Source organism: Sciurus vulgaris (genome assembly GCF_902686455.1).
Source record: "Sciurus vulgaris genome assembly, chromosome: 16".
NCBI classification, from domain to species: Eukaryota; Metazoa; Chordata; class Mammalia; order Rodentia; family Sciuridae; genus Sciurus; species Sciurus vulgaris.
The window spans coordinates 31882271-32001462 of record NC_136477.1 but is presented as its reverse complement, the minus strand read 5'-3'; the positions used below and the strand labels follow the sequence as shown (position 1 = coordinate 32001462).

The 119192-nt window shown below is 43.9% G+C and overlaps 3 protein-coding genes and 1 pseudogene across 6 annotated transcripts; 2 read left to right on the top strand and 2 right to left on the bottom strand.

Annotated features, from left to right (window-relative positions):
* Positions 1-6827: 6827 nt before the first annotated feature.
* Positions 6828-75428, top strand: TRIM71 (tripartite motif containing 71; the record flags this gene model as incomplete). Its single annotated transcript, XM_079113979.1, has 4 exons — positions 6828-7682; positions 54902-55069; positions 68641-68775; positions 73840-75428. 4 exons carry the CDS (start codon positions 6828-6830, stop codon positions 75289-75291), a joined length of 2610 nt encoding a protein of 869 aa, XP_078970105.1. The 3' UTR covers positions 75292-75428.
* LOC306646554 (large ribosomal subunit protein eL30-like) lies at positions 57446-57817 on the bottom strand (annotated as a pseudogene). Its single transcript has one exon. The product of its transcript is annotated as a large ribosomal subunit protein eL30-like (transcript).
* Positions 75429-95782: 20354 nt separating the features above from the next.
* LOC306646986 (ribonucleoside-diphosphate reductase subunit M2-like) lies at positions 95783-98247 on the bottom strand. Its single transcript, XM_079115922.1, has one exon. The coding sequence runs from the start codon at positions 98215-98217 to the stop codon at positions 97324-97326; it is 894 nt and encodes a 297-aa protein (XP_078972048.1). The 5' UTR covers positions 98218-98247; the 3' UTR covers positions 95783-97323.
* A 6287-nt stretch (positions 98248-104534) lies between these two features.
* Positions 104535-111249, top strand: CCR4 (C-C motif chemokine receptor 4). 3 transcript variants are annotated; one of them, XM_079114005.1, is made up of 2 exons: positions 104535-104885; positions 107518-111249. In XM_079114005.1, the coding sequence occupies exon 2, from the start codon at positions 107569-107571 to the stop codon at positions 108649-108651; it is 1083 nt and encodes a 360-aa protein (XP_078970131.1). In that variant the 5' UTR covers positions 104535-104885; positions 107518-107568; the 3' UTR covers positions 108652-111249. The 3 variants fall into 3 exon arrangements, with proteins under 3 accessions (XP_078970131.1, XP_078970130.1, XP_078970132.1); XM_079114004.1 differs by having other exon boundaries at positions 104848-104885; positions 107490-111249; XM_079114006.1 differs by lacking the exon at positions 104535-104885 and adding an exon at positions 105222-105597.
* Positions 111250-119192: the final 7943 nt, after the last annotated feature.

The following is a 119192-nucleotide window of genomic DNA, read 5'->3' as shown; positions in this document are numbered from 1 at the left end:
TGCAGAACTGAACCTGTCTTGATTTATTTATCATTTGATTTTTCCACCATATTAATCTTAAAAACAACTTTTAGTTTTTTCTCCCCTGATCATGAAAGACACAGGCTACATTTAAAAAAATAAAGACTGATATCTTAGCTTTAACCATAGGAGCAATAGGTATGGGGGCTTGAACTGGGAGTGACTGAGGCAAGACTGCAACTTTCTCTCATGGAGGACAGGAAGAATGTGATCCCTGGTGTGGTCCAGCAGAGTGTAGTGATTTGGCAAATTCAGACCTAAGGGGAGGTAGTCAGGCAGTTTGTAAATCCCTCTGCTGAATACCAATGATTCTTAAAAAAGTAAATATGTGGGGCTGGGGAGTGCAGCTCAGTGGTATAGGGCTTGCCTAGCATAAATGAGGCCCTGAGTTCAATCCTCAGCACCAGCCTCCCCTGCAACACTCCCCAAAGAAAGTGACTGTAAGCCCAGCAACTCTGGAGGCTGAGGCAGAGGATTGCAAGTTCAAAGCCAGTCTCAGCAACTTAGAGACCCTAAGTTGATGTAACGTAGAGAGACCTTGTCTCTAAATAAAATACAAAAAGGGGCTGGGGATGTGACTCAGTGGTTAAGTGCCCCACGTTCAATCTGTGGTACTAAAAAGAAAGAAAAGAAAAGAAATAGAAATCATGACAAAGTTTATTTAATGTACTTTAAAAAACATGCACTCTGGTGATTTATGCACTTAGAAATTATGGGAGTGCGTAGCACAAGAAATAAAAGCAAGAATCAACAAGTGGGATAGATTCAAACTAAATAGCTTTCTCTCAGCAAAGGAAACTATCAACAATGTGAAGAGTGGGAGAAAATCTTTGCCACTCATACTTCAGATAGAGCACTAATTTCCAGAATATATAAAGAACTCAAAAAACTCTACACGAAGAATACAAATAACCCAATCAACAAATGGGCTAAGGAAATGAACAGATATTTCACAGAAGAAGATCTACAAGCAATTAACAGAAAAAATGTTCAACATCTCTAGGAATAAGAGAAATGCAAATCAAAACTACCCTAAGATTCCTTCTCACCCCAATTAGAATGGTGATTATCAAGAATCCAAGCAACAATAGGTGTTGGCGAGGATGTGGGGAAAAAGGTACACTCATACATTGCTGGTGGGGCTGCAAATTAGTGCAGCCACTCTGGAAAGCAGTCAGTGTGGAGATTCCTCAGAAAGCTTGGAATGGAACCACCTTTTGACCCAGCTATCCCACTCCTTGGCCTATACCCAAAGGACTTAAAATCAGCATACTACAGAGATACAGCCACATCAATGTTCATAGCTGCTCAATTCACAATAGCCAGACTGTGGAACCAACCTAGATGTCCTTCAATTGATGAATGGATAAAGAAACTGTGATATATATATATATATATATATATATATATATATATATATATATAAAATGGAATGTTACTCAGCTATAAAGAATAATAAAATTATGGCATTTGCAGGCAAATGGATGAAATTGGAGAACATCATGCTAAGTGAGATAAGCCAATCTCAAAAATCCAAAAGGCAAATGATCTCACTGATAAGCGGATGATGACACATAATGAGGGGTGGGAGGGGGGCAAGAATGGAGGAAGGAGGGACTATATAGAGGGAAAAGAGGGGTGGGAGGGGTGGGGGGAAGGAAAAAAAAAGGAAATGCAGTGTGTATATATAACTGTATATAAAAACTGTATATAAAAACACTTTATTTCTGCTAATAAATGCTAATAAAAAGGAAAAAAAAAAGAAATTATGGAAGCGTACCCTGAGAAAGACAATGAAAGGTATGATTTTGATATTAAAACAAGCAGGTGAAGATGAGAATGTGGCTCAGCTCAGTGGTAGACTGCTTGCCTAAGATGTCCTGGGTTCCATAGCACTGCTGAAAAAAAAAAAGAAAAAGAAAAAGGGCAAATGCATCACATATTTAATTAAAGAATCAGATGATGAAAAAGCTGATTCAAGTCACTCTGATGGAAATATAACCTAACCCCCAACCCATGGTCTGAAAGGATGTCAGGGGCTGGTTCCGGTGTCATCTTGGAAAATAAAAAAGAAGACTACAGATGCATTCAGGAAAGAATGCAAATTTATTGCCTATGTAATTTCAGGACTGACTTCCTTTAAAAAGTGGTTATTTACTAAAATACAAGGTGATTTATTTTCAGGATTTGGGAAGGTATATAGACTCCCTTTCCAATGTAAACTAGTGAAGGAAAAACAGGAGGCTGCTTATTCCTCTCTTGCTTGTTTATGGCTAAGATGGTACTGAAATTTTTAATACAAGGTAGTTTACAGCAGGGGACTGTGTCTTTGGCCTTTCCCCTAGATGCACAGATCTGAAGATCTGCCTCTACTCAAGGATAAGCTAAACTTCATTAGGTTCTAATACTAATTTATTATTTATCTATTACAATACCACATTGAAAAAGATCATGATAATTGTATTTCTATATAATTGGAGTTAAATTTGACAATGTAAAGATTTTCCACTTTCCTACCTGTGATGAATCAAGTCTTAACTGAAAATAGGAATGTGTTAATTTAACAATTTACGCCACAGATTTGCTTTCTGGTAGTGTGCCGCTAATTCAAGAAAACAGACTGGAAGCTACTTCATGAAGAGAAATCAAACCTCCCCCAGCAGAGTCTCTCTCTATCTCTTTTCTTTTTGGTTTATTCTGAGCAATTGTCCCCAGGAAACTGGCCTACCAACAGCTGTCAAGTTTGATTCCTCTTTCTGAAGTTACAGCCTTCCTGCTCCTCCTTCACGGCTCTGCTGACTTTTCACCTCAGCTATCAAGACATTTTGAGTCTTAGTATCAGGAGGACTGTTAGTTCTTTTTTTCTCTTGTCATTTTTTCTTTCTTTCTTTTAAGATTTTTTCGGTGGTGGGTGGGGCCAAGCCAAGAGGGAGGCAGCAGGTCTGAGCCATCTCCTTTCTGACCCTCTGGGGCCATCTTCCTTCTGGCAATGCTCTCCCCCCATCTGTTTTCTTCTTGTTTAAAACAAAGAATTAAAAACAAGGAAAAAATGGAAAACAAGCAAACAAAAACTCTGGAGTAAAGCTAGTATGGTCGAAAATTATAGTTGTGCATAGATTTACTTGTGAGTGTGAACTTGTTCACACACAGGTCTCAAATTACTATGAAAGAGACTTGTATTGGAAAAGATGATGGAATGAGAATTTTTTTTTTTTGGTACCGGGGAGTGAAGTTGAGAGCACTTAGCTACTGAGTTACATCCCCAGTTCTTATTTTTTATTTTGAGACATGATCACACTAAGTTGCTAAGGATCTTTCCAGGTTGGTAAGGTTGTCCCTCCAGAGTTGTTGGAATTACAGGTACAGGCCACAGTGTTGGGCTTCTCTTATTTATTATTTTTTCTTTTTTTTTTTTTTTTCTTTTTTTGTGGGTACTGGGGATTGAACCCAGGGCCTTGTGCTTGGGAGGCAAGCACTCTACCAAGTAAGCTATCTCCCCAGCCCCTATTATTTATTATTTTTAAGGAACTCTCACTTGCATGAGCTCCATCACTGAGCTATACCTCCGACCTCTAATTTGTACTTATTAATTTCTTAGTACTAGCACTCTACCAATGACCTATATCCCCAGTCCTTTTTAAAATAAAGAAAAAGTTTTTTTTTTTTAAGTTGTAGATGGACAAGATACCTTTATTTATTTTTATGTGGTGTTGAGGATCGAACCCAGTGCCTCACCCATGCTAGCCCTACCACTGAACCACAACCCCAGCCCCCAATTTTTTAAATTTCTGAGGCATAGTCTTGCTAAGGTGCCCAGGCTGACCTGGAATTTGCCATCCTCCTGCCTCAGCCTCCCAAGTAGTTGGGATTACAGGTGTGTGCCATTGAGCTTAGCCCTCCAGTCCCTAATTTTTAAATTAAAAAAAAAAAGTTTTCCTCATTTGGGAGAGAAGGAGTTCTATTGTGGCTTTGCTATGTCAACAGTTTCACTGTTCACACATTACTGCAGATGGGCACTGATCTTCGCTTTGCTCTGGAGGTGAGGCGGGTGCTCCGGAGAGCAGCGGAGGACTTGCACCTTTATAGAGGGGCTGCCAGGTTCTTTGCAGGTAGAGGTTTTTTTATCCTCAGCACCTGGGCCCCTCCCAGGGCTGTGTCTTCAGCACACTTGTTTAGTTGGGTTGATTTAAGGGTTCTTTCCAGACTGATCTATACCTGGATTCTGATGACAAAATCAGAGAGGTCTATATATTGTATTTCTACTCCATCATTATGCTCCAGGCAGGGTGATTCAGGTTGGAAACCAAATTTTTATAAAAACTTGTTTTCATTGAGAACTAATTTACAGTGAAGTTTTGCACAGATCTTAAATGGCATTTATAAGTTTTGCCCAGTGTATACACCGATGTATTTTTACTTCATTAACCCAGAAGGTACCTTCATATCCTCTTCCAGTCAGGCGTCATTCTCAAGGGTACTTTTCCTTTCCCCATAGTTTAGTTTTGCTTGTTCTAGAATTTTTCCGTAAACGAAATCATAGGGTATGAACTCTTTTGTGTTTGGTTTTTCTCCCAACATGTTTTGAAATTCATTTAGATTGTTGCCTACGCCAGTTTAAATAGGACCAAGATATCACTAACAGCGAGACAGTGTGAAGACAGGACAGTTGTTCTGCTTGTTGGTCTCTGGGCCAGACACTACCTAAATCCTGGTTAAGTGGCCCTGTTGGCCCTTCCACGTCAGGCTCCTTCCAAGGCCACGCAAGTTCCTTTCCTAGAACCGCCCAGGCAGTCTTGGGCACCACCCAGATGGCTGTGGGGCCGTCCGGGTCGCCTCCCCTTAACAGATGCCCCCTCCCCCATTAAAACTCAAAATCAGGATTCAGATTCATTTAATTCCACGCATCCAAATGCACACGACTGTATGATGTAGATATAGAATCCTTAAGACAATGTAAAGCGAAAAAAAGAAAAGGTAAGGGCGAAACCCAGATCCCTGGGACAGTGGATATCAGCCTCCGTAGAGGCAGGGATTCAGAATGAAGTCTTTTCTTTTCTTTTTTAAATAAACGGAAGAGTCGCTCTCTGCTCCTCGCTCGGAAGGTTTCAAAGGTCGTCACACTGAAGCCCGGGGGCGTTCATCTCCCCAGCGGCCTGGAGAAGGGAGGAGGTTGGTGGGAGGAGGGAGGGAGCACACAAAAGCTGGCCGTGCCGAGAGGGCTAATGTTTCCTGTTTGCCTGGAACCCCCTCCCCTGTCTCCCCTCCCCCAGCCCCCTCCCAGCACTCGGGCGGAAGTGAGTTTGCTCCTTTGGAGATTAAAAGGATTCCGAATTCCGATCAGTCCCAATAACCGGCGTACAGAGAGGAGGTGGAGGAGGAGGAAGAGGCGGCAAAGCAGAGAAAGAGGGGGCGCGCGTGCGCGCGCTCGCAGCCCGAATTGGGGGAGTTGTGCAAAGCCCCAGGAGGCCAGGGCACGGCGAGAGCAAACCCCGGTAGGCACAGCGCAGCCGGGCCACCCGCGTCCCGCTCGGCGATTCGTTTCAGAAAGAAGATGACGCAGGCGGGAGCCGGCGGCGTTGGCCACGCGGCTCCTGAACTCGCGGCGCGGGGCCATTGCCGGTTCCACTGATTCCAACGCGCCCGGGAGGAGGCTCCGTCCCCGAGGCTCGGGATCGGAGGGGGGACCAAGGCGAGGGCGAAATGGCCCTATGACAAAGGAAATGTGATCCCCCTTCTCTGCCAAGGTTTCAGAGAGGACGGACGTGAAGAGGAGGAGGGGCGCGGGGCGCGCGCGGAGCTCGGATAGCATTGCACGACGGCCCGCGCAGAGCGGGCAGCGGGTACATCTAATATCTTCCTGCCGATGAATAATTCAATGCGGCCCGCGGGGACCTGCGGCCCCGCGCTGCAGCGGGGCTAAGCCGGAGAGGAAGGAGCGCGCGGAAGGCGCCCAGGCCCGGCCGGGCTAGGCGGGGGCACGAGGGCCCCGGGCCGCGTGGGGCGCGCGTGCGTGTTAGCGCGGGTAGCCGCGGCCGGGTTGGGCGGGCGCGCGGGAGACTCGAAGCGCGTGGAACGCGCGTGCGTACTGCACGCGTGCGGCCGTGGCCAGACCCGCACGAGGTGCAGCTGCGCCGGGGCCGACCGCCCTGCAGGAGAGGCTGCGCCTGGCCGTGCGCAAGCCCCGAGCGCAGTACGCCGGGCCACCCAGGAGCCCTTGGCCGCCGCGTCATGCGGTGGGGCGGTCGGCGTCGCGCGGGGGGACACCGGCTTGGCGACGCTTTGCTCCCGCCTTTACGAGTTTGGGACATATTCCCTTCCCAAGAAGAGACTAAATCTGTTTAAAGAAAAGCAACACACCAAATACTCGTCGAACCAAATTCTGCTCTCGCCGGGACTAGGATTACACAGCGGACTCTCAATTTGGGGACTTCTCTTGGTTAGCGCGAAGCGAAGCCCTAGCTGCTCCAGGGAGTACACTGACCTCCCAGCCCCTGCTTGCTCCTCGCGTGTCGGGGCTTGTTCCGGCGTTACAGCTTCGGAAGGCACGCGGCCCCCACGTCCTCCGGGAAGAATCTGTGTCACCTCTGGTTAGTGGCATTTAATGCCCGCAGTGTTGGAGCTGGCAGCGCGCGGGCCGAACGTGGCGAGGCCAAGGGGGCCGCGTCGCTCTCGTGTCTGCTCCCGGATTTCAGGCCTAATCGATGCATTTTTCTGAGTGAGTCGGTGGCTCCCCCACCCACCTCGTCCGCGCTCTCCTCCTCCTCCTCTTCCTCTCTGGTCTCCTCCCTCCTCTGGCCGGGTTGCAAATGGCTTCGTTCCCCGAGACCGACTTCCAGATCTGCCTGCTTTGCAAGGAGATGTGCGGCTCCCCAGCGCCGCTCTCCTCCAACTCGTCCGCGTCGTCTTCGTCCTCGCAGACGTCCACGTCGTCTGGGGGCGGCGGAGGGGGCCCCGGGGCGGCGGCACGCCGCCTGCACGTCCTACCCTGCCTACACGCCTTCTGCCGCCCCTGCCTCGAGGCGCATCGGATGCCGGCGGCGGGCGGCGGCGCTCCGGGAGAACCGCTCAAGCTGCGCTGCCCCGTGTGCGACCAGAAAGTAGTGTTAGCCGAGGCGGCGGGCATGGACGCGCTGCCTTCGTCAGCCTTCCTGCTCAGCAACCTGCTTGACGCCGTGGTGGCCACTGCCGAGGAGCCGCCGCCCAAGAACGGGCGCGCCGGCGCCCCAGCGGGCGCGGGCGGACACAGCAATCACCGGCACCACGCGCACCACGCGCACCCGCGCGCGTCCGCCTCGGCGCCGCCGCTCCCACAGGCGCCGCCGCCGCCCGCGCCTTCTCGCTCAGCGTCGGGTGGCCCCACTGCCTCCCCGTCGGCACTGCTGCTGCGCCGGCCGCATGGGTGCAGCTCGTGCGATGAAGGCAACGCGGCCTCTTCTCGCTGCCTCGACTGCCAGGAGCACCTGTGCGACAACTGCGTCCGCGCGCACCAGCGCGTGCGTCTCACCAAGGACCATTATATCGAGCGCGGCCCGCCTGGTCCCGCAGCCGCCGCCGCGGCGGCGCAGCAACTCGGGCTCGGCTCCCCTTTCCCCGGTGCGCCCTTCTCCATACTGTCGGTGTTCCCGGAGCGCCTCGGCTTCTGCCAGCACCACGACGACGAGGTGAGTCTCGGGGCGGCTTGAGAGAGGGCTGTGTCTGGGGGTGGTGTGTACTGGTGACCGCCTGTGAGAGCGTCCTCCCGACCCGTGTCAGGGTGAGAGGTGGTGGTCCTCAACCAGAAGTTTTTTGCGTTTTTCCTTGTGCTAAGTGGCAGTGGTTGATATCTAGGAGATCACGACCTAAAAAGTGTGTCGAAGATCTGGCTTCTGTGTGCGTGCCGCGACGGGCCCTTGGAGAGCCGGAAACTTCATATTTTCACTTTAGTGAGACGTGGCAACCGTTGTATTCACTTAGGCACGAGGTGGGAGATTTAGGTGTGTGTGTTAATGCAGCGGTGAATTCCTTGTGTGGGCCGACCGGAGGCCTCCCAAGGCGTTGAGAGGGTACTCCTTCATTTTCTTTATTTGTAAAACTTGTAGATTATGGCGTTTGGGTGGGGTATGAGCTGGGACGGGGTGGTTGTGTGGGTGTGTGCTTGCGTGTGGGTGTGTGGAGTGCATGTGCCTGTATAGACCAGTTTTCCACGTGCGTCCTGGAGGGGAGAGGACTGGAGGTTTTTTGTTATTTGTTTTGTTGTCTTTTGGACAGTGTGGCAATCGTTGGCTCCCCTGTTAAGTAGGGGATGTCTGTGGATCTTTGAGGGCCAAGGGGCCCCGGGTCTTGAACCCATGTCTACTCCGCAGTTGTTTCACGTAGTGTCAAAACCCTTGGTCTGCCCTCAGCTTTCACGTGGCATTAACGTTCAGCATTGTGGGTCAGCAACCGCACCCCGAGATACAGGCGGAATTGGGACGAACTCGTCCATTGCCTGCATCCGGCTGTGAGAGTCTTGTTACTGCGCTGCTCACGCAGAGCCCCAGCTTGCATCCCTGCGGGAACCGGTTTCCCTGGTCAGGAGGTATTCCCATCCCGGTCAGCCACAGGCTCAGCTTCTCTTGGAAAAAACCCGAGCAGCCTACCCGCGGCTTGAACCCGGGGGCTGGTGAGCAGAATCTGAGGGCTGTTTCGCATTTGGGCCGTGGAAAGAAAAAAAACAAAAAAAAAACCTTGCCTATTTTCACACCATGTGACACTTCCTTTTCACTTTGGTTTTGGATCAGAATCTTCCACTGTCCCGAACTTATGGGAGTAAGGGACCAAAAATTTTGAGGCGATAACTTAAGCTACCTGTAGACCTGTGAGATTTGGCGGGATGGCAGGGGACTGCAGGGGCTTTAAAAATCCTACGTGAGTTGGAGAGGGTTGGTTGGTACCGTGCACCGCCGAGGCAAGCACCGCGCTCAGCCTTTGCCACTGTTAACCTGTTATTGGGCAGGAGGGCGGAGCTATTGCCTGATGGCCTTAAGCCGACTTCGTCTATTGGAAAAAGTTGAAATTCTTATCTACTTATGGGCACCTCCTTTTTAAAAGGTTCCTTCTAGGTGTGGGGCTTGAAGGGGCGGGGGTTGCTTCGTCTTTAAGCATTGAATGGAGTTCCTTACAGTTTTCTCACATTCATGGGTGAATGTTTCTAGTATGTTCTTTCATTACTTTTAGAAAATCCCAGGAACAGAAAGATGGAGCCAATTCACTTGCAGATTAGGATCAAATGGAGGGTGGGGGGAGGGGAGCTAAAAAGGAGAGGGTGCCCTGAAGCCGCGAGATTTTCCCTCCTGGAAGGGATGTTGAGTTTAAATGTCAAGTTTTTATTTATATTCTTAAAACATCTACCTGTGTTTTCTTTGTGCGGTACCGCAGACGCTCAGTGTTGCCAGACTTTGTGAAAAGTTTATTCACTTTTTTAAATCATAAAATTATAAATTCAAACCGTGTGGGAGGGCATGAAAGAGAAGTGAAACTCTCCACCCCTTGAGGTACCTGGATGTCCTTAAAAATCGTTTTTTAACCCGTGCAGTGCTAGGTTGAAGTTTAGAAAGCATTTAGATAATTAGGTTATTGAACTAAATATGATTGTAGAAACAATTCTGAGCTATGTTCTACTTAATCTCTTTAGCTTTTCCTTGAGACAAGAAAGCTTTCCATTTGAAATTACAGTGCTAGAAAATTTGAATCTAAAGTTGATAATCTTAACTTTTGAATAGAAGATTAAAATGTTAGAGAAAGCACAACTAGGCAATGAAGTTCCTATAAGCTGTTGAGAGTCTTCCTTTTCCTTTGATGGAAATGATTGATTAGTATTCCCTTAAAAGAGTCTTCCTCTGGTTGGTGTAGGAGCTTGAAGGCAATTTGGAGGATAGACTGACCCCTGTCTGGATTGTGAGGACACACTGAGCGCCTAAGTGCACATATATATGGGTTTTACTCCATGATACCGTCTACCTCAGTTTTTAAAATGTGCTACTTTACTGAGTTGCTTCCTGTGATAACCAGCTCTGTTAAATAATCCTGGGCGACTCTTCCCTTCTGCGAATGCCTGGCTTGTCCCGTCGATCCGGGCAGAAGGCAGGCTAACCCGGGAGACAACTCCTCCAAACCTGCACGTGAGACGTGATCTTTGGTTTAAAACATCATGATGCCTAGAAAACCTCAAGGGAGGCTTTTGTGTTTTCCAGCGGAATAGGGAGTTTTGCTTGTTGCCACACTCTTATCTCGTTTTTGGCTCTTTTAAAACACATAGTTGGGGGGTTTTCGCTAGTTCTACACCTCGTGGGTGAGTCGGGCCCCAGGAACTGCTGGCCGCGCGCTGCCTGCGTGCTGGTGTCAGGCGAAGAGTCGCGCCGAGGCAGAGCCGCTGCGGGCTGTGTCGTCACCCGGTCACCGGGAGCCCGCCTCGGAGGCTGGGGAACAAGCCGGGCTCGCGCTGCTGCCCCTTTCCCGCGAGCACCCAGGGTCGGTGCTTAAGGCTGCTCAGGCCACGAGAAAAGGTTCTTTTTGCGTTTTAGGGGAAGACTTGAGGGGGTTAAGAGTGTGACTTTAACCGCTTCACTTCTGCTGCTCGTGAGTAGCCTCTAACCCGCCCCCACCCGTTGCAACATAGGATGTGAACCCTTTGCTTCTTGGGAGGCTGCACTGGGAACGAAATCAGTGTGTGCGCCCTTAAGAGTTGGGAGCTGGTCGTCAGGGTTCTCCAAATGGCAGGTAGCCTAGAAAAGTTGAAACATGCTAGGTCCTCAGGAAAGGCTCTGTCCTTAGCAGGGTAGGGGAAGGCAGGGACTCGGTGACTCTGTTGCCTTCTTGAGTTAAGGGAAACATTGTTTGTAGTCCACCTCACCAAACTGATGGCTCGGTTCCAGTCCTTAAGGTCAGGGGCTGGGTTTTGGCCCAGTCTGTCTCTTGTACTAAAATGGGGTGCAGGTGCTGATAAAATTTACATTAGTTCTCTGCAGTTGGGCTTTGAAATACTTCTGGAAAGACAGTTCTGTAATTCCAAACTGATATGGAGTCCTCCTGGGGACTGTCTACAACCAGGAAACCTAATCAGTTTGCTGCCTAAAATAATTGGTGGTTGTATGAAAACCTCCCGCGTATTAAATTGAGTAATTCAGTGTGAATCGGGATCATAACGTGTGTGCATCATCCGTGGGTAGCTTTCTTAGATGTTTGTATACTCAGTATATACATATTTGTTTAAAAATTATATGCATGTTCATTTAAAAATCGTATGCGTGTTCTTATGGACGTAATAAGATCTATACCAAAATGCTTTTTGGGAGAGTGTAGTTAGAATTGAACCCCGAACTTTGGGCATGCTATAAGAGCGCTCTACCACAGAGCCACACCTCCAGCCCTTGTACCAAAATGCTTTTATTTTTTTAAAGGAATAAAATGCAATTACAGGTAAAAAACTCACTTTCGTACCCTTCTCCATTCATTTCTAGAGGTGACCAAATACAGTTGATAATGAAATTTTATGGTAAAGTTTGAATTTCTATAAACTTTTTAATTGGAATCCCATTGATTCATAGGTTTATTCCTAAGGGTTTTTTGTTTGTGTGTGTGTTCTGGTAAGGGTAAGGGGAGAAAATGAGTAGAAATGGGTATTCTAATGTGCCCTTACAATTCATACCTGTCACCTATTAGTGGAAAACTAAACTTTATACCTCAGAAGTGACTGAGGTTGCTGCTCTTAAATCCAGTTCAGCAGACAGATATTTGTAAATTGAAGTCTGTTGGATTAAGAGTGCTTGATGAAAATATACTGGAGGGAAATGTCCATTATTGATGTATTAATCCCACCTTCCCTTTTTAATTTTTTAAAATTTTTTTGCAAGAGCTGGGGATTGACCCTAACACCTCAATTGCAAGCATACCATGTGCTCTACCACTGAACAAAACCCCCAGTTGGATATGTTAATTCCATTCTGAGTATAATCTGTGGGCTTTAAAAAGTTATGCTTGAGCTGACATCTTCCATTAAAGTGCATAGAAGTGGATTTTATCAGCTTGGACCCCCAGGAAGCAGGCCATGGATAGTTCAGCTTCTGCTGTGCAGATTGCCTCAAAAGGGGCAACCTGTCTTACTGCTAGTAATGTGGAGACTGTTATCAGTCTTGTCTGGGCACCTTTTGTGACCTTGTATTGGAAGGTCTCTTGAAAAAAGGTAAACAGTAGTTTTGAGATTGCATTAATTTTGTATTTATCTAGGGAATTTTAATTTCCAGGTCTAGGATTTTATTTTGGAAAATGGACATTTCAGAAAGAAAATGGGTAGTTTCTTTGACTTCTGGTGGCTGTCATGAGGTTTTCCAAGTTAAACAAAAGTCAGTTGTATTTGGAGTACAGAAATCTGAAAGTGTCTGAATATTGAGTATAATTGCCTTTTTTTCATCCCAGTTCTGCCTTCCATTTTATGTACATATACCATTTTAGAGAGTCCTTTTAGATTTCAGTCTAGTTTCATAAAGGTCTCCTTAAAACGGATGCAACTTTTGCCTGACACGTAAATTTTGCTTAGTTTTGTCTTTTCATTTTAAAGAACTCTTAATTGTGTGTATATAGTAAGGAAGGTCTTGTGAACTATATAAATTAAGAGGTGAAATGGCTGAAATGCTTTTGTTGTTGAAGTGATTTGCCAGGATACAAAGTGTTGTATAATTTTCACTTATTATTTGATTTGCCAGCTCTGCTAACCCCAGATAGTTCCTAACCTGAGTTCAGTTCCCATCAAGTTTTGTTGAATCTGTAGAATGATATCAGTTTAATTATCGATAGGCACAAAAAGCCAGTTGTAGTTTGTTCAGAAATAATTTTCCATGTAGATGCCTTATGGAAGTGGTAGTCTTAGGGATGTTTGTTTTAAGTAATTATATGTTAGCATATTGAAGTTATGATTATTGGGAGGGGGCTTTTTAAAAATATTTTCTTAGTTGTAGATGGACACAGTATCTTTTTTTTTTTTTTTTTTATGTGATGCTGAGGATGGAACCCAGTGCTTCACACCTGTGAGTCATTCAGTCTACCACTGAACTACAGCCCTAACCCAAGGGAGGGGACTTTTATGAAGAAAGTGTGTGTGTGAGTATTTTTTGTGTGTGTGTGTGGCACTGGGGTTGCACATGGATATGCTAAGCGAGTGCTCTACCACTGAGCTAACATCTCCCCCTTTTAATTTCTATTTTGAAACAGTGTCCCAGTTGGCCCAGGTTGGCCTCATACTTGGATCCTCCTGCGTCAGTGTCTAGAGTAGCAGGCGTTACAAGTGTGCACCACCATGACCAACTAGAAGGATAGACCAGTCCTGACATGATCCTTTATCTGTAAGGGCTTCTACAGAATAGCATATTCTGCAGAATAGTGTTTCTGGAGTTTGAGTGAAGCAAAGACGTGTATACTAGAAAATAGTCTGAGGACCTTGTGGCTTTGACCCTCCTGTGAATTCTGGGGGTTCCTGCTTGGATTTTAGAGCCTGAGTAGGTGAGGTACCCCTGGGAATGAAGGCTCTATGCTTAAACATGTCACCAGCTGCATCCTTTAGTTCTGGAAAGTTTGGCCAGCCATTTCCTTCTATTCTAGACTTAACCTTTTGTAAAGTTTAAAATGTTGTTTTTGAAATGTCAGTGGGTTTGGGGAACTTCTTTCATAATCTTTTGAGACTAATAGGGATAATTCTTAGAGTGCCCTACTCATTTTGCTCACTGTGAATCTGCTGACTGCTTAGAGCACAGGAGAACTTTGAGTGGAGGAGCATCAGCAGTCATTATTACAGTGCTGGACATTTAAAAGCCCGTAGTTTAAACTACATCTGCAGACTTTGGTTTGTGTCCTCTGAAGTCATTGCTAAAGTGGGCGAGGAGATGATATATTAGAGCCATCTATGGGCTTGTACTGAATAGCCCCAAATGTGTGGGTAAGCTTTAAGCAAGAAAAGTGGATATGGTGAAGAAACTTTTAGTAATAGTTGGAATAGGTGGTGGATGTGGGATTTTTTTTTTTTTATTCATGGTGTCTTTAATTAATTGGGTTTACTTGAGCACTGTGGCATCGTGATTCTAGATCCTGCTGTGCCTCATCTTTTTTTATCTGTAAGAAGAGATGAATGAGAGTTCCTTTGCAGTGCTGTAAGGATTATTAGAGCTGATATATACGAAGTATCATAGCACTTTGCCCCACAATTGAAGGCGATTGTGAACATCTGTGTTAGCTTTGTTACTTAACTATTAGTCTTAAAGTAGGACCCCCCCCCCAAAAAAAAAAAAGGGTGGGACCTTCAGGATTAGAAGGAAAAAAAGCTGATCTGTGCTTTTTTACCAATTTACCATTATCTAAATCGAAAGCTAGGTAGTGATCTTCAGGTGATGGTGCAAGATGAACTGGAGGAAAAGGCATACACCTTGTTTGATTTTAGAAAAACTGGAGCTTGGTTTAACTTTTTGTGGGTGTGGTTTGAACAGAGAGCCCCATGCATGGCTCCTCAAATTAGCTTTTGGTCATTTTTGTGGGTTCCCAAGCATCGGAGAAAATGAGGTGCAAGTATATTTAGAGACTTACTTTCAGCTATTTGAGAACCACTTGCTTTCCCCCAATACTGGGGGTTGAACCCAAGGACTCTCTACCTCTGAGCTACATATATCTCCAGCCCTTTTTGGTTTTTATTTTGAAAGAGGGTCTCACCAAGTTGTCCAGGCTGGGCTCAAGCCATCCTCCTACCTCAGTCAGCCTCCAGAGTCCCTGTGATGAATCCCTGGGATTAGAGATGTGCACCACTGTGCCTGGCATGCCACCTCCCCCCACATTGTGGCATTTCAGAATAGAGCAGTCTAACTTCAGGGATTGTAATTATTTTAAGACTTAATTTAATTTTAATTTTACAGCTTTGTTTGGTGTGTGTATATGTGTGTATGTATTAGAGGAGACATCTGAAGAATCTTAAATTATCAAGAGAAGAGCCTTAAATTATTATAGAAAAAGCTGCTATATTACAAATGGAGAGACTGAATGAAGCGTGGGGTTATAAAATGACTTGATCAGAAACTGTCTTGGGGCTGGGGAGATAGCTTAGTCGGTGGAGTGCTTGCCTCTCAAGCACAAGGCCCTGAGTTCGATCCCCAGCACCGCAAAAAAAACAAAACAAAACAAAACAAAAAAAACCTGTCTTGACTCCTAGTCTGGCACTCTTGTACTGCCACCTCAGGGATCTAACCACTGAGCTACACCCCTATCCCTTGTTGCCCAGGCTGGCCTTGAACTTGCTGTCTTCTTGCCTCATCTTCCAGGTTGCTGAGATTATGGATGTATGCCACTACAGTTAGCAAAATGTTTTTGAGGCTTTTTGTTTATTTTGGGGTGTACTGGGGATTGAACTCAGGGGCACTCAACCACTGAACCACATCCCCAGGCCTATTTTGTCTTTTATTTAGAGACAGGGTCTGAGTTGCATAGGGCCTCAATAAATTGCTGAGACTGGCTTTGAACTCATGATCCTCCTTGCCTCAGCCTCCCGACCCTAGCTGCTGGGATTACAGGCATGCGCCCCTGCCCCAGCTTATTTTTGAGTTGTTTTTTAAATATTTTTTTTTTAGTTGTTGATAGACCTTTATTTTATTCGTTTATTTATATGTGGTGCTGAGAATTGAACCCAGTGCACACACATGGTAGGCAAGTGCTCTGCCATTGAGCCATGACCCCAGCCCTCCTTTCATTCTTGATTATTTTGTGTAGTCTTTTAAATCAGCTTTCCCTCCTTTTAACAATAACCTGGGTCCTATTTTTTTTTTTTTATTAAAACTGGTTTATTTTTACAGACTGCATTTTGATTCATTGTACACAAATAGGGTTCATTTCTGTGGTTGTACACAATGTTGATTCACATCATTCATGTAATCATACATATACATATAACCTGGGCCCTATTTTTAACCTAGCCCTATTTTTGAGTTTTGATGGACCTTTTTCTAGCATTACGTACCCAGGGCAATTTGGGACATAAAGGGGATAAGGAGGGAGGGTCTGGAGTTGTGACTCAGTGGTAGAGCACTTACCTGGCATGTGCAAGGCCCTGGGTTAGATCCTCAGCACTGCAAATCAGTAAACAAACAATAAAATGATCCATTGACAACTAAATAAAAAAGGGCACGGGGAGGGATAAGTAGCCTGGAAAATGCTGGAAGCTTCTCGGTATAGACAGCATGAGTTTTGAAGTAAGAACTGGGTTTAAGTCCTGTGTCACCCTGCAGTAGTAGCTGTGTGATTTTGGAACAAATAATCCAACCAACTTGATTTTATTTTTTAATTTTATTTTATTTATTTATTTTTTTGCAGTACTGGGGATTGAACCCAGGGCCTTGCGCTTGCGAGGCAAGCACTCTACCTACTGAGCTATATCCTCAGCCCTTATTTTATTTTTTGACACAGTGTCATGCTGTGTTGCCTAGACTGGCCTCAGACTCCACTCCTGGGCTTAAGTGATTCTTCCACCTCAACCTCCAAAGGAGTTGAGACTACAGATGGGAGCCATGTCCAGCTTCTGGTTCAAGGGTGAAAGAGGGGTGACTTGGTCTTGGAGACCTACATGTGGGGAGCTTCCTATAGGAAGGTGCTTTGAAAGAACTAAAAGAAAAAAAAATTTTTTTTTTTTTTTTTTTTTTTTTTTTTTTCCTTTTTGGTACTGAGGATTTAATCCAGGGTGTTTTACCACTGGGCCTCAGCCCTTTTTATTTTTTGAGACAGGGCCTTCCTGAGTTGCTAAGGCTGACCCTTCAGTTTGTGATCCTTCTGCCTCTGCTTCAGAATCGCTGGCATTACAGGCGTGTGCTGTGGCCTAGAAGTGTATGTTTTCTTTTTAAAAAAAAATTTTAAATTCTTTTTATATATGACAGTAGAGTTTATTTTGACATATTTATGCAAACACAGAGTATATCTTATTCTGATTAGAATCCCCCAAAAATAAATGTTTAATATACAAGTACATAACTATAAATATCCTGGAAAAAATTTTGGCTTCATGTTTACCTGCATGTTGGAGCCAAACAGTTAACATTTCTTTTTATGAAATTAAATGTTACTTAAGAACACATAAATATTTCTTCTTAAGAAATATTTCCTGATCGATGGTCCAGCAATCTTTTGTACCATTGTTGACAGCACTTGATCTATTAAGATCTGTCATGGACCTGGTGTGCACACCTGTAATCCTAGTAACTTGGGAGGCAAAGGCAGGAGGGCTGCAGGTTCAAGGCTAGCCTTAGAACTTGGTGATACCCTTAGCAACTTGGTGAGACTTGTCTCATAATAAAAAATTAAAAGAACTGGGAATATAGCTCAGTGGCAAAGCACCCTTGGGCTCAATCCACAGTGCTAAAAAATATTTGTCATAACAGTATTTGAGTGTTTTCTGCTCCTTTCTAAAGATGTCTAAAGATGACAGCAGTCACTACTTGAACTTGTGACTTGTCAGTGATTATAAAAATGAAAAGGAGAAATGAATGGAGGAGAGAGATTCCCAATTTCTCAGTATGGCTGTTTTCTATGTGTTTTGTTTTGTTTTTTGTACCAGGAATTGAACCCAGGGTCCTTAACCACTGAGCCACCTCCCCATTCCTTTTCGTTCTGTTCTGTTCTTCCCTTCCCTCTCCCTCCTCTCTCTCTCCTATTCATTCATGTATAGAACTGGGGGTTGAACCCAGGGCTTTGCAAATGTGAGGCAGACTTACCTCTAAGCCACATCTTGGCCCTTTTTATTTTATTTATTTATTTATTTTTGTGTTACTGGGGATCGAACTCAGGGCCTTGTGCTTGCAAGGCAAGCACTCTACCAGCTGAGCTATCTCCCCAGCCCCCTTTTTGTTTTTTTGAGACAGGGTTTCACAAAGTTGCTTGGAGCCTTGCTAAATTGCTGAGGCTGGCTTTGAACTTGTGATCCTCCTCTCTCAGCCTCCAGAGCTACTGGAATTACAGGCAAGTGTCACTGGCACCTGGCTCTTGTGCCGCCTTCTTCTTCTTTCTTTCTTTTTTTTTTTAATATATTTTATTTTATTTTTAGTTGTATATGGACACAATGCCTTTATTTTTATGTGGTGCTGAGGATTGAGCCCAGTGCCTCAACATGCATTAGGCAAGCATCTACCACTAAGTTAGAACCCCAGCCCCTCCATGTGTTCTTAAGTTACTGGACAAAGTATTAAGCTAAAGTTGGCATCTGAACAAGTTTGGATGAGTTTGGGACTGAAAGTAAGAGTTTAAAAGGACTCTTGGAGTTTGGTGGGATTTAGAGAAAAGTTGACTGAGAAGTAGAGTGATTTCCACTGAATTAGTGGTGCATGGAATCAATGTTTTCCCATTTCTTTTTTTTTTTTTTGCGGTGCTGGGGATTGAACCCAGGGCCTTGCGCTTGCAAGGCAAGCACTCTACCAGCTGCGTTATATCCCCAGCCCGGGGGAGGGGAATGGATTATTGATACATGGAAGTAGTAATAACAGTCAGAAACTGGTCCCCAAGTAAAGAAACCTGTTGACTGTTGATATTTAAGTTGTTAATAGTGGCTGAATGGCTAGGAGAGAACACTAGGGTACTGTGGAAGTAGCAGCCTTGGGAAGCAGCTGTCGCCTGTGACAAGGGTTGGGAAAGGAAAGGAAAGTACTAATACGTCAGAGGATGCCTGTGGGCCTGGCAACTGAAGTGGAGGCTGTTCAGCCTGTGCCAAACTGGTATTGCTGCTGGAGTGAACCATGGTGGTGGGAAGTTTGTCGATGAGGCTACCCCCAGGAAGCAGTTAAGAAAGGCCAGATCCTTCCTCCCCTTCAGTGGGCCCTGTTGGCGGAGCCTAGCAGGGACCTAGCTGGCAAAGCGGAGATGTGTTCCGCTCAGTCCCAGCTGCCTCCAGCACAAAGGAAGAGGGAAAGGATGAGAGAGGAATGGGCTTGGGGCTGAGATGGTGACTTGTAAGTAGCATAAGTCTTTTTTTTTTGGCCATACTGGGGATCGAACTCAGGGCCTGGTACTTGCGAGCACTCTACCAGCTGAGCTATCTCCCTAGCCCAGCATAAGTCTTAAGATGACAGACCAGTTGGACCATTGCTCCTGGCACCGTCACCTGACTTGATGCCACTTGAAACTTCCCATGAAAGCATGGAAGGTACCTTTGACTCATGAGCGAGAAAGAACTTGCCCAAAGCTGACAGGTCCTAGCAGGGTGGTAGGTCTCCGTCACCCAGCCTACTTCTGTACCAGCAGCAGGCTGCTGCCGGCCTCCGCTCCCAGGCTGTACTGGCCACGTGGCGGTCTATTTCTGTTCCAGTTAAGTTGTGCCTACCAAGAGGGACTGCTGTTTTAGTGCCCAAACATGTTTATGTCATTATACCTGTTGCTTACAGTCACCCAATGGAATAAAGATGAAATATGAGTGCAGAAAATTACTATGAAAACTGATTTGGTCAAGTAGAAGGCTTTGGGGGAAATAACAGGGAGCAAAGTAATCCCAGAATCCTGCCTTTTTGTAGAGTTTGGGAGCCAGTTTGGGATGAGGTTGTACCTTGCTGTGATGTGGTTGTGATCCCTGAGTGGAAGCTGCTTTGGGTGCACAGAACTAGGGGGTGGGGAACTGTGGGTGACTGCCCTTAGAAGACTGGGTCTCTCTGTGAAATGGAATTTTCCATCACATTATGGATACTATCTTGTGAAATGGAGAGGGCTCAGTACATAGTAGGCTGTAGCAAGGAGTTCCTGTTTCTCTGTCCTCTCCTCTCAGTCCTTTGTCCTGCAGTCTGTGCTGCATAACTTAACCTTTCCAGGGAAAGGCTCACCTGTACTATTCTGATGAGTAATTTGTATTTTGACGGTTTTGTTTTTATTTGTGTGTGAGGGGGGTTACTGGGGGTCAAACCGAGGGGACACTCTACCACTGAGTTACATCCTTCTAACGAGACATCCTAAGCCCTTCTTAGTGAGACAGGGCCTCACTAAGTTGTTTTAGGGCCCAGGTTGCTGAGACTGGCTTTGAACTTGCAGTCCTCCTGCCCTAGCCTCCCTATTTGCTGGGATTACAGGTGTGCACCATTGTGCCTGACTTTATTTTTAAAATGTATTCCCACCTCACCATTTTATTTTTATTTCCTAGTTTGTTTTCAGTAGACAAGTAAGTCTACAGTTGTAGGTGGAGACTTGTTTGGGGTCTTCTGCGTAGCTCAGCAATCACCCTACCACTGAGCTCCATCCTCAGCCTTCACACACATTTGATCCTTTATCTTTTACCTCAGCCTCTGGAGTAGCTGGGATTACAGGCCTGTGCTGCCATGCCCCTTTCATTGAGGTGTAATTTGCATAGAGTAAGACTCATCTTTTTAGAGTGTAATGCTACACATTGCTTGTGTGTGGGGGGGAGCATGTGGGACGTTGAAGGTCAAACCTGAACTTCATGGGTGAGTACTAGGCCAGCGCTCTGCCTCTGAGCTGCATGCCCAGCATTTTTTAAGAAATTAAGTGAGCTACACCCCCAGCCCTTGTTTTTTATTTTGATGTCTCGTTAAGTTGCTGAGGGTCTTGCTAGGTTGCTGAGGCTGACTTGGAACTGACTCTTCATTCTCCTGCCTGGTACCTGCCTCATGCCACACATTTTGACAAAGCAAACAAGCGTGTAACTACTGCCTTAGTCAAAATACCGAGTGTTGTTCTGTTACTCCACGTTCCCTTTTTCCTTCCAGTAGTCAGCCGGCTTCCCAGTCTTGGTTACATAGATCTGTCCTCCATTCCTATGACTTTTGTCTTTTGTAGAATCTTATAAAATGGAACTATTTTGTGCACAGCCTTGTTTTTCTTTTCTTTTTTTAAAATTTGTTCTAATTGGTTCTGCGTGACAATAGAATGCAGTTTGACACATGGTACACAAATGGAGCCTAACTTCATTCCTCCGGCTGTACCTGGTGCTGAGTCATACCAGTAGTGTAATCATACATGTGTGTAGGGTAATGATGTCCGTCCAGCCCTTGGAAGCTGGTTTCATTCTGTTGGATAATGCATTTGAGCGCCATCTACATTGTGGCTGTGCGTATCAGCAGTTTCTTTATTGCCAAGTAGCTTCCCATTGAATATGTACCACAGTTTATCTGTCGATTCAGGGACATTTGTATTTACTCGTTTTTGAGGTGACTCAATATTTTTATTTTGCTACCTGAAATATTTTGATGCAGTGTTGTTCTGGGTGTGGGTCATTGTCTCCTGGAGTTTCCATTTGATTCCAGTGTCTTTGTCAGTGAACTTGTGTGACATTGAGACTCAGTCTCACCACCCCTCTATAGAGAATGGTAATATTTGCGTTAGGACTAAGTCTAGGAATGACTGAGTGTACCCATCAGTCACTGGAAATTGAACTCAGGGGCATTTCACCTCTGAGCTACATCCCCTGCCCTTTTTTAGAAAAGCTTGTATTTTCAGACGGGGTCTGTTGCCTAGGTTGCCTGGAACTTAAAATGATCCTTTTGCCTCAGTCTCCCTAGTGGCTGGGATTATAGACATGTGCCACTGCCCCCTGCAAGGACTGATGTTTTTGTTTTCGAATCCAGTGAAATAGTTTTTGAGGCAAATTGCCGCATGACCTTATATGAAAAAAAAATGCGGAAATTTTAAAGTCAATGAACTGATTTGGGGGAGAGTGTAGCAGTTGAGCCATTGGGTGCTCTGCTAACCTCCTCCCCTCTGTCTGTGCTCCCCTTTATTTTTAATGCTTATTTTCAGAAAAATTTTCTTTTTTTTCTTTTTTTTTTTTTTTGTTGCTGTTGTTAGCTTGATCAAAGCTTTCAGGGTTTTGGAGGAAAACATCCTAAGAGGAAAATTTATTTTTACCCTTTAGTTTGAGAAATATTATAGATATCTCACTTTATTTATTTATTTATTTATTTTTTGTTTAAACCACATGGGCATAAGCAAATACACAGCTTTGTTTCACTATTGATCAAGCCAAATATTTTGGAGCTTTGGTGGCATCTTGGGAAAGAATCTCTTTTTGAAGTATGAAATAAAAGTTTAATGGTCTCTTTTAAACTAATTTGAAGCTGGGTGAGGTTGCCCATGCCTGTAATCCCAGCAGTTTGGGAGGCTGAGGTAGGAGGATGGTGAGCACAAAGTTAGTTAGTCAGCAATTTAGCAAGACCCTGTCTCTTTTAAAAAAAAGGGGGGGGTGCTGGATATGGGGCTTAATGATGCTTTAGTGCCCCTGGATTTAATCTTGGTACCCCAAAATAATAATAAATGAATAAACTGGTTTGGTAGGTGAGAAGGGGTAATTCTGTTTGTGTGGTGATAAGGACTAGCAGGAGGTGCAGTGGTTAATTCTAGGTAATGTTTGGGGCTTGCAATAGTTGTAAATTTCATAATCTTATTATTCGTCCTTCCATCTGTTATGCACACAGTGTGGATTTACCTTGGTATCTTAGAACCGAAAGTGTTTACCAGTCTTCCTCTTCAACATCTTTGCTAACTAAATTGTATGCTAATTTTTAGGTGTGTAATAGACATAAATAACAGCGGTGAAAGGCATCTCGGATGGGGGCCTGTAGCGTCTAGTCCAGCTCCTTCTAATGTTGGAAGACAAACATTTTCTCATAAAAGAATGGATGGTGCTCACAGTTTGTGTTTTCAGCAGTCCATCCGAGAGGTCTGTCCCCACCTCCCTTCTGCTGCTTGCCTAAGGAAGGTTTCCTGCAAAATCTGAGCACAGAATTTGGGTTTCATTTGTCTCCCCAGCTCATCGCTGCCTTTTGGTCCTAGTCCCATAGAACTTATTTTCAAGATTGTTGGAAAATAGAACCATTCTTTCCCAAAAGCAAAACAAAACAAAACAAACAAAAAAAAAAAAAAAAAAAGAAGGAGGTAGAGAAGTCCCTGTCCTGTCAGCTTGACCCTTTCATGTCCGCCCAAGTGTACCTGTGTGAGGGTTTCCCCCTTCCTGAGGATAAACACACAGATTTGTTCATAGCAGAAAGAGGAAACCCAAATAAATGAATGCTTAATGAAAACGTATTTTTGTAGGATTGGGTCATTGTTACTCGGGTTACTCTTACCTAGCATGTGCAAATCCTGGGTTCAGCCCTTGGTAACACCCCCCCCCCATTATTTTAGTACGCACTTGAAAAGGATTAAGAGACACAGGGGATAACAACTTTTTTTTAAGTTTTTTAAAATGTTGATAGACCTTTATTTTATTCATTTTATTTATATGCCGAGCTGAGAATCAAACTGAGTGCCTCACACATGCTAGGAAAGTGCTCCACCACTGAGCCACAACTCCAGCTCCAACAACTTTCAGAATTTGTGTTCCTTTAATAATATCTAAGGATTTCCTTATTTTTTTGGTCCTGGGGATTGAACTCGGCTACATCCCCAGTCCTTTTTATTTTTTGAGAATGGGTCTCAGTAAATTAATAAGGCTGGCCTTGGATTTGTGATCTCTCTGCCTCAGCCTTCCAAGTTGTTGGGATTACAGGTGAGGGCCACCGCAGCTGGCTTAGATTAGTTAATTCTAATCCTGACGGTACAAAAATTCATAAATATATTCTTCAGATTATCTGTACATTAAAAAAAATTTTTTTTGGTGGTACTAGGGGTAGAACCCAGGGCCTCACACCTGCTGGGCTCTACCATTGAGATGCATCTCCAGCCCTTTTTTATTTTGAGGTGGGGGTCTCCCTGTGCAATCCTCCTACCTACCTCCTGAGTAGCTGGGGTCATAGGTGTGCACCACTAAGCCTGACTTGAAAATTTTAATTTCTGAGAAACTGTATCCCCAGTTTCTTCTAAATCATAACAACTGTTTACACACACAGGCATATGGAGTTACTTTTTTTTTTTTTTTTTTTGTGGTGCTGGGGATTGAACCCAGGGCCTTGTGCTTTCAAAGCAAGCACTCTACCAACTAAGCTATCTCCCCAGCCCTGGAGTTACTCTTAAAAACATACATGGATGCTGTCTTTACCGACTTCCTGGTTCTTACTGCTCCAGACTTGGAGGTGTGAAATCCATTCTGCCCTTTACCTTGTTTGGGCTGTTGGTACATTTGGGCCCTCGCCTGCAGCACACCTCCTGGTTCCCCTGTTGAGCCCTTTCCTGGAGGAGAGAGCCTCTCTTCCGCCGCCCTCTTCCTGCAGCGAGGGAATTCCTAGGACCTGGGAACAACACAGTTGAAATGGCAATGGATCCCAGCACAGCCCCCCCCCCCCCCAGCCCAGCTACTTCCCTCCCTCCCAGCTCATCCTTGTGGCCATCAATCTGATGGGAGAAATGTGGCTGATCCTGTTGTCCTACCTTGCACTTCCTGGATTGCTGGGAGGTGAAGCCACCTTTTCATATGTTTATTGGCCATTTCAGTTGCTTCTCCCAACTCTCTGCTTAGCTTCCTTGGCTAGTTTCTGAAAACACAACAACAAATCAGTGTGTAGGTATTTTGGGTAAATACTTAGTAACTGTGTGTGGCAAAGGAGTCCCCTGAGGCCCTAGCTGCCTCCACTTAAAGTTGGTGTGTATACTTTTAATTTCACTGTGATCAACCACCACTGCCCCTGTACGTTGTCTTATTTCTTTCGTCCCATCATAGAATATGTTCTGGTGTACGATTTTTTTTTTTTTTTTTAAATATAGAACAAAAGATGAGCCTGATGTTCTGTTAGTGAATAGCCCTTGCCTCAGATTTCAGAGGAATCACTGACCATAGCTGTTGGCTGGGGTTGGAGAGCAGGTATAGTAAGACCCTGAATCCTGAGTGTTACCTGACTCACGGGTTAATGTATATCATTTGAGCGTTTGTGCTTCATGGCTGTATATACCTGTGATCTCTTACAGACTTCTTCAGTGTTTTTTATCTGTCAAAGGAAGTAGTTTCTGCAGATACTCATTTATACGTGGCGGGCAAGTGACAGTGCTTATGTTGGTCTAGACCTGTATGGAAACTTGATTTCCTCAACGTGGAGAAGCAATGGTGTTGTAGCTGTTACTGGCAAGGCTTTGGCTCTGCAGAGCTGCAGTCCTTTTTTTTTTTTTTGGCGGTACTGGGGATTGAACTCAGGGCCTTGTGCTTGCAAGGCAAGTGCTCTACCAGCTGAGCTATCTCCCCAGCCCCAGAGCTGCAGTCCTACTGGTACCTTCTTCAGTGTTTTCCTTGAAATTTTAAATTGCAGAAGAAATAAGTAGTGGTAGTAACACAGGCAGGTTCTAAGTAGCTAAAAAGTACAACTTGCCAAGTCTGCTTTTCAGGAGCAACTACTGTGAACAGTTGGGAGTGTATCATTGATCTTAATTCCTGTGCATATGCAGCTTTATCTTTATGTCTGATTTAATCTTGTTCAGGGTGATAGAAAGATTTTGAAATATATATTACATTGTATACTGTAGTTCTTCAGTTTGCATTTTAAAGCTAATGGATCTGGCACATCCTTATGTGACAAATAGTGCAGAGTTCCATTCTCTCTCTCTCTCTCTCTCTCTCTCTCTCTCTCTCTCTCTCTCTCTCTCTCTCTTTCTCTCTTTTTTTTTTTTTTTTTTGTGGTGCTTGGGATTGAACCCAGGGCCTGGCGCATGGGAGGCAAGCACTCTGCCAACTGAACTACCTCTCCAGATCAATTTTCTCATTCTTTATCAGCTTGGTTTGGATACAATAAGCCCCACTCATTTTCTTATGACAGATGTATGTAAAATACATTGTGATGAACTTTGACAGATTTTCACATCTCTGTTAAAACCGCTGCAGTCAAGATAGAATATTTCTGCCACCCCAGAGAAATCCTTCACGGAATTACCTTTTAGTATGGGTCTGAGGAGAATTTGGGTCCCAGAAGGATTTATAGAAAGTCAAGCCCATGGTGGATGTGGTGAAAGGGATCTTGGCTGATGTCCTGGCTGATGGCTGCGTGGAGGATAGCCGTAAAACTCCCTAAAATCTTACCTGTAAAGCATTTAACTTCCAGGGACCCCAGAGTCTGTCTCTCTCCTTTTTTTTTTTTTTTTTTTTTTTTTAAACATTTGCTGTTTCAGGGCCACAATGCAAATGACCAGGACACATTGTTTTCCAGTGAGCAGATGCCTGCTGGGAGGCAAATTCCTCAAGGATTGCTTGGAAAATGTGGAAGTGAATTCCATTCAATCAACACACTTTTCACTGAGCATCTGCCATGTGCCTGGCTCTTTCTCTGGGTGTTTTGAGGACATAAAGAAATAGAAGAGAGCTTGCCTTCTGGGGCCCTTGCATCCCTACAAAGGGAAATAGAATTACTGGGGACTTGGGGTACTTTGGCTAATAATGTACATGTAAAAATAACTACATTATTTTTTATTTGGTATTATATGCTTATATTGTTGGGGGGGGTATCAAGCACTCAAAATAGGGCATGCAGTGGAGATGTGACATCCTAAAAGCAGAGTGCCAGTTTCTGTGCATTCTTCCATAGGTGACCGGAATAGTTAGCTATGGCTCTTTTATCCTTGGAGGAGGCTTCTTATTCTCTGTAGAGGCTAGTGAGCACTTCAGAGGAAATTTGTAGCTTTTGAGGCCTAAATTGAAAGTGACTGGTTGGTGGTTTCTGTTCCTGAAGAGCTTTCTTTTCAGAAGCATTTTTGGTTTTGAACTTCTTAATAGGAATTTTAAATTAGCGGAGGATATTTCATTTGGCGGGTTGGGAGTTTGCTGCCATGGATGAGCTCCTGTAACTGCCATACAGAGCTGCACCTCACTGGGTGCTGAGGTCCTGCTAGGAAGTGACATGGTCTAACTAGAGAGGAGCAACTTACAGTAGGCTTTCAGCTGTTTCATTGTGCAGACCTCCTTGTTAGATGATTGAGCTCGGTTGTGGAGGAGAAATGTGCTGCCTGACATTTCTAGGATTCACAGTGTTTTCTTCACTTTCTTTTACCTCCACTGCTTTTCCTAATGCATGATCTCTGAACTCCGGAGTTCTCCATTGAGAGCGGAGTACTGGGAAGTAGATTTCTGGCCTGGAGCTGGTTAAGAGGTTGGGCAGGGGCTGGGGAGATAGTTCAGTTGGTAGAGTGAACTGGTAGGGCCTCGCAAGCACAAGGCCCTGGGTTCGATCCCCAGCACTGCAAAAAAAAAAAAAAAGGAGCCAACAGTGGGGATCCCAAAAGAGAAACCCGAGAGCCTTTGAGGAGTTGGACCTTTGAAAAACTGGGAGGCACTAAGTAGAATATCCTATTGGCAATTAAAGCTGTGTCTGCAAAGCAAATGTTTAGTGTTTTTATAGTTAATTCAGATTGACTCCTTTCTGCTGGGGATCTGATTGGAATCTCCCTGAAGTCATGTCCTGTGGTGATGCAGGAGCTGCTGTTTAAAAAAATAAAAAAATAAAAAATAAACCAACAAATCCCACATTCCATGCTCTGAAGGATAGCGAAGTGTTTGCATTGGTTACTGTAAAAGCCAGTATGTACAGCGTGAATACAAAGAAGACCCTCAAGATAAAGTTAATGATTAAATGCAGGGATTTGGGCTTGTTTCTATGGAGATTGTTCTCTCTTGAACTTTGCTCCCTCACGTTTTGAGACTCCAAATTGCATTCCGTGTTGATAAGGTCCGGTTTTTAATATCATCTGCGCAGAGGTCTTTTCTTGGGTCTTCTCCTTTCTTTGTCAGGACCTAGAGGGAAGTGGGCTTCCTAAGTCCTCTTTTGGGGGTGCTTTTGCCCGGTTTTGTTTGGATACCACTCATGCTTGGGGCAGCAGGAATTCCTCCCTGGCTCTTTGTTTCCCCTGAAGGGCGGGAATGGCTGCCTCCTGGAATGTTGATCACTTGGCCTGAGTGGCCAGCACCATTGAAGCCTGGTCTCTGTGCTCCCGGGAGCTCCGCAGGGCTATGTGCCTGGCTGTGACTGGTGACCTCCCTTTTCAGTCACCCCTAGGCTGAACTTAAGTCAGCTAACTTTTATCTGAACTACAAACTAAAGACCCTTTCCCTTCTTTCCCCTCTTCTGCCTTTCCCCCCATACCCGCTTCCTTCTTCCCCTCTTCCTCTCTCCCCTCCTCCCATCTCCCTCTTCTTCTCTCCCTCTCTCCATCTTTTACTAGAGATGGAAGAACCTAGGGCTTTGTGCATGGTAGGCAAGTTCTCTACCTCTGCACTACACTCCCAGATGTGTACCCACCCACTCCCACCACTCTTTAAAGTTTAAAACAGGCTTTCTGCTAAATTTTCTAGGCTGGCCTTGAACTTGGAATCTTCCTATCTCAACCTCCTGAGTTGCTGGGATTATAGTCATGCACCACTGTGCCTAGCACAAGAGTTTAGGTTCTCCTTTTCAAGAGGTTTATGGAGCTTCACCAAACTTGAACCCCTAGAACCCACTAGGTTCTGGTCACCTCTCTCTGCTTTTCTCCACATAAAGACAAAAAAAAAAAAAAAGAAAGATTGCCCTTGTGATTTCAGCAGGGATTTCCAGAACTCTGAAGAAAGGGGAGAAAGGAAGTCCCCAGGTGCAGTCAGGCATATCTTCCTGCTTCAGGCTGTGCATTTGAGGCTGTCCAGGAGGGGAATTTACTGTGTGTATGTATTTGCTCCAGGGAAAGACGTTGGTCCTCTCGAAACTGATGCCTTGATAATGACATAATTGTTTAGTGTTTCTCATTTTGCTGCGACTACCAGGAAGCTCAGAGCTCATGGTCTGAATCAGGAAGTCCCATTGGCATGATTTTTTTTCTTGACTTGAGCTTACTTCTGCTTCTAATTGTTTTGCTTTACAAGCTTCTTTCAAAAAGATTTAGGTAAGAATTGCTGAAGTACTTTTCAACTAAAATAGTGAAGTGTGATAGGTTTCACGCTATCCAGAATGGGGACAGTTTGATGTAGCAGATCTGACTGATGAGCATGTAAAAGAATTATCGAGCCATCATAGCACTTGGTAGACATACACATAATCCTCATGCATCCTTTGCTCCCTTCCTGGACAGAGTCCAGACCCATGCCAAGGAGCGGGTAAAGAGACTTGTTAGAATGTGCCTCACAGAGATGCTGGGGAAGTGAGGACTAGAGAGCCCTCATCTGTAAAAATCAAAGCAGTTTGAGAAACCCCAGGGTTAGTCCCGTCCCCTTGTAGGGCCTTGGCCAGGTGTAAGCTCTTCTGATCCATGTTTCCCCACCCCCTTCCAGGAACCCTCAATTCTGCAATTTGGTACAACTTGAAACCCCTTCTTGAGAGGTGGGAGGAAGTGGTTAATCCCCACTTCCTTCCCTGGGAGTTTTATGGGCCTCTGGGAGCCTGCCTTACTCTGGTCTTAATGGTCATAAATGACCCTCTCCCAGGGAAGGACCAGGCCCCAATGAATCTTTGCCTGGACTTGAGGCAGTTAGGTGCTTAATAAGTGCTTTTTGGTGATGTTACCCTTGGTCTTCTGTAATTGGGGGGCGGGGTGGGAGGCTTTGTAGGATTACCGGGGTGGTGTAGTGGCTAGAGCCCTTGTAACTGGGAACTTTTGAGACCAGGCCAGGGCCTGGGTACTAGAGCTGGGTTTGACCTTTTTTTTTTTTTTTTTTTTAAATCAGGTCCTGCCTTTGTTGGGAAATACAAAATACAGCTCATCCTCCAAGGCCAAGGGAGCCCTCTGTTTCCACCTGCTTCCAATCTATCCTATCTGGCTTATGCAGTAGTACGGGGTTAAAGAAATGTTAAGGTAACCATAATTGAGGGTTGAATAGGTTTTATACTAACTCCGAGGACCCCCCTCCCATTTACTTTGTTCCGATCCCCAGGGTTTTAAGACAGCAATAAACTACCCAGTAAACTTAGTTTTTTTGAATCGAACCCAGGGCCTTGCACATGCTAGGCAAGCACTTGAGCGATACCCCAGCCCCAGTAAGCTTAGTTGTTGATTGAAAAAAAAGTGTTTGGGGCAGGTTCACAGAATGGCCTTCAAATGAGGATACTGGGATCTGTCAAAATGAAGTGGATGGCTGGGCTGTAATCTTTGTTAGTGGCCAAGGAGCTTTGGAAAGAAATCTTCAGATCAGGAATCCCCTGTTCTGCAAGCAGGTCCCCTCTTTCCCCCTATCAACTAATCCCCCTGCCTCCCCTTCTGCAGGGTTTTATTTAACTGTGTTTAATCTTTCTAGGGAAGCCAAGCTTAATGCCCTCACCGGGTGCTCTTCCTGGAGCCTGCTGGGTTTTCTGTTGTGGTCTAGCCAAGGCCAAGTACCATTCTGGAGGAGCCAAAGCTTCAAGGGGCATTAGTTGAGGGAACCTCCCTGAGTATTCTTTCCTGTTTTGCTGTCTTTTGGGAAGATGCAGTCAAACCTAGACAGCAGCTATGGTATAAATCTGGTCCTTCCTGCCCACTGCCTCTTTGTGCAGGAGTTCCATAAATCCTGCTGGATTTAATATTATGCAGATAACTCCAGGTTCTGTACTTTTTCTAGGTAAGGTTCGAGATGCCTAAATGTGAAATTTTTTTAAAAAGTCATAAAAACTATTAGAGAAGAAGTAATTATTTTGTTTTTATGTGGTACTGTGGATTCACCCAGAGTGCTCTACCACTGAGCTATATCCTCAGCCCTATTTTAAATTTTGGGACCAGGTCTCCCTGAATTATCCAGGCTAGTTTCGAGCTTCTGATCCTGCCTGCTGAGTTACTGGATATACAAGCTTATATCCATGCTTGCTGGACTCCTTTCATTCTTTTTATTTTTTAATTTTTTTCTTTTTCTTTTTTTTTTTGTTACAGATGGACACAGTACCTTTTTTATTTCTATGTGGTACTGAGGATCAAACCCAGTGCCTCACAAGTGCTAGGCAAGTGCTCTTACCATTGAGCTACAAACCCAGCCCGCCATTCATTCTTGATTATTTTGTAGTCTTTTAAATCAGCTTTCCCTCCTTTTAACAATGACCTGGGGGTTGGTTAACCCTGGGGCTTCCTGTTCCACAGAGATTCTCATTCTCTACAACTGGAGCAGGGCTCCATTTACATCTATCTGATGATGGAGCAGGGCTCCATTTACGTCTGATGATGGTCCCAAGGAGAAACATGCAGATGTTGCCCTGTGAGGGGGTTCAGGTCACAGCAGAATCTGAGCACCTTTTGTGCCCCCCCCCCCCCCAAACTGTGCTTCATCACTGAGCCACATCCCCATCTTCAAGACGTTTTTATTCTGAGAGAGTCTTGCTGTGTTACCAGGCTGACTTCAAACTTGTCATCCTCCTGCCTCAGCCTACCTCAGCCTCCTGAGTAGCTGGGATTACAGGTGTGCACTATGGTGCCGGACAAGTTCCTAAACCTTAATGACATGGTGATTAAAATTCATTTAAGACTGGTTAATGAATACAGGGAGTTTTTGGTTTGAATTTGAGTGAGACTTCCCAAAGCCCTTTCATGCAGGGCTCTGCTTTTCACCGTAGACAGAGGTGGCTAGGAACTGGGTTAGCTGCTCTGGGATTCACTGCTCAGCTACCCCAGGGTCAGGCTGTGCACCAGGGCCTTGGTCTGGTCTCTGCTTCTAGTTTCACCTCATCTTGGCATCTTTCTTCTCAATCTAAATAGAGCTGAATGAGAGCTACCTGGAATCCTTCCAGGTACCCGTCTAGAGGGCATGGAGCCCTGGGGACTTGCTCAGGCAGTTGTGGGGTGCTGGAAGGTTGTGAGAGGTCTCAGGATAGCCAAGCAGCCTCTGGGAGAGAGGAAGGGTGACGTTCCCTTGCTGAGTCAGAGTAAATGATTGCAGTGCTCCCAAAGAAACCTAGTTCTCCCCAGGTAGTCCTTTTGTTTGAAGATTATATTGAAACAGCTGGCACTGTTCTGTGGAGGCCCCTAGAGTAATTTTTAAGACATAGCTGAAATGTAGCCCTAGCATTCAAAGACCGAACCTGGGCTGCCATTTACTCCCAGGTCACTTGAGAGACATTGCTGGGAACTGTTGACCCAGAAACTGCTTCTGATGTAGTACTGGGCCCACAAACACCTCGCAAAGATATGAGCTGGGTCAAAACGAATGGAAGAGAAAGCAGTGGCTTATTGCTCCTGAAACTTCTGAATGTGCCTGATCCATCTGAGCACCTCCTGCCATTATACCAGGGACAGTCTTGTGGCAACTCCTGTGGGCATCCTACCCTCCCTCCCTTGTTCCCTTCCACCACTATCATCAGATTTGTGGGGAGTTTTGACTTTGGGGCTACTCACAGGCACAGGCTTTGTTAATGCAGCAGACACTAGCTACATCGAGCATCGTAGGAGGTTGTAAGCTAGTTGTGTATGTATTGTGGACTTAAAATATCAATGTGTCCAGTCCTGGGTGAGAGAAGGCTTAGGAATCCCTCACAACGTTTCTGGGTCAAATTGCATGCCAGCCTGTCCCTGGGTGAAAGTTCAGTTTCCACAATTTTAAAATGGAGGTGAAGGCTATGGCCCATTAATTAAGTTGTGCATTTCTGTATTTATTTACTTTGTAGTAGTAAACCAAACCGGTAAACCATTTAAAGTTTTTAGTAATTATTTACATTTGTGGGATACTTTTTTTTTCGGTGCTGGGGATTGAACCCAGAGCCCTGTGCTTGCAAGGCAAGCACTTTACCAACTGAGCTATCTCCCCAACCCACTTTTATATTTTGATATGTGAATATGTTGTGGAGTGATTACGTCAAGCTTGTTAACATACTCATCACCTCACATACTGACAACTTTTTGTACAGAGAACACTTAATCTTTATTTTTTGGTTAACCCCTGCCCGCCGCCATGATGCTGGAGATTGAATCCCAGGCCTCACACATGCTAGGCGAGCACTGTGCCAGTGAGCTATAACCTCCAGTCTTGGTATTTTGAGACAGGCTTTTACTAAATTCCTGAGTCTGGCCTGGAACTTGCCATGTTTCTGCCTCAATCTTCCAAGCAACTGGGTTTTTCTGTGCACCGCTGTGCCCAGCTCTTAGCAATTTTAAAGTAAACACACATGAGGATTAACTATGGTCAGCATGCTGTGCAGATTTCAGACACCTACTTCTCCTAACTGAAACTTTGGACCCATTAACCCACATCTCCCTCTCACTCCTCCACTTTCTCCAGGTCCTGGAAATCACCATTCTGTTCTGCTCCTATGAGGTTAACTCTTAGCATGCGTGAGGTCACTTATCTTTCTGTACCTGAGTTGTTTCTCTTAGCATAGTATTCTCCCAGGATCACTGAAGTTGTCACACGTGATAGAATTTCCTTTTTTCACAAAGGCTGAATAGACCCCATGTGACAGTTCACATCTGTAATCCCAGCGATTTGGGAGGCTGAGTCAGGAGGATCACCAGTTCAAGGTCAGCCTCAGAGTCTCAGTGAGACACCATCTTTTTTGCTGATACCAGAGATTGAACCCCGAGTGCCTAACCACTGAGACATATCCCGAGCTCTTTTTATTTTTATTAAGTAGCTTAGGGCCTTGCTAAGTCCTGAGACTGACTTTGAACTTAGTTTTCCTGCCTTGCCCTCACCAGCTGCTGGAATTACAGGCATGCACGACGGTGCCTGGTGAGATCCTGTCTTGAAAAATAAAAGGGACTGGGAATATGGTTTGGTGGTTAAGCTCTCCTGGGTCCTGGGTTCAATTCCTGGTTACCCTCCCAAACAAACAAACAGACAGACAGACAGCTATATTCTATTGTGTGTATACGTAGCATCACATTTTTTTATTTATCCATCTATATTGATGAACAATTAACACTGATTCTGTATCTTATTGTGAATAATGCTGTAGTGAACTTGGAATACATATGTCTTTGACATACTAATTCAAGCTTTTTTGGGGGGAGGGGTTGGTACTGGAGATTGAACCAGGAACACTCTGCCACTGAATTACCTCCCCATTCCTTTTTATTTTTTATTTGGAGGTAGGGGTCTCACTGTGTTGCTGAGGCTGACGTGGAACTAGGCGTTCCTGCCTGTCTTCAGTTGCTTGGATTATAGGCATATGCAATTGTGCCCAGCCTGATTTAAGTCCTTTTATATGTGTACCCAGGAGTGGAATTGTAGGGTCATCCAGGAGTTCTATTTTCAGTCTTTAGTGGGACTTCCCTACTGTTCTCCATCATGGCTGTCCTTACTGAATGGGTCTGCTTTCCTAAGGTTGCAGTACTGTAGGGAAAGCACTCTGCCCAGTGCCCAACTTGCCTTTAGACCTTTGGCAAGTGCACATCCAGCATCTATTGTGAGCTCAGCTCTCTGCTGAGTTAATTGCTATGCCTACCTCATGGGTCAGATGAATGTGCTGACCCCTGAAGAGATTCACCTTGTGGTTTGCCCCTTCCCACATTGGCCCCTGAGTCTTGGCTCAGCTGACTCTCAACTTGGAACCCTGTTCCCTTCCCTTCCTTCCCTGTTGCAATAGGACACATTTTAGAAATAACATGTTTGGAAACAGTTTCCACAAGAGTGGCAAAGAGCCGCTGACTGCTGACCCGGTGTGAGTTCACCTCTCTTTGCCTTGGAATCTGTATTTGTTAGAGATAACAGGCCCTTATCTATATGGTATACTACACATCATGAAATGAAACCAGGGTGTGTTTCAGCAGTTGTACACTGCGGGGTAGGGTGCATTTCTCTCTGCCTTCTCCTCGGTTCTGCAGGTCAGAGGAATCCTGCCAAGGGAGTTCTGCAAGGTCTGGTCCACGAACTTCTTGGCTGCAGAAGTCAGCTGGTCTCACTTCTCTCCCAGGGCATGAGGCTGTGGAAAGGGTCCCACTAAAGAAATCAAGGGGGCAGGGTTTTTTTGTTAGTTCTTCCATCCTTTTGCTTAGCATTTTATGTAACTAAATAATGCTTCTTTTCCAGAAAGGAGGCTCAAAAATGTACCTAGATTTGTTCATAAGCAGAGAGTCTGAGGTTACTTTCATTTCCCCAGGCATTTTCTAAATGCCAGATGCCTCCCAGTCTTAGCCACCTGGCTAAGACACCTGGGGCAGTGAGCAGGATCCAGTGGTCCTTGCGGGTAGTGGGATTCCCTGGTTAGCTGGGAGCAACTGGGACTTGATGCCCAGAAAGCATCTTATGGAAGCATGGCAGAATAGTGGAGCCTCTTGGAGCTCAGCACCCCCCACCCCGCCCCGTATAGCCCCACACTCCCAATCCTGCCTCCCCATCCCTGACTGAGTCCCCTGCAGTACAAGGCCTAGGGAGGAGTTCAGAGACTTAAATTTTCAAGGACCTCCCGCCTCCCACTCTCAACTAGGTACTGGGGGTTGAACCCAGGGGCACTTTACCATTGAGTTACATCCCAGCCCCTTTCAGAAATGTTATTTTAAGATGCCTAGGCTGACAGGGATCCTTTCTCTCTCAGCCTCCGTAGTAGCTGAGATTACAGGCACCACCACACCACATGCAGTCTTCTGTTTTAATTCAAGAAATAGACCCTGGGCTATGGGAAGGGGAGAGGGTGTTAAGTTGGAGGGACAGGAGATTTAAGGACATTGTAACTCCAATTTAAATTCGAAAACTATGCCGACCTCGCAGACCTCATTTTGGATGGATAAGAACTGGGAACTGCTGGGCTGCTCAGCTATGACTGAACCACATTCCTGGCTCTTTTTTATTCTGAAACCGGGTCTCACTAAGTTGCTTAGGGCCTTGCTAAGTTTCTGAGACGGGCCTCAAACTTGCCATCTGCCTGCCTCAGCCTCTGTGGTTGCTGGGACCGTCTTCCAGAGTCTGGCATCTGGGCATTTTCTTTTCAGAAAGAAGAACACATTCATAATTGTGCGCACACACAAATGGAGGGATTGCCAGGCAGTCAAATTGTGCACACAGACTGAAGGCAGCTCCCATCTCGCTCATCCAACTCTTTAACCCAAAGTGTTGTTGGCGTGGTATCAAGCAAGATTGGTTTTGTATTCAGAAGTGGAGCCAGCTAGGTAGTGGTGGCCTGTAACCCTAGCAATTCGGGAGACTGAGACAGGAGAATCACTAAGCAGCTTAGCAAACGCTGTCTCAGAAAGGGATGTTGCTTGGTGACAAGGCCCCTGGGTTCAATCTCCAGGCTCCCCACACTCCTGCCCCTCTTTCCCCCAAAAAAAGAAGTAGAAAAGTAGAACCAAACCCCCTCTTGACCTGAGTGGTTTCAGAACTTAGCCCTTGTGGTCCTCAGGCCCATGGTGACAAGCCTTCCAGCCTCAGTGTCCCCATGCCTCTTTTGGAGATGAGGTAGAAAAGATGTTGAAGCAGTTCAGAGTTCGCATAGGTGAATGTGATCAGAGGGGCAAGTTGGCATCAACATTAGGAGTACAGATTTTTGTGTGCGATTCTCTGACTGACAGCTAGCTAGCATGAGGGAGTGTGAAAAGCTAAGAGGAAAATCTTTTCCCCAAGGACTTTGGCAAGCCATTTCCCTTCCCCCTCCTTTGGGTTTGATCTATTTATATACATTCAGAGTGCTGATGTCATAGCATTTCAAAAGGATATTGTACGTCTTGACTAGCAACTTCTTTTAAATAGCCCTCAAATGTTCTCTGCATTAGCGACCAGCCTGGTTCCTGCCAGAAATGGAAATTGTCGTAGACTATCTTAGTCATCCCGATGACTAGAGTCATTCTCCTTCCCGCTTAGTTCTGGACTCCCTTTTGCAACAACTGGAATGTAATTGTCAAACCAAAATAACCTCTTAAGAAAAACTAGCCTGTGTAGACTAGTTCTTTGGATTTTAAAAAATGTGTTTTAAGATGAATTGCAGAGTTCTGGTTGGGAAGAAAGGCCTGCGAAGCAGAGTGTGTTTTGACCTACTTATTAGGGAGGGTTTTGTAGGGGAACCATTCTCTGCCCCATCCGCTTGTTTCTCTTGTGGGATTAATCATTTCCTTTTGACCTTGTGCTCTGCCCCTAACATGCTGCATTGATCAGATCCCAAAGTCTCAAGTCATTTCTCCACCACCCCATTCTAATTAGAAATCCTGAGGTGTGGGCTGGGAGAAGGGTTTAAATAGAAAAGTCGTTCTTTATCAAATGTACAAAATGGGAAACAAATTACCATTATTTTGAAAAGAAACCTCTTCACCTTCCTGGTTGCTGTTTGTTTTGACTCTGAACAAGGCCTTTTTAAGAAGAAACTTCTTAACTTTAAGTAGATGATGAAATGTGAATTTCAGGCTACAATTAGGAAAAGAATACCATTAGTAACAATGAGTACAGCTGACAAATAGCTATGCCAGCAAGGAGAATATGTCTGGGTGTGGTGGCACAGAACTGTAATCCCACCTCTTCAGGAGGCTGAGGCAGGAGGATTGCAATTTTGAGGCTAGCCTGGGCAACTTAGCCAGACCCTGTCCCAAAATAAAAATAAAAAGAGATGGGGATGTAGCCTCAGTGGTAGAATCCTTGTCTAGCATGTGTGAGGTCCTGGATTCAGTACCCAGTACCACAGTGGGATAAAGAACTTGTAGAATTGACTTTTTTTTTTTTTTTTTTTTTTTTTTGGTTTTTTAGTTGTAGGTGGACGTCTTTGTTTTTATTTATTTTTTTCTTCAAATTTATTTTGGCAGTGCTGGGGATTGAACCCAGGGCCTTGGGCTTGAGAGGCAAGCACTCTACCAACTGAGTTATATATCCCCAACCCTGTTTGTTTATTTTTAGGTGGTGCTGAGGATCAAATCCAGCGCCTCACATGTGCTAGGCAAACACTTTACTGCTGAGCCACAACCCCGGCCCCTAGAATTGACTTTAATGTCTATGAATACCTTTCCCTCTTTTAACTGAATTCTCTTGGCTAAGTATCCAGTTGTTTCAGACCTCTTAATTAGCCACACCTTTTCTTCCTCTTCCTACTGGAGGGCTGGCAGCTTGGAGAGGGATCAGGCAATTCTAGGCTTAAAGTTAATTACCTTTGGTGACATTAATCATAGAAAAATTAATTATAAGGAACTTAATTTTAGGGTGGCAAAACAGGGGCTGGAAGAGGATATCAAAACAACAAAGAGGGAGAGAAAGAAACACAAGCTGATTTTTATCATCCCCAAGCATAGGAGCAGCCTTCCTTCTCTTTTGGAGGACCAGGAATGAATTTTGTGTCCCCTTCCCACTTGCAAGAAACTATTCACTGGGAGAGAGGCTATGCCTGGAACCCCCTTGCTGCATGCGCCCGAGGGAGCCGGCAGGAACAAAGAGTGTATTGGCCCAGCTGCCATCTTGGACTCGGCTATTTCATGATTGCTCCCTCAGCCTGGGACTAAATTGATCACAGATTCCCTGGGGGTAGCCTTTTGGATCATGGGGCCATGAGTGAAACTGGGGATAGGGACAGTGTCATGGCCCATGCTGTAACCCCTGGGGGCACATCTTAGAAAAGGACATTAAGGACTGTGTTCCTTCACTCTGACCAGGGGGAGGGTGGGGACCGAGAGGCAGATAAATAGGTTTTTCCAGCTTCTCTACATTTCCACTACTGGGCTTATGCCCCAGGGGTTGTATAGAAAGGAGCCAAAATGAGTGAGTGGTTCACTAAATGCGGTGAGATAGGCGTGTGTGGGGCCCTCAGAGGTGAGGACTTAGGAACAGGGACCCAAAGCAACAGAACATTTGGCCACACATTGCATTAGGCTCACTGCTATGGAAGTGTGTGTGTGTGTGTGTGTGTGTGTGTGTGTGTGTGTGTGTGTGTGTGTCCATGTCCCATACCAGGGATTGAACCCAGAGGTACTCTGCCATACGCCCACCCCTTTTTGCCTACATTGAAACGGTGCTGGCCTGGAAATTTTGATCCTCCTGCTTCGACCTTCCTGAGAGTCTCAGGGGTTATAGGCATGAGCCACTCAAAGTGGTTGAGCTTGGGAATTATGAGAAAAGAAAGCAGTTGGATTTAGCATTGGTCAATGGCACACAGATAGAAATGCCTCTGCCTTGGAGTTACAAAATCCTAAGTGGACACCTGAAGGTCTGTAAAGATGAGTTTTAAATTATTTATTTATTCATTTATTTTTTGTGGTGCTGGAGATCGAACCCAGGGCCCTGTGCTTGTAAGGCAAGCACTTTACCAACTGAGCTATCTCCCTAGCCCCTTTATTTATTTTTAAAATGTGTTCTTTTTAGGTATACAAGGCCTAGTAGCTTCTATGTGAACCCCGAAACCACTTTCTAGGAGTCCTTGGGCAAATTAAAGTGTCCATTCCCCAGTTCCTTCTATATCTGTAAAACAAGTGTGGTAACTAGTTGTCCCACAGGGTAGTGGTTAGGATCAAACAAATTAATACATGTAAGGCAGTTGGCACAGGGCTCAATTCTAGTAAGTACTTACGGAAATGTTTGTCCTGATGAGCTGGGGACACAGCTCAGTGGCTGAGCTCGGTATTTTTACCCTATGAGAAAACTTGGAAGATAAAGTTAAACTGCTAGTTATCATAACCCAAAGATAACTATTAATGATCTGGTATATATATCATTCCAGCCTTTATGGTTTAAAAAAAAATAAAAAGACATCTCTACATTCACAAATGAAGATCACACTGTGAACACTCTCTTATATTCTCTTATATTCTCTTTCAGTTTTCATTACATCATGTTACTATCCCTAAATGTGTAGTATTGTCTTGGTGAGTTTTTTTTAGGAATATGAAGGGAATAGTAAAAAGCATTTGCAGTATCATTACATTCTTTTTTAAAAATATTTTTTAGTTGTAAATAGACACAATCTTTAAAAGATATATTTATTTTTATGTGGGTTCTGGGATCAAACCCAGTACACGTAGCACTGAGCTACAGCCCCAGCCCTGCAGTTTCATTACATTCTAAGCAACTGGGCTGGGGCTGTAGCTCAGTGGGAGATCCCTTGCCTAGCATACTTGAGGCCCTAGGTTCAACCCCCAATAATCACACCACTCCCACCCCAAGCAACTACATACATGGTGTGGGTTTAAAAAAATACATAATTACTCTATGACATACAAACATTCCTCGCAGATTTCCTCAGCAAGAAATACTTGTACCTATTTATTTTTTCCTTTTCTCAAGTCATAGCATACTCTGCATTACTCTGTTCCTTATTTTTTCAGTAGATATGTGTCTTGGGGATCATTCCATAGGTCTGAACCTCTTATTTTAAAAATCAACATTTATTTAGCTAATCCCCTATTGATGGAGGTTTAATTTGCTTCTGATCTCAAACACGGTGCCACAAATTATCTGTTTTTATTTTTCGCATTGTTGGGGATGGAACCCAGGGCTTTGTACATGTTAGGCAGGTACTGTTGCTGAGCTGCATTCCCTAGCCCTCCATCATCTGTATTTTAAGGAAAATGCTTCATTGCTACCCAGATGACTTGAATGTGCAGATGTATGTTGTAGCTTGTGATGGTTCTTGTTACTTAGAAGGCATGCCCTTTCTTGTTCCTAAGAGGTGGAGGTCGAGAGTTTCCCCTGAAATCCTATCAAGCAAGTAGTAAGAAATAAGACTATAGCCCAGTAGTATGAAAAATCCTATAAAGATTTCCTGAAATCCTATCAAACTGGTAGTATAGAAATAAGATTGGCTGGCATGTGTGAGGACCTGGGTTTGGTCCCTGCCACCACCAAAACAGAAACAAGATTATATCTCTGGACCAGGGGCATGTCACATTTGGAGTCTGATTATTGTGTGAGAGTGTGGCTTAGGGGAGACCCATAGGAAGAAGTCCTGGTGTTGGCCCTAGGGAAGCCTGCCTACGTGTTTACCTTCTTATTTTAGCACTTTGTCAAAAAAAGCTTTCGACTGTTGAAACTCTCAGAGAATGTAAGCGGCTTTTGGGTTTAGAGACCTGATTTTTTCCTCTTAGTCTTTATGTCTACTTTCTGATTAAGGCTTTGGTTTCCATCCATTTGGATGGAACTAGCCGTCGGCAGAGTGGGGAAGCAACCTTGGGTATCCTGTTCATTCCCTATGCCTTCCTCAAGGACAAAATAAGGTATTTGGCTGATACGTAGCTCTGGTCTCAACCTGACAAAAACTTGATTCTGTTTTTTAATAGATAACAGTTTTCTTAGGATTCTGTAGATAGATGGCTGCTTGTTTGACTGTTGGTTGGTCTTGCCAGGGCTGCCAGCCAGAGTGCCTGGGTTTTCCTCTGTGCCATTCTCTGATCTTCTTAGAGAATGAGCTGCTGTGCTCTGAGCGTTTTCCCAGCACATGAAAACTACCCTGCTTGGAATGCCCCCATATTTCGCTGGGCAAGACAGATGGCAAGTCCAGCCCAGCTGGACTCAAGGGGAAGGGAAGTAGAATTCCAGGTGTTTGTTTTGGTGGGGATTTAACCTAGGGGTGCTTTACCACTGAGCTGCAACTTCAAACCCCCATTACCTTTTTAAAAAAATTTTTGAAAGAGGATCTCAATGTTGTTGAGGTGTTCTCACTTAGGTTGCTGAAACTGGCCTCAAACTTGTGATCCTCCTGTATCAGCCTCCTGAGTTGCTGGGATTACAGGTATGCACTGCTGTGTTCTGGCTAGAAACCATGTTTTGATGGGAGGAACAGAAAAAGTGCAGCCATCTTAAATTGATCATAAGCATCCTTTTTTTTTAGGAAAGTCCATGAATTCACCTAGATATTTTCTCTCATGTTTGAATCTGGATTTTCTTAGAATAGCCTAAATATTTATTCATGATTTTAGAATTTGAAGTTTATTTTTTGGTACTGGGGTTGAACCAAGAGGTGTTAATCACTGAGCCACATCCCCAAGCCCTTTTTATTTTTTATTTTGAGACAGGGTCTCACTAAATTGCTTAGGGCCTTGCTAAGTTGCTGAGGCTGGCTTTGAACTCCTGATTCTCCCGCCTCAGCTTCCTGAGCCACTGGGATTACAGGCGAACACCACTGTGCCCAGCTTTTTTTTTTTTTTTTTTTTTTTAAGAACACAACTTTAATTTTCCTTCCATGTAGAGTGACTCATAAAGTGACCTTTTTTGCAGGGCCCTGGGAATCATGCTGAAGGCTTTTTTTATGGATCTTATGGCTTCTAAATTAGAGTTGTTGGGAAAGGGAAAGATGCCCTGCAGAGCTAACTCTTTGCCTCTGAGACCTTCCTGAAACATTCTGTAGTCCAGAGGGGTAGTGGCACCCATTGTGGAGGAGAGAGCCCAAAGGTAGGGTGACAGGCATCTCCTGTGGCGCCATGCTGTGCAGGGCCTGTAGTTAACATTGGTGCCGACAGAACAAGACTGTAACGTGTTTTCTCCCTAATCTTTCTTGTCTGGAACCTTCACCACACCCATTCCAATTTACACTTGTAGGCTGCTATCAGACTTTACCTCCTAGGAAGTCTGCTGAAATTACACCCCAGGCTCAGTGTTTCTCATTTTCTCCCCCAAACCTGTAACTGCCGGCCTCCATCAGTCCTTCTTCCTGCTGGATTCTGACCTCTTTGAGGGCATTGCATGCTAAGGAAATGCACATGCATTGGGGATTCACAGTTAACATACTGTGGGGCCTGTTAGGTGGGAATGAAAGGGGTAGAGTCTCTGGCCTCCTTGTGGGCAGGCAGTATGGCCTGTAGAGGAAGTTGGGCCATGTTTGGGTCAGAGGTCATTATTCAGTATGCTTTTCCCCAGTCTTATTTAAGAATCTCTCACTACTCTTTTCAGTGAGCAAATAAAATAATAGCCCTGGAGAATGCTGGCCAGAAGGCCTTTGAACTAATCTGAAACCCTTACAGCCTGCCTGGCCTCTCTCTCTCCTTCTGTTAGAACTGCTATCAGCGTTTAAATTTCATGCAGTTTCCTAGGGGTGGATTCTTCCCCAGCACCAATGTCTGATCTCTGGTTCATGGATATAAGCAGCTCACTGATAAGCACTTGTAATCACTTGATAGGTAGCTGGCTTATCGCAAAGAACTGAGAGAAGCATGATATTGATATTTGAATCCAGATTTCCTACTCAACACAGGGTGGTCCAAAGCATGCCCTGGCCCTCTTCCATGTCTAGATAATTGGAAGAGTTAGTGTCATTTCTGTCCCTTAAGGCCCACTCAACAACCATGTACACCCTGCTGAGAAGCTTTCTCCTCCTCTATATTCCAGATTCTTCTGCACACAGACAAGGAACAGTGTACTGCTTTGTTGTTGGTGTTTGTGTGTGTGTGTGTGTGTGTGTGTGTGTGTACCAGGGATTCAACTCAGGGGAACTTGACCGCTGAACCACATCCCCATCCCTATTTTGTATTTTCTTTAGAGACAGGGTCTCACCGAGTTGCTTAGCGCCTCATTTTTGCTGAGGTTGGCTTCAAACTCATGATCCTCCTGCCTCAGCCTTCCGAGCTCCTGGGACTATAGATGTATGTCACCATGCCTGGCAGGTGTGCTGCTTTTAACTGGATCTGTGCTCTGCCCTCTGGTCCTAGGAAGTCCTTCCAATATTGCTTCTCCACCTAGGAGTCTTCTCCACAGTGTCTCTTGCTTCAGTGCTTGAAGGGAGTGGGTTATACAAAATATAATTTTTCTTTCAATTTTGGGTGGGTTTTTTTCTTACCTTGCTTAGTGTAATCTGGTTAGTTCCCTGCAGTGTATTTTCCGAACTCTGTCATTTTGGGGAGTGAAGGCGGTGTTGCTGAGTTGTTTTAAAACCTCTCAAGGCTCTTAAATTCCCTGTAAATAGGTTAAAAATCAGCAGTAAACATAGCATGTTTAATAAGAGTATTGTGACCTCAGAGGCTCCAGCTTTTAGCTGAGACTCAAGGAGGGAGATGCTGGGGGAGCCATTGTACTCCCCACAGGGGCCCAGTGCCACAGGCCAGCATCTGCAGGGGGAGGAAGGACTAAGGAAAAAACCCCCAGGGGCCAGGAACTCCATTGAGGGTCCATTTGAGCCAAATTTTTTCTTCCCCTCTCCTGATTTAGGTTAGCCAAAAAAGGGAAGACTTTCATCCAGATGCATCCAGACATAAATTTCGGGACCTACTGAGAAACCAATTTAAGGGTTCTTTATCTTCCTTCTGAAACCCTGGATCACATGACAGATACTACCTGGTGCTTTCACTAGTTCGGAGGTGGTGGCTTCTCTTTTTTTCCCACCTTAGCAGGTCTGGCTGCTTTTCTCCCATCTTTGGAAGAGTACTCTTGGGTGTCTGCCTGGGGGATGTGGGAAGGTTCTTCCCTCTTCCTTCTGTAGGGCAGCCGCTTGGGTCTCCCCTGCTGAGCCAGGGCCAGCCAGGGGCCTGTTTCTTTAGTTGTGTCGATCAGCACACAGGTAGTCTGGACAGATGCCCCACCTGAGCATTGCACAGCTGGTTTGTTGGAGTGAAGCCTGAGAAAGGTCCGTATATTTCTCATTACCTTCAGTAAAGAAGAAAAACGTAAAGAAGAAAGAAGAAAAATGATGATCACCACCAGAAATTCAAGGTTCTAAAGAGGAGTTTAGCTCCAGTGGATTTACTTCAGCGTCCCCCCGCCCCCTTTTTTTTTTTCCTGATTTGTCTGATGGCCATTTAGTTGTATCCTGCTGGCCTGGAGGTATTGGCTTTCTAGGTATCATTTCTTTTGGTCCTTGCTAAATCCGCCTGTAATCTCTGCTGCTTCAGGTTGCAGCTATTAAGAGCTGTACACACTGGTGGGAATAAGGGTGGGTGAACTCCAAGGGACTAGGGCTTCATTTCTGGTCTTAACAGGACCCAACAGCCATTCCTGGTTTGGCCTCTGAAGTGACCCTGTGCAGTTAGTGGACTTCTCCCCATCCGGTTCCAGACAGGCTGAGCCCTTCTTTACCAGGTCACCCACCTCTTAACTCAGGAATTCAGATTTTCTGCCACCCAGTTCTATTTTGTGTTGGGCTAGTTCCTATTGGATTACCTGGGCTCTCTTGAGCTTCTTAGGTCCAATTCAGTTGCCGCCTTCTCCCCTTTGCCCTTCCCAGGACCCTCTTCACCATTGGTGACTGATAGGTCACGTTATCCTCTGCAACCTGAGCTTTTCTCCTCCCCTCCCCCCTCATCCAGGGGTGCTTAACCACTGAGCCACACCCCCCAGCCCTTTTTATATTTATTTTCAGACAAGGTTTCTCTAAGTAGCTTTAGGGCCTCACTAAGTTGCTGGCTTTGAATTCGAGGTCCTCCTGCCTCAGCCTCCTGAGTAGTTGGGATTACAGGCGCAGCACTGTGCCAGATCAATGTGGGCTTTCCTTTTGGGGGTGGTAGGTTGCCTGGTACTTGCCCTGATCAGAGAACATTCCTCAAGCTACTATTCCCTGTATGGGGACAGAAAGGTGGTTTTCATCTCTGGGAAGTGTTGGAAGCACCTGACCTGGCCTGGATTTTGTGGCTGGCCCGTTGCCCCTTTGGCATTTTGTGGGGATGTCCGTGTGGTTAGGTTTCCTATTGTTGTAGTAGAGGGAGATACTTTAAATATTCCCCCTAACACACTGGTGTTTGAAAAGGGCCTTTTAAAAACTTCTTGATGAGGACAAGGCCTTTCCCTAGCACCTCATCTGCACTAGAGATTTTGCTTGAGACCCCTTTGCTGTGGCTCATTTTCTCTGTCACTCGGAGAGGAAACTGTTGAGAAAGGATCTGGGGAGAGAGGAAGTGCTGCAAGAGCAAGTCTGGCCTCTGTTTTTAATACCCTTCTCCACGGGACAGTTTTGGGTACTTTAGGCTCCAGCTCAGACTTAGGGCTTGGCAACAAATCTCCTTGCCTCACAAACAAGTTCCAGCCCCTCCCTGGCCTTTCCCCCTCTGAGGAGCACGTCACTGCCCTTTAAAGAGTCATCCTGGGATTGGTCCCCGGTCCCCTTCCCAATCTAAATAATTCTCCCCAATGAGTAACTCGGTATTTAAACGAAATTCCTACACAGTAAGTACTTGGTTAGGCTGTTGATTTGGATGGTAATTGGCTGGTAACACTGTCTACAGATCTGGCCTATAACCATGGACCACCAGGAAGAGGAGAGTTGGAATCAACCTCCCTCCCTCCCTCCCTCCCTCCCTCCCTCCCTCCCTCCCTCTTTCCTTTTTTCATTTTCTTTGGTGCTAAGAATCGAACCCAGTTCCTCACACATGCTAGGCGAGCACTCTACCACTGAGCCACGACCCCAGCCCAGAATTGGACCTTTCTTACCCCATAACTGATTCATGAACCTTAACCAGGACAGAGGACAACTGAGTAATGCAGGGGTCCAGCTCCCCAAGATATATAAATTGCTGGAATGGGGGAAGAGGGGAGAATTTTGGTTCAGTTGTTAACAGTCTAAGGGGTGGCTTTTTAAAAGATTTAAAAAATTTTATTACTAGTTGATTCTTATCTGTGTTCTTATTTCTCTTCCTCCTCTTAGATAATTTTTTCCCCAGATAATGAGTGCCTTCCCTTGCTTTAAAAAAATCCACCTGTCTACATGATCCTCACCACACAGGCAATTGAAACCTACTTTGCTACTTTAGGGAGCGGAAGGGTTTCAGGTGTACAATGTTGCCTTCTGTTTAAGAGGCAGGTCTGAGTTACATGGCCACCTACAGAGTCTGGATCCCCACCACCCCCAGTTAGCTCCCAGGTACTCCTGACTCCTGGACACAACAGATTAAAACTGTGTCCTGCTTTTGTAATCTTACAAGCAACAGGAAAACTGCAGGTCTCTGTCAAAATCTCTTTTTACATCCGGTTTGAAAATCTGTAATTTATGTGAGCAGTGATCTCAGTGTTGGGACACATCTCTTTTATTTGTGGCTGGAAGCTGCTTGGGCCTCTCATTAGTACACAAGAGGTCAGATGCATGCTGGGTGGCAGCTGGGACACTAACGATTTCATAGGGCTTTGTATGACTGCTGGCTACCTGTGGTGCTGTAAATCGGACCCAGTTCTAATTTCTTTGAAAATCTCCAGGGAATTAGGCCATATTTGCCTCTTGGAGATAGAATTAAGATAGTATTGCTCGGAAGACTGAGGCAGGAGGATCGCAAGTTCAGGGTCTGCCCCAGCAATTTAGGAGGCCCTAAGCAACTTAATGAGACCCTGTCTCAAAATAAAAAATGATGAGGGACTTGGGTTGTAGCTCAGTGGTAGAGCACTTTCCTAGCATGTGTGAGGCACTGGGTTCTATACTCAGCACCACATATAAATAAATTGAATAAAGGTCCACTGACAATTAAAAAAAAAAAATTTTTTTTTTGGAAGTGGGTAAGTGGGTGGGGTACTGGAGATTTACTACTGACCCACATCCCCAACCTTATTTTGTATTTAAATAAAATAGAGACAGAGAGAGGTTCTCACCGAGTTTTGCTGAGGCTGGCTTTGAACTCTCAATCCTCCTACCTCAGCCTCCTGAGCCACTGGGTTTACAGGTGTGCGCCACCACACCGGGCTATGATTAGAGCTCTGATGATGATATATACACTTAATAATAATATACGCTTAATAATCACTCCTCCCATCAAGATCTTTCCACCACTTCTAAACAATTCCATTGAGGTCCCAGATCCCCAGTCCATTCCTGTTTTTACCTGCAACTATTGTTTTCATATTTTTAGTTTGTTTTCCCTTCATGTAAATAGAATCATGTAGTATATTCTGTGCCTTTAAGACTCATCATGTAGTTACTTGAATCAGTAATTCATTTCGCCGTACTGAACCGTGTCCCTGTCCTTTTCCATTTTTAATGAAACGGTTTCACTAAGTAGCTGAGCTGGGCTTCGAACTTGAGATCCTCCTGCCTCAGCTCCTGAGTTGCTGGGATTACAGGGGTGCACCACCGCACCTGGCTCAAAATTACCTTCTTGGTGGATCCTAAGAATGTGATCTCGACTGAGTAGATGATTCTGACCCCACTTTGTACTCTTCTCCGATATCCCCCCGCTTCCCTATAGATGTCAGTGCTGCCAGTTTACATGCATCTCTGTCTCTTACCTTAACCCTTGAGTCCCATGTGCTTCAATATTCAAGATTTCTGACATTATTCAGGCGCCGCATATGCCTGTGGTCCCAACTGTTCTGGAGGCCGAAGCAGGACGATCTCACAAGTTTGAGGCCAGCCTGGGCAATTTGCAAGCCTGTCTCAAAATAATAATAATAAAGAAAGGACTTGGGGACTGGGGATATATATAGCTCAGTTGGTAGAGTGCCCGCTGCGACGCAAGCACAAGGCCCTGGGTTCAATCCCCAGCACCGCAAAAAGAAAAAAAAGGACTGGGGATGTAGCTCAGTGTTAGTGTGATTTGTTTAGTATGTGCAAGGCCCTGAATTCACTCACCAGTTTGCAAAATTAAAAAATATATATTTTAGAAAGTTTATATTGGGGGCTGGAGATATAGCTCAGTTGGTAGAGTGCTTACTTTGTAAGCATAAGGCCCTGGGTTCAATCCCCAGCACCAGGGAAAAAAAGTTTATATTGCATGTGGAAAATATGCAAGGGTACCACAAAATAATGACCATTAGTGCTTCTGCAGTGAAATGTGTGAAAACTCAAATGATCGTGGTAAAGATCATAAATCATTCTCATGCCAGTTCTGGTTAAAAAAAAATTTTTTTTTTTTGATACTGTGGATTGAACACATGGCATGGGGTCTCAGGCAATATAAAATAAAAAGGATGTTAATAATTTTTTAAAATTATGAATCCTCGGGGTACCGTAAAAACATAAATGAAACAAACTATTAGAGGCCTCATGTAAATCCACAATCCCATTCAAAATCCAAAGTGCTCTGGAATCAAGTTTTTACATAAGCTTATTTGGCAAAACCAGAAACCATGTATAAAGTGATTACAGTCTGTTTTGGGATTTTTGTTTTTTGGTTGGTTTGGGGTTTTATTTTTGTTTGTTTGGTTGGTTTTTTTACCTCTGAGTTACATCCTCAGTCCTTTTTATTTTTTATTTTGAGAAAGGGTCTTGTTAACATTTGCTGAGGGCCTCACTGACAATTGAGTGAGATCTGTCTCAAAAATTACAAGGGCTGGCGATGTAGCTCAGTGAGTGCTAAAGTGCTTTCCTAGCATATATGAGCCCCTGGGTTCCATCCCAGGCACTGTTTAAAAAAAAAAAAAAGAGAGAGAGACAGGCTCCCCCACCCTTGCGTTTGGAGAAGCCTCTTCAGTCAGTATTGAGGATACAAAGCACACCCTACTTGGCCTTCACCTAGACATTCCAGCCAGAGGAAACTCTTCCCGCCAGTCCCTTTGGTGACTGTGCCCATCATGACCGCCCCCCCCTCAGCCAGAGTCTGTCTTTGTGTTTGGTCTTCCTGAGTGCAGAGACTGGCAGTCCATTGACTTTGCCATTCACATGGGCCGAGGTTGACCCAACTTAGATGTTAAATTTGGGGATTCTTCCTTCCAACACTTGGAAATAGATTTACCCCGATTGCCATCATATCAGGTGAATCTAGAATTGAATCTAGAATATATCACCAAATTGAAGGTGTCCACAGTGGGGCATGATGGTAATCTTAGCGACTTGGGACCCTGAGATAGTAGGATCCAAGTTCAAGGGCAACCTCAGCAGTTTAGGGAGACCCTCTTTCAAAATGAAAAAAACAAAAAACAGAACAGGGGCGGGGTGGGGCGCTGGGGATGTAGCTTATTGGTAAAGTGTCACTGGGTTCAACCCCCAATTCTAAAAATTAAAAAACGAATATATTACCAAATCAAAAATTTGAGATAATCAAACAAGGATATTCACTGTGGCATTTCTTGCACCCCCCCCCCCAAAAAAAAAAAAAAAAAAAAAAAAGAAATAGGAGGATCTCGGTGGGTGGGACAATGGGGACTGAACCAAGTGCTCAAGCACTGAGCTACATCCAGCTCTTTTTATTTTGAGATTGGGTCTCCTTAAGTTGCCTGGGCTATCTTTGAACTTGAGATACTGCTGCCTTAGCCTCCCGAGTTCCTGGTTTTATACTGGTGCACCACCATGCCTGTCAAAACTTTTAAATTATGATACATAGGTATGACAACATACCCTGCAACTATTCAGAAAAAAGTAGGCAATTCTAATATGGACACCCGGAGTATTCTGCAAGTTCGTAATACAGTTCAATGAAAAAAATTTGTGACTTTAAAAATTCAAATGTGTAGATTATTGCATATTTTTGGGTATTATTAGACATTGAGGGGCAGATTTGGGGGGATTTTTTGTTATAAACAATCTCACGAAGTGCCTAGGGCTGGCCTCGTTGGCTCAAGGGATCCTTCTGCCTCCGGACTACAGGGGAAAACACCTCCATGTTAGACTCTACCCTGGGGAGATTTACAAAAACTACTTGCATTTGTGTGTCTGTTTTTGAACAAATGCATTTACGCTACCTGTCTAAATTAAAAAATGTTTTGAAAACTACTCCCCAGCCCATCCAGCAGTTTGTCCTCAGCTGATCTCTGGTCTTGAGCTGGTAGTGATGGTGCATGAACTAGGTTTCTATTTCCTTTCTTCCTTCTCCATCGGCCTCCCAGGCTGCAGATTACCGCACAGCACATGGCCAAGTTTCCAGGAGGGGCTACTGAGGTTTGAACTTTGGGTTTCCAAAGAGTGGCATTCAGTCTATCTAAATCATTTGGTTTTGATGTTCTTTAGTATAAATTACTTTGTTTCATGGTAGGCTTTACATACTCAACTTGATTTATGATTTTACTTGTAGCGTTTCTGTAATGGGAAACTCCCAGGCCCCTTTAGGTGAGTGAAGATCTCCTTTCCAGGATTCACCGGGCAGCAGTAGTCCGTGTGAGGCCAAGTAAATATCCTCGATCCTTTTAAGGGATGTGGCATCAGTTGGGAAAAACAAAAACAAAAACAAAACAAACCTCTCAGCAGTTTCTATATCTCACTTAAGTAATTTTGATGAACTTGAAACCACGTGGCAATCAGAGGCTTCCCCCTCCTTCCTTTTAGTTTACATTCTTCTTTTGATATGGGTAGCTGTACTTTAAACCTGATGCTCTTTCTTCAGATGTGTGTGGGTTCTAACAGGAGGCCCAGGGTATGTGTGCCCCTTGTTGGACCACAGAGAGTATAAAACTGGGTCCAAGGAGAGCATACACACATGCACGTCTTGTTCATGAACAAAGCACTTTATTTCAGCACCGACTGAAGCAAACCTGCCTACTTTGTATTTTTATTTATTTATTTTTCTTTTAACCTTCCCCCACCCCCAGTTCCTTTCCTGCTGGGCCTACATTCCTAGGTCTTTGTCTCTGCCTGGTATTTTAGAAATTTTGGGAGAGGAAGGCAGTGGGTGGGACGTTCTGGAAGCTGGGGGCAGGGAAGAGGGTGGTCACTAGGGGGGTCAGAGGTCAAACCTGCTCCATTTAGCTGGGGCAGCCAGATTGTCGCCAGGCCCGAAGGGGCGTGTCCATGCATCTGCCTGGGAAGCCCCAAATGGGCAGTGTTAGGCCCTGGAATTCCTGCCGCCAGAGGACTTCTTCCCCATCCGCCCATCCCCCCACCCCACCCCCACTCCGGGTCGGTCCCAGGAGAAGCTGTTCATGGCTGCTACCACATTTCTGGCCATGGGACCCTCTGCAATGGTCCAGTTTATTCCTTTAAAATAATCTTCCAGTTGTTGCAAAGACAATTGCATCCATATGCACGCTTACCTATGGATTGTGTTTCAGCAGCTCTAAAATTGTTGTTTTTCAATATCAGAAATTACAGGTAGATAACACGTGGAACTCCTAAACAAGCTGGGAAATCTTCCCAAAGTTTTACCCCAACTTGTAGCTGGAAAACTTAACAAGAGTTTACTTAATTTTACAATTTTTGGACCATTGCATTCTTTCTAAAAATTGTAATTAATTATAAGCACTCAGGCTATTGCATTCATCTGGCCCCCATGCCCCACCAGCCCCACTTTCTTTTTTAAAAATATTTTTTAGTGGTCAGTGGATTTTTACTGTATTTATTTGGATGCGGGGCTGAGGATCAAACCCAGTTCCTCACACATGGGAGGCAAGCGCCCTACCACTGAGCCACACAACCCCAGCCCCTGCTTTCGTCTTCATTTTTTGTGATGCTGGGGATGAAACCAGGGCCATGTGCATGCTAGGTAGCAGTTGGGTGCTGCCCAGTCCCAGCCCTCACTGGGAAACCTGGAACTGCAGAAGCACGAGCTCTTCTGCAGCCAGTGTGGGCACTCAGAAGTGCTCTGATCCCATGTCAAACGGCGCCAGGTGGGATTCCATGCAGGGACTCCTTTGACTCATTGTGGAGGCTCTCAAGCCTGGACATGGGAAGGTTTGGTGGTGCCAAGGGCTCTGGACATTCTCTCTTTTCCTGCCATCATCATCTATTTTGACCAGAATTTCATTTCTGGCCACTGCATCTACAGAGTCCTTTAAGATTTAGCCATTCATAGGGAATCTTCTAAGCACACTATGTAAGCTGTTTCAAGGTTAACAAACAAGCTTCAGAAAATTTCTTGCAAACGCACAACTGCAGTCCGGGCCCAGCTTCCTAGTTCAGCCCAGAATTCCTTGGAAGCCCTTTGGTTTCTGTTGTCAAGTCCCTAGAGAGGGGTCCTGGGATTTCAGGGTTGGAAAGGGTCTCCTAGTCAGACCCCTGTTTGTTTCACAGATGAGACTGAAGCCCAGGCAGGTCAAAGGAGGTGACTGGACAGATGGCCCCATAGCCAGGTCGTGCTGGGCTCTGGTTAACAGCCGGAGGTTCTTTTCCACTCCCAGGCCTTGAAGTGCAGAGCAGTCCTAGGCTGTTATGTTTGCTTGAACCCACAGCCTGAAGGAAGCAAGGGGCCTTTGGCCAGTCCACACAGCTGTCCTGAGAAAAGATATAAAGAAAATAGATGTGGTCTCAAGTTGCGTAGCTGATTGGTAGAAAGGAGAAGACCTCAGAGGGTTCAGAGCTGTGTTTTATTCTAATTTTAAAAGGAACCTTCTGATAGAAGGTTTTCACACTTCACATTAGCATAGGATTGATCCCTTTATTCCCATGACAAATGGAGGGAGCAAAGGGAAGGAATGTGGCTGAGGTTGTTGAAACTGGTAGAATTGCTTTAGCACCACATCGTAAAAAGAGGTGGGGGGGAAAGTCAGCCTAGGAATTTTCCCTGGATTTATCCAGCTTAGCATCTTTTGGTTAGTATGTAGACTTTGCTTGAGAATTTTTTAGTTTTAACAGATTAGAAGGATTAGCTCATCTCTAAAAGGTGGACCTGCTTAAAAAGCAATTGGCCGTGAGGGAGGCAAATCCTCACCACCTGGCTTCAGGCTACTGCTGTTGTACTGCAGTGCTCTGACCTGGTAGTAAAGTTAGGAACTTTCTCACATTTCCCGGTATAGAGTCTGTAAAACCTCCTACATCAGATCCACTTTTTTTAGTTGTAGGTGGGCACAATACCTTTACTTTATTTTTATGTGGTGCTGAGGATCCAACCCAGGGCCTCACATGGGCTAGGTGAGTGCTTTACCCCTGAGCCACAACCCCAACCCTCAGATCCATTTCTTTAGAAAGTTAATTAAAAACAATATCCTGAAGCTGAACTTTTTCCTAGTTCTGAATCCCAACATTTCTTTCCCTCTAAACTTTTCAGTTTCTAAGTCTAGGCCGTGCTGGGCCATAGACGTCCCTGTTGACAGCCCTGAGCGGAGCAGCTCCTCCTCAAGGCTTTTGGGGAGGACATTTCCTATGGACATGCTTCAGGCTGTGATTTTGGATGTTCAAGAAAATAAAAACCTCAAAGGAGAGAAGCAGCAGCCTTCTCACTGTTGCCTCCATCCCCATTCCCTCTCTGGGTGGGGCCCTCAGGGCTGCCTCCAGGCCTCTCAGTCTATCTACACAGCCCTGGCTGCTTCCTGCTCGGCTTACACCCTGGAGCTCCACATTGCCTAGCAAGGTGTTTTGTGCTCCCCATGAGGTTGCCAGGGCCATGCATGTGTTGGAACTAGCTCTTCAGAAGGTTCACGGTGGCTTCCTGGGGGTGTCCTTATTAACTGTGTGGCCTTGAGCACACCACAACATCCCTTCATCTGTCTGGAGATGGAACACGTGCTGCAGTATTTGGAAAAGCACCCTGCTCCCATTCCTTGCACACTGCTTCTCTGCCTGTTGAGTGTCTGCTTCGCTCATGCTCAGGTGTATGCAGGCGAATCAAAGCTCTGCTCTTTAAATCAATCCTGCAAACATCTACCGAGTGGTGCTAAGTGCCCTGCTCTTGTCAAAAGACAGCACCCAGCCAGGCCCAGTTTCTGTGCCAAGGAGCATGCTTTCTTGAGAGTGCCTTGTGTATCGGCAGATGATGGTGTGCCAGCCCTTCTCTCTGCCTCCCAGCATGCAGGGCTCCAGGGAAGTGTGTAACATCACATACGGCAGTTCTGTCAGCACTGGCTGCCTCTCAGGTTCAATTTCTTGGAATAACTTGGCAGGAAGAAGAAAGACAAGAAGCTGTGGCCTCACCACTAGTTTTATGCCTGTTCCAGTAACTTAAGCCTGTGACTTGCTTAAGTGACCGGGAGACACGAGCTTTGCGCCTTCTGCAGAGAACCCTGGGCTTCTTGATACAGGGTGTTTTTTCATTCATTCAGTCGTCATTCATTTTATTTTTTTTATTAACTGCTCTTGACTGTTGGGTATGTTTAACACATACAAGGTAACTTGAGTGCCACAGAAACTCTTGATATTCTCTAGTTCAGACCACCAATCCTGATCAGGCGACATCATTTTACAATTTACTGGATAATTAAGCAGAGTTGCAGGGAAATCCCCCATGCCTGGAGAGTTGTTTTGTTGCTTCTTTTTGTCGAAGCGTTTCAGTTATGATTCTGGCCACCATTAGTGGCATGTGGCAGTACCTCCAATCTAAGGTGGGCTTTCCTGCTTGGTTTGGGGCAGAGTAAGAGGGAAACACCTGTAGGAGGGTGCTTGCTTGTTGGGAAGAGGGTATGTGGGGTTCTGGGACCCCGGGTACCACAGTTGCTTTCTTTTCTCTTGCACCCTGCACCTCTCATACCTGTCCTCTCTCTGGTCTCCAGGTGCTGCACCTGTACTGCGACACTTGCTCTGTGCCCATCTGTCGGGAGTGCACAATGGGCCGACATGGGGGCCACAGCTTCATCTACCTCCAGGAGGCGCTGCAGGACTCGAGGGCACTCACCATCCAGCTGCTGGCAGATGCCCAGCAGGGACGCCAGGCAATCCAGGTCAGCTTTCTACCCTTCACTGATCTCTTGGGAACCTTTTCTTCTCCTTGTCAGCCGGAATGTGGAGACACAGTTGGGCAGACTGTGATGTGGGGGCTTGTGGAATAATGACCAGAAGGAGCTCCTGTGATATCCATGCAGCAGTGATCCCTGGAGAGTGCCCAGCACCTTCCTGGGAGGATAATAGGGATCTGACCCAAGTTATTAGTCAGATCCCCACACACCTAGGTTGAGCCCCATCACATTACTTTCATGTTACCTGAAATTCCAGCCTCTTCCCCAAATCCAAGTAGACGTTGGCATTTTCCAACCAGGATTGCAGAAATTGGACACTGGAGCTTTTTTGGCAAAGGTATTTGCTGTACAGGTTTACTTATTTATAGTTGAGAAGTGATGAACACAAGCATTTTATTTAATTTTCAGTCTCTTCGTGGGTGATAAAGACTTGGTTATTTAAACCCTTGTTGGATTTCCATCACTGTAGGGTTAAAGAGGGGCATGAGTACTATTGAGAACTGACAGAGATTAACATGGTTAGGTAATACTGTACCTGGATTGCTTTTAAATCTTCTTGTCTGATCCAGGTGACAAGGTTTTAGGAATCAGGGAATCATGGCACATGTTCTCCCTGTTATAGGATAGGGCTGAAAGTCAAGAGAAGCTGCCAAATAAGCTCCAACAGAAATTGCATGGAAACCTGTGTTATTTACTTTCTGGAGTATTTGAATAGGTGAATTATTTTTTAAAATACATTCTCTTTTTTGGGAGAGAAATATGTTCCTTTTTTTGAAGGAGCTAAGGAATTGAGATCCTGTTCCCTGGAGAAAGGTGGATTTTATTTCATGAGTTTCTAAGCAGTTATCACGGTTATCTGCATGATATTGAAGTAAAATTTTCTGATGTTGCAGTTATAAAATTTGAGAGTCTGCATTTCTTGAGGGACTCATTCTGTCATTGATACACCAGTCCCCCCCGCCCCCTGCAGTGGCCTTCATATTGTCTAGGGTTTACTGTTAGGGTTGTGGATTTGTTGTATGACAGTGTATCTGTGTCCCTGCAGATGAAGAGAGATGATGATAAAGAGCTTTGTGTTTTCTGTTCCCCCACCCCCCCACCCCTTTTCTGATGTACTCGGGATTGAACCCAGGGGCACTTTGCTACTGACCTACAAACCTCAGCCCTTTAGAAAAATTTGTGACAGAGCCTGAGTTGCTGAGACTGGTCTCAGACTTGCCATCCTCATGCCTCAGCCACCACGCCCAGCTGTGTGTTCTGCTTTACGCCACTACTATTAGGACCTCCACGTGGAACCTCCTCCATTCTGGTGCCCAGCCTCCATGGTGCATCTCCTGGGGAGCTTCAAGGGCTGCAGGTTTCTGGCCCTCACCCTCCAGATGGTAGAATTTTATTGACCCCTTTCTGTCCTTGTGAGAATCCTCCAGGTTTCCTTGAAACATAAATGAGAGAATCGCTGGTGCTCTGCACATTGTGAGCTCAGCCACTCTTGGAGAAGAACGAGTTGTCAGTGATTTTTCGTAACTTCATGGAGGGGGTTCAAATGGTGCAATCTCAGAGGTGGAAATTTGAGCTTTTTGTTGAGAAAGAGGAGCAGAAAATGGTTGTTTGGGGCGGACACAGAAGGTCCACATGTGACAATGCACGTGTGTTTTGGCACCCTCTTTGGCTTTGGGTTATAGTGCTTTAGCCAGTAATCTGAAGACTGGGGTGTGGTAGACACATCTTTCTTTCTGAGGCTGCTTGGTTGGTAGTTTGTTTATCAGACCTCAGTGCATTGGCCATTCTAGAAAAAAACCCAACCATCTGGCAGTTCAGAAACTCTCTTTTTGCATAAGTGGTTCCTGGGTGTTGATGGAAACTTAGATGCTCTTTCCCTCCGAGCATCTCAGCTGCCCGCACAGGCCTTTGTTCAAGGTTGAGGGCACTAGCTTTTCATTCCATTGACTGAAAAATCCAGTTTGTTCCTCACATACACTGTAGAAACAAACTCTATTCCCAAGCCCAGAAGGCTGGTGCAGCCCAGATTTCATATGTAGAAGCGTTTTGTACAAGGCCTGCTGGTAAAAATGGCAATAGTTCTGTTCTTCAGACAGACAGGCAAAGAGAATGGGAGGAGTTGGCACGGGTTCCCACAATATTAATGGCAGCGCTAAGGGAGAGCACTGTCCTAGGATCTTCGGGGAACACAGCACACGTGAGGTCCCTGTCTTGGGATACATCTCATCCAAAAGTTATTTGAAAAGTACATCTGGCAGACATGGGGAAAAGTAGCCATGGTACAACAGGGTAGTGTTTTTTTTTTTTTTTTTTTTGTTTGTTTGTTTGTTTTTTTTTAAGAAGCTCTGCCAAGTTTTATTAAAGAAAAAATTTGTGTGTTTTACTTTTCACCAGTCTGTTCTGGCATGCTTCTAATGATACCAGAATCACCTGGATCAGTGATAGACAGTGTGCACACTCTATAGTATTTTCTGCCTGCTGTGCCCAATTCGATATTGTTGCCACTCTAGTGATATGGACACCAGTTTTGGCCAACATGGCATAGTACTCTATTTCAGATTTCCTCAAAGCTGGACAGTTGTTGGTGAGGATGACCAATTTCGCTTTGCCCTGTCTGATCATCTTCAGAGTCTGTTTGTACCCTAGCACATATTTTCCACTCTGGAGCCTAGAGTTGATTGACTCCAGAGATGTTTTCGTCTTCGTTGCGGCTACCATCTTCCTGCCTTAGATGCGGGACAGCCCCCAACCAAGAGTAGCCATCAAGATGGCCGGAGAGCTAGAAAGCTCTAAAGACATTTTTATATCAAGATTTAATTTGTGTGTGAAGCTACAGATATTTTTTTGCTTTACTGGTCCCAGAGCAATGGAAAAATGGGTCAGCCTCTGAAGTTTTGAGATGGTAATGAAGTAGAAAGCTCACCATGTTCTTACCCTGTCATTTAATAATGTTTATATTAAGAGTATAGGGCTGGGGTTGTGGCTCAGTGGTAGAGCGCTTGCCTAGCATGTGTAAGGCACTGGGTTCAATTCTCAGTGCTGCATGTAAGTAAATAAATAAAAATAAAGGCCCATTGACAACTAAAAAATATTTAAAAAAAAGTATAGCAAAGCTGATAAGAAGACTGTCTTAATGTGAACATTGAGAGGGAATGAATACAAGCCTTTAACATGGAAATTTTGGGGGCAGGACAGTGGCTTTTTGAAAATGTATGTATTATTTTAGCCCTTGTTTCTATTAAATCGCTTAATCTACTTAAACAAAAGTGTAGAATTTCTATGGTTACATGGTAGGAACAGGGAACATTAACAAGTTTGATGTAGCAGTCATCGGTGTAAGAACCTGTCCTGGTTTTATTCATTTGCTCTTTGTAATGTATTAATGCATTAAATGTGTTATTCAGGAACTTATTTCTTTGACTTTTGGTGCTGTGGATTGAACACAGGGCCTCATGCATGCCAAGCACATTCTCTGCGGCTGAGTTATACTCTGTGCTCCCAGGAGCTTTTATATCTTTATATATCTTTATTTGTGGTACCAGGGATTGAACTCTACTACAGGGGCACTCTACCACTGAGCTACATCCCCAGTCTCTTCCCCACTCCTGCTTTTCTTTGTGCTGGAGATCAACCCCACATACACGCCAGGCAAGCAGCTCTACCCCTGAGCTGCATCCTCAGTCCCCCAGAGTCTCTTCTTATTTTGAGAACAGGGCCTTACGAAGCTCCCATGGCTGGCCTCCAATTTGTGATCCTCCTGCCTCACTCAGCCTCCCCAGTTGCTGGGATTATGGGCATGCACCACTATGCCTAGTTCCCCGGGAGCTCTTAGTTTTTAAATTTTAATCTTTTCTACATTTTTATTGGTGTTTTAGGACTACACATGATGATGAGATTCATTGTTACATATTGGCGCACACAATGTCCCAGGAGCTTTTTAATTTTATTGTTTTTATTTTTTTAAAGCATTATAATTGTACATAGTATTTGGGTTCATTTTGACAAAAATCATACATGCAAAGACTTTGGTTTCAATCCCTATCACCCTCCTCTTTCCCTTCCTTCATCCTCCCCTCTTATATTGATCTTCCTTTCACTCCTTTGCTTGCTTGCTTATTTATTTATTTAGTACCAGGGATTGAACTCTGAACTCGGGGGAACTCAACCACTGAGCTTACGCCCCGAGTCCTATTTTGTATTTATTGAGAGACAGGGTCTCACTGAGTTGCCTACCACCTCGCTTTTGCTGAGGCTGGCTTTGAACTCATGATGCTCCTGCCTTAGCCTCCCAAGCCACTGGGACTTGCTTATTTTTGATCCATGTTTTCTGCCTATGTATACAAGTGAAATTTAGGCACATGTATGTAAGAAGCCATTGTTATTTCATTCTGTATTTCTATCCCTTTCCTTTCTTTTCCGCCGCCTCCTTGTTCGCCTACTCTACACCTATATATCCAATCTGCTTTCCTGCCACTTTCTTTGCTTTATTTTGCTCTGGCTTCCATGCTCAAGAGAAAACGTACAGTTCTGAGTCTGGGTTATTTCACTCAGCATGCTTTTTCTCTATTTCTATCCATTTACCAGCATATGCCATTATTTAAAAACTGTTTATTTGTACTGACAAATTGACCCCAAGTAACACTAGATATCTTGGAAATAGGCTTTATTTTGCCAGTAACCCTATAGAGTTGGTAAGACATTAAACCAAATAAGAGGTGTGATAGAAACTAGGACACCTCCAATCCCAGCAGCTTGGGAGGCTGACATAGGAGGACTGCAAGTTCGAGGCCAGCCTCAGCTACATAGTCTTAAAATTATTTATTTTGAGACACTTTCAAAATTTAAAAAGGGTTGGAAATGTAGCTCAGAATTAAACCCTCAGTACTACTACTACTACTACTACTACTACTACTACTAATAATAATCCACACCAGAATATAACCCAGCCATGTTAAAGGGCTGCATTAAGAGGAAAGCATTAAACTTAGGTGGATATGTATATCAGAAACCAAATGCATGAGGGAACTCAATGCTTAGAAGTGATAGAGGAAACTTTCAGCATATTAGTAGGAAAACAAACTAAAAAGTATGACAGATGAATATTATTCTATGCAAAAATAAAAAAGGTGTTAAACAGGAATATACTAATAGGTCAAGGACCAAATAAAATGTAAATACAACTTATAAAAAAAATAGAGCTGCTTTGAGCAGTAATACATATTACTATTTTGGATAAATAACTGGTTATTTCATACTTTGGAAAATATCTAAAGTTTTAAAGGTAGAAGTAACTCTTTGCTCCTTTGGGAGTCTCCCCTGAGGGAAGTGACCCTCATTTTGGGGGAGATATTCCTTATAAATGGTGAATAGTAGGAGTGAGGATTTTATAGCCAGTTACACTTTATGATTTTCTTTTCCTTTTTTTGTACTGGGGATTGAACCCAGGGGTTCTCTTTTTTGATATATTTTTTATTTGTAGGTGGACACAATACCTTTATTTTATTTTTATATGGTGCTGAGTATCGAACCCAGGGCCTCAATGCATGCTAGGTGAACACACTACTACTGAGCCACAAACCCAGGAGTTCTTTAACATGAACTAGATCTTCAGCCTTTTTTATTTTTAATTTTAAGACAGTGTTTTGCTAAGTCATTGGGGCTGGCCTTGACCTTGGGATCCTCCTGTCTCAGCCTCTGAGTCGCTGCAATTAACAGGCATGTGGTACATCACCTTTTAAAGAAATTTGGAAGCCTTGGCTTAACACTTCTGTTTGTGTCTGTTTGACCAAAACCCAGTCTTAGGACCACATCATCTGTAAGGGAGCTTTAAGTCTGGCTTTCTTTGTAGCCTTGAGTAAGATGGAGCTTCAGTTACTTTTCATTTGGTGTTCGTAGTAAGAGAGGTGAGCTGGAAACCTACAGACAACCTACAGTAGTTGTCTTGTCCTGCTCTCTCTGTTTCACTTATTGGGCATATTGTCTTCCAAGTTAAAAAAGTAAACATAATGGGCTTTCTTCCATTTAAAGCACAAGTAATAATAGATTATGCTCCATTTCACAAAGGAATGAAAGGAACCGAGCTGAGCGTCTTAACATAGTTATTTAAATTTGAGTAAATGCAATAGTGAATCCAGACTTGCATCCCCTGTCTTAATCAGGTGACCTGCCGACACTTTTTTGCCTGCTGCCTAGAGAAAATTTTGTCACGACAAATTCAGAGAATGTCTAGCTCTTGCAGAGTCTATCAAATCTAAATTTTTCAAGGAAGGAGATTCCCCACCCCCACCCCCAATTACAGATGTGGAAATGCAAGCGTAAAATACATTTGCTTTACCCAGGATCCCAGGTTGCATTAACTGTAGATGGAACTAATACCCCCCTTTTTGGAGCTTTTGCTCTATTCCACACACTCAGATATGTGCCCTGTGTGTAAGTAGCGGTCCCATGCAATGTGTGTGTGCTGTTGTTTGTTTTGCAAAGAGATATCAAGTAACCTGCCAGAGGTCATGTGTGTAGAGGCCTTGTGCTTGTGTGCCATGCCTCCTCCCACCCAGTGGCTTGCCTTTTCCTCTCCACCTCTTATCCCTGAATGTTGGGGCGGGTGGAGGGGGTGTTGATTCATGGTCGAAGAGCTGTGACGCACTGTGAGCTAACTAAAAGCTCTCACACACTGTCTTCATGAGCATTCTTGATTGCAAATGACTGAAAGGTATTGAACAGTCTCAGGTTTCCTATAGAGCATAGACTGCCATTTGGGTACCTGGAACTCAGGCTTAGGTGCCAGTGCTTCACTCTGCCCCTCCCCTCCTGGGAACCTTGTTCTTATTCTTTAATCCATGCCTCAGAGAGAATGGTGGACATAAACGGAGTTCTCTTCTGGCTCACCCTGTTAGGGCAGGCCACCCTCAGGGAAAGAGCTTATTTTTCCCTCTCTGCCCTTTTTGGGTTGGGTGAAGGTATGCGTGGAATACCCATATGTTAAATTCCAAAGAAGGGCAATTATTTGGTGATCTGGCTTCCGTATTTGGTCTGATCTGGCTTCCTTCATTTCCCCTCTTTGGGTGCAGTCCTAAGGCCATGGGCACCATGCTTGGTGACTAACTCCCTTTGGACCAAATGAATGAGCAAGAAGACACCAGAAGTAGAGGATTCTGGGTGGACCAAATCTGCAAATTAGTTTTGAGTCCTTAATGACTTTTTATATCACCCTGAAATGAGTATCTGTGACTTTGGACAGAACATCAGAGCTGGGGATTGTTTAATTTCCAGTTTCCATCTTTTGTTTCTTTATTTTTTGCTTTGCTGGGGATTAAACCCTGGCCTCTAACCCTGAGCTTCATCCCTAACTCACCAACTTTTGTTGGGAAAAACTTCAGGAACTCCATCTTCTTTGTTCCATCAAGAGCATTTGTCTTTTTTTCCTCTCCTCCCTCCCCTGCTTCCCTGGAGGTGGAGAAGTTTTTGCCTTTTTTTTCTGATTGCTTTGGGACTCTTTTTAATGACACCACTGATCATGTTTCTGTGATTTCATTGGTGCCAGGAAGTTTGAGATTCCCAACCCCTGTCCTGTAACAAATTAGCAGCCCCCTACTGCACGTCGGCTTTTAACCTCCTCCAAAGGTCGGGGACACCTCTTTTCCTCAAGTCTTGATGTCTTCATCTGCTTATTCAAGATTAGTTTGTGTGTTTGTCATTAGCTTCCAATAACTTGATTCTGGACAGGGAGGGTATATCTATTAAAGGTACGTTTCCCCATTGAATATCTGGTTTTTATCTGGTATTTAAATTGCACATGTTGCTGAGTGCTGTGGCATATAACCATTAATCCCGGTGACCTCAGGAGGCTGAAGCAGGAGCATCAGCAAGTTCAAGTCCTGCCTCAGCAACTTAGCAAGACCCTGTCTCAAAATAGAAAATAAAAGGGCTGGGTGTATAACTTGGTGGCAAAGCATCCCTGGGTCAAATTCCCAGTCCCCCACCCCCCAAGAAAAAGGGTAAGTAAATAGTATGTCTGATGAACAGCTGGCTGTGAATCAGTTCTTTTTTTTTTTTCTTTTTAAAATTCTTTTTAGGTATATATGACACTAGAGTGTATTTTGACATATTATACATATATAGTGTATAACTTAGTAGGATCACATTCTGTGTACATGATATAGAGTCATTCTGGTCGCGAATCAGAGTTGAGTTAGGACTGAGAGAGCGTGTCTTCAAAACAGTTCTAGAAAGAAACCCAGACTTTGTAAATATTGAATTAATTCCAGGTAGTTCTGTAAAGAGGATCTGGGGATATCAACAACAAAGGGTGTGTGAAGGATGTCTGTAGTGTACCCTCTCTGTGCTTTAGGGTGTTAAGAGGGCAGGGCCCCCCCCCCCCCCCCCCCCCCCCCCGTGTTGTTATTGTTTTTTTTAGAGCATTCCACTGCTTTCACTTTGCTTCTTTTTCTCAAGGTGTAACTATTTTCCCTTTGGTATATTGGGGCTTGAACCCAGGGCCTCTTGCATGCTTGGCAGGAGCTCTGTCACTGAGTTGCATCACTGAGCTGTCTTTATTTTTTAAATTTTTAAAAAGCATGTTTTATATGTTGATGGACCTTTTTTATTTTTTTCTTTGGGGTGCTGGGGATCGAACCCAGGGCCTTGTGCTTGCAAGGCAAGCGCTCTACCGACTGAGCTATCTCCCTAGCCCCCGGCCTTTATTTTTTATTCACTTACTTATATGTGGTACTGAAAATCGAACCCAGTGCCTCACACATGCTAGGCAAGCACTCTACCACTGGGCCACCACCCCAGCCCCAACCTGTTTTTATTTTTGAGACAGGGTCTTGCTGAGTTGTCAGAGCTGATCTTGAGCTTAATCCTCCTGCCTCAGCCTTCTGAGAAGCGGGGGTTACAGGCGTGTGCCACCACACCCAGCTGAGTGTGACGTTTTTAGTGTACCGTATGATATAAGACAGCTTTGATTGTTAAGTACTGTATTTTATCACATTTACGATGTTGTTGACTGTAACCAAGAGGAAAAAAAGCCCACTGACAATATTAGAATGAATCCTATCTTCGAAGATGTTAAACATGACAAAAACAACAATTTAGGGTGGACCATAGTAGTTCCTCATATCCAGTATAGGAGAGTTAGAGTGTATGGATGATGTTCACATTCTCTTACCATCTGACCTACAGGACACTTTAATACCAATCACCACTGTCCCTGTGGCAGATACCCCTAGTTATAACCTGGAATTTTTCTCTTCAGAACTCAGATTTGGCCTTTTTTAGACTACTCCATATGAAGTAGCCCCAACTCAGTAGTTGGCTGGCACACACCGATTCCCCCTGCCTAGGTTGAGACCCTCAGCTTTGAAATGTTGGCTTAGATCTGTTTGTTTCTGAAAGATGATCATGTGTTCTTTCTTTTAGCATCTGCTCATTGAATTTATTTTTTCTTATTGCAGACCAGCCTTTCTGTTTTGAAAGTTGACCCAGCCCTGCTACCTATTGTCATTTCCCTTCAACACACGTGCCTGTTTCCCCAAAGCCTTGCTTCAGAGTGGGAACTAGTTGCATATACCTTATGATGACCCTCATTCCATTTTGCCTCTGCATAGAGTTACTTTGTGCTTCCCAACCTAAGGAATGATAGTATCCTTGCATGCTTAGCAATTGCTCAGATTGCAATAAGATTTGACTCCCTCCTGTCTGTTTGAAAAAATGGGAGAAACCATTTTTGCCATAGAACAGGGTGATAGACAAAAGGACCTACAGGCACCTGAAGAAACAAAGGAGTAAGTCTGGTTGAGACCTTAGGGCCAGAGGTGAGTAGGGCAGCCAGGACATCCCTGTGCAAAGGGAGTGTCACACCAGTCACTCTCTGCCACCAGTCCTTGCCCTGTAGGAATAAGGGACCGCTATTTTTCCACTTTGTCTGCGTTTCTAATTTTTTTTTTTTTTTTTGGAAGAATCAGTTTGACAGTTGTATGACGTAGAGATAAATAGGAAGCAGTCTGCCAGCTCTGCTTTCTCTTGGGTGTTAAGAGGTGTTGTGTGCTTGGTCAGACACTGACTTGGACACTGGCTGTGTGCTGAAAGGAGGTGGTGCCTGTATTAAGTTCTTTCCACTTTTAGCCCCCCACTCCCACCCTCTGCCATTCTGAGACTGTGATGCTTCAGGCCACAAATTGGGATAAAGGACTCTTCCTTTGGCTTCCAGTTCTTAACAGCAGCAGCATTTTTGTTTTTCACCCTGGCAACAATGTTGATTCTAGTCTCCAGCTTTGGCCGCTCCAGAATTAGCTGGGTATGACCTCTGGGTCCTTCTGACTGCAGCTTTCTTCCCTTTGTCGTGTCCCCTCCCCCATTGCTGAGGGAATGCTTCTTGCAGTTAGAATCTGTGTCTAACTCAGTAGACACAGATTGGCCCTAGCATTTCTCCCACACCATTTCCTTCAAAAGTCTAGTGAGGGCCCGGTGCATGCCTCTGATCCCAGCGGTTTGGGAGGCTGAGGCGGGAGGTTCGCGAATTCAAAGCCAGCCTCAGGAATTCAGCGAGACTGTCTCTAATAAAATATTTTTTAAAAAGGTTGGGGAATGTGGCTCAGTGGTTGAGCATCCCTGGGTTCAACCCCCAGTACAAAGAAAAAGGAAAAAAAAAAAAAAAGGTCTAGTGAGATTTCTATTTATTTCCCTGGAATCCTGACCAACAGTCTGACATGTTCAAAATGTATCAGTCCCATTCTGGCATCTGCTTGTAGGCACATTTTTTAACTTGGTTATTCTAAGTTTTTATCTTTTGGGTCATTTCAATGGCTCTATCTGCTTCAATTTGTTGGCTTCTGTATTAGTTTCTTAGGGGGAGTTTTAGCAAACAACTACAAACTGGCGACTTAAAATACTAAGAATTTATCCTTTCATGGTCTGGAGGCCAGAAGTCCAGAATCCAGGAGTCAGCAGTCTTTGCTCTCTTGGCTCTGAGGAGGACTTCTCTGTTCTTTACCCTAGTTTCTGGTAATCACCAGAATTTTTGGTTCCATACCTGTATTGCTTTAAATTTCTACATCTGTGACTTGCCTGGCTCTTTTTCTCCTGCGTGTCGGTGTTATCACAAGGCTGCCTGTGAACACCAGTTGTGGATTTAAGACTCCCTGTAATCTAGCATAAACCTTTTTTCTTTTATAAACTTAACTTCCTCTCTTCCTCCCTCCCTCCCTGGGGATTGAACCCAGGATCTTGAGAACACATATTAGGCAAGTGCTGTACCCCCAACCCCCTTTTTTCACAATTTGTATTTTGACATGGGGGGTCTCCCTAATGTCGCACAGGATGGCCTTCAACTTGCAGTCCTCCTGCATGTGCCACTGTGCCCAGCTTATAAACTTTTCTTAATTACATCTCTCTATATGAACTATATCCAAAGAGAGTTACATTTTGAGGCTTCAGATGTACCCACAGTTTTAGAGGACAGTGTTTAATCCAGTGCAGCTGGGTGGAGTTTTGGTAAACATGCTTATGGCCAAAGACGTGCAAATATAAAACTTACAGATTATCCCTACAATCTATAATGTTTATGTTACACCACGGTTGACTTTAGTGCCTTGGACTGTGTAATCAGTTTGACACATCACAGCACTTGGGACAGGGCTGTAAAGATGGTACAGAAACACTCTGGACAGGTGTGGTACACTTCAGTTTGCCAAAAGAAGTGGCATTTTTCATTGGGCTTTGAAACAGGGTGAGTTTGGAAGAGACGGCCTCACAGGCTGTGAACCAGATCTGCCCAGTACCAAATGGGACCATCTCAGTGGGTTCTTAAGCCTTGTAAGGAACTGGGGCAGAAAAGAGAAACCAGGTAGTTATTTGAGCCATGGGTGTTTGGGTCATCTGCACTGTTAGTGTTACTTGCATGCCATGAATGTGTCAGCTGTTACCTGGACCCAAGAGGATTAAATGCGGCAAGTAGAGGCCTCGGTTATACCTGACACTAGTTACAATTATTGGGTTGGAAGAGCATTCATAAGAGTAAGGTCAGGCTGGGACTCTGGTTCAGTGGAAGAGTTCTTGACTGATATGCATGAGATCTTGAGTTTGATTCCTGGTACCATCGAACAAAAAAGCTAGGTCATGTATTGTACGATTCCATTTGTAGAAAATCTCCAGAACAGACAAATCTGTAGAGAGTAGCTTAGTTGCCACGGGAGAAAGAGAAGCTGGCGGGTGCCTGCCTGATGGATTTGGGAGCTTTGTTTTCAGGTGTTGGCGAAGTTCTGGAGCTGTTTAGTTGTATGGTGGGAAAACATTCAGTGTCATTAACGGTAAATTTCCTGATGTGTGTTTTATCACAATTCAAAGCAAATTAAGGAAAGAAATGTGAATCTGCCCTAGGTCTGTGACAGTCCAGCTTCGTTTGTGATATAAGCTGTGGAGATAAGTGGTTGAACTCCAGTTCCAGCCATAGGTCATCTCACCTTTCCCACCTAAATGGCAGGCATCTCTCTCCCGTTCACCTTTCCAGGGTTGCAGGGTACTGGGAAGGTGCCCTCATCCTTAGAACTAGGAGGAGCTGGGATTTGACCTTGGGTTAAACTGACTTGACTCACCTGCCTGACTGGCCCGGGACTGCCCCAGGTTTTAGCAACAGCAGTGACATATTCTTGACTCCTCTCAGTCTGTGGGAAACTGGATGGATGCTCCATCACCCTCCCTTACTCCTCAGCCGCCGGGAACCGCCAAACCCCTTTTTTTTTTGCCTCCCAGGTCCTTTAATTGGATCACCTGCTCTGAAACTTGTTGCTCCATTAGCAGTCAGGTTGGAATCCCTGATTTAATCCCCCAGTATCTCAAAGAAATCCTCGTGGCTTTTGAACACTCATCATGTAATATTAATGAAAACACGGAGCCTTCTGTCGGGATTAATTTTTTATGAACAATAATATGTCTGATTAAACCTGCCGATTTACTGGGGCTGGTGGTACAGGGTTGGAGGGTGTGGGAGGGTGTCGGCAGTCTCTGACCGCAGGGCATGGTTTCTTATTTGGAATAGGTGATACTCCCAGTGAGCACTTGGTGTCGGTTCAGGCTGGGACAAGCTAAGTTGCTGATGACTTGGCAGGACCCTGATGGATTGATTAGCTACTAAACCGTTATTCCTCCTCGTGCGAGAGACAGACCTGGCCTGTAGGATTTTCCCCGGTTGAGGAGTCAGGCCATTAAATCTGGGAAAGCTTCTTGTGTGTCCAGAGCGAACACGTTATATCTGATCCTCTTTTCCTGGTTTTCGGCAGCCACCCAGCTCCACTGGTTTCACTGTGTCAATCTCTTAACAGCCTGACATTCACCGTGTAGGTGCCATTTCTCATACAAAGAAACCCAGCTCTTGCCAGCAGCTCCTTCAGTTACATATCTAACAAATGCCACTCTCCCTGAGTGCCTGCTTTCTTTCCAAGAAAGTGGATCAAGTGGACTGGCTGTTAGCTCTTCACGTCTGCTAGAAATAGATGCACGAGGAGTGAAGGATGTTCTAAGGTCTCAAAGGTGTTTTTCCCCCCCCCCCCTTCTCTCCCTAGCTGAGCATCGAGCAGGCCCAGACGGTGGCAGAACAGGTGGAGATGAAGGCGAAGGTGGTCCAGTCGGAGGTCAAGGCTGTGACTGCAAGGCATAAGAAGGCCCTGGAGGAGCGGGAGTGCGAGCTGCTGTGGAAGGTATTGGGGAGCTCATCACACACACACACACACACACACACACACACACACACACACACACACTCACACTCCCAGTCACACCCATACTCCCACACACACACCACACACATCCAGTCATACCCACACATCACACACACACTCACACCCACACACACCTACACCCACTTACACCCACACACCACACACCCATACCCACACCCACACCACACCCAGTTATAACCCACACATACCTACACCCACACACCACACACATCCACATACCACACACATACCCCACACCCACAGACCACACACTCACACTCCCAGTCACACCCATACTCCCACACACACACCCAGTCATACCCACACACCACACACACCTGCACCCACTTACACCCACACACACCTACACCCACACACCACACACCCGTACCCACACCCAGTTATAACCCACACATACCTACACCCACACACCACACACATATCCCACACCCACACACCACACACTCACACTCCCAGTCACACCCATACTCCCACACACACCACACACACCCAGTCACACCCACACACCACACACCACACACCCACACACACACACACACACTCACACACTCACACACCCCAACCAACAGAACTGTACAGGAATCCTAGTCTAAGCTCTGGGTTTAGAACACTTGGTCATTTTCCAGAAAGAGGAGGGGGCTGGTCTCTGGAACATTGTGGGTGCTGTGTGTGCAGCAAAACAACAAGAGGCCTTTTCAGATGCAGTTGGGTAACCAAGACTGGAAGGAGTCTCAAGTTTTATATTGCACACACTCAAAAGGAGGCAGAAAGAAGGGAGAACAATCAAAACTGTTGTTGGGCAAGGCAGTCTGGTAGGAAACATTCTTATTTTTGGTGTCCTGGCTGGTTGCACTTCCTGAACCCTGTGAGAAGTCAGTTTTCCACTTGGGAGGGCAACAAGTGTGCCCTTTCTTCCTGTCGGAGCAGGAAAGAGCACTGAGCCGGCTGGTGTGCTGTTCAGATAAGAATCGGCTAGAAAGACCACTCACCCCACCCCTGGTGAGCATCTCAGGTTTTCCTTTTCTGATTTTGTATTCCCACCCAGGAAGATGCAGTTATGTCTATAAATGGGCCAGTACCCTATGCCGGTTCTTTAACTATAATTAACATTCTCTGAACACAGATAAGACCACATTGCTGACTTAACAGGACATACTTATGCATTTGTGGGCTTGTTTTGATCTCAGTAGATGACGGGAGAGATGGTGTCTTCATTTCTGAAAGTGACCCTATTAACCACTGTGCCCTGAAATGTTCTGTTAGGCTACGTTGGCATTTTCCATTTAGTTAACCTCAGAACTCTCCTGCCACTTCTGACTTCTTAAGGGATATTTTTAAGGGATATGGTTTAATTGCCTCACAAGAAGAGTGGGGGTGGGGTGGGGTGGATTAGTCCCAAGATTTAATCCAGCACATGTTTTCGAATGCCTTCATGGATATCGCATCGTTTTCAGACACGGAGATGTCCCCTTGGGTCTGCCAATTCCGTGCCACCCACGAATGTTAATTATAACTGGAGGGGCCCACCTCTTGCAACCTGAGAGCTTTGGAGTGAATTCTGCCACAAACTGGCTCTTCTGGATTTCCTGATGAAAAAGGCCTTTGTGTTGGGGGACTTCGGTGGCTCTCACCTCCTGTGAGGCTGACCACTGTCTTGTCTAGAAGGCAGTTCTCTTCGGGGCAGTGAAAATCAAGTGTCTAGGAGAAGCATGCTAGGAAGGAAGAGCCAGCCCTTCTTGTACCATTGTTTCTACTGCTCCCATTCTAATAATTTCACAACAGGGTGGTTCATTCTGAAGGCCCCTCAGTCTCATTTATATATATTTTTTGCTTTGGCTCCTTGCCTCTGATCTGGTGAAATTCCCCCCTGTTGGGATAGTTACTCATTTTTCTGCTCTTCCCCAGCAAAGCCTTCTGCCTGTCTCTGTTCTGGGTTTCTCTTTGTCGTGTAAGGGTTTGTTTCTTGCAGATTAAGATAGAAGAGTGTAAGGATTAAGTCTTAATTTGCCAGACCACCCGGTTATGTATCTGGACACATCCTATCATTCTTGTACCTTACTCTCTAGTGGACTGGGCTGCCTACCTTATGGTGAGCTATAGCTACAGTTGCATAATCTCATGGGTCAGAACCAAAGGTAGAGGTTTGGCCCAGTATTAGACCAAAGGACAAAACTTCTTTCATTTAAGTCTACCTGGCTTAAATGTACACACATCCTGGTTCCACAGGGAACAGAATGGGTCAAAACCACCAGTCATCACCGCTCAAGGGAAAATCAGATTAAAATCCAGACCTGAGGTCAGTGGGCCCTTATCTGAAATAGACTTTCTATGGCTTTCAGTGGAGTACTCAGAAGCATGATCCTCCTCAAACAGTGAAAACTTGTTGGGTAACTTCACTTCCTTCACACAGGGTAAATCACTTTGAGTTATGGAACTTTTTTAAGTGTTTGAACGCCAAAAAAAAAAAAAAAACTGAGAGGGACTTGACATAGCTCAGTTGGTAGAGTTCTTGCCTTGTAAGCACAAGGCAGGCCTTGGGTTCAATCCCCGGCACTGGGATAAAAAAAAGTTATTTAAAAAAAAAAAAACAAAAAAACCTGAGGGGCTGGGGAGATAGCTCAGTCGGTAAAGTGCTTGCCTTGCAATCACAAGGCGGGGGGGTTCGATTCCCAGCACCACACACACACACACAAAAACCCCAACTGAGAATTGTTCTTTTTCATTGGTCAGACAAAATATATGTCCAGATGATTCGAGAATTTTCAGAAGAAGAAGTTTCTTTTATAGGTCAGAGTATATGTCCATATATTATAGCTTTTTAGATGTAGAGGGCTTTTTGTTGTTTCCAAATGTTTGCTCTCTCTAGATTTGGATGCAGGGCATTTTAGGTTCCTAGCTAAGTTTCTCAAATCTGTTCTTAAAATAAGGAAATAAAGGACTGAGAACGTAGCTCAGTGGTAAAGTGCTTGACTGGCCCGTGTGCGACCCCTGGGTTCAGTCCTCTGCGCTCCTGCAAACACAGAGGCAGAGAGCTACTGGGTGTGTGGGGCTTTTGTAATCTTGAACCCCGCCCCCGCCCTAGAATCTCCACGTGAAGTCTCTTCCCTTCTTGATGCATATAGGCTTGTGTGTGAGAGACAGGGAGAAAGAATTCTTTGAAGAACTCCCTGACTCCTGGTATACCTGCAGTCAAAATCCAGTGTTTGGTAGAGAAAAGTCTTGTGTCCCCCTCTACTGTCCTTTCTGCCACTTTCCTGGCTCTCTTCACTGCCGCCTCTGTTGTCTCAGCCCCAGTCATCCCTCACCTGAGTGATAGCTGGTGTCCACTTCCTTGTTTGCCCCCCTCAAGTCATGCTTCACACACCTAGACCTTGGCCAGCACAAATCCATTCAGGTCAGTCCGCTACTTTAGAACGGTTTTTATTTTCTTTTTCCCCTCCTTCTTCCTTTCTCTCTCTCCTCCTTTTCTTCTTCGCCTCCCCTCCGCCCCCTCTTTCCCAGGGGTTGAATCCAGTGTGCTTTACTGCTGAGCTGCATCCCTGCCTCTATCAGATCTATCTATCTATCTATCTGTCAATCAATCGTGGTGCTGGGGATCGAACCCAGGGCCTCATGCCTGCGAGGCAAGTACTCTACCAACTGAGCTATATCCCCAGCCCCTGCTTTTTATTTTTGAGACAAGGGCTCCTCAAGTTCCTGAGTCTGGTCTCTAACTTGCAGTCCTCTTGCCTCAGCCTCTAAGTAGCTGGGATTACAGGCGTGCACCACCACACCCAACTCCTTTTATACTTTTAAATCATCTCTGGCTTACTTATAATACAAAATATATGTAAATACTGTGTAAATAATTTCATTGTTTCATTGTTGGCTGTCTTGGGCATACAGGACCAGGCGCTTGCTTGGCACTTGCTCTGTTATTTAGCTATATACCCCCAACCCTATGTAAATAATTCTTATTCCATATTATTTAGGGATGACAAGGAAAAACATCTATACATGTCCAATAGATACAATTTTCCTCAAATATTTTTGATCCACAGTTGTTTAAATTCATGTGTGTGATTTGAGAAGAAGTTGAAATATTGGAGAGATGGCCTCTCTACTCCTTAAATACTTGAGTGTGTTACATAGCCTCAGTATCATTATCAAAATCAAAAAGTTAGCGCCCCCACCCCAAAAAAAAAAAAAAAAAGAGTTCAATTATCTTTTTGTGTCTCTCTCCCCACCCTGCACCTCACTGCTGGTGCTTGAACCCAGGGACAATTAACCACTGAGTCACATCCCCAACCCCATTTTTATTTTTTAATTTTTTTTAAATTTTGAGACGGTCTCACTGAGTTGCTGCTGAGGCTGGCTTTGAAATCTTGATTCTCCTGCTTCAGCCTCCCCAGCTGCTGGGGCCTTGCCCCTCCCCCCCTTTTTTTAAATAAAGGAACTGGGGTTCGAACCCAGGACTTTGTATATGTTAGGGAAGTTAATCTTGATACAGTGACGGTGTCTAAGCCTCAGACCATAGTTACACTTCAGCAGTTATCTCAGTAGTGTTCTTTATAGCTGTTTCTCCCCCACATCAGGATTCAGTCCAGAATCACTCATTGCATTTAATTGTCACGTCTCTAGAAGCCATTTCCTGTAACCTGGAACTGCTTATTAGACTTTTTTTTTGGAGTGTGTGGGGGTTGATTCAACTGTTCTGTTGGCGAATAGAAGCCAGTTGTGGGTTTTTTTGGTTCTCTGCAGTGCTGAGGATCGAACCCAGGTCCTTGCATGTGCTAAGTGGGGCCTCTGCCACTTCCAACCCCAAGCCAGGTAATGGTCTTTTTATAGACTGTTTATGGACCCAACATGGGTCTCTCTGAAATTGACAAGAAAACAAGTCTGTACAGGTTCAGGACAGACGCATTTCCCCCCTCAAAGGTATTCTGTCTGCAGTAGCTTAAATCCATGTATGTGACCTGTGGATGCTGAGGACTTAATTTTTAAACCTGTGTCCTCTCTCCTTGCTCTTACCGTTTCTTCCAGGTAGAGAAGATTCGCCAGGTGAAAGCCAAGTCTCTGTATCTGCAGGTTGAGAAACTGCGGCAAAACCTCAACAAGCTTGAGAGCACCATCAGTGCCGTCCAGCAGGTCCTGGAGGAGGGTAGGGCACTGGACATCCTGCTGGCCCGAGACCGGATGCTGGCCCAAGTGCAGGAACTGAAGACCGTACGGAGCCTCCTGCAACCTCAGGAAGATGATCGGATCATGTTCACACCCCCTGACCAGGCATTATACCTCGCCATCAAGTCCTTTGGGTTTGTTAGCAGTGGGGCCTTTGCACCGCTCACTAAGGCCACAGGTGATGGCCTCAAGCGGGCCCTCCAGGGTAAGGTTGCCTCCTTCACTGTCATTGGCTATGACCATGATGGTGAGCCACGCCTTTCAGGAGGTGACCTCATGTCAGCTGTGGTCCTTGGCCCTGATGGCAACCTGTTTGGTGCAGAGGTGAGTGATCAGCAAAATGGAACTTATGTGGTGAGCTACCGGCCCCAGCTGGAGGGTGAGCATCTGGTATCGGTGACCATGTGCAACCAGCATATTGAGAACAGCCCCTTCAAGGTGGTGGTCAAATCAGGCCGCAGCTACGTGGGCATCGGGCTCCCAGGCCTGAGCTTTGGCAGTGAGGGTGACAGTGACGGCAAGCTCTGTCGCCCTTGGGGTGTCAGCGTGGACAAGGAGGGCTACATCATTGTTGCTGACCGCAGTAATAACCGCATCCAGGTATTCAAGCCCTGTGGCTCTTTCCATCACAAATTTGGCACCCTGGGCTCCCGGCCGGGGCAGTTCGACCGACCAGCTGGGGTGGCCTGTGATGCTTCACGCAGAATCGTGGTGGCTGATAAGGACAATCATCGCATCCAGATCTTTACCTTCGAGGGCCAGTTCCTCCTCAAGTTTGGTGAGAAAGGAACCAAAAATGGACAGTTCAACTACCCTTGGGATGTGGCAGTGAATTCTGAGGGCAAGATCCTAGTCTCAGACACCCGGAACCACCGGATCCAGCTGTTTGGGCCTGATGGGGTCTTCCTGAATAAATATGGCTTCGAGGGGGCTCTCTGGAAGCACTTTGATTCCCCGCGGGGTGTGGCCTTCAACCATGAGGGCCACTTGGTGGTCACCGACTTCAACAACCACAGGCTCCTGGTCATTCACCCCGACTGCCAGTCAGCACGCTTCCTGGGCTCAGAGGGCACCGGAAACGGGCAGTTCCTGCGCCCCCAAGGTGTGGCTGTGGACCAGGAAGGGCGCATCATTGTGGCGGATTCCAGGAACCACCGGGTACAGATGTTCGAGGCCAATGGCAGCTTCCTGTGCAAGTTTGGCGCTCAAGGCAGTGGCTTTGGGCAGATGGACCGCCCTTCCGGCATCGCAGTCACCCCTGATGGAATGATCGTGGTGGTGGACTTCGGCAACAATCGAATCCTCATCTTCTAATCGCGTCTTCTAGGTTTCTGTGTTTGGGGGTGTGCGTGTTCGTCTCTCTTTTTGAATTTCAAAGAAGAAGCAGTCTCAGGGAAATTTCTTTTTTTTTTTTTTTTTTTTCTTTTTGCCTCTTTTTGTTAAGAGAACAAGAAAAGTACAACATTGCTTAAGTCCTACCTCATCTTTATTTTTTTACAGATGAATGTACTTGTCTTTTGTGCAGGGATAGAGCCTGTGAAGTGATAATGTCTATCTACCTCATAAATCTTTACATCTCCTCCTCCAGCAGGCCCTCTTCCCTTCCTCAGTGGACCTCACATCTCCCTCGTTCCCCGCGTGAGGCGCGATATGCACAAGCCTAGCATCTCTATGGCTGCAGGGGCACTGGATGCGTGTGGCGGGGTGTAGTCTGTAGATTGAGCCAAGGAAACCCAAAAACTACTAAGTAAGAAAGCAAAAAAAAAAAAAGAAAAAAAAAGTCTATAAAACGTGGGAAAAATAGGATTTAAAATTCATAATTATAGAGTATTTGTGTTTTTGAGAATGCTGTGTTTATGTGGGTTTAGATTGTGTTATGTGGTCTTATTTTTTTTTTCTTTAATTTTGGGAAAAAATTTTTTTTTTTAAAATGCTGCAACAGAGGACTTTTCCTCTGTTCTCCTTTTATTACCTCAGTGTGTCTAACATCCTTTCAGCGTCTTTCTTTTATTCCTGGGAAATGTGGCTGTGGCTTGCTAGCCAAGAAAAGCAGACCGTTCGTATTCTAGGGTATCTGATTTTTGGTTTCTTTTAAGGGCCGCAGGTGTGTGGTGTGTGCATGCGTGCGTGTGTGTTTTAAAGCTGTCGTGCACCCAGAAGAGTAGAGCTGGGAATGACACACCACATCCCAAAGAACCTTTTCTCTTCATACTTTGGCTTCTAAAAAATAGACATAGCTCAGGATTTTTAATGAAAAGTATTCTCAAAAGTTAATTATTCTTAGGTCGTTTTTGGTTATAAAGAGTTCAGTGGAAGGAAGGAGAAAACCATCCTTATTCTCCGAGAGAGGGTTTTCAGACATGAACTGACATGTGCTGAGGGAGTAAGTAGAGGGCACTGGCCAAGCCCGGCATCCCCAAACCAGGGACTGTTCAGGAGGGGCAGGGGTCCTGCCCTGACCCCCAAGTGAGTGTTCTGTAATGCTAGGAGTTTCTTTTCCTGAGAAGAGAAGCAAAGGAATTAACTTTTATTATTAAAGCACAATTTTTTTCCTGCTTTGGAAGTTCAGGGAAGTAGAACATTTAACCATCCAATGAATCAGAGCAGCCCGTTCCCCTACCCTCTGCTTGGGCCACTTACAGAATCGTTGCACCCGAGTGACTCTGTAGGACCTCATGGTTAACGTGAATTGCCCCCACCCCCCACCCCCAGGGCCTTTGAATGTAAAGGATTTGTAAACCAAATCATCCCAACCTGAAATGTATGTCATAATAACTTTTCTTAAACTTGTATCTCGGTACCAAAGAATGAAGAAAGCTTGTGTAAGCCAGCACCCTCCCCCCGACCCCTGCAGTACTGGGGGGGTGGCATCTTTGTCACTTTACAAGATTGGTTTCTTTGTTAGCTGGACTTGGGTGTAAAACTTTGTGCTTCTAGGCATTTTCTGTCTTCTAAATGGAAAGCTGGTGTAGCTGATAGATACACTTCTTGTTAGAAACCAGGTAGGTCCCTATTTCCCCCAAATAAACTGACATAAGACCCAAATTCTGAAGTAGCAATGCTCAGGAAAAAGGGGTGCTCTCAGACATCCGTGGCTTATGAGGGAGACCTCATAGAAACAGAAAGACTAACTGATGAGATTCTCGTTCGTGTGTTTTAACAGCTATTGCAAAATGGATGTGGCTTTAAAGGAGCAGAATTAACAAATGGAAGGGATTTACTTTAGTCATCCCCAAAGAAAAGATGACGATGGGGATAGTATGACCAGTCAGTCAAATGGCTTTCTCTGTCCACCTCTTCTCCACTTTTTTGTTTGTTTTAAAGTACTGGGGATTGAACCCCGGGGTGCACTACCGCTGAGTTACATCCCTACCCTTTTTCAAATTTGAGATGGGGTCTTGCTAAATTGTCCAGCAAGTAATGGGATCATAGGCATGCTGTAGATACCATGCCCAGCTAGAGATTTAATTTTCCAGTTCAAGCTAGGCTGTCTCCTCATCGCTTCAATTGTAGGGTTTCTGAGTGATCAAAATGAGGGGGGGGGCGGACCTCACCTCTCAAAAGGAGAGCTGTATGCAAACAAAGATACGAAAATTAGAAGTATCTTCAAATTGTCTCCCACCTGTGTGTTTTTAGGCAGGGAGGTGGTACAAGCTCCGTCTTTTTGAAATATAACAGCGAATCTTATTTCCCATTTCTGTTCAGTTTACCTTTTATCTTACCTCTAAGTTCTAAGAGTTCATGTAACTAAAAGACTTTCACAGTTGTTGCTGTAGCTTGGAGGTAATTGTCCTTCTCCCCAAATGCCCACCCCAAAACAACTGGTTTTAAATGCCTTCAAAAAAAAAAAAAAAATTTTTTTTTTTTTTTTTTTTTTTTTAATTGAAGAACTGGATCTTGACAAATTTTCTCAGAAATCCAGGTCCTATTTGTGACTGGGAAAAGTTATTTCAGTTGATCACCACTTTTAAATTTTTTATTCCATCTTGGTTTTCATGATCATCTTCACACTTGTCTCCGTTTCTCCATGTGGAGAAATATTGGTTCCTGAATGAGAATTTTTCTTGGTTGAGAAGAGCAGATAAAAAGACTTTCTTAACATTTTACCATGGATTTGGTTGTGAAGCTGGGATTTCCTTTTCCATGGCTCAAATGATCAGTTTACTAGACGGACCACTTTGCAGGCTTAGAGCACCTAGGTAGGGCCGCCCCCCAAAGTGGTTGTATAGGTGACCTCGGGGATGGAAAGGCTCCTTACCTTTCTGCACCCAAAGTCGTGCATGAGTGGCATCTGAGAAACATGGTCATGTTTGGGAAACTTTTGTTTTTAAAACAATCTGCCATTTGTGGCTGCCTGAGGATAGACTCCTGACCCATAGGGATTGGTGCTAAGCACTTTGGAGAGTGTTTATTGTATTATGTGGAACATTCTGTATCAAAGAAAGATGATTAAAAAGCCAACCTTTTCTGCTCCCTAGTGTGAGGCTTTCTAAAGCACATGCTTGTCTCCTGCCCCATAAAAGGTGATGGCAGGGTAGGTAGGAATTGGGTCAAAGATGAGAGTCTTCAATGTGGTGAGAAAGATAAGGTCCTGGGTGCTGTGAGGCAGAATAAACTGTCCCTAGAGAGTAAGTGATGATTACACGGTTGTCCCCATGTAGGTCTGATGTGGTCAGGTGTCGGGTGGGACTTAAGGTCAGTCTATGTTTGGAGTGCCCATTGGAATTGCTTGTGTAGGTTTGAGTGTTGAGGTGTTTGAAGGAAATCTAACCCATAGGTAAAAATGCTTTGACACCAACTTAACATTTCAAAACTTAGTCCTTAAAAAAAAAAGAAAACTCATTTCTCTTTCAACTTGGTCACAAGAAGCAATCCTATCTCTGAACTTGTGCTTAATTGTGGCTGACGGGTGATGCTTGAGTTGGCTGGATCCCAGTGGCCCAGGCTGTACCCCAGGTGCACTAACTCCTCAATCAATGCCCTTTAAGTCTAACTTATTTGGGGAAACACACAAGGGTACCATAATCAGAATCAGAATTATGTTTTGGGCCAAAGAAGTTGCCAGAATCAAGGCACTTTGTGATGGAGTGAAAAGAGAATAGCTTGAGATTGGCTCAGTGCATTTTACTCTGGTTAAGCCAAAGCTTAATTATTTGAAGAGGGAAGTCTTTTAGGCTTGAAGCAGCAGAATACTCTTTATGTCTGTGTTACCTTCCTGTTTGGAAGATTCTAAGATTCTGTGTTCTGGTAGGTAGTGAAAGATATGCCAAAGTTTTAGGCTTGTTTTTCTGTTGTTTTAAAAAAAAAAAAAAAAAAAATCCAGTGGTGCCAAAAAGTATTTAGGATATTTATTTAGAACATCGCTCTTAGTTTCCAACAGTCTGGGGCTGTATAAAAGTCAGACTCACGTACTTGCGCATGATGGTTGCATAGAGCTGCTCCTTCCAAGGCTCTGAGGCTTTCTGTGGGCCAGGGGCACAGGACTTGGCGCCCCATCCCACACCAACTCCTTTCATTTAGTTCCTACCTCACTTTTGGTAAAAGTCATCTACCTCATGTTAGCAAATGATGGTTCTTGAAAAGAATAGTATTAATCCAGTGGGGAGTGGGTGGAAGTGGGAAGCTACCTCTATAAGAAATGTTTTCTTAAATCTCCAACCGCTTTCTTCAGGAGAAATGGGCTGGATTGACCTTTCAAAGAGAGACAGCAGGTAAATGCAGACATGAACCCAAGTAGTTCTCACCAATCAGGCTTCTCCCCCTCGGAAAAAGAACTGTGTATCCCTTTACTGTGTTGTTCAGTATTACGAAACTACTGTTAATCAGATCTATTGGAGGATTTTGGAGGAATTAGAAATAAAAGACCTTAGGTCTCTTTTTCTCTTCAAGAGAAAAAATGTTTTATCTGTATTCCAATGTCTGCAAATATACCCTTTTAGGGGAAATTTGAAGTCTAGTCGGGAACATCACGCATTTGAAGGGAATGAGAATCCTTTTGACTTCAGGATTGTAATTGTAGCTTTCTGAACCCAGCAGGATATCCATCACCATGATGTCGCAGCAATTACTGTTGCTTTTGAGCAGTGACTGGTGAAGTGTGTGTTGCTCTTTCGTTTTGTGTTTTAATTTTTTTTTCTACCAAAGGTAACATATTGACGGGTTTCCCCCACTCTTCTCCCCTCCCCTTTACTTGTTTGTTAAATACTTGATAAATTTGAGAAGCACATTATCAGGATATACTGTATTGACCTTCTACCCCTCCTCTTCCCTGTTTAATTTTTGCTTCAGTGGGAAGAGAGGGTCCTAACACCACTGTAATAACGAGAGTTGGGTTTATAAATGTCATGGTGAAAGAAATACCTCAATAAAGTCTATTTTAAAAACTGATCTTACGGGTTAACAAGCCAGCCTGGTGGGATGTTTTCCATCATCATTTAACCAGCAATGGTTCTAAAAGTTTTGTGTATCCACATGGTCTTAGACCTCCTTTTAATGATTGTATTAACTTACGAGCTCAGGTAGTATTTTTTCCTAAGGCTATCTCAGAGCACACTGGCTGAATGTTGGCATGTGTAGCAAAGTGTTTACTTTCTTTAAATAACCAGCTCTGTAATAGTTCTTTATGTTTCTAGCAGTCTGTGTAGTTGTCTTTCTTCAGAGGAAGAATTTTCACATTTATGGGGTTCTCTTGTGTTTAGGGTGGTAAGATAACTTTTTTTTTCCCTTTTCCCCTAAAGTCAATGCAGATGAGGGTGGGTGGGTAAAGGGATGTTTTTAACTAGCATGGTAGGTATAGTCAGTTGGGTGGGAGGGTCGTTAGTATTTTTTTATGAATCTTGTTTAATACTGTCCATTAGCTCTCATGCCTGGTCAGCAAAATGCTTTGATTTTTTGGGGGCGGGGTATAGAATATGTGACTCGGTTGAGTGTTTTTTTTTTTTTTTTTTTTTTTTTTAAAGGAAAAGTAAATGCAGGATTGGGGGACTCTTAACACGGGCCTTATGCCTGATGTTAGTCTTACTGACTAAATTAACCTAATTTTTTATTATTTGTTGCAGGAAGACTGGTGGGAGAAATACACACCACCACCATAACTTCCCTGGCTGCAGAAAGCAGACTGTCAGCCTGTGTGGGGTGCCAACTGCCTATTGCTGCTTTTTTATAAGTGGTTTTGGCTTTGAGAATTCTGACCCCATCATTTTGGAGGATGGGCGGGGAAATTAAGATTTTCCCCCAAACCTTTAGGCAAAAGTGGGTTTTTCTTTGTTCGTTATCCCCCCCACCCCCCTTTTTGGCTTTTACTTTTAAATCTTAACTGATAATATTGCAGGCCGCAGGCATGACAGGCAATGAGCAGATGAAGAACCAATGGAAAAGTGTTCAAAAACTCCTGTGTTAACTAACAGGCTTCTGAATGTATCACTGTGGTCCACAGAGAAGGCTGGAGAAGGTAGCAAGGAGATGCTGTATCAGCTACTACAGCCTTAAAACAAAGTTGGTGTCTCTTTGGACTTTAAAATTGTTCCTATGCAGCTTATTTTATTTTTGTTTAATCAAATAAACAAGAGGGTTTTTCCATGGATATGATGTGTCGGTGTGATCATTTAATCCAGAATAAATATGGTTATAAGCACTGCCCTTGAGGAAAAGGGAGTTCATGAGCTTTGGCTGGTGGACTACATTCCGCTCTTCAGTGTTTGCACAAAACAAATGCCAGCATTTTAAAGTAGAAGAAATATTAAAGAGTCTAAAAGTTTTTAAAGTCTGGCTTTAATCCTGGGCTTGCCTTCTTCCAAAGGAGCTGAGAAGTGAATGTACCTTTAGAGGGACACAGACTGTGTGTGATTTCCCCTGCCACTGCCTGCCTCCTTTCTGGCTGGTAGCTGGCCTTAGAACCTCTGCCCATAGGATGGAGGCAGGGCAGAGGACTATTTTGTATTTAAACTCTGGCTCCAAGAGAAGTGAACAGCTCACTCATCTGGCTTCTCCCTTGGGGGTGAAGGGTTGCCTTATAAGTGCTATATGGATAATATTTTGTTTTTTAAAATTCTGTGTGTTCAGAATTTATTTTGGGAAATCTTTTTCATTGGAACTAAATTTTACCAAACTAGGCTCACCTCAACTTAATGATTTTGTGTTTGTCTTGGTTGGGTGGTGGTTGTTGTGTTTTTTTTTTTTTTTTTTCCTTTGGTGGCACTAAGGATTGAACCTGTGTCTCATGCATGTTAGCCAACCACTCTACCACAGAGCCATAATCCTAGCACTTTTAAAATTTTATTTTGAGAGAGGTCTTGCTGCGTTGCCCCTGCTGGCCTCGAACTTGTGATCTTCCTGACTCAGCCTCCCGAGTAGCTGAGAATGTAGGCGTGGTCTTCCACACCTGGTTTAGGCACCAGCTTCTAACAGTGCAGAGCATCAGTACCTGATACGGGGAAAGTTTGCTCTTTTACTTAATTCCATATTGGCTCTGAATATTTAAAATAATGTTTTCTTGGATGTTAACTTCTGCTTCAAAATTGTATCACATCCCTGCCAGTTTTTCCTGAAGACTCCAGATAGAATCTAACATAATGGACTCCAAATGCCTGTCTCTGCTCTCCAGCCTCCACCCACCAATTCTCCATTTCTTGTGCCAGTACTCATTTATTTCCCATTTATTCTTAACTGGACACAACAGGAGATTGTTTAATTTGAAGGTTTTATGTTTATGGATGTGCTGTTTTTTTTTATTTATTTATTTATTAAAGGAAAGAAATCTTAATTCTTCAAATCTCCAGGAAAAGCTAGTAAAATGGTATATCCATTTCTAAGGGAATGAAAGCTCTAGAAAAAGTCCACTCATGATCAGTCCCCGTGTGCTTCCTGCAGTCAATTCTGGGCAGTTGAGGTGGGTTTGGAAGGGCTCAGACTTTTAAGGGTGACTACTCTTGTTTTTGTAGCAGCCTCCTGTAGCAAGTATCAACGAGAGTGGGAAGAAATGGGAACTTTCATTCACTGCGAGTGGATTGCAGAGTGATGAAACACTTGAACACAATTTTGGTTAAACAGCCCACGTGTGGGCTGTTACACTGCCCCCCACCTGCCATGTTTCCCCATTCACAATGCACACCAGGCACAGGGCCTGGGTTGAGGTGTACATGGGGTGGGCTTTCTCTACCTCCTTTCTGTACAGTCATTGTAACAACACAACCTCTGGTAAGCATCAGGAAGCCAGCTTACAGCATCTGGTATTACCAGGCAATTTCCCATCCAAGTACTAATCAGGCCTGACCCTACTTATCTTCCAAACCCAGAAGAGATGGAGTACATTCGGGGGTACAAGACCGTAGACAAATGTCTTGATAAGTGAATCAAAGACCCATCCACATGAAACCTAGCACGTGAGTATTGATAGCAGTATTATTCACAATAGCAGAAAACTTTTTTTAAGTTTTGCCCAGATGTTCTTCAACTAGTGACTGAATAAAGAGAAAAGATATGTTCATTTTGGCATTTTATGAGCTGGGCATCTAACCCAGGGCCTCTTGTTTGCTAGGTAAGCACTTTACCACTGAGCTATAACCCCAGCCTGTTCTCTTTTAAGATAGGGTTTTATAAGTTGCCAGTGCTGGCCTTGAATTTGGTGGTCCTCCTGCCTCATCCTTCTAAGTCCCTGGGCTTATAGACAGTGTGCCTGGCAGATCATGGCAACTTGTATGGTGAAATATTCCTAATGTTTTCAAATGGCTATCAAATGCTTGCCAGAGGTCTGTTTCTGGTAATGCTATCCTGGCTATTTTCTCTGGAGCTATCTAACAAATATTAATCTGAAATTTTTAACATTTTACACTAGGAGATCTACATGAGGAGATTTCAAGAACAACATGGACCACCTTCTGCCAGATGATACCCTGATTATCTGTGGGGCTGGCACTAGCATGAGTACTTGGCACGATGGGGTAAGGGGTAGCAGGAACCGAAAGCACTCATGGAGTGTAAGAGGTCCTCTTGAAGTTTGGGAACTGAGCTTAGGAATGTGCCCCCAACTTTAAGTTATGTGATGGGAATGTTAGGAGAAGGAGTGAGGGGTCCCCCCAGAACACACCATTCTTCACACTCATGCAAGAAAGACATGTCAGGCTTGCTAGCCAATTCCAGCAGGATCTAAGTAATAGGCTCTGTGGGAATTCCAGATCTACTCGTGGCTACACCTTCCACCCTGCAACCTAAAGATCTCTTTTCTAGAACATTGTTCCTCCAGTAGGTCTGTCAAGATGTTGGCAACATTAAAGAAGAATGAAATATGGTATTTGCAGGTAAATGGATGGAACTGAAGAATGTCATGCTAAGTGAATTAAGTTAAAAATAAAGGCCAAGTGTGTTCTCTGAGAAGCAGATGCTGATCCATAGTGGAGCTGGGTAGGGAAGAAGGAAGGAACTTTGGGTTGTACAGAGGGGAGGTATGGGGTGGTAGGGATGAGAAGGAAGATAGATTGGGACAGACATCATTATCTTATATACATGTATGAAAAAAAAATTAAAAATATCACTGTCAAGGGGCTGGGGAGATAGCTCAGTTGGTAGAGTGCTTGCCTCACAAGCACAAGACCCTGGGTTCAATCCTCAGCACCACAAAAAAAAAAATAAAATATCACTGTCAAAAAATAATGGAAAAATCAAAAGTATAAACAACAAAAAGATGCCGACAATACCCTACCTCCAAGGAGTGGGAAGGGGTGCTGGAGGTAGGATTCACCTTGTGTTCCTTAAGTGGTTAGGACCATTTGCTGAGTTGGGACAGGACAATGTAGCACTTTAAAAAATTTTATTTTATTTACTTTTTTAGTACATACATACATATGTATATTTAGTTTTTGATGGACCTTTATTTTATTTATTTATATGTAGTGCTGAGAATTAAACCCAGTGCCTCAACGTGTGAGGCAAGCCCTCTACCACTCAGCCCCAGCCCTTTTTATTTTTTTGTTTTGAGACAGGATCTTGCTAAGTTGACCAAGCTGGACTTAAGTTTGCCATCCTCCTCCTCTAGCCTCCAGAGTTGCTGAGATTCCAGGTGAGTGCCACCAGGCCTGGCTCTTAACACCCTCCATTTTTGAGGAATCTTTCCTTACAGATGTGGGTGTTCTCTTTTTAAATGTTTTATTGTTGATTATCCCAGATGTGTGAGTGTGTATGTTTGTATGTGTCTGTACACTACTGTGGGGACCTTTTCCACATGAAATAACCAAGGTCATTTTCATATTTATCTAGTTTTCAGGAAAACTCCACCACCACCAAACTCAACATGCTCAAACTGAACAATTCCTTTTTAAATGGCTTCTTTTGTTGTTGTTGAGCTCATTCACTCTGCTCTGTTCCCATTGCCTAAAACAGTGTCCAGCATAAACTCTCAATTTGAAGGATAAATGAACAGATTTATGCAAGGTGTTTAGAATTTAATACACAGCGTAATTTCAACCACTTTTTTTTTTTTTTTTTTAATATTTTTAGTTGTAGACGGACATGATTATTTTTATGTGGTGCTGAGAGTCGAACCCAGTTCCTCCCACATGCTAGTCAAGTGCTCCACCACCGGGCCACCACCCCAGCCCCCTGCTTTTGTTTAATCACCTTCATTTTATTTGTTGTTACAGAATTTTCCCCCCTAGTGCTGGTGATGGAACCCAGGACCTTGGACATGGTAGGCAAGTACTCTACCACTGAGGTGCACCCCCAAACCCACACAAAAGTCTTGAATGCCCCTGTTGGCCAGGTGTCAAGTATGCTCGGCATAGCACAGTGAACAAGGCTGGCAAAGCTCCCTGTCCACATGCAGCTCATCCTGCGTTCCCAGTTTCCAGTCTCACCAAACCATTCTCCTGAGACCGACCCCATCATGACCTCCTTTCCTTTATTTTCACTCTTGGCAGTGCCTCTTTGTTAACATGTGGATTACTGCAACAGTCTGCCCTCTCTACCTCTCTCCTCCTGGCCTTGCGTTCCATTGCCTTTTTCCTCCAGGGTTGTCATGAACCCAGGCATCGCGGACCTGAGTTTGACTTGCAGTCTGACACTTGCCAAGAGAACATGGGCAGGTAGCCTAATGCTGAACTGCTCATCCGAGGAAGAGATGCCCCATTCCTTCGTAATACCCTCTGCGATGCCCTTCCCTCTTCTTGGTACACTCCCATCAGGTGCCATGGCATCTGGGTGCCCCACCAGCTCAGCCACATGGACTCGCCTCTCTGATAACTGTCTTAGGTTCCACTGTCATCCTCAGCCTGCAAGGGAGTTAGAGTGTGAATCTACTTCAGGTTTGGTCTATGTTCCCTATAACTAGACCACGGCATGAGAATTTCTGTGAAACTTATTAGAAAGTGCCCAGAAAAAAGAATAAAAGGGGGGGGTGGATAGAGACCTAGGGAGGGGAGTGAAAGCAAAGGTGCAATATTGAGAAAAGTACCAGAGGAGGTAACTTGGACTTCATCCTACCAAGGAGAGCTGTGAAGACAGTATAGGATACACTCAGGCCCTTCTAAACAAGGTGACGACGCTGGGGTATTCGTGCCCTGCACCAAACAGGGTTCCGTTAAGCAGGTCACAAACTTCAGGCATTCTCTCCCTGGTTGGTAAGGGTGTTTTCTCACCACTCTAATAGAGTAAAGATGTGGTCATAAAGGGACTTAAAAAAGGAAACTCCCATGTATTATCAAGATCCATCAAGGAATTTTTTTTCTCCCTCCCTTTGGCAGTACTGGCTATTGAACCCTTAGTTGCTATTCCACTGAGCTATATCCTCAGTTCTTTTTATTTTCTTATTTTGAGACAGTTCTAAGTTGCCAAGACTGGCCTCAAAATAGCAATCCTCCTGCCTCAGCCTCCACAGTAGCTGGGATTACAAGCATGCACCACCGCAGCTAACTCCTAATGTTTTGTCTTGTTTTAATATCATAATGTGACTGGGAGTGTAGTCGACGGGTACCGCACTTGCCTGCAATGCCCAAGGCCCTGCCTTCGATTCTAGCACCATAACATAAAAGAATAAATCAGTACTTCAACAAGTCCTCAATTTACAGATCATGTGTTGGAGGTAAAGGAACCTGCTAGTGGGCATAGACCTATGTGGCAGAGTCAGAATGTACCTTAGCTCTGGCTGACTCTGAACATACTGAGTTTCCCCTGCCAACAGAAGCAGATTTCTACCTCAGGAACTGTGGATGGTAAGCAAGCCAGAAGCATGCAAGAGAGAGGTACGGGTATCATGAAGCCAACCCTGAGGAGCAGAACTTCGCTGTTCTGGAAGTTTCTTGATTGGGTTTATATAGGAGTAAAGCTGAATACTATATCACATAGCACTTTGATTTTGCTAGGACTGGAATCCCAGGCCTCACCCCCACTAGGCAAACTTATAGAACTATAGCCACAGTCCTCACCACATTTAAAGTGTAAATTTCAGGTCATTTTTCCATTTTTCTCTCATCACTTTCAAGATAAATCATAGCTTAGTCAAAGGCAGAGAGAATCCAAGTTTAGGACTCTTTGACTCTTAAGGCCCAGGGCTGGGTTTCAAGGGAGAGGACAGGCACTGGATTGGTAGAGAAGAATCTGGAAGGGGTGGGTGAGGAGAGAAACCATCTTCAGTTGGTAGGGTTTCCTAGGAACAAACATTTGAGAGATGGTGGAGGGGTCTGGAGCACTTTGTTTTAGCTGAATTAGAGTGTGGCATAAGGGAACAAGGGTGGACCAGGTCTCGGACCAGTTCTGTGACTGGTGCAGGAGACCAGAGTGATGGATGAAAATCCAGAGACAAAGGCCCAGAAGCAAGACTGAAACTAGGTTGGAAGAGCTTGAGCTAAGAAATCCTGAGGGGAAAACCTGTTAGTAGGGATGTGGAAAGCTCAGACAGATGGACATGGAGGTAAGAAGATTGGACAGTTCCTGCTTTAATTGGTTCAGTAATTTGCCTGAGGTCAAAGGGTCTGATGCCAGCTGGTGCTCCTGACCTTTCTTGGGTTTTGGTTCTGGTGAATCAAGGGAGAGTTGCTTTCTCTTCTTACCAAGATTGTGTCATGTGTCCTCAGGAAAGACCATGTGGGCCTGGCTGAGATGGCCACTGAGCCAAGTGTTGTTATTCTGCAAATTCTATTATTAGGAAGGGGGATGGAGATGCCCTGTCCAGCCATGGTTTCAAAATTCGGGCATCACATCACTTGCTAGGAAGAGTGCCCTGGGCAGGTTATTTCACTTCTCTCATTCCCAAGGTTCCCCATTTATAAATAATAGAAGCTGGGCACAGTGGCGAGTACCAGTAATCCCAGTGGCTTGGGAGGCTGAGGCAGGAGGATCACAAGTTCAAAGCCAGCCTCAGCAAAAGCAAGGTGCTAAGCATCTCAGTGAGACCCTGTCTCGCAATAAGATACAAAATAGGGCTGGGGATGTGGCTCAGTGGTCGAGTGCCCCTGAGTTCAATCCCCGGTATCCACCCCCGCAAAAGAAAAAAAAAAAGGTGGGGGGATTATATAGCTGCTATGCAGGGTCATGATGAGAAATAAGTAGTGGGTGGAAAAGGGCCTCACAGAGTGGCTCACTGTGAGCCCAGTTCAATTGGAGCCAGTTCACAGTGGCAGCTCCCTTAGTTGGGGAAAGGTATTGTGTTGTTCAGGGTGTTGGTAATGGAACAACCACCCATAGGAGGGCCTCACCCATAGGAGGCCAGAAATTCACTGTTACACAGGAGTCATGGTTTAATGATGATGATTTTTTTTTTTTTTTTTTTTTTGTGGTGCTGGTGATTGAACCCAGGGCGTTGTGCATGGGAGGCACACACTCTACCAACTGAGCTATATCCCCAGTCCTTATTGGTCTCTTAAATAGCTGCAAATAATCAAAACTCCAAGTTTGAGATAGGAGGATGGCAAGTTCAAGGTTAGTCTCAGCAACTTGGCAAGATGATGTCTCAAAAAAGTAAAAAGGGCTGGGGATGTATAGATCAGTGATAGAATGCCCCGAGATTCAATCCCCGACATTGCTTCGATGTGGTTAATCCAGTCCCACCAGTGCCATCTTGAACTACCATAAATCTAGAAATGCCTGTTTCCTCAGCCCTGTGCAGTGTTTCCTGCATTACAGTTCCATTCCCAGTATCTCAGATGGAGACTCTCCCATCTTTTCCTTTTGCAGATGAGAAAGCTGATTTCAGACAGTGTAAGTTCCTTCCTTGGGGTTACACGGCATGGAGATTGCAGAACCTGACTGTGAATGAAGCTTGGGCTCTGACTCCAAAGCCCTTGCAAGTCATTATTGTGCAATTCTGGTTCCACTTTGGGTGGTGTGACGGGCTTCTGTTCTAATGAAGGAGGGACAGATGGAGCAGTCTCAGTGCTGGATGACTAAGGCAGGAGGTCATGTTCTCCCGGTTAGAGGTGGCTTGGAGAAGATGGCTGGTGAGTTGAGTTGGCCTTTGAGGAAGAACTGGAGTCAGCTGGGAAGGGAAAGCAGTAAGGGCTATTATGGCCAAGGGCATGGCATGAGTTCAGACCCCATAGTTCTTAGTGCTGAGCCCTGACAGAGTGCAAGGGAAAGACCTCTAGCTGTCCCAATGGCTCCCATGGACCGCTAGGCTCATGTCCTGGTGAATCCTGCAAAGCTGGTGACCCTAGACAAGTAACTTTTACGTGATTCCCCCATCTGCCCAGGCCTAGCGGGCCTTTGAGGTTTGCATCAACACCCCCCCAGCAGTGGTGATTGGCTTCTGCCACTCATTTGTCTTGTACTTTGAAGCTAGCCACTCGGAGGCAGAGGCGTCCTTTCTTCCCTTGCCTGCAATTGGTTAGGAGGGTGCACAGCCACCCCCAACTGCAACTTAGCCTTAAGTCAGGACTTCTCTCATGCTTTCTGTGTTTTGCAAATATAGCAGGCACAGAGCAACTCTTCCCAGATTTCTTTATTTGAATAGAAAGAGCAGGGGGAAGTTTTATTCTCTTATAGAACTGTGCTCATATATCACCTGTTCAACATTATGCTCTATTAACCTTATCTCATTTTACTATGAGATTGTTAAAATCTTATTTCACACATTGAACTTTAATGGTTTCCATACATCTCTGACCCTTCCACTGAATTATGAAACTAGTGCCACTAGGCAATTTTTATATCCACCTTAAAATCAGCATGGTGCTAGATATGTGGGAGATGTTTAGAAAACCTTGTTGAGTAATCGAATCTTCACATAGGCACAGACAAGTTCTGGTTTGAAAGATAAGTTGGAACAACCATTTAGCAGAACAATTGGACAAATACATGCTTCAAATTTAAACTGTTCATATTGTTTGACTTAGAGTTAAAAAAGTTAAGCTATGACCAGTTCTCCTACATGAAAATTCATATCCCCTTGGCTGCTTTAGCTTAATTTACTATTTTGATCATGCAGTATAATTATGCCATTTTGTTGCATTTAATATTCAACCAGTTTAATGTATCACTGATTCAGTTTTTATGGACATAATTTTTGACTATACAAATGGTTTTGGTTTAGCTGTTCCCATGTTGTGTAATTGTATTTGTTAAGAAAAACCAACTAAGTATAGAATGACCAAATTATTTCATGAGTTGATGAATATCAACAGTGTGATTAAGACCTCTTAAATGTTTGTGAACATGATGGGAGCTGCAGTTTGAACCCAGGGCCTCATGTGTGCCAGGCAAACACTGGGACATATTTGCAGCCCTGCAGTTTGAATCCCCCAGAGGCCCCTAAGCTAAAGGCTTGGTTGCAGGGAGAGTGGAAGGAAGTTAGGTAGTTGGTTAAAAGGCTGATATTTGGACCCCAACCCCTTAGTTTGTTTGTTATTGTTAATTAGGAAAAGTGGACATTGGCCCATTGTCATTTATTACTAGTTGAATTTCCTATTTAGTGAACTGTATAGCTTCCACTCATTACTGAAATCTTCAATGTCTTTTTAAAAAATATTTTGTATTTGTAGATGGACACAATTCCTTTATTTTATTTGTTTGTAGAGGTGCTGAGGCTCAAACCCAGTGCCTCCCATGTGCTAGGCAAGCACTCTACCCCTGAGCCACAACCCCAGCCCTCAGTGTCTCTCTTATTTCACTTAATTTTTGTAATGTTATAATTCAGCACTTCCATGCGTGGCATTATTCTAGGTACAAGAAATATGATAGTCCCAAACTTATGATCCTCCTGCTTCAGCTGCCCAAGTTGCTGGGATTCCAGGTGTGCACCACTGTGTCCATCTTTTAGTCAGCAATTAGGAAGCAAAAGTCTGTGCTTATGGAATTTAAATTCTGATGTGTAACATACAGAAGAAATAAAGTATTCGATATTTTAGGTAGTGATGATTACTTGAGTTGATAAACTGACTTTAATTTTTTTTTTTTAGTTGTAGATTAACACAATACCTATTTATTTTTATGTGGTGCCTCACATGTGCTAAGCAAGCACTCTACCACTGAGCTATATCCCAAGCCCTGTGATTTTAAATCACATTGGCCAGGTGCAGTGGTGCATGCCTGTAATCCTAGCGATTGGGGAGGCTGAGGCAAGAGGATCGTGAATTCAAAATCAGCCTCAGAAACTTAGCGAGGCACTTAGCAACTCAGGGAGACCCTGTCTCTAAATAAAATATAAAAAGGGGTTGGAGATGTGGCTCAGTGGTTAAGCATCCCTGGGTTCAACACTTAAAAGTCTTAAGACTTTAACATGGAAACTTTACTTCTGACCATTCTTTTTGTTTGGCATTTTAATAAATATTTTTATTTTACCTCATTTACTTTACAAATTATATAATTTGTTCTTGTTTCAGTTTATTTAAGTTCATATTCACATTTCACTAATAATGTTGCTCCACTCTTGGATGTGGTTTGTTTATTTACTTATTTACGGTACTGGGGATGAACCCAGAGATGCTTTCACTTAGCCACATTACCAGCCCCTTTTATTTTTTATTTAGAGACAGTGTCTCCCTAAGTTGCTTAGAGCCTTGCTAAATTGCTGAGACTAGATTTGAACTTGTGATCCTCCTGCCTCAACTTCCCAAATTGCTGTGCTTACAGGCATGTGCCACCACACCTGGCTCATTCTTAGATGTTATAGCTTCTAGAATCATTGATGATATTCATCAGTATACTGTTTTAGAAATAAAATTTTCCTTTTCTCTGTTAAAAAAAAAGCATCAGGGCTGGGGATATAGCCCAGTTGGTAGAGTGCTTGCAAGCACAAGGCCCTGGGTTCAAGCCCCAGCACCACAAAAAAAACATCAATTAAGAAGCCATATGATAATATGTAGATGGTCCCATTAGATGTGAATTTTTGTTGAGCTCTTTCTCAGTACACTAATATTTTAATAAAGAAAAAGACTGAAGAACATTTACAAGAAATAATCATGAGTTTTACTAAACTCTATACATGATTATTTTGGGGGAATGCTTCACTTTAAGAGTAATTCCAGTTGGCAAAATACTTGAATTTCGCACTATTTAATAAAATAGTAGATTTCCTGTACCAAGGCTATGTATTATTTTTAGTGTTCTGCATGTCAAAACAAGAGACCTCTAGTACTTAAAGTTGTTGGATCATTGAGTTGCACTTTTTTCATGGAATTATTAGGTATAGTTTAATTTCTGGAAAGAGATGCTATCTTTGAGCTTTAAGGCAAAATTTAAATTCCTTTTCAATGAAATCATTTTCCTAAATAATGGTTAATATGAATTGGAAAATGCTCCTGTACCTGCTGCCATCTGCTGGCAGGTTTTATTTCTCTAAAATAGCAATTTTCAAGGTGTGGTCTGGTTCATAGACCCCTAGTGGGGGTAGGGGGTGGTAGGTCTTTGCCATTTTTTCCTGGGGATCTATGATGGCAAAATTATATTCATAATAGCACTATATCTTTCATTTTTAGTTTTTCTAAAATGATTTTCAATCGGGTTATCAGATGATACTTTTTTTTAAACCTTTAGTTTTTATTTATGGTGTTTTTTTGCAGTGCTGGGGATTGAACCCAGGACCTTGTGCCTGCAAGGCAAGCACTCTACTAACTGAGCTATATCCCCAGCCCTTATTTATGTATTTTTATGTGGTGCCAAGGATCAAACCCAGTGTCTCATGTGCTAAGCAAGCACTCCACCACTGAGCCACACCCCCTGCACTCTTTTCACTCTACCGGGATCTTTGGACAAAATAATAGAGTACCACCAAATTGTACTCAAAAACACTACTGTTTTCTGCTATGTTCTCCTAGTATCAATTTGATTTCAAAATCACAGTAAAAAACTCAAATTGATCATCTCCACCATTGAATTCTTATGGAATTTCATTTTACACGAAGTACCAGCAATTTATAATAGCTTAAAGAGGTATTCAGTAAATATTGAAAATCAGTGAAGTGATCAGGCTGGGGTTGTGGCTCAGTGGCAGAGCGCTTGCCGAGCACATGCAAGGGTCTGGGTTCAATTCTCAGCACCACATATAGATAAATTAATTAATTAAATAAAGGTCCACTGCCAACTAAAAGGAAGTGAGCTTGTCATTTCAAGTAAAGCAATTGACTGTTGCCAATGATAAAAACTGAGCTTTCAAGCAAAAATTATAATCTTGGAGAACTTGCCTCTATTGCTATGAATATGACAGTTTCTGAGTAAGTTTTCTGGTATCAGTGGTAATATTGCTGTACAGGACTGTAGCCCATAAAGATGTCCATGTCCTTACCTCCAGAGCCTGTGGATGTGCTGCTTTACATTCAAAAGGAACTTAGCAGAAGTTTCTAAATTAAGGATTCTGAGAGAGGGAGATTATCCTGGATGGTCTGGGTGGGCTAGATGTCATCACAGGGGTCCTTAATAAATGAAAGGCGCAGGCCAGGGACAAGAGAAGATGCTGCAGTTCTGGTGGAAACAGGAAGAGCCCACGGACTATGGAAGGTTGGTGGTCTCAGCAAGCTGGAAAAGGCCTGGAAACAGATGTTGTTTAATCCACTGAGTTTGTGGCAATTTGTTACGGCAGTAACAGAAAACTATACAGTGAAATTTTGATATTGAGTAATGAAATGTAGACAATTTCACATTTCCTTAAAATTCAGCTTGACTGAACCTTGACCAAATTGGTCCTGCTTCTCAATTATATGCAAGAGGAATCATTTGTCATCAGAAACTAATGACATCTCTTCTTCTCTTCCCTGTTTGGTAAACCAAGAGACTCAAATGAAGAGATACATCTTAGCTGAGTATTGCGGTACATGCCTGTTATTTTGTTCATTGTGGCTGGCAGCATTATTTTCTGACAGGTTTTTCTCCTACTTTTATCCTAGACCAAGGAGGAAAAAAGGCAGCCACAGATGATGGTGCCCCTCTTCAGTCTGTCTGCCAGTCACCATGGCTACTCCTTGCCTCCACTGGTCTCACCAAGGAGACTCAGAGATGCAGGAACAAGATTTCTTGCCAACTCCCTCATAACTCCTCATTTCATCTTCTTGATGGTATAAAACTAATTCTCTCTCTTTTTAAAAGTTTTTTTGGTACTGGGGATTGAACTCAGGGGCACTTACTCTCTCAGCCACATCCCCAGCCCTTTTTCTATTTTATTTAGAGACAGGGTCTCTCTGAGTTGCTTGGTGCGTCACTGTTGCTGAGGCTGGCTTTGAACTTGAAATCCTTCTGCCTCAGCTTCGGAGCCACTGGGATTACGGGTGTACATTTCCCCACCCGGCTCATTCTCTATGTTAAAAATCCCCGTGATGCCTTTCCCTGCATCGTCCCTTCACGTACAATATAGCAGTGTTACAATTGGTATAATCTATTTTTTTGTAATGTTGGGGATAGAACCTAGGGCCTTGCACATGCTAAGTAAACACTCGACCACTGTGCTACTTCCCCAGCCCATTGATTATACCCTTTAAATATACACAATTGTGTTCAGTGTTGAAATGGGTTCAGGAAGGAGGAAGAGTCTGTCCAGGTTCACTGAAAGGCAGAAAAAGGGAATTCGTTATTCCAAAGATGGGATTTAGTGGTTTGCATGTGAATCAGGTAGGGTTAGGGTTAGTGAGTGGGCAATGGTACAAAGGATATGTTCTGAAGAATTGTAATCTTAGGGGATGGAACATTTTGATGTTAGCACGTATGGAGAGAGGAGTTCTTTCCATTTCAAGTTCCCAGGGGAACTAAAAAAAATCTCGAAACAACAAAAAATTCTGAATTTCACACATTAGGTTTCAGTCTGGAGAATAGGACCTAAGTAAATAAAATGGTAGTCATTCTGTCTCTGGACTAGTTGTTCAAGTTCATTTCTGAATATTTTGTTTTGTTCTTATACCAGGTTGGTTGTTTTTGTTGTTGTATTGTAGAGTTTCTTTAAATATTTTGCATATTAACCTCTTATCAGATATGTAATTTTCCAATATTTATTCCCATCTTTAGATTGCCTTTTTACTTTTTTGATCATATTCTTTTATGCATAGAAACTTTCAAAATTTTTTTTGGTGCCAGGAATTGAACCCAGGGGTGCTTAACCTCTGAGCCACTTCCCTAGCTCTTTTTATATTTTATTTAGAGACAGGGTCTTGCTAATTTGCTTAGAGTCTCACCAAGTTGCTGAGGCTGTTTTTTGTTTTCTTTCTTTCTTTTTTTTTTTTTTTTAAATGAAAAATGCTTTTTCTTCCTCAGCTAAAACGTGAATTTTGCCAATCAAGGAACTGAGAGAACAGTTTTGTTTCAATCATTTAACATCTGTGTAGTATTCAGTGGTAGTCAACACTGAAATGCTTTATGCTATAGTTTCCCTTTAAACAGATTAGGGAACAGTCTGAGATGACAGAAATGAATTCTCACATTACTGAGCTGATGGGAGGTAGAATCCTAAAATCAGTTCCCACCTTATATCTGTACCTGGCAATGCAAAGCAAAGGGTTCACTTTAGTGTCGAACAAGGGGTAAGGGCCACATAACCTTAGGCAACAATAATTTACAAGACACAAGAGTCCCATATTATAGGAATTGAAAAAGACTACACAACAAAGGAAGGAAACAGATGAATGGTCAGCCAATATACAATCCAACCAGTTCACAAACAGGGCCAGAGATCAACACAAGTCATGCACCATCTTCTGTGTAACATCTTGGCTTTTTGTCACACAAAAGGTAGATCAGTCTAAACTGGCTGTTAGTTTATTTATACCTCTAACTAAAATTAACATTTAAATGGAAGATGCATTAATAAGATCATACCACCAATTTTCTACTGGTTAAGGAGTTCACCAGGTTATGCTCTTATTTAGGCAAATATTAGAATTAGTGAGCAATGTCTTACAATTATTAACTTCCAAGATAATACTGGATGATTTTTTCCCCCAAATACAAATAAGTAAAACCTAAATGGACATAGAGTAAAAAATATTTTCTAATTTAAGAGACGTGTTAAAATGAAGTCTCAACGGTACCTACTTACAAAGTTAGAATAAACACAACTTTTAGGAGAGTCCATTTCAGTTCTGGTTTCACCACTTAAGAAAGCTGAGGCAGGTCACTTTGTCTAAGGATGATCTGAAAAGTCATAATACTATCTTAAATCCCACCTACAAACACCTTTTAAGTCTTTCCACACCAACTATAAATTGAAGAAAGTACAATTTTGAGAAACGATACTGCTCCTCACAAGTCACTTGGTCACTAGCACTTACCCAAAACATGCCTCAGTTCCCAGTGACTTCAGTTAGAAGCTCCTTGCCCTGAAAGACATTATATCTCTGTTGAGCAGGAGTTTCCATCACACCCTACCTGGAGTACAGAATAAAATTCACAAATTGTCTTCTATTGGCACCAGCAGATTAAAGTCTAGGTATGCACAGGAACTGACTTAAAAATTGATTAAATATTTCAATTCATTAAAGAAAACAAAACTTAAATTACATGCTTAGTCAACAGAAGTTTAACTCTAGTTGCTTACCGAATTTTGAATTGGCCTCCATTAGTGGTAAATACAACACTTTGCATTTGGTGCAAACCAAACAAATCAGGCTTCTCCCTTGTACAGTGTTCATTTGTGTGCCAGTTTTATTTACAAACAAGTTAAATATACTTAATTCTGCTTTGTAGCAGTGAGATTGCTCTTTTAAATGCCTGGTGGTTATAACTGATGCTTAATGCTGCTGGGTCAGGCGTGCTTGAGGGTTCTCTCACTTTGAAGCTGGGATCATCTGAGGTAGCTACACAGTTTTTAGATGCCATTAATGAACATATGGACAATGGTGTAACTGGCTGATGCATTTTAGCTGATTTTTTGGTGCGGTTAGGGGTGATAAGGAAGGGGAAAAAAAAAAAAAAAAAAAGCAGCCAAATAAGAGCACATCTTCTGTTCATTTAGAAGTCAGAATCCAAGGTGAAAGAATTCTCTGATGGATTCAACATCACTCCCATCCTCTGATATTCGCCTACTCTGTTTTCAAAGAAGTTAGTCTTCCCTTCCAGTGAAATATTCTCCATAAAGTCAAATGGATTTTCTACTCTGAAAACCTTGTTAAAACCCAGCTCCAGCATGAGCCTGTCTGCCACAAATTCAATGTATTGCTTCATCAAAGTGCAGTTCATCCCAATGAGCTTCACAGGCGAGGCCTCCGTAAGGAACTCCTGTTCTATCCTGAGAGCATTGATGATTATTTCTTTTACCCTCTGCTCTGATGGTTTTTGTAGCAGGTGTTTGAACATCAGGCTGGCGAAGTCACAGTGTAAACCTGCATCTCTGCTAATAAGTTCATTGGAAAATGTGAGGCCAGGCATCAGTCCTTGTTTCTTGAGCCAGAATATTGACGCAAAAGAACCAGAAAAGAAGATTCCTTCCACAGCGGCAAAGGCTACAATCCGTTCTCTGTAGGTAACCTCTTTGTCCCCGATCCAATGCAAGGCCCAGTCTGCTTTCTTCTTCACACAAGGCATGGTTTCAATGGCATTGAAGAGAAATTCCCTTTCTTTAGGATCTTTAATGTAAGTGTCAATAAGGAGACTATGCATTTCAGAATGTATGTTTTCCATGGCAATTTGGAAGCCATAGAAACAGTGGGCTTCTGTAATTTGAACTTCTTGGCTAAATCGCTCCACCAAATTTTCATTTACTATGCCATCACTTGCTGCAAAGAAAGCCAGAACATGTGATATAAAATATCGTTCCTCAGGCTTCAGGGCTTCCCAATGCTGAATGTCCTTGGAAAGAGCCACCTCCTCGGCTGTCCAAAAAGAGGCCTCAGCTTGCTTGTACATCTGCCAAATATCATGGTATTCGATAGGAAAGAGGACAAAGTGGCGGGGGTTCTCTCTTAGTAGTGATTCATCCTGCTGAGGGCCAGGGCGGGTGTTCTCCTTGTCGGCCACGCTGAGCCCCTTCTGCGGTGAGAGCTGCAGCTGCTGCTGGTCTGCGATGGTGGCAAGCGGGCAGCAGCGGCAGAAGTCGAGACAGCAGGGAACCAAGTGGCTTAGTGGGACCTGGAGCTCTGAGGCTGGTTTTGAACTTGCAATCCTCCTGCCTCAGCCTCCTGAGCCGCTGGGATTAAGGGTATGCATCACCATGTGGTAGTATTTTAAATTTTGCTGTAGTTCAATTAATCTATTTTTACTTTTGTTAGCTGTACTTTTGGTACAAGAATTCATTGCCAAATTCATTAGCATGAAGCGTTTGCCTTATATTGTTTCCGAGTTTTATAGCTTAGCTGTTATTTGTGTAAGATAAGGGTTCGGTTTTATTCTTTTGCATTTGGATCTCCAGTTTTCCCAGCACCATTTATTTTTATAAATATTTTTAGATGGACACAATAACTTTATTTCACTTATTGATTTATATGTGGTGCTGAGCATCGAACCCAGTGCCTCACACATGCTAGGCAAGTGCTCTACCACTGAGCCACAACCCCAGCCCCAAGCACCATTTATTGAAAGACTATCTTTTCCCTATTGAATAATCTTGGCACTCCTCTCAAAAATAATTTGACCATGGCCCCCAGAGAATGTACTAAGTGACATCATTACTATACAGTGGGAATGGGAATGAAGTAAAGACAATACGAAAAAGAGAGATTTGACGGTGCATGTGAGCGTTCCTGAGTATTCCATTTCCGTGCCTGTGTTTGTGCCCGTTCCACACTATTTGGATTAGTGTGGCTTTTTGTAATGAGTTTTGAAATCAGGAAGTGTAGGTCAAGATTGTTTTGGCTATGCAGGCCCCTTGAGATTTCATATGAATTTTAAGATGGATTTTTCTATTTTTGGAAAACATGCCATTGAGATTGTAATAGGTATGCCACTGACTCTTTAGATCACTTTGGTAATGCTGACTTGGGTTATTAAGTCTTCTAGACTATTAGCATGGGGCATTTTCCCATTTACTTGTATCTTTAATTTCTTTCAACAACATTTTGTAGTTTTCAGATTACAAGCCTTTCATTTCCTTCTATTTCTAAGCTTTTTATTCTGTTATTTTAAATGAATTTTTTTAAAAGTCTTTGTTCACTGTGAGGTGTAAAATACCTCTGATTTTTGTGTAATTTGTTGAATTCATTTTATCTTTTTAACTCTTGTCTTTTCCTGTTGGCTATAATAGAATTGGTGGTAGGCATTACAGTCTTGGTCTTCATTTTTAAAGGAATGGCTTGCTGTGTACAATTGGAAAGCAGGTTGGTCAGATTTTTCTTTGCAAATACCCTTTAGCATTTTTAAAAAGTTGCCTTCATTTTTATTTTTAGTTGTAGAGGGACACAATATCTTTATTTGTTTTCATGTGGTGCTGAGGATCAAACCAAGTGCCTTGCACCCAGCTACAACCCCAGCCCAAAAGTTGCCTTCTAAGATAAAGTTCCCTTTTGTTCTTAGGAAGCTATCTCTCCCCTCCTCCCCACAGATACTGTTATTCATTTATTTTTACTTTTTAAATATTTTTAGTTGTAGATGGACACCTTTATTTTATTATTATTATTTTTTTAATGTGCTGAGAATTGAACCCAGTGCCTTACACGTGGTAGGCAAGCACTCTACCACTGAGCCACAACATTATATTTATTTATGGTATACATGGGGGAATGATTAAATCATGCTAATTTATGTATGCATTAACTACTTCATAGTTTTTCAAGTATGTATTAGTTAATATATTATACAGTAGACGTCTTGCACTTATTTTTGCCAACTGAAGTTTGTATCCTTTTGACCAATGTTCCCCAATCCTCCCTCCCTCTCCCAAACCCTGGTAACCACTGTTCTACTCTCTGCTTCTTTGAGTTGGATTTTTTAGGTTCCTCGTATAAGTGACATACAGCATGTCTTCCTGTCCCTGGCTTGTTTCATTTAACAGTGTCTTCCAGGTCCATCTATATTGTTGCAAATGACAGAATTTTTTTTTTTTCCTTATTCGGTGCTCTTTCTATGGCGTATGGCTTTTCTCTTACTCTGTTAATGTGATATGTATACATTAGATTCTCTAATATTAAACCAACTTTGCATTTCTGAAATGAACTACCTTGGTCATTATGGTTTAGTATTTCATATAGGATATTTGCCCTCTATATTCCTGAACATGAAATTGAACAATTTCATGTTCCATACTTTCTGTCTGGTTTTGTTATCAGAATTATAGTACTATTTCTCAGCACAGGAAACAATCAATAATGTGAAAAGAGAGCCTACAGAGTGGGAGAAAATCTTTTCCACACACACTTCAGACAGAGCACTAATCTCCAAAGTTTATGACAAACTTAAAAAGCTTTATACCCAAAACACAAAGAAACCAATCAATAAATGGGCTAAGGAATTGGGCAGACACTTCACAGAAGTTATACAGGTGATCAACAAATATATGAAAAAGTGCTCATCATCCCTAGTAATTACACAAATGCAAATTAAAACCACCCTAAGATTTCATCTAACTCCAATTAGAATGGCTATTATCAAGAACACAAGCAATAATTGTTGGTGTGGATGTGGGGAAAGAGGCACACTCATACATTGTTGGTGGAGTTGCAGATTGGTGTAGCCACTCTGAGAAGCAGTGTGGAAATTCCTCAGAAAACTTGGAATGGACCCTCCATTTGATCCAGCTATCCCACTCCTCAGTTTATACCCAAAGGACTTAAAATCAGCATACTACAGTGATGGAGCCACATCAGTGTTCATAGCAGCTCAATTCACAATAGCTAGATTGTGGAACTAACCAAGATGCCCTTTAGTTGATGAATGAATAAAGAAATGGTGGCATATATACACAATGGAATATTACTTAGTCATAAAGAAGAATAAAATTATGGCATTTGTTGGTAAATGGATGGAGTTTGAGAATATGCTAAGTGAAATAGGCCAAGCCCAAAAAACCAAAGGCCGAATGTTTTCTCTGATAAGTGGATGATGATATATAATGAGGAGGCACCAAGGGGGAGAGAAGAATGAAGGAACTTTGGATGGTATACAGGAAAATGGGGTGGGAGGGGGTGGGGGACTGAAAGATAGAATGAAACAGACAGTATTAGCCTATGTATATGTATGATTACATGAATGGTGTGAATCTACATTATGTACAACCATAGAAATGAAAAAGTGTACCCCATTTGTGTACAATGAATCAAAATGCAATCTGTGAAAATAAAAAAGATTTTAATGATAATAAGAAGAAGTATAGTACTAACCTGAGCAAATGAGCTCAGAGTATTTTTGTATTTGGGGGGTGGGGGAAGGGAGGGAAGATGCATGAGATTAGAACTGTAGGTACCTTGGATTGTTGATAGAATTTGTGAAGCCATCTTTTCTGAGTCTCCTCTTGTGTAAAGCATTTAAACTACTGATTAATTTTAAAAATCATCAGATTTCATATTTGGTTTTGAGCCAGTTTTGGTAAGATTCATCTATACCCTTTGTTGTGATAGCGTATAATATCATTTTTTAAATCTCTAGTCTCTATATCTCCCTTCACATTCCAAAGTTATTTTTCCTTTTTTATCTTTATCTTCCTATAGGTCTGTCAGTTTAATAAAGTGTTTTCAAATATCTTAATGGACCCATTTTCCTTTCAATTTGTTTAATTTCTGCTCTTTTATTCTTCTGTGCGCCCCCCACCCCGTGGTTTGATCCCACTGTCCCTTTTCTGCTGCCTCCTTTTCCAGTTGAACGCATCTCCCTAATTTGTAACCCTTCTTCTTTTCTAATATAAACATTGAAGGTCTAAATTATTCTCTAAGAGCTAATTTACGTGCTCAACACCACTTCCGTAATATTTTATTGTTATTCAGTTACAGGTTTTCTGTTTTTCACAATCTCCTTTGCCATACAGGTTTATGTGAAAATGTGTTATCTTGTAAAAAATTATTTGCAATATTTTATTTCCTTACCAAAGTTCTGTTTACTCAGATCTCCTTGGTAATACCGTTGTTTTAAATGCTGTCTTGACATGGTTTTGTGGTCTTGACTTGACTTATAGTCAGTTTTCCCACCCCAATCTGCATCCCCCTTTTTTAAACTGGGGTTTGAACCCAAGGGTTCTTTACCACTGAGCTACATCCCCAGTCCCTTTTATTTCTTGAGACAGGGTTTCGCTAGGTTGTGGAGGCTGGTCTTGAATTTTGATCCTCCTGTCTCAGCCTCCAGAGTTGCTGGGATTACGGGTATTCACCACCACAACTGGTTATATTAAGTTTCCCTTTTAGAGCAGCTAAGTCTACTCACCCAGTCCCTCCCTTTATTAGGTTCTCATAGGCAGAGGCCACTGTGTACTAACTTGAATTCCCTGGGGGCCATGTAATTTCGAGCCCACAAAATTATTCAAATTAGCCAATAGGGAGAAAGCCCTTGTAACCCAACTAACCTCACCTGCATGTCATACATAAGCTGACCCTATAGCTCCTTTTACTGTCCCATTGTCCCTGAGTACAACCCCGTGTAACCCTGCCTGGCACATTTCTCCTCTTTTGAATTTTAAAGCACTATTACTCTAGAGCAGAGTCTTATGGAACTCTTCCTGAAAGTTTTGGACATTTCAGCCTTTGAATTTCAGATATGCTGGTCCCTGTGGGTTGGCTGGGGAGTTTGCCTGAGGTCTTTGATGTTGCACTAAGCTCGGTGCACCAGGGGTCGCTGTGGTCTCGCGTTGGACACCAGGCTTGTGTTCTCTGTGTCACCAGAGTTTGGGGCGGGGTTTACACTGAGTCTTGTCTTGTTCTGCTCAGGTTTCTGAACTTAAGTTCAGGAGTGTTGGTACTGGCCCAGCTGTGTCCGACCAGTGTGGTGTCATGGCACAACCCCTTTCCTCTCTGAGTTTGTTTCATGTATGAAATAGATGTTACTAAAAAAAAATTTTTTTTTTTTTTTTTTTGAGGAAGGTGATATTTAGTTTTGAAGACCAACCTTCTACACAATTTGTAAGCCTGCCCTTTTTCTTTTTGTATTGGGGATGGAACCGAGGAACACTCGAACACTGGTCTCTACTCTCAAGACTTTTTGTTAGGAGACAGAGTCTCACTAAGTTGTATAGGGCCTCACTCATTTGCTGACCCTGGCCTCAGAACTTGTGATCCTCCTGCCTCTTCTTCCCAAATCGCTGGGATTACAGGCCTACACTACCACACCTGGCTGGAAATCTACTTTGAATCTAAACAGTAACAAAGAAATTGAATGGGACTCACCCAGATATTTCTTGGGATTCTAGTAATGGCAGGGCAACACGTCAGGCTTAGCTATTTCAGGAGAGAGAAGTATTCCTGCGTGATTTATGTATTCTAATTCTCACTGCTAATGCCATTGGTGAGCACCTGTAAGTGCTTAGGTGGGTACTTAGGCACTAGGCTAGGTACTTCATAGACATTAGCTCATTTAATCAGTAAGTGAAATAGTACAGTTTCCAAGCAGAAGGGGCTTGAGAGGTCATTTGATAAAACGTTGAAGACAAATCATTGAATCTAAGAATGTGGTTGACTAAAATCTTCCAAGTTACTAAGAGACAAATTTTTCTCCACTCTTGAATATCCTTTTCCCTGAGTCTTCTTGGCCCAGATCCCACTGGTTTAGAGAATATTGTACATCTTTGGGTTCCTGTTATTGTGTATTCGTGAAAAGGAAATAACAAACAGCCCACTGATCCTAAATATAAAGACCATTTCTACTGCATATAAGCCAGTTAAAAGGATTTTTTAAGTTAAAAAGTAAACATTTAGGGCTGGGGATATAGCTCAGTTGGTAGAGTGCTTGCCTTGCAAGCACAAGGCCCTGGGTTCAATCCCCAGCACTGCAAAAAAAAAAAAAAAAAAGTAAACATTTATCTGGGCATGGAGGGGGATGCCTGTAATCCCAGATACTCAGGAGGCTGAGGAGAGAGGATGGCAAGTTCAGAAACTTAGCAAGACCCTATCTTAAAATAAAAGATAGATTAAAAAGGTCTGGGTATATGGCTCATCCTCAGTACCAAAAAAAAAAAAGCCAACAAGTCGGTTTGTGTGAGGATTAAATCTAGGGCTAGGGAAGCTCTATCACTAAAGTATGTCCCCAGGTTCCAGTTTTTCTTTTTTTCTTTTTTTTTTTCTCCCAATGCTGGGAATCAAATCTGGGGCCTCACACATGCTAGGCAAGCTCTCTCACAACATCCCCAGCCCCTCCAACAAATTTTTAAAATTAGAAAGCTCCTCTTTTAAAAAGCTTGCTTGTCTTTCCTCTTTTCTTTCTCTCCTCTTAACAGAAGAAAGCAAACCTTCTTGGCCTTCATTTTGGGAAATGAGTCACTTATTTCTGCTTTCTACTTCTATCAAAGAAAAACCCACTTGAACTCAGCAGAGATGGGTGAGGGATAGAGCTGGCACTCACAGGAAGCCACACGTCCTTCAAAGGTCTTTCATAGAGCTGTGCTTCTTGAGCAGGCTTAGCATTGCCTCGCAGACCGTCCTCAGAGCTGCTTTCAGAAAAGCAAGGTAAGCGGGGATGGGGACATTCCCAGGGCCGGCGGCCATGCACTTTTCTGTAGACATGTGTGGCCTGAAGGCAGCAGTGCCACATGGCCAGCTACTTGCCCAACCAGACATCTCTAGGTAATTTGTGTGCTCAGAGTAGATAGCGGTCTTGGAACTCAAATGCTCTCTACCCGTCCCCACACCTTCTGAGCCCTCTTCTGATGGGTAGTCATACATGCAGGGCTCTTCCCCTGCACACATCTTGCCTGAGTCCACATGTCCCAAATAAGCTGATATTTTTCATTAAACATACAAACTTTCTATCAAGACTCCAAGGCCAAGAAACAGCGCACGCATGCACGCACACACACATGCACACACGACTATAGAATTCGGAACATTTACCAACTCTCCTTGTTTTTTCCTTCTGACAGTTTCTTAACTCCTCAGCCTTGTTTTGGCCTTTTGTTTTCCCTGGTAAAATGGTGGGAAAGAGTAGAATTATCCATTTAACACACATCTTTTGGAGACCCAGGTCTTTAGCATTCATAGGTAGGAATAAACCAAAATCTCTATTGAGAAACACAGCGTGGGCATTGGGGTGTGTGGTGGGAGGAAGCAGGAGGGACTGGATGTGAATTAACGCACAAGAGTTTAATGAGGAACATCAGGGTACCATGAAAAAAAGAAACAGTTGAGGAGGAAAGCCCTTCATCTGTGAATTGATAAGCGGGTGAGCATGTGTGTAACTGGAAGGAGGGTTTAACCTCTTCTGACAACTTCGGTGGGAAACACAGGTCACTGGGGAGGTAGAGATTTTCCTTCTGGCTGTGGTATGCCTTTCCTAGATCTGTCAGGCCGCTTCCCACTCTACGGGATTTGGTGCACTGGACTGATTTTTGAATGTAGCTTAATGAAAAAAGAACAAAAAGTTCCCTCGAATTATCAGAATACTGAAGCCTCCTGCAAGGCCTTAAAAATGCATTTGCTGCATTAGTGTCAAATTGGCTTGCTAGTGGTTAGCTGCCTGCCGCCCAAACGTCAGGTCTGTCCCCGGCTGAGATGTGCTCTACAGCAAACAGGGTCTTGGCGGTGGGGTATTAGAATTGGCTCCCAAGAGTCTACTGTTACCTGTTCAGACATTTTGTGAGCCAGTTGATAGCTTGAAATTGTAGTGGGAACACCTATACCACAAAAAGTACCTAATGCAATAAATTAAAGAGTTTTTTCCCCAACTCTTCCTGAGACCTGGATTACCGGCATATCGCTGGGTTTGGAGCCCAAAGAGCAAGTTCTACACTCAGCTCTGTGGTCTCCAGAAGTTGTTTAACCTCTCTGAATCGTTCATAAGTCTTCTGCATGGATCAAGTAAGCTTGCTTAGCTTAGAGTATAAGATTTTTGTCGGAGGTGGAGTAGGGACAAGAACATGGGAATAAGTTGTACAAGACTGGTGAACATTCTTTGAAGTCTATATAGTACAAAGCATGCAGGAAGAGTTAGTTTTTATATAAAGGCAAGTGACCAACCTGGTTTCCGTCTAGTGAAATAAGATTTCATTAAGCACTTACTGAAATATTGGTGTTACGTAGAGGGTTTTTGTTGTGGTGGTGGTGATGGTGGTTCTTTTGTGGTGCTGGGGATCAAACCCAGTGCCTTGCGCATGCGAGGTAAGTGCTCTACCATTGAGTTATTTGCCCAGCCCCCTGTGTAGGTTGGTTTGTGTTTGTTTTGTTCTGTTTTGCAGTGCTGGGAATTAAACCCAGGGCCTCACCCATGCCGGGTAGATGATCTAGTGCCCAGCCACATTCCAGCTCCTGGTTGCTTGATTTTCAGAGATGAGGTCTCACTGTGTTGCCTAGGCTGGTCTTGGACGCTTGAGTTCAAATGATTCTCCTGCCTCAGCCTCCCAAGTAGCTGGGGTAGTGATATACTACACTATTTAGCTCTCCATATTTGGGTTTTTATTTTTCTGTCTATTAAGGGTCTGGGTACAGTACTGTTGGGAATCCCAGCTGATCTTGTCATTCCTGAAAGTGAATTTGGTGGGTTTTTACTATCTTTGAGAACCTTTTGTTGTTGTTGCAGAGCTGGGAATTGAATCCAGAGCTTTAGGCATGCTAGGCAATCACAGTACCACTGAGCTATATTCCCAGCTCAGAAACACATTCTTAAAATACACTTCCTTGAAAAGGGGGGTCTCAACCATCCTCACTTAGAAATGAGAGAACTACTACTGCGGTGGTACACACCTATAATCCTGGTGGTTCAGGAAGTTGAGGCAGGAGGATTGTGAGTTCAAAGTCAGCCTCAGCAACTTAGTGAGACCCTGTCTCAAAACAAAAAGGCCCAGGGAGGTGACTCAGTGGTTAAAAACCCCTGGGTTCAATCCCTGGAACCAAAAAAAAAAGTGAAGCTCCAGTAGAGGGGTAAGAAAATGAGTGAGTGGCAGAGCTGGCATTTGAACTTCATCTGTGACTGTCAAGTTCAGGATTATTTCATTTGTCTGCAGGGCATTATAGGGAATAGGTCCTCTGCCCGGGAAGGGTATAAAATGATCTGGGGCAAAGCACTACATAGCCGTGCTCCACATTTAGCACTGTTTTGACTTATTTTTCTTCTTACAGAAATCTTGTTTTCTCTTCCTGTCATTAGCTGTTCCTGTTGCATCCAGACCTGCCTTGAGGAGCTCACAGTTTTAAAAAAATGAACCCCACGGATATAGCAGACACTACGCTGGATGAGAGCATATATAGCAACTACTATCTCTATGAAAACATCCCCAAGCCCTGTAACAAAGAAGGGATCAAGGCCTTTGGGGAACTCTTCCTGCCCCCTCTTTACTCCATGGTCTTTCTCTTTGGTCTGCTTGGAAATTCTGTGGTGGTTCTGGTCCTATTCAAATACAAGCGGCTCAAGTCCATGACTGACGTGTACCTGCTCAACCTTGCCATCTCGGATTTGCTCTTTGTGCTTTCCCTCCCGTTCTGGGGCTACTACGCTGCAGACCAGTGGGTGTTTGGACTGGGTCTATGCAAGATTATTTCCTGGATGTACTTGGTGGGTTTTTACAGCGGCATATTCTTCATCATGCTCATGAGCATCGACAGATACCTGGCAATTGTGCATGCGGTGTTTTCCTTGAGAGCGAGAACCCTGACCTATGGGGTCATCACCAGTGTGGCTACGTGGTCAGTGGCTGTATTTGCCTCTCTTCCTGGCCTTTTGTTCAGCACCTGTTATACCGAGCGCAACCATACTTACTGCAAGACCAAGTACTCTGTCAACTCCACCACGTGGAAGGTTCTCAGCTCCCTGGAGATCAACATCTTTGGATTGGTGATCCCCTTGGGGATCATGCTGTTTTGCTATTCTATGATCATCAGGACTTTGCAGCATTGCAAAAATGAGAAGAAGAACAAGGCGGTGAAGATGATCTTCGCCGTGGTGGTGCTGTTCCTTGGGTTCTGGACTCCTTACAACGTGGTGCTCTTCCTGGAGACCCTGGTTGAGCTAGAAGTCCTTCAGGATTGCACCTTTGAAAGGTACCTGGACTACGCCATCCAAGCCACAGAAACCCTGGCTTTCGTTCACTGCTGCCTTAATCCAGTCATCTACTTTTTTCTGGGGGAGAAATTTCGCAAATACATTGTACAACTCTTCAAAACCTGCAGGGGTCCTTTTGTGCTCTGCCAATATTGTGGGCTCCTCCAAATTTACTCGGCCGACACCCCCAGCTCCTCTTACACACAGTCTACTGTGGATCATGATCTCCATGATGCTTTGTAAAAAGTGAAAATGCAAAACACAGAGCTAATAAGCTTCCCACATTCAGAGCTTACTTAAAATTGTATTTTAGTAAGAGTCCCCTGAACAGGCAGTAGGAGGAAGGCCTCCAGCCCCAGCGGAAAGTGAAGGTCTCACCTTGCAACTGGCTTTTCCTATTCCATTAGGCAAGTTGACCCCCTGGGGGGGGGGTTCAACTGGACCAAGCATCCTTCCTCACACCAGGCCTGCCTTAAGCAGAAGTAAACTTGCGAATTCTGAGCAGTGTTTCAATGAGGCGATAGATGGTGTGGGAAGAGAGCATCCATTCCCTGTAACCTAAACTGACGGGGTTCTCCAGAAGGCGCTGTGGATTGATGGGGGTAAATAGTTGCTTCCTGCTGTGGAAAATGGACCCTGTGATTAATTTCTAGCTTTTATGGAACAATATAGAAAACTTTGATATACTCTCCTAGTGTTTTTCTAGCAATATATCTGAAGCATGGTATATTCCATAAAGTCAGATGGATCCAGAAACTATTAGTGAAATAATGAACCTAGATCTTGATACTTTTTTTTTTTTTTTTTTTTTTTTGCAGTGCTGGGGATTGAACCCAGGGCCGTGCATGCAAGGCAAGCACTCTACCAACTGAGCTATCTCCCCGGCCCTAGATCTTGATACTTTGATTGTAAAGGATAATTTGTTAATTGAAGGCCACGTTTTCTCTGCCAATTAACGAATGTACAGATTTGAAGGCAATAGCATGGTATGATTTCTAAACTTGGAACACAAGGCATTTAAAATCCAAATGTATTTGTTCAAATTCATTTTGCTTGTGGACATGTTTTAATTTTAACATGAATATTCAGATGTTTAAAATTAGGGGTTTGGGTGCATAGCTCAATGGTAGAGTGTTTTCCTAGCATGTGTGAGGCCCTGGGTTCCATCCCCAACTCTGCAAAATAATAATAATAATAATAATAAATAATGCATAGTCCCATAATACATTTATCTAGGTCTTTTACTTGTTCACAAACATGGCCTTCAAAGTTAAAAATAAGGTAGACTACTAAAGTATGACCGTACTTCCTTAAGTGTAAACAATTGAGGTAAGAATTAATCAAAAGCTATTGCTGATGTGGCATAGGACTATGAAACTGTAAAAAGTAATTAACCTCAGTATTGGCACTGATTTTTAAATTTTGGGTGGCTCAAAAGTTGGGTCATTCATTTCTAAGTTACTTCAGTCATTTTGTATCATTAAAATAAATTGCAATGTTTTTCCTTATTCCTAACCTTAATCAGAATTAAAGACTCCTAAACATCTAGGAGACCACAGTTCCTCCACAAACAAAAACTAATCTTATAAGTTATTATCTGACTTAAAATGCTTGTTTACACATTACATTTATAAAGAGTGCATCTCCAGGAAACATATTTTCACTCTGGGTCCCCCCACACCCTGCCCCATACTGGGGATTGAACTCTGGGGGTAAGGGATGCTCAACCACTGAGCCACATCCGCGGCCCGCCCCCGCTTCTCCTTTTTAAATTTTGAGACAGGGTCCACTAAGTTGCTTAGGGCCTCGCTAATTGGCTGAGACCGACTTTGGACTTGGTATCTTCTTGCCTCAGCCTCCCAAGTTGCTGGAATTACAGGCATGCCACAGCCTCCTGGGCTAAGACATTTATTTTCAGAAAAGTGGTTTTAAGAGGGAAAGTTGATTTTGCCTTCACAGAAATAAACTTGTATATACCCCACTGAGCCTATTTTTCCTGACCACGTTTGATCTGATGTAGACAAGAATCAGCTGCTGATCTACCCTGTGCTTTGCCACATGTTGCAGATGTCATGGACTCACTGAGAGGGGAAGTCTAAGAGTTCACTGTTAACCTCTCAGTTTGGGTAGGGAGAGGAGTTCCTGTCATGTTGTGCACTTGGAGACAAGAGCAGGTAAGAAGTTAGGGGTGGGCCAACTTCCTGGCAGTGTTTCCTTGGAACAACCTCATTGTAGGATGCTGGGATCTGCCAAATCCTAACTCTGCGTTCCTTTGTGAGCCTGAGCATGTTACTCTCCTCTCTTAGCCTTGGCTTCCTCAGCTTTAAAATGGAATATATTTTAGATTGAAAGAGAAATAAGATATTTAGCACAAAGTGTCTGTGCTCTCCAGGCCATCGAAAGAGGGTTTGGGATCTGCTCAACCAGAGCCTGCCTCTCCTTTCCTGGCAGAGTTTGTAATTTTGTTCATTTAATCACAATGGCACAGAAACTAAAGACAGACTGAAGGAAGGGGTTGACTGTTCGTCCCTGCCACATACAATATTAAGCAATGATGAGGTGTGGTCTGCAGGGATCCATTGCCACCTCCCAAGAGTGGGGTCTTTCATCTTCTCATGTCACTCTGAACTCCCCTTGTTTCAAAGTTGGGGGATGTTGTCTCAGGACAGGAATTTAGAACCTCGAGTGACATCCAGATGTAACCCTCAGAACACCAAAAAAAGTTTCATCCCATCCAGTAACAGAGCTATAGAAAGTAAGCCGGGAGCTGGGGCAGTAGCTTAGTGGTAGAGCGCTTGCCTTGCACGTGTGAGGCATTGGGTTGGATCTTCAGCAGCACATACAAAAATAAGTAAAGATATTGCATACATCTACGACCAAAGATATTGCATACATCTACGACCAAAAAAAAAAAAAAAAATTTTAAAAAAGGAAGTAAGCCAGCACATGGCTGCACAAAGGTGGGTTTCACTGAAACCCCTCAGACATTGGGACCCTCCCTCCCTTGCTGCATCCTGCCTAGCTCCTGGGGAGTGCATAGACCAAGAGCAATAGAAATGGGCTGCTTGTGAAGTCATGTAAACGTCTTAAACTGGACAGAGGTGATGCTTATACCACATTGTGAATGTACTACGTGCTGCCGAATTGTATATATTAAAATGTTAATTTTTTTGTTTTTTTTAACCTCAATAAAGCAAAAAGAACAATTGAAAATAGCCCAGTCCATGTCTATTCCATAGTTGGTGCTCAGATTTCATTTCTTCCCATGAGAAAAATATAGGGAGAGCCAAAGGGTCTTTAGACCCATCCCTCCCAGTACTGGGGATCTAATCCAGAATAACTCTTATGACTGAGCTATGTCCTCAGTCCCTTTTTATTTCTGAGACAGGCCCTTGCTAAGGCTGGCCTTGAACTTAAAATCCTTCTGCCTCAGCCTCCCAAGTCACTGGGTTTACAAGCATGTGCCTTTAAGGGAGATTTTTCCCCAAGAAACTCATCAGAAGATGGAACTATTTGATGCTGTTAATTTCCACTGTTGAAAGCCTGTTTTGTGCCAAGCAGACTCCTCAGTGATGGACAGCATAAAAGCTTTCATAAAGGAGTAAGGTCTACACTCACGGAAGGTACAAACCAGTAAGAAATCACAAGATTAATGTAAGCAAGATGACGATAAGTCAAAAAAATTGAAGGGGAGGTGATTCTAGGGGAAGGATAAAATGATCCAATAGTAAATGAGCTTTTGCAGTAGAGTTTGTAGGAGCATGGAGGGAGGGGAGGAAGGACTTTCCAGGCTGAGGAAGAGCGCACAGTGCTGTGTTCAGGGGGAGGGCCAGGAGGCTTTTTACAGTAGGGAAGGATGAGATCAAAGAAAACTGGACCCAAACAGCTGCTGAGTCAGCTGCCTGCCTTCCTGCGCTGACCTTGAGACCGCCCAGAGGCTGGGGCGCTGTCCACCCCGCCCCGCCCAGGACTGAAGCAACCACTCTGCTAGCCATCAGGATGCTGGCAGCCAACAGGCCTCCGAAGACCGAGCTGCCTCCTGAGCAATCGTCCTCCCTGGGGGCAGCTCATGTCCAGTAGCTGGATGATGAGAGGACACAAGCACTCGCCCCTTACTTAGATCTAAGACAACTCTCGCGACTCCAGCGCTCCCCATAAGACGAGCTGAGGCCTCTGTTGCCATTACACCACTGGTCATCCCTCCTAACTGCCCAGTCCTGCTTCCTTTATGCCCTTACTGGTGTTAACTCCCAAGAGAACTCCCCATGAAGTCTGCATGCTAATCTCAGCCTCGTTCTGTTTCCAGGACTCTCAGCCTAAAACAGGGAACACAGTAGGGACAAGAGAGCATCTAACATAAATGGAAACTGACCCCACTAGACTCTTGCTCCCTGGGCTGGCCTTGTTCCACTTGGTTTGCCTGCTCAAGCCCTGAAATCTTCCCTTGGTGGTGTCCAGCCATCTCACATCAGTGACTGCTCCATCGCCAGCCTTTCTCAGCTCAAACTAACCATACACTCTTCGCCCATTTCTGTAATTGTAACTCTTTACTCTTTAAAAGTTTACAATGGTTCCAAATTCCCCTTTCTGAAAATCAAAAATCTACCACCTGCTTTTTTTTATACTGAAAGTCTCTTTTTGAAGCATCCTCTTTTTTGCGGGGTGGGGGGTTACCAGGGATTGAACTCAGGGGCACTTGGCCACTGAGCCGCATCCCCAGCCCTATTTTGTATTTTATTTAGAGACAGTGTCTGAGTTGCTTAGTGTCTTGCTTTTGCTGAGGCTGGCTTTGAACTTGGAATCCTCCTGCCTCAGCCTCCAGAGACCCGGGAATTGCAGCATGTGCCATTGTGCCTGGCTAAAGCAGGCTCTTTTTAAGTTGATACAATTGGTTCTATTACTCCAAGAAATGGGGGAATATTGGGAAAACAATATTCTTTGTGTGAACTGGGCTAATTACCCACAGCACCCCCCACCTAACTGCACAGTGAGATGCCTAACACAAAACTGTTGCCTGATTACTTCTCACCAAACGAGCTGAGTTTCTTATCTCCTAATTAAATACTCTACACTGACAAGTCAAGTTTCTGTTTAACCACACAGAGTTCACTAGTCACATCTCCAAAATCCCCAATTGTGTTTCTAATAAAACTTTATGTGCCCAAGTTCAAAGATTGACTGAATTGTTCCAGAAACAGTGGTTTGGTTTTTGGGTTAAAAATTACTTCATGTAGACTTTTGGTATGAACATAACTTCGAGCCTGCGTTTTCACCTTCTCTGGGAAATTGTAAGAAGAATTAATTTAAAAACCCACAAATTCCCTTTTCAATCAAACTTGGATCTTGTCAGACTCCAAAATAATTGAGGTCTTCCCAAGCCTGTTTAAATAAGACAAAAACTGGAAAAAGGTAGAGAAGAGCTGGAACAGACTTTGGAAAGCTGGGTAAAGATTTCTTGGAGGGAGGGCTGCCTGCCTGGGTAGCACAGGAGCTGAGACAGCAGGACCTGGACCAGAAGTCCTGTCCCAGGGTGGTTCAGGAAAGCAGAGAAGGTGTGTTGGTCCAATTTCACTTTTGCATGGAGCAGTCATGAGAGCCAGCAGGGTATGAAAACAGCTGGCCTGGAAAATGATCACCCTCCTAGCCACTGCCCGTCCCAGCATAGGAGGCAAATCAAAGATAGTAAGGAGATAACATTCTTTTTTTGCGGGGGGTATGGTACTGGGGATTGACCTCAGGGGCCCTCAACCACTGAACCACATCCCCAGCCCTATTTTGTACTTTATTGAGAGACAGGGTCTCAATGAGTTGCTTAGCGCCTCACTTCTGCTGAGGTTGGCTTTGAACTCACAATCATCCTGCCTCAGCCTCCTGAGCCGCTGGGATTGTAAGTGCGTGCTACCACGCCTGGCAGAAGATAACGTTCTTGACTATGATCGGGATAGGACTACTACAGAAATCAGGGGTGTAATATTTTGTTACCTTGATAATATATATGTATTTCTGCTCAAAATACTTAATGGGGCATCCCAGAGGCATTCCAGCTTAAAACAGGAGAGAAGGCCAGGGTGCTATCTCTGCTTCCACAGAACATCTTCCTGGAGATCCTAACCCCATACCATAGAAGAATGAAGCAAAGATACAGCAACTGGAAGAAAATGGTGTTCTATACTACGCCAGCCAGTAACCCTCAAAATTGAAATCAAAACACAAGGATGGGTTGGTGGTGTGGCTCAGTGGTAGAGCACTTGCCTAGCATGTGTGAGGCACTGGGTTTGATGCTCAGCACCACATGTAAATAAATAAAGTTCCATTGACAACTAAAAAAATAAAATATCTAGGGTTGGGAGGTAGCTCAGTTGGTAGAGTGCCTGCCTTATAAGCATAAAACCCTGGGTTCGATCCCCAGCACCGCAAAAAATAAATAAATAAATAAAAATAAAACAATAAAAAATAAAAATAAATAAATAGAAAAAAAAAAGTAAGGACTGGGGATGTGGCTCAGTGTTAGTATGCCCCTGGGTTCAATCCCCAGGACCACAAAAATAAGTAAAACAAACAAAAATACAAAAAAAATCCTACATCTATATATGTAGTATAATATAAAATAAATGGGGAAGTTCCACTTTAAAACACTATTGCAGGGTTGGGGATGTAGCTTGGTGGTAGAGTGCTTGCCTAGCAAGTATGGGGCCCTGGGTTCAATCCCCAGCACTGAGAAAACAAAACAAAACAAACTAACAAACAAAAAACACTATGCTGGGCTAGACTAGAAAAGCCCTCAGTGCTTTCATGTAAGAAAGATCAATGTTATGAAAACACCTGATCCCAGGCTGGGACTATGGCTCAGCTCTATGGAAGAACATTTGCCTAGTGTCTTTGAGCTCCTGGGTTTGATCCTCCGAGCACCACAAGAAAATTTAAAAAACAATACTGTTCTTTGTGCATGTGGGTGTTGGGGGGGCAAGGGAGGCTGTTCTGGGAATTGAACCCAGGGGCACTCCACCACTGAGTACATCCCAGGCCCTTCTGAAACAGTCTTGCTAAATCGCCAAGGCTGGCCTCCAACTTGGGATCCTCCTGCCTCAGACTCCTGTCACTGGAATGCGTCACCATGCATGGCCAACACCTGTTCTTTTAAGTTAATTTATTAAATTCAATGCTATTCTTCAAGACACATCAATAGTATTTAAAAAAATAAACTTGCACACACTGAGCCTTCCCTCCCTCCTGCTCTTCCTCTTCCCCTCCCTTCTCTCTCTGCCCCCCGCCTTTATGCTGGGGATTGAACCAGGTCCTGTGTATGCTAAGCACATAGTCTAACACTGAGCTTTATCTCCAGCCCCACGTAAATGATTTAAAAGTTTACATAAAATTGATCAACAACAAAGAATAGCCAGGACCTCAAAGAAGAGCAAGTTGAGTGTGGTGGCATATGCCTGTAATACCAGCAGTTTGGGAGGCTAAGGCAGGAGGATCCCAAATTCAAAGCCAGCCTTAGCAACTTAGTGAGGCCCCAAGCAACCTAGCAAGACTGTGTCTCAAAATTAAAAAAAAAAAATAAGGGCTGGAGATGTAGCTCAGCAGTAAGGCACCCCTGGTTCAATCCCCATTACCAAAAGTAAATAAATAAATAAATAAGTAAATAAATACATAAATAAATAAATAAAAGAAGAACAATGAGAATATTGCCCAATATGTATGTCAATTGAGGCTGGGGCTATAGCTCAGTGGCAGAGTGCTTGCCTAGCACATGTGAGACAGTTCGATCCTTAACATTGCCGAAAAATAAACATAAAATAAATGCATGCTGTCCACCTACAATTACAAACAAATTTTAAAAATCTATATGTTAATCAGTCAATTGAAATACATAGGTGGTACACCAAGATTAGTGTATTGGAGTGGGAGATCTAGTCCTAGATCAAAATACACACAGGGATTCAGGACATGTTAAAATGTCATCTTAAAGGAGGGATAAAATGGATTAAGAAGTGTGTCAGGGGCTGGAGAGATAGCTCAGTCGGTAGAGTGCTTGCCTTGCAAGCACAAGGCCCTGGGTTCGATCCCCAGCACCCAAAAAAAGAAAAAAAAAAGAAGTGGGTTAAATGGATTGCCACCTGTGGGTAAAAACCAAGTTTGATTCAGATGTCATAGCATAAATGGTTGAATTCCAAATCAAGAAGCATTTAAATTGGACTGGAGTGTTGGTCAGTGGTAGAGCATTGGCCTAGCATGTGTGAGGCACTGGGTTCAATCCTCAGCACCACATAAAAATAAATAAATTAAATAAAGGTATTGTGTTCATCCACAACTAAAAAAAAATTCAGAAAAGAGACAATTAAATGTAAAAATTGGAATAATAAACTTCTGAAAGAAAAATGAAATAATGTCATCATAATTTTGTCCTCTCAAGGGGTTTTGTCCGCTCAGTAGCGGAGTGCTTGCCTAGCATACGTGAGGCCCTGGGTCCCACCCCCAGCACCAACAAAGAAAAGACCAAAGGTAAGTCAGGCACAGTGGTACACACCTGTAATCCCAGTTCTTGAGAAACCAAGGCAGGAGGATTGCAAGTTCCATGTACCATTCTGCCTGCCGACCCCGTTTCTTTGGGAGTCTTACTATGTTGCTAAGACTGGCCTTGAACCCCGCGCTCAAATAATCTTCCTGCCTCAGCCTTGTGAGTAGCTGCGACAACAGGTGTGTGCCATTGTGCCTGCAGATTTTTGTTCTTGATTTTTTGAATAATATACAGGCATTCCTTTCATAATCTGTCAAAGCAAGAGAGAGAAATTTATACTTTAGGACAAAAAAATTAAAGATCCTGTGCTGATGGACAGCTGACTATTGGAGCACACAGAGATATGCTAGACAACGGGGCTCCCAGCTGAGTTGAGCGGGTGTCTCTGATCTCAGATGACACCTGAAGACAGAGATGTGCAGAGTTTTGAAGAAGATGCTGACATGAGTTCTGGGGATGGGGAGCAGCGTCCGGTTTCAGATGGGTAGAAGAGAGCATGTTAGCAGAGCCTGCAGAATGTTAGTTACCATCATACGTGAGATAAACTGAGACCATCATGGGAGGCCAGTGGGCAGAATATGATGCATGCTTAGACTAAACCGTGGTCCAGCTGAGCTCCTTCTTGGGAGAATGACAAGGGAGGAGTTTGAGAGAGTTTGTAAGTGCACAGATGGTGAGTTGATGAAGGAGTGGATTTTAGTTGTAAGTAAAAGAATTGTTCCTAATCTGAGTCCTGGAAAGCTTCTGGAGGGTCACAGACCTATTGAGTCTGCCACTAGGAAGACTTTCAACTAAGGTGCAGTAAGATGTTCACAGTTCAAGGGTCTTGTTTTCTAAAACTCATTAAAATATGATAACATATAATAAGAGAAGTCTGAAAGGTGGCTGGGTATAAAAGAAACTATGGAAAACTGTTTGGCACATTTTTGAGGGCCAGCCTCAGGAATGGACAGGCGAAGAAGGAAGAATAGGGAGAGGGAAAGAGACAGTAATGTTTTTAAACAAACTAATAGAAAATCTCCCGTGTGAAATGAACACGCAACCCAAAATTCCAGAGGCCAAGGAAGAAAATAGAATTCTAAAACAATGAATAAGATCAACAATCAAAACAAGAGCTCAAGTGAGATGAAATTAATAAGAATAGTGCAAAAATGCTTTTAAACAAATATGCTGATCTGAGAATAATAACACCCACTAAGAAAGAACAGTTATAAAACATTGGGCGGATCCCACCAAAGGTGTTAGGAGAGATGTACATGGGTGTCAACTGTAAACTTCTGACCAGAAGTGAACCTAAATTTTGCTGTCAAGACTCTAGGTCCTTCAGAAGACTGGGATTTAATAATCAGCATTTCACCAATTCTATCTTTCTTTAGTAACATTTGACATCGTGATTTTGGATGAGTGACTCTCGTCTTTGTCATTTGTTGATGTCAGTATCCACTAACAAGTACTTTAACCACCTGGGCCTCAACCATCAAGCCACGAAGTCATCTGCTACATTGGTCTGATCCTAAATATGGGGCTTCCACAGAGCCACTCCTTAGATCCTTTGGCATTCCTCTTGGGACGTGGGAAATGCTCCATTTTCTCCTACGGTACTTGGTGGCCTCGGAAGTGGGGCTATTCAAGGCCTTTCTGTTTCCTGCTGCTCTAGCTGGTATGGGAAGCCATCCTACTCTCCCTCCATGCCTGGCTCCTGGCAATTCTTGAAGGCTGCTTTGGTCCACTTGCAGAGACAACTCCCACCTCTGTCTGTGCACCATGAGGGGCATCTCAGGGATCTTCCTTCATGGCCATTCTTGACCTTGAGAGTGGTGGCTCAAAAGCCCTAATTGCTCACAGAACCCCAAACCTGAGTGGGGAGTCTACTGTCTACCTACACCAGGGGAGCGGACAGAGCCATGTCTCTTCTCCCAGATGCTCACTAGCCTCTGACTCTTTTGCTTTCCTTCTGAGTCTCTGTCCCTTTCCCTTGACCCATGGAAGTCTCATGTCTCTTAGGTCCTCCTCCTAAGGAGTTGGACCTAGAGAAGAAAGGCAAGTGTGTATCACTTCAGGAATACAGATAGGACATGTTTAGTGTTAAATTATTAGAAATCTAAAGGTAAGAGTGGTCAAAGAAGAGGAATCAAGGATAAAGGAATGGCCAGGCAAGTGGATGATGTTAGAGTATCTTTTAAGAAGTGGGCTATTTAATATTCAATACCACTGAACGTCTGCTGTGGCAATGTAGGCCACCCCTCCCCCCACCGCTTCAAAG

Bases quoted from the DNA above. Each gene is read 5' to 3' on its own strand.
- CCR4 (XM_079114005.1), top strand. From the start codon at position 107,569: ATGAACCCCACGGATATAGCAGACACTACGCTGGATGAGAGCATATAT.
- LOC306646986 (XM_079115922.1), bottom strand. From the start codon at position 98,217: ATGTACAAGCAAGCTGAGGCCTCTTTTTGGACAGCCGAGGAGGTGGCT.